Source organism: Diabrotica virgifera, chromosome 3 (assembly GCF_917563875.1).
Source record: "Diabrotica virgifera virgifera chromosome 3, PGI_DIABVI_V3a".
NCBI lineage: Eukaryota > Metazoa > Arthropoda > Insecta > Coleoptera > Chrysomelidae > Diabrotica > Diabrotica virgifera.
The window spans coordinates 208,141,677-208,285,855 of NC_065445.1; the positions used below are offsets into that span (position 1 = coordinate 208,141,677).

At 32.7% G+C, this 144,179-nt stretch overlaps 2 protein-coding genes across 5 annotated transcripts in view; one reads left to right on the top strand and one right to left on the bottom strand.

The window, feature by feature from the left end:
- The first annotated feature begins 2,405 nt into the window (after window positions 1–2,405).
- On the top strand, window positions 2,406–101,194 carry LOC126881520 (uncharacterized). 2 transcript variants are annotated; one of them, XM_050645822.1, is made up of 12 exons: window positions 2,409–2,796; window positions 5,526–5,764; window positions 14,256–14,455; window positions 19,591–19,780; window positions 23,249–23,413; window positions 23,487–23,693; window positions 43,375–43,491; window positions 61,551–61,661; window positions 61,713–61,823; window positions 78,839–78,977; window positions 92,904–93,160; window positions 100,742–101,194. In XM_050645822.1, exons 1-12 carry the CDS (start codon window positions 2,552–2,554, stop codon window positions 101,080–101,082), a joined length of 2,322 nt encoding a protein of 773 aa, XP_050501779.1. In that variant the 5' UTR covers window positions 2,409–2,551; the 3' UTR covers window positions 101,083–101,194. The 2 variants fall into 2 exon arrangements, with proteins under 2 accessions (XP_050501780.1, XP_050501779.1); XM_050645823.1 differs by lacking the exons at window positions 61,551–61,661; window positions 61,713–61,823 and having other exon boundaries at window positions 2,406–2,796.
- Window positions 101,195–114,732: 13,538 nt separating this feature from the next.
- LOC126881521 (uncharacterized) overlaps window positions 114,733–144,179 on the bottom strand; it is a 92,402-nt gene continuing 62,955 nt past the window's right edge. For all 3 annotated transcript variants that reach the window (XM_050645825.1, XM_050645826.1, XM_050645824.1), the window contains 2 exons: window positions 120,509–120,773; window positions 114,733–116,312 (listed from right to left, as the gene is read on the bottom strand). In XM_050645825.1, coding sequence (XP_050501782.1) covers window positions 114,803–116,312; window positions 120,509–120,773 — 1,775 coding nt within the window. In that variant the 3' untranslated portion in view covers window positions 114,733–114,802. The remainder of the gene's footprint in view (window positions 116,313–120,508; window positions 120,774–144,179) is intronic.

The following is a 144,179-nucleotide window of genomic DNA, read 5'->3' on the forward strand; positions in this document are numbered from 1 at the left end:
CATGGTTCGGACATCTAACCCGGATTGACAATAATAGACAAGTAAAAAGAGTGTGGGACGCCAAACCAATAGGGAAGAACAAAAGAGGAAGGCCCTTTAAAGAATAGAACAGTGACATCTCGCTGATACTGCAAAGTAAGGGTAAGACTTGGCAGGAAGCAACACAGGTAGCATCCAATAGGAAGGAATGGAGAGAGTTCGTTAAGAGCTAGGACACCTCAGAAGATTGTAAAATATTGTAATTAATGAATTGTATTATAAACGGCTTAACACCGAAAGGTACAAATGGGTCTACTGATTAAGTAAAGTAAACAGGATCAGATTAGAAAATGTGATCCAGGATTAGGCGACCACAATAGATCTGAAAAGGTCGCAGTGAAATAGAGCAAAATCTATCTGATCGAATCTATCTATCTATGCACTCAAACGATTTTGATTATAAATATGGGCTATTACCTATGAAGTATGGGCCGGCGTAGCTCAGGCGGTAGTATGCTTGGCTCGCGTGCTGGTAGGCCGGGGTTCAAATCCTAGCGCCGGCAAGAACAACTACACATTTTTAAAATGTCTATAGGCCCCAGGTCGACTCAGCCTGAATAAAATGAGTACCTACATCGAACAGAAGAGATTAACCTGGTACGGACATGTCAGAAGAGCAGACCAAAATCGGTGGATAAACAGAATAACAGAGTGGAGCCCGATAGGAAAAAGGAAGAGAGACAGACCCCGAAGATCCTTCAGAGATGAAGTAGACGAAGCAATGGAGAGAAGAAATCTACAGGAAGGGGACTGGCAAGACAGAAAGAGCTGGAGAGAACGGTTGAGTGAAGGAATACAGTGAAAACTGTAAATCCTTAGTATATACAGTGATGAGCGCGCTAATAACCGGCAAAATAGCACAAAAGATGGAAAACGTATAAAGTTGTAAGATAAAAAGAAATGAAACTAGTCGAGCTGGGAAATTTAGCGATATTAACCTAAAAATTTACATTATATTGATTGTTTCCCACCTTCACACTTATCAGAGGAGTATGCCAACTAAAACTGTCACTGTGACAGTGGTAGTTGCCAAACTCATGCGATACGTCTAAAGGTGGGAAACAACCAATATAATGTAAATTTATAAGTTAATATCGCTAAAGTTCCCAGCCCGATTAGTTTCATTTCTTTTTATCTCACAAATTAATACGTTTTCCATCTTTTGTGCTATTTTGCCGGTTATTAGCGCGCTCATCACTGTATATACCTGAAGTAAAACCAGGGGTAATAATAGGCAGTTGAAGCGTAGCACTGGCCCTGTTACCTTCATTGTATACCGTAAGCCCTAGATATAGCAGACTACCCTGCTATAATCCCAAAGCCGCGTCAGCGGTATAAAACGGGAGACTATTATTATTAAACGCTTTTATTTAGTTCAATAGTTTGCGTCAAATCTTTAGACAATAATTTGAGTGCCTTTTCTCCAATGCAAATGAATGAACATTTGCAGACATATGCATTCGCGGGAACAATACACGAATAATAATCAATAATTTTTTTTTATGTTTATTAATTGTTTAAATAAAAAAAACTATTTTAATGAAAAATGCTTAAATTCTCTTGTTTTTTACAATGTAAAAACTTGAAACTTTTACGTGTTGTAGCTAATGATATGAACTATACATAATTTCACTTTTTACGTTAATTGTTTACGTTATGCTTCATAAATAAACAATAAAGTTTCAATTTTTTTGCCGATTCCGACTACTTTTCATGTTAGTACATCATATGTTTTATACATATTTTAAGAAACATGACGATATATTTTAATGTTTGAAAAGTGTAAGACTAAAAAGTAAAAAATAAAAAAATATGAAAAATTTTTTTTAAGAAACGCTTTTCTTTAGTTACGAGTGACTAAAATTAAAAATATTATAAAAAAATCAACTAAAAAGCAAAAAATAAAAAAAATTGAAAAAATCTAACACATTCGTTAAGGAAAAGCGTGGGGCGAAAACCGTTTATTCGATGAAGACGCGCCACGCTTTTCTTTGACGAATGTGTTAGATTTTTTCAATTTTTTTGATTTTTTCCTTTTTATTTTTTATTTTATAATATTTTTAATTTTAGTCACTCTTAATTAAAAAAAAGCGTTTCGTAAAAAAATTTTTTTCATATTTTTTTATTATATTATACCTATCAAGTATACCGTAGCTCGTTTAGTATCGAATATTATGCGTAAATAATATTCATATTGTCAAGGATATAATCTTTTAGTTATCTAATGCGTTCATTTAAAAATAACATAGAAGTATGTAAGTAGGTATCTACTATTTCTATGGGTTTAATATTTTTAAGTACATTTTGAAACTAAATTTAACAAGTACACCTCGTGTGAATTACTTCACAGATCAGCACGTTTGTATACGAAGTTTATTTTTTAAGTCCTACCCACCCAGCTAACAAGATTAACGGATTCATTCCAGGGCTTCTTTTATCATTATGTTAGTCGTATTTCAGACACCAAATTAAATTTTTACATTTGAAATCCTAGAAAACACAATAGCCATAGATGAATTTGGTTAATTTTTTATTGTTTGTAATCCCTATTTTTGTTTCGTGTACCAAAAGTTTATTAAACGATATATGCGGGAAAAATAATGGCAAAAGATTTTATTTGGAGCCTGGAGAAAGTGGAACATTACTGGCAGAGTATAAAAATAATGTTTTGGTTCAAAATAAAAATGTTAGTTTGTATAATAAGTGTACCGTAGAGTTTATAACTTGTCCATCTTGTATTGTTGATATTCAGTTTAGGTAAGTATGTGATTTTTGTTTGTATAACACAAATATGCTGATAATTTTACTAAATGGTCCTTTATTTTATTGATTTTCTCACAATTCTTTTTAGTCACCTTTCTCCCCATAACTTTTCTCTTTTTTTCCTTGTCTTTAACTCTAATAAATGTATCAATATACTTAGGGCATAGGGCCTAGTAGGCGCATAGCTTTATTGATCATTCTTCTCCATCCATTCTTGTCCATTGCTATCATCTTCCAATTTATGACATTGAGTCTTATTAGATCATCTTCTCTAAAGTCCTCTAAGTGTACTCAGCAGTAGCATTTTTGGCAGTCTCCCTCTGGCATTCTCTGTATGTGTCCTAGTTATCTTGGTCGTTGGTTTTCTTATTACTCCTAGTATAACTCTCTGGCTCCCCATATAACTCTCTCAGATCTTCATTTGTCTTTCTGATCCAAACACCGTTATTTATTTTTTCCTCCAAATATTTTCCTTATTCCTTTTCGTTTCCATATCTGCACTATTTCTTGTTGCTTTTTATTTAATATCCATGTCTCTGGTGCATAAGGCACTATAGACTTAATAACCGTTTATTAACCTGTATATTCTTAATTTGCCACCTCTTGATATGTCCATATTTTGTCGATTAATATCTGCATTTGTTTATGTATGCGATTTCTTTAATATTTGAACATCTCAAATGTTATTTGATTGTTTACTAGACTTTTGTTATTGTTTAGGCTCCCTATATGTAATATTTTTAACTTCTTCCTTAGTAGAAGGCAGCTCGTTGATATGATTTGGATTTAACTGTATTTGGATATTCTACTTCGTTATCTAAATTTACTTTCAGATTTTCTTGCCAATTCAGCAAATTTCAAAATATTCCGTCCATCTGTTTAAAATGTATGTTTCATTCATTACAGTTTTTCCATTTTGGATTTTCATAAATGCAGGTTTAACACATTTTTTTTTCATTTTTTGTCCCCGATGCAGATTTCTTAAATCTTTATTTTTGTAATTTTCCTCAATTCCTTTCAAGAGTTCATTACGTCTTCTTTTCTTTCCTCTCAATTTTTTTTCTAATGTCAGCATTCTTAGTCGTAATTTATTTTGCTCCTCAAGTTTTTCCTACATACGTCATCGAACCATGTTTTCTTCATTTTTTAAATTTCTTCCCTACTGTTTTTGGCTGATTTTACCATATCTTTTTTAATTCTTCCCCACATTTGTTCTAGATTCTCTTATTCTGCTTTGGTTTTGTTCGGTTCCTCGTTGAATGCTTGTTCCTAATTTCCTTTTTCATTTTCTGTCATTAACTTTTTGGTTCTATTCATTCTTCGTTATTTTGTGTCTTTAAGTTCTTCAAAACTGGTATGATCTGTTTCATTCTCACTCCTATCACAAAGTGATCAGAGTCTGCGTTCGGCCCTGTGTATGTCCTGATATTAGAAATAGATACACTTTTTTCGTCCTTCTCAATCAGTACATGGTCGATCTGGTTTATGTATATTTTGCATTGAAAGTAGTTGCTCTTTGCATTGAAAGTAGTAACAATCAGATTATTTTCTTGGCGAAGCCTATTAGCAAGTGGCCATATTATTATTTGTTCTCTGGTGCAAACTTTATTTACCTATCGTAGGTGTATAGCTTTTTTCTCTTACAATTTTTGCTTTTGCGTCCCCTAATACCACTTTCAGATTGTATTTAGGTATCTTTTTTTATAAACTACTTTATATTTTCAATTATTTATCCTAGCTCTTTCTAAGTTTCTTTGACTTCTAACTGTTATTCCTCACCATTATAACAGTTGTCTATCTTTCTTATGTCTTTGTTTTTATAAAAAATGGGTTCCTATAATTTTCACTTGTTTATTTGTTTTCCTTTTCCACTTTTTTCTTGTCTTTTCTTTTTATTCCAACCCTTTGTTTCAGCTAATTTTTCCTTTTCATATCATTCCTTAAGCGTTTTTTACTTCTGCTTTCTCAACCTCGCTTATATTATTTCTTTTTGCTTGTGTCTGATATCTTCATATTTTGTTTAATTATTTTTTTTACTTTATCTATTCAGTTCCATTTAGCGTATTGATTTGTACACTCCGGTTTCAACTATTTTAATGAATTGAGACGTTTTGTATTTTGAAATTGTTATAGCTTTTTATTCTGCACTGTCAGAATTCCCCATATCTTCCACAATTTTTGAAAAAACTCTTAATTGGAATTCGAAATTTGGTAATGTAAATTACAATTCATGCTTAATTTTAATTGCTAATCATAATTTTCGTGCCAAAAATGGTTTCATGGCGATTGCTATAACTCTCATGCACTGAGACTGAAAAATATTATTTGCGTCGATTGCATTCACGGGAAAACTTTTACAGAAATATTCGGCAGCAAATATTTCTTGGGGATTTTTTGTCCGGGATTTTTTGTGGGAATATTTTGTCCAAAAAACTTGTGGGGATTATTTGTCCGGAATTTTTTGTGGGGATTTTTTATCCGGTGATTTTTTGTAGGGATTATTTGGGGGATTTTTTGTGGAGATTCTTTGTCTGAGGATTTTTTGTCCAGGGATGATTTGTAGGGATTTTTTGTCCGAGATTATTTGTCTGAGATTATTTATCCGAACCCTGTCCTAAGCTACCTTTTAATATTATACATCATTTTTTGTACAGAAGGTACAATAAAATATTATTTATTTTAATAATTTGTTGTTAACTTTATTATTTTACAAACCATTACAGGTACTTAAATATATCCAGAAATTGTGGAAAGGCTTCAGTTTTCGATACTTGTGGCTGTGATTATGTTTGGATATACGAACCTCCCATTGATGATGCTTCTGGAGAACAATTTTGCGGGAGGTTTATTAAAAGTAATACATCGAATTTGACTTATATTAGTAAAACGAGAACAGTCGCTTTTACTTTCGTATATAATAATGAATATGGGCATGCCTTTACGTTAGACTATTTTACAAAAAGTGAGTATAAATTAATCATTTTTTACTATAAAAATAAGCAATACATTGCGTTTTGTTTATTCGAGCTATTTTTTTTATTTATTTATTCTTCAAATGCGATGCTCTCTTTAAAAGTTTGAGATTAACAATGCAACTTGAGTCCTCAGTACCGGTGCTAGGGTATAAGGCACCCGTCTGCAAAGCTACAATAGGCGATCTTCTGTTTCTTTTAAATTAGTATTTTGTATAACACAGTGATTCTCAACCTGTGGGGCGCGCCCCCCTAGGGGGCGCGCTTTTAGCAATGGGGTGGCGTGAAAATATCAAAAAGAAACCTAAAACATTGACTAATTTACTAAAATCAAAGCAAAACAAAATTCTGACAAGCAAAAAAATAAAATACCCATGAACAAGGAGCTATACATAGTTATGAGCACTGAATACTAAATCAACAAGTTTAATGTAAATTAGTGACTTCCTTGGGCATGTCTTGCAGAGCAAAGCTTATCGAAACAGGGTGTAATATTAGAAATAGACGCTCTCAGTTCTTTCTCTATATTTAGCTGCGCGATCTATAATTGGCCTTTAAAGCAGCCATCGCGGAAAATCCTGTTTCGCAAAGGTAGGATGGTGAAAACGGTAATAGTATACGGAACGCTCTGGTTTTCAGTGCAGAAAACTCATCATTTACCCCTGCCCAAAATTCAAAGAGGGATCTAATATTAAACTGTTTATTGATTTCGGCATTTGCTATGAAGTCTATGAAGGTTCCTTCTTCTGCAGTAGAGAGCTCTTCGGGTGTAATTTGAAACGGATTCCCGACCCACTCATAACTATTAGGTACGTATTAATTGGTCGTCGGCTAAAAAGTATCATTTAAAATTTTTTGTCAGCATTGCTAAATGATTTTCAATGGTTACAAAAACAACTTTCACGTGTTGTTCTTCAACCTGGTAAGTTTTAAAACATTCATCCACATTTTCAAATATTTCTAGGTTTTTTGCTTTAAATTTCTGCTCCACAACAATTTTCTACAGAAAGCGTTAACTGTATCATTCGTATCAAATGTATGTGTATTGGCCCGTTGAAGTTGTAAGTTTAAAATACTTAGTTTCTCGAATATATCAACCAAGTAACTCAATTTCATCAAAAATAAACCATCGTGAAACATCTTGGCTCGCGGCCTCTTTTCTTCTTCTAGAAAAATGGCGATTTCATGTCTTAATTCAAAACACGTTGTCAAAATTTCCCACGTAATAACCATCTTGCCTCACAATAAAATAATAATGCTGAATGTACCGCATCCATGTCTTTGCAAAGTACAGAAAAGATTCTAGTTTTCAAAGGTCTCATTTTTATGTAGATAATTAACTATTGTTACAACCGTAGTTAGCAAAATATTCAAGCCAGAGCTTCTCTGTTGATCATACAGTGCGTCCATATACACATTGGAGACTTTTGTTTCACAAGCGGGTGTAGACTTACCGGACATAGTACGAGCACCATCGATGCATATTCCAACGCAATTCTTCCACTATATTTTTGCTTCATTTATATAAACATTTAACATAGCAAATATTGCAAGCGACTTTGCTATCGATTCTACTGGTTTGCAGAAAAGTAGTTCTACTACTGATCTGCCATCACAAAATCGAACGTAGGCAATAAAATGAGCATATTTATTGCTACTGTTGCCTCATCAAGCTGAATCGAAAACAGCTTTTCACGCAACTTCCTGATTAGCTGATCCTGTACATATTCAGCTATATCACCAATTCGGCGGGCAACAGTATCATTTGATAGAGGTATAAACTCCAATTTTTTAGCAAAATTATCTCCAAACTTTCTACAATTTTGATTGCAGTTGGTAATATAAGATCTTCACCAATAGTGTTAGGCTTTTTAGATCTGGCTATTTAATATCAGACTTTATAAGAGGCAAGCAAAACTATTTCATTCACAGTCAAAGTTTTTATTAAAACTAATTTTTGCTTTTCACGCTATTTTAATTTTAACTCGAAGAATTCTCGGGGTTTGCTAATGTACTCACTATGAAGCGTTTCCCAATGTATTTTTAGTTTATTAGGTTTCATGCTGCTCAAGAAATATTATTATTGTATAGATAGATATATTGTTATTGAACGAGGGGGGGGGGGCGCGGTGAAAATAATTATGGAAAATTGGGGCGCAAATGGTAAAACGTTGAGAAACGCTGGATAACACCAGCAGAAAAAGCTCATTTTGGCGCCCCCCAAACAGGGGCGCCCGCCTGTAGTGCATCCTTTGCAGGCCCGTTATCGCCGGCACTGTGAGTTCTAATTATAATATTTCGAAGAGCAAAGTTGTATTTTATCCATCTGAATCAAAATGTCATTCGGAACAACTCTTAATTTACCCTTTTGTTATCTCCGGCAACTCCTCTCCATGCTCTAACTCCAACTCCAAGTTGTCTTGATATCTAAGTCTCGGTCTTCCTGTGGCTCATTGTCCTATCGACCCTTTTCGGACAAAAACTTTTCTGACTATTATACTTTCCTCTCACCTGATTACACGCCCTATCTTTCCTCTATGCCCTATCCTATCCTTGCTCTTTTATTCCTCTATACCGTTTAATCAGTTCTTGGTTTTTCTGTGTAACTTATCACGTTTCTACTCCATATGTTAGCACTGGTATTACTAGTGTTTGATAAACGGCCACTTTAAATTATCTGGGCAATTTTGAGGCCATCTGCCTTCTGAAACCCTAGTAGTACTTATTGGTAAGCATTATTATTTTTTAAATTTCTTCGCTGACGTTGTTATATTTAGTCAATAGCGAGCTTAGGTATATGAATGTGTCCACACTGTCCAGTTCTAAATCGTCAATTATTATTCTTCTAGGCGTCTGTTTAACCAAGTACAATACATATTTGGGCTTTGGACATTTATATTTAGTCTGATTCTCTGTGCAGATGCCCTTAACGACTGGAATCGGTCAGAGACTCTGTGGACCTAGCTATGATGTCGATGTCTATGTCACCTGTATACCTGACAATTTGTATAGATTTGTTAAAAATAGTGCCATTTGTGTTAATCTGGAACTCCCGAATTACCTCTTGTAGAATAAGGTTAAATAAAAGACACGATTGTCCATCCTGTCTTGGTTCATTTTTGCAATGAAAGGGTCTTCAAAGATCGTTCTGGATTCTGCCATTGCTCGCTGCTCCAATGAGTGTAAGTTCAGTTAGTGGTTCTGAAGCTATTTCCTCGTGTCATTTTTATAATCAACTATTTTTAATGGGAATAAGCCACAATTTTACCAAAAAAAGATTTTATTAACGTTTCGATGCCCAAATCGGGTTTCGTTGTCGAAATACAAAATACTACTAAAATAAACAAAAATGTTGTTGCTAAGTAAAAAAAAAATCTTCTAATAATTTATTTAATCTGACTCATTTATATTGGCAATTCAGACGTATATTATACATTTTAAAGTAGAAGTCTTTAAAATGATATCACCAATATTTATGAGTTGCGTTCCTGGGACGACTTTACTAAAAGATAGTTCATTCGATTACATGAAATCAATCCCAACTCAAGAATATCAGTCACAAAAAAATCATAGCATGTGATCTGTCTTTAAAAAGACAACCAAATGTAACGATGACGGTAAAATTCTCGCGTTAGAGATTCCATAGTAAATCACGAGGGAAAACCAGGAAAAAACCTCTTGATACTATCCCGACATCGTAAGTATTTAGTCTTACATTTAATTTACCGTCAAAAAACTTATACCAAACTCTGACTTTAATATGTTTAAATTATAAATAATATTAATAATATATAGATAACTCGATATGTTATTGACTTACTAATCGTGGTATTTTCTTTCTATTGACTTCCTCTTTTAGTATGGGTAACCACATCCTACTGCATTCTACCGAGGAATTTGCGACACAATTGGTTTCAGTTAGCATAATTAGAGCCGCTTCTTTGATTTTTCTCTTTTTACTATATGATTCTTTCAGGACTATACTTTAATCTCTCCACTGAACTCTATGTTCATTATCCCATGCGTGTTGGCAGATTTGAGATCTATCAAATTCTCTATTTTTAATATAAGACTGATGTTCACTTATTCTAATGTTTAATGGTCTTGATGTTTCACCTAAATAAAATTGTTCGCATTCACAAGGTATTTTATAAATGCAATTCTTTGTTCTTTCTTCTTCATTGTCAGGTTTAGTTTTAGATAGAACAGATCTCAATGTGTTTGTTGTTTTGAAAGTTGTTGAAATGTATTTCCAATTGTTTTAAGTTTCTCGGATAGTCCTTTTATATATGGTATTGATATTTTCCTCGTATTATTTCTTGTGAATGTTGTAGGATCCCGCTCTAAGTTGTTCTGTTCCATTCGATCCAATCTTGACAATTCCTTATTTATAAACGATAATGGATAATTATTTTTTAATAAAACAGAGGTTAACAATTGTTTTTCGTCTTCTAAAAATGAATTTTCGTTAGAACAAGTAATTTTGGCTCTATCATATAAGGATTTAATGATTCCCTTTTTAACGTTGATGTTGTGATTTGATTTGTAATTGAGATATTTGTTGGTGTGTGTTGGTTTTCTATATACTTGAGTCTCATATCCAGTATCCTTCTTTGAGACTAAAACATCGAGGAAAATTAAAGTTTCTTTTTTTAAGGTAAATTAAATGTAAGACTAAATACTTACGATGTCGGGATAGTATCACGAGGTTTTTTCCTGGTTTTCCCTCGTGATTTACTATGGAATCTCTAACACGAGAATTTTACCGTCTTCGTTGCATTTGGTTGTCTTTTTAAAGACAGATCACATGCTATGATTTTTTTGTGACTTATGTTCTTGAGTTGGGATTGATTTCATGTAATCGAATGAACTATCTTTTAGTAAAGTCGTCCCAGGAACGCAACTCATAAATATTGGTGATATCATTTTAAAGTCTTCTACTTTAAAATGTATAATATACGTCTGAATTGCCAATATAAATGAGTCAGATTAAATAAATTATTAGAAGAATTTTTTTTTACTTAGCAACAACATTTTTGTTTATTTTAGTAGTATTTTGTATTTTGACAACGAAACCCGATTTGGGCTTCGAAACGTTAATAAAATCTTTTTTTTTGTACAATTGTGGCTTATTCCCATTAAATTCAGTTAGTGGAATAAGTCAGTAGTAACTTATATCTATTGGCTGAGGTTTTGAAATTCACGAAATATGGTGGGTGTCGAGGCTGAATTCTAGAGTTTTTCAAGAATCTGCCTCATTGTAAAGATTTTTTCTGTTGATGATTTTTTATGTCGGAATCAGCACTGATCTCTTCCCATTAATCATTCGCCGCAAGGCAGCATATGGATTCATAAACGGATGCTGAAGATACCTTGGACATCAAGAAAAACTAATTAGGAAGTACTAGGGAGCGCCAACAAATAAAGAGAACTTCTAACGACTGTTAAATACCGGAAAATGTCTTATGTTATCAAAATAGAGAGCCATAAAAGTGTACTTAGGAAGAGAACAAGTTTCTTGGTTAAATTGTGACATTTTTTGTGAATGGACTGACATTAAATGCAGGATTATAGGAAATAAATTAAATGCAGGACGATTATTTTAGTATCGAGAAGCCTTCGCATTGGTGATGGTGATCGCCAACATCAGATAATTCTGATATAACACGTGAAGAAGAAGGCATTATTCTTTTGTACAATACGTTGGACAGTACCTACGTTATAATAATATGGTATATCAAGTAGAGTGATGCGTCTATAATTATTACACACCATTATGTCTCCGTTTTTGTGAAGTGGACACGGTAGGCCTAATTCCAAGTCTGCGGGTGTTTCTTTCTGTTGCCAAATTTCAGTTATTAACTTATGTATATTTCAAAAGGGTGTGATCACCGTTTTTAAAAAGTTTGTCAGGAAGATTATCCTGGGCTTTGTTATTTTTCAGTTTTAAAATGGCTTCTCTAATTTCTTCTTCGGTCATTTCGGTCTGCCGATCATTTTCATTCATTTCCATCCAATCTTCATGATTGCCATTCAGCAGTCCTTCAAATTAATTCGCCCATCGATTAAGTACATAATATCTGTTCCTTATCACTAATGATTCTAGAACCATTTCTATCTTTACATGCTATTATTCTGGGTTTGAATACCTTTCTACAGTTGTTGATCTGTTGGTAGAATCTCTGTGAGTCTTTTCTGTTATAGCTAACAATCTTGTTTAAAATGTTTTTGTGTTGCTCTTTCTTTTTCCTTTTAAACGCTCTTCTCGTCGAAGGTTTTCATAATCAGTGCCGGCGCTAGGGTATAAGGTGCCCGCCTGCAAAACTAGCACAGGCGCCCCCCCCCACACACACATACACACACAGATACTCATACAAATCCAGCCTCGGAAACATTATGTGTGTTCAAATGGAACAATGAGACCCACATGTCCGAAGATCAGACCGGTCACACTGCGTAACCTGACCCCGTATCTATCTGACCCCCAAGCTGTACCACCACCCCTCCCATCGAAGTACATAACGAATAAGGAGGCTTTGTACTGAACGTTACCTTGGATGCCCTGGGTAATGGAAGATCCTCTGTATTACTTTTTGTGGTTAAACCACCTGATTTTAGGGGTAGCTAGAAGAGCTTTCTCCCTATTAATGAATTGATTATGGCCTTGTGTCCTAAAAATATGGCGAGGCACCAACTAATTCGGTGTCCCGCTATCCGCAAATGTCCCCGGTAAATAAAGTTCGGTTACAGTTTTATTGGATCCATCATCTGACAAAACAACTTCACTTTAACTTTTTTAAGAAATTGGCTAAGAGAACTAAGTTTGATTTTTTGTGTCATTTCTTCGTTTTCGGCTTTTAAATTAATAATAATGTTGAGTACTTAACAGATATAATTCTATATTAATTGAACGCTAGATTCTTTAACTGCAGAGTACAACTGACAAACTATTCTGTATTATAATCACATGAAATACATAATAAAATAGCTCTAAACTAAATTTTATGTAAAATGTTTATTTTAAATACCGGGTGTCCTCTTATATTTTCCCCCATTTTAACTGCTCATAACTTCTAAAAGGCTCAAGATAGAAATATGCGGTTTTCGTTGAAATGTTTTATTTTAGTAAAAGTTTTGTCAGAATGGATTGAGTTTTTTATGTCGCTTTCAATTACGGAAAAAATATGGCGGATTTTTACAAAAAATTTTGTTTACTTTTTTTATTGGAACACCCAGTATATTTTTTTGTAAATTTAAAGAACGGTCATTCACCTATCCAGCGATATAAAGTTTTTTAAAATCGGTTGTCAAATGACTGAGTAATTAATTTTTAAAATGAGAGGTGCAACGTGGATATCACATAACTAAATAACATAACTAAACAAATTGATATTATAAATGTTATGTGAGTTCCACATTGCATCTCTCATTTTAAAAATTAAACGCTCAGTCATTCACAACCGATTTTAAAAAACGTTATATCGCTGGATAGGTAAATGACTGTTCTTTCAATTTACAAAAGAATATACTGGGTGTTTCAATAAAAAAAGTCAACAAGGATTTTTTTCAAAAATCCGCCATTTTTAATTCAAAAGCGATATAAAAAATTAAATCCATTCAAACAAAACTTTTACTAAAATAAAATTTCTATCTTGAGTCGTTTAGAAGTTATAGCCAGTTAAAATGGGAGAAAATTTAAGTGGACACCCGGTATGTGGGATTTTATGGGATTAATACATAACTTGATACCTATTAATAGGTAATTACATAATACTTAAATTAGACAGGCGCAGGCGGCATGAAAACAGTATCACAATCTTGTCTATTCTACTAGAAATCATTCATTTCCTCTCATAACTGCTGATACAAAACTAACAACTTGCAAGGAATTTGAAGAACATAAACAAAGCATTCTCATTTAAGAGCAAAGTTGTTTAGTTGAAATATGATATCTTTGACCAATAAATTATATTACTACATGGTAAGAATTCTACGCGGCATTGCATATTTTTGTATATTATGTAATATTCAAAACTAACAAACAAACACAGATTAGGGTATTATTTAAAACGAAAAACGATTATGGTATTAAAAACGATTAGGGTATTATTTATTATGACGAATTATTTAAAAAATTAATTTTTCTATTTTAGTATTTTACATAATACCAGCAGAAAAAAAGCTCATTCTGACGCCCCCCAAATAGGGGCGCCCGCCTGCAATGCATCCCTTGCAGGCCCATTATCGCCGGCCCTGTTCATAATCCTCCAAAGTTAATCTTGTTTTGGGCTGTGTGAGTCACACACTCTTTAATTTTTGTTGAAACCAAAATATGGTAATCAGTGTTAAAGTAAAACCATTAAAAATTAGTTTATATGAGAATGTTATTATTATCTATTCACAGATACATGCGTTTTGCTTTTACTGGTAGACAGGTCACCTTATTAAAGAGATATGGTGATATTCATTTTTATTTTATAGGGAATAGATTTGTTTTGCAAGGTTATCCTACAGCGAGTAATATGAACAATGCAAGTCAATTCATATCGTCGCCTTTTTTTCCACATTTGTACCCCATGGATTTAAGCGTTGAATACGTTATAAATTGCGAAACGATGGAATCATGCCGAATTAGCCTATTATTCACCGATTTTCTCGTGGACCCATCATCGATTATAGAGGTTAGTATAGAGCTATATAAATTATCAAAAACACAGTGGCGACGCGTGACTTTTTCTGAAGTGTTACCAAAACCAGATGCAAAAAATATTATTTAAAAAAATGAAGATATGGCTAAATGTATATATACACTCACCGGCACAAAATTCCGCCACCCAAAATTTTTGATTAAGTTTGACAATCTATAACTTTATCATTTGTACTTCGATTTTAAAGATTCTTGCACGAGTTTGTAGGTATATGTATTGATGTTAATTGCTATTATTCCGGTAACAAAAAATTGCTTAGATGGCATTAGGGGTGAATGTAAGCGTTGTTTTTTCTCCTAACTTTAAAAAATTCTGTGGAAAAATCGGAGGGCTGATTTTGTTAAAAATATCAAACGCACTAAAATTAACAAAACAAATTTAACAACAAAACAAAACAATTCAATAGCGGTTATGTCCACCTCTTGTAGCAACGACTGCTCGCAATCTGTTTAACATCTAATAAAGATGTGTTTTCCTTGCCTGGGGAATAGCTCGATATTCCTCTACCAGGGCCATAACTCTACCAAATTTTCTGGAAGCCTAGGATGACGGCAAATAGCTTTTTTTATTTATCCCATAAATGCTCAATATGATTGAGATCTGGGCTGCATGCGGGCAATTCTAATCTTATCAATCCAACCTCAATTGTATGAGTCAATCAGTGTTTTTATTTACAAAAAATGGTACAGCTCTTACAAGAAAAAGATATTCGGATAATTCAAAAAACAAAATGTTGGTGATGCCTCCGGGAAAATATGATAGGACTATGAAACAAAATCAGCTATTCCATTTTTCCACAGAATTTTTTAAAATTAGGAGAAAATACAACGCTTCCTTTCACCCCTGTACAATGACATCATCATCATTCTCTTTGCCTTATCCCTCTGCGGGGTCGGCTTCCCTAATTGCATTTCTCCACATCACTCTATTTTGGGTCATCAATGTCAATCCCCTTTACCAACATGTCCTGCCTTATCGTCTCCCCCCAGGTCTTCTTTGGTCTTCCTCTCCTACTCCTTCCAGGAATCTGCACTTCAGCTATTCTTCGTATTGGGTGATTAACGTCTCGATGTTGAACATGAATAAACCATCTTAACATATGCTCTCTCATTTTGGCATCAATTGGTGCCACACCTAGACTTCCCCTAATATACTCATTTCTAATTTTATCCTTCTTTGTCACTCCACTCATCCATCTAAGCATTCTCATTTCCGCCACATGCATTCGTTGTTCCTCTTTCTTTTTCACTGCCCTACATTCAGTTCCGTACATCATAGCCGGTCTTATGGCTGTTTTATAGAATTTTCCCTTCAGCTTCATTGGCATTTTTCTGTCACACAACACACCACTCGCTTCTTTCCACTTCATCCATCCAGCCCTAATTCTGCTGCATGCATCGCCATCTATTTCTCCATTACTCTGTAATCCCGATCCTAGGTACTTAAAACTATTGCTTTTCACAATCACTTCACCATCCAAAGATACCATTTTATTTGTAGTAACTCCATCTTTAAATGAACATTCCAAATACTCTGTTTTTGACCTACTAAGTTTTAAACCTTTTTCCTCCAGAGCTTGTCTCCACTGTTCCAGTTTTTGTTCTAAGTCTCTTTCACTATTTCCTACTAACACGACATCATCAGCATACATTAAGCACCATGGAATGTTACCCTGTAGTTTCGCTGTTATCTGGTCCAAAACTAATGAGAATAAATACGGACTAAGCACAGAGCCTTGGTGCAATCCTACTTTCACATGAAATTTATCAGTCTCTCCCACACCTGTCCTAACACTAGTCGTTACTCCCTCATACATATCCCTCACAATCTTTACATATTCACCAGGGACTCCTTTCTTATTGAGTGCCCACCACAGAATCTCTCGAGGAACTCTATCATATGCTTTCTCAAGATCAATGAATACCATATGAGCGTTTGTTTCTTTACTTCTGTATTTTTCCATCAACTGCCTTATAATGAAAATTGCATCTGTTGTTGATCTACCCTGCATAAAGCCAAATTGATTCTCGGATATTTCGGTCTCTTCACGTATCCGTCTATCAATTACTCTTTCCCATATTTTCATGGTGTGGATAAGCAGTTTTATAGCCCTGTAGTTTGTACATTGTTGTATATCTCCCTTGTTTTTGTAAACAGGTACCAGTATACTGCTTCTCCATTCGTCTGGCATTTGTCCAACTTCCATAATTCTATTAAATAGACCTGCTAGCCACCTTGTTCCTGTCTCTCCCAATGCTCTCCATACTTCCCCAGGAATATCATCTGGTCCTACCGCTTTTCCTTTCTTTATTTTTTGAAGCGCTTGAGCCACTTCCTCGTTCCTCGTTTGTTATTTTGGTGACCATTGCTGCTACTGTCTCCGTTGGCTCTACAGGCTGTCTGTCAAATTCTTCATTTAATAAGCTGTCAAAGTATTTTCTCCATCTCTTTTTGACATCCCTTTCGTGAACTAGTATTTTATTATGTTCATCTCGGATACATCTAATCTGATTAAAATCTTTTGCTTTCTTTGCTCTCTGTTTGGCTATTTTATATCTTCGTTTCGCCTTCCCTGGTATCAAGTTGATCGTATAGGTTTGAATACGCTTCTGCTTTGGCTTTTGCTACTGCTACTTTCGCTTCCTTTTTCGCCACCATATAGTTTTGAAGATCTGTGTCGGATCTGGTTTCTTGCCACTTTTTATATAATTTTCTCTTCTCTTTTATTTTTCCTTGTACTTCGTTTGACCACCACCAAGTCTCTTTATCCTCAAATTTTTTTCCTGACGTTTTCCCAAGTATTTAAATAGCAGTCTCTCTAATATTACTGGCCATTTTTCTCCAAATTGTATTAGGGCTACCTTTCATGTTCCAACATATTTTTTCTACTATTCTTCTCCTGAATGGACCTTCTTTCTCATCTTTTAACAGCCACCACTTGATTTTTTGTGGTCCTCTCCGATATTTTTGTTTAGTTTCGCTTTTTACTTCGATGTCCAGAACAAGCAGCTTATGTTGTTGACTTAATGTCTCACTAACCCCTGTACAATGACATGCAAGCAAAATTTTTTGTTACCGGAATAATACCAAACAATATGAATACATGTACCTACAAACTGGTGTAAGAATCTTGAAAATCGGAGCACAAATAATAAAGTTATAAATTGTCAAAATAAAAAATTTTGGGTGGCGGAATTTTGTGCCGTTGAGTGTAGCTTCAATAATATCATTTTGTATATCACTTGAAACTCTCGAAAAAACAGATGTTTCTCGATGTTGACAAAATTTTTGATTTTTTTTTGACAATTAATGTCAACAATTCCCTGTAATTGCCTGGATTGTCAGAGTCGTCGCACTCAAAATGACCACGAAACGCTGTTCTTGTTTGGCCCAAAAACATACAGTATCTATTATAAGTGTGCTTAGGATATACCTATCTATTTTTTTAACAAATTCATTATGTTTAGCAATATTTGCTTTAAAAGCTTGGTTAAGAGAACTTTTGATTTTTGTTTTGCCAAACTGAATCAAATTGGGTATACATCTTACATGTAGGTAACGGAGAAATTTCATGTCTCCTTTTTAAAAATCTAACACTATTTAAATCGTGAACCTGGTCCACCCATTTTTCTGTAGAAACCAGAAGACATGGCCAACAATACAGTATGTTTTTCTTGCAACCATAATATAACCAAGGATTTTCACTGTACCAACTAAATTTAAAATATCGAACTACTTTTGTTGATTCCTTTTTTAAATTGTTTAAAATAGGTCTTTCATTTTTAATCTCATTTTTTTTCTTCAAAATTATACAAGGAGAATTACTTTTCAAGTAGTTGATCGATTAAGAAGCGACACTCATCCATGGTTAACTGCACGCACACTTCTTATAGGTACTGTCACCAATTTTAAATTTGGTAACAGCGCTACTGATACACAGCGCGCTTCTGCCGTCGCTTCTTCAAAATTTTCAGTCACTAGCCGGTCCCGAGCGCCAGCGTGGGTATATAACCATTATAACCAGAAATGAGTCTGGTAACAGAGTATAATAAAGTGCAACTGAGTCACATAAACTCGCCAATATTTTCGTATCTACGAGTAGTTAGCTATTTACTGAGTTAGGTACTATTACCACATAATATAATAATATATTTCTATTGGTAAAAATATTGGTAAATAGAATTATTCATGGTCATAAAATATTTATTTGCAAGATTTTTAACTGTTACCAATGGTAACAGTGGTTACATGGACGCTTCGCCACTGCAAAAACATGTTTTCGGAAAATTGTTTCTTGCAGCTTATTGAGCATAAGTTCATTTATCATACCTTGTAACGGGTAGTTCTTTCAAGTAGTACTCAGTAAAACACAGGTTCAAAATAAATAAATATATTATGGATATTTATATACAGAGTAAAATTAAAATAATTAAATAAAATAATATTCTGTCTTTGCTCCGACCTCTAAGAGAGCCCCCTTGGCGGAAGTATGTAAAAGAAAACTAAATTGTATTTACTATTATCAAGAACGCAATAACAATATTATTAAAATACAGGAAGCAATCACGCTATACGGAATCAACATATAATATAAATAAGTACACACAGACTCGTAGCTCCCGATTATACTTTAATCCGATATAATCACACATATTCTCACAATCAAAACATTCACACACAGCTATCTATACAACAACTCCGGATTGGAGAACACAGCAATCGCTCACTGAGGTTACACTGTTACCAGCGAAGCATCTCTTCAATACAGAGTTCTTTCGCCCCGGCAGGTTCCGACTTACTCTGTCGCATAACTGCCGTTTGCTCCCAGCTCAACCCGCTTTTCAGTTAAGTATACTGAGTGGAACTGGCTTTTTGATCCTCGGCTTTCTTCTTAAATACACTCTGGGTAGCCCATCACTCCTTGGGTGGAGTGGAAGTTAATGGGGGTGCGTTGGTATAGATTCGCGTTCGGTCCTCTGCTGACGGGCTGTTGAATGCCAGGCGAAAGGCATATCGTTACAACATTGACGTAAATAAATCATAATTATAAGGTTTAGGCTTTTAAAATTGTTTGATTTCAAAAATCGTACCTTAATATTATATTTCAGTTTTTTGATTGGACTGGCCAAAGAATTCATGTGATTTCGGGGAATGTATTCAGACCACCAGTTATCATCAGCAACGGCCCTTCTTTGGTGGTAAGATTTTATGCAAATGGAGCTTCACACCTTGGATTTAAAGCTTCCTATTCATTCATATTGGGAAACATAGAGGATTCTGCATTTAAACCGCATATAGGTAATTATGAAAAATATGTTTTTAAGGTAAAATAAAAACAGTCTGACTAATTAGCTCGCACTACATTTTTAGTTCAACATTTATTGATAAAAATTTAATTATTGGTAGTATGAAGCTTTTTATCAGTCTTAATTTTGTTTTCATAGCTACTTTGCTTCCTCTTCCCGTGAGTCCTCTTATTGTGGCTCTGACCATTGCTGTTTTCTGGATTATCACTTTAATATGTGGTGTGCATGTTAAACATTTGTCCAGTATGACTCGTTTTACTATTCAATGTATCTGTCTTGCACTGTTCACTATTTTTCTCTTTTTAAAGATAACCGCTTGTGATTGATTGCTATTTTTCATTTAATACATCTCCATTCTTCTATTGTATTCAGTGCCGTCTGTAGATTTCTATCAGTTATATGTGTTTTGCCGCGATTGCAATGTTCAGCATAAATGCTGAGTAGTGCTCCAGATGTTCTTGGATTGTCTAAAGGGCGATAAGGCTGCCCATTGTGGTACTTGAGCTTTCGGGGTTTTGGTGTTCAGATAGAACTGGCCTTATCTGAACCCTGAATCTCCGGTCGCTTACGTATGAGGAGATGAGTTTCGTTATGGCCCCGCTGTATCCACGATTTCTCATTTTGTATGTTGATGTTTTATGCACACTCTGTCGAAGCCGTTTCTTACATTCAAGAAGGCTGCACCTTTGTATTGCTTGTTTTTGAATCTAGCTACTTTGTACTCTGCAAGTCTGATCACTTGTAGCTGATTAATTGTGCTTCTGAAGCTAATTCTATCCTGTCTGTCTCTAATTGGAGCCTAGTTTGGATGACTTGCTCTACTATCTTGCCCAATGCTATAAGTAAGCTATCGTGATTATATGAGCTTCCTTCCATCGGATCGGGAAGAGCCTATGTATAAGTATTGCGTTATTTGAGAGAGCTCTGTTTGAGATTTGATGCGAACCAGGTGTTTTCCTTGATGAACTTTTTCTGATTAAAAATGAATAACCATTTTCAAAACGAAAATACAGCCGAACCATATTCCAGTCCAATCAGAGAGTGCAGCAAGCACCTCTACCGGTTTCGAAACTTATTAGTCTCTCATCAGAAGGCACATATGCTGCTCTCCCTGATCCAACCAAAACAAACCCCAGCGTGCAGTCCTGGATTGCAACGAACGACATGGCATAGATGCCCTAGCGGCAACTACTAGCCAAAAAGACTAAGTTTCCACTCTAATGGCATATAAAACAACATAATGCTATTCTACACCCCACCAGAATGAAAACAATGGGAACCTTCTCTGGTTACACCTCCGAGGCTTCTACAATTTGCAAGCCATACGGATGCTGAGACTAAGGAAGTTAGCGGATTTCTACAATTTACAATTCACGTCTCATCTGCTCAGGGCGGTAAAGTTCCAAATGTAACTGTTTTCATTCTGGTGGGGTGTAGAATAGCATTATGTTGTTTTATATGCCGTTAAAGTGGAAACTTAGTCTTTTTGCTAGCAGTTGTCGTTACGGCATCTATGCCATTTCGTTCGTTGCAATCCGGGACTGCACGCTGGGGTTTGTTTTGGTTGGATCAGGGAGAGCAGCATATGTGCCTCCTGATGAGAGACTAATAAGTTTCGAAACCGGTAGAGGTTGGACTGGAATATGGTTCGGCTGTATTTTCGTTTTGCAACGAAATTGAAAATGGTTATTTATTTTTGATTTATATTTACTCTGATTGGAGTATGAAGGGAACCATTCTCGTTGGAACTTTACCGCGCTGAGCAGATGGGACGTGAATTGTAAATTGTAGAATTCCCTCATCTTCCTTAGTCTCAGCATCCGTATGACTTGCAAATTGTAGAAGCCTCGGAGGTGTAACCAGAGAAGGTTTCCATTGTTTTCATTCTGGTGGGGTGTAGAATAGCATTATGTTCTTTTATATGCTATTAGAGTGGAAACTTAATCTTTTTTCTGATTAGTTCACTTATTTTGTCTGGGTGATGGGGGATTTATTATTTCTTCATGTTATTCGGTGTTTCCAGTTTTGTCTCCTCGATTTAACTCTGATCACGGTTCAAATCTGTACAACAGTATAGGGAAGATATAATATTGTAGTAATCTGATTTTTATGGGCAGGTATTAATAAATCATGACATTTGAATAGCTTAGCCATTTTTTGAAATGCAGATCTTGCTTTATCTATCCTACATTATTTGGCCACTATTATAGTATCCAAATGAGTTAATAGAAAAATATTTCATGGAAAGAAGTTGGCTCAATGGGTCTTATGGCAGTGGTGTCTTTTTAGTTCACTAGAAAATATTTAATATTATTCCGTTTCTGTTTTTAGACGATTCTTCTAATGTTCGGGAAAATAGCATATAGGTCGTCGTTGTTTAAAGGACTTGTTGGTATTACATCTGAAGAAATTCTTATTATTTCTTCTTTTTTCATCTGGAATTTTATTGTTGTTGCTTGCATAATGTTCGTGCTGGAGTCTGATGTAATGTATGATATATTCCTTTTCTGACTAAGATAGTAGTTCCTCCTGCTGTAATTGTTCCTGTAGATGTCGTATCCTGAAAACTTAATGTTAATAGTATAAGTTAGTTCAGTTTGGATGTGGAGGAACCGCTAAGATATCCATTCCATATCTGTTTATTAGTTCCTGCAGCAGGTTTGAATTTGTTCTTATACCTCTTAAGTTCCAGGAACCTATCTTCAAATGTTCCCTAGTGTCGTACCTTGGTTCAGTGCTACTTTTACATTTTTGATCGCCTAGTTTACCATTTTTGTGACTAGCTTTTCAATCATCATGACCAGTCCTTTTTGCTGTCCTTTTAAGATTAGTATGGTCGAATTTGTTGCTTGATTTTGACAGGGTTTGGTGATTTGGGTGTATGATTGTCCATTGTTTATTCTAGGTATTGTGTTTTGTTTTGTTCTTTGTCTGGGTCTTCCCCAGTGCCCTTAAGGGTTCCCTATAACTTGACGGGTGTTGCCATTTGCAGTTAGTACATTTCGCTTTTTGTTCTGCCTTAATTTGGCAGAAATTGCTTCTGAGCTCTTCTCACTTTACATATGTACCTAGCGTCTTTCAGGCATACATTTTGGGCACGGTAGAAGCCCTAGCAATGAAAACATTAAGTTGTTCCTTTGCTCTTTTTTAGATCTTCTATTATTACTCTCATCTACATTAGGTTGGTAATTTTCTTTTCCTTAGTAATTATAATCAATGGTAGGGGTTTCTTTTCTTCCTTCCTTGACTTCATGTTTGTTATGTTTATTGTATCTATTTCGCGTTTCTTTATTAGTTAGTTACGTTTCTATGTCTTTAGGTTTTGTATTTGAGGACACATAAAAGAAGTGAAATAGTGTGTGAAAGAAAATTTATATAAAAATAAAATTATAAAAATAAATAATACATTTATATATTTTATTATAATGTTCATATCGTCCTTAAATTTGTATATGATTAGGATGTGGAGGCAATGTTAACAATTTAGGAGGCGGCATTACAATGATGAATATGGTTACTGAAGGTACCACTTTGTTCGATTGTGTATGGATCGTCAAACCTCCAGAAAGTCTAAGACATAGGAAGACACATCTATACGTTAAAGTAGCTACTTTTTTAGATTTCGGTGAGTAAATCACAACCATAGTTTTGCACCTTTTTCAAATAATTAGATAATTTTCATTGATTTAATTTTTAAGCTGGAACTACTGAATTAACGATAAAACAAGGTATAACCTCGAACCAGCCATCAGTGGAGGCACTGCGTAATCCTATGGCACACTATGGTACTTCAAAGCAAGTTGAACATGTCGTTCCAATTAATCAAGGTTTCTATATCAGGTTACGGGGAATGTTTACATCGAAATCAAACCTGGCTATTATTTATGCAGCTTTTAATTACAAAGGTGAGTCTTACTCAATTATTTATTCAACATGAATCGCGTCTAATTTACTCACTGCAAAACTATTTATTGACTCAGATATAAGAAGTCCGTAACAGTTTTAAACTTTTAAAGAGCCTTTTAACCAACTGGCTAAGTATAACAAAGTAGCTTTGTTATGTATGCCAGAGCACAAAGTATTGTTGAGTAGTCTCGCTAAAGAAGGACCTAGTACTATTTTTATCAGACTAGACTAGCCAATTTTTATTTTATCATATAGACAAACAGCATTTCATTTCAATTCGAGCAACCGCAAGTCTACTTGATGAGAGGTAAAACCTCGACAGACGTGTAAGAGAATGATTGGACTGGGATTGAAAACAAATTCAAACGTCTACTTTTATTTCAACGTCCTTTCTCTACAACCTACTGAAGGCATCCAAATGATGGTGTTTTGCAGGGGTAAAGAGTAGATTTATTGTTATAATAAAAGGTTATTTGTAAGATAGTCCCATAGTTTCCAGTAACCTTAGATTCCAGTAACCTTCGGTTTTAAAAGTGAGCTGCCTACATGCCTGAAGAGAAAGGTATTTAATTAGTGCATCGTCCCAGTCTTGTCATACGGGAACTCTTACCTTAATAAAAAGAAACTTTTTCCTTACTAAAAGCCTCGTCTACCAAACTGAGAGTCACACAGAGAAGAATAGAGTAGTTCACGTTAGGAATAACTCTGCGAGACCGAATAAAAAACGAAGAGATCAGAAGAAGAACCAAGGTGACTGACGTCATCGATTGCCAGACTAAAATGGAGATGGGCAGGACACATAGCCAGAATGACAGATGGGCGATAAACAAAGAGGTTATTGAAATGGAGACCAAGGGAAGACAAGAAAAGCGTCGGTCGACCACCTAGCCTGACGATTTAAGAACTGACTGGTTAGATGGACTGACGATTTAAGAACGCTAAATAAAAACTGCATGAGAGTGGTGCAAGATATACTGGGTTGAAAACACGAGGAAGATGCCTATGTTCAGCAATAGATTTTTGAGGCTGGATGATGATGAACCTTGGATTCACAGTTTGTCTAATTCGCCATCAAAGAGAAGTTTCCTGACTTCTCGTTGCTTCATAGAGACGACTGTGTACGCATCATACACTGAACCGAAAAAGTACGTAAATATAATGAAAAAACATTGATTCAAAAACGGGGAGCATTAATTTTCGTCCAAAGATCAGTATCATTGGTCCAATGTAAGTAGATACATTAACTTATGCTCAAAAACATTAATTTTTATAAATTAGTACGTTCATTCAATGTACTTTCTAGTTAAGAATCAATGTATCGGTACATTGAATCAATATATCGGTACCTACATTGAATCAATGGATCGGTACATTGAATCAATGTATCGATACATTAATTATTCTTAACTAGAAAGTACATTGAATGAACTTACTAATTCATAGAAGTTAATTTTTTTGAGCATTAGTTAATGTATCTACTTACATTGGACCAATGCTACTGATCTTTGGACGAAAATTAATGCTCCCCGTTTTTGAATCAATGTTTTTTTCATTATATTTACGTACTTTTTTGGTTCAGTGAATGTCATCTTTATGTATATTTGTATATAACATACAAATAGTTAATAAGTAAACAAAATGACGACTTAATATCTACATAAATATTAAAAATATAGGTTGAAGCAACGATTTCTTGCCGATTCTCAAACTAATGCTAATTATCTATTAAGTTTAAAGAAAAAAACATATATTTTTAATTAACACAAACAACTTTTTATAATGTAATTACAAACAGAAAAACAGAAATTAATTCTTCTTATAAAATATATAAATATATATATATATATATATATATATATATATATATATATATATATATATATATATATATATATATATATATATATATATATATAACAGGTATATAATATTTGCTGAACAGTTAGGAAACAAGGCTGAAATATTGGGGTAGCAGCAATCTCAAAGAAAACTCTTTATAATAGTTCCAAGCTTTCGAAAATGTTTATTTTCATCATCAGGGAAAATTATTTGAGGATGTTGAGCCTAGTTGTTAAACACTGACATATAAAACGAAATTTTGTCCTGGTACAAATCGTATATAAAAATTAAAATTAAAAACTATATATAAAAAATTGTTCTAAAAATCGAGTATAAATTGAAAAATGGTAAAATATTTTAAAAAATGATGTATGTCAAATGGCATTTTTGAAAAAAAAAAAATAATATTTTTTTTTTTTTCAAAAATGCCATTTGACATACATCATTTTTTAAAATATTTTACCATTTTTCAATTTATACTCGATTTTTAGAACAATTTTTTATATATAGTTTTTAATTTTAATTTTTATATACGATTTGTACCAGGACAAAATTTCGTTTTATATGTCAGTGTTTAACAACTAGGCTCAACATCCTCAAATAATTTTCCCTGATGATGAAAATAAACATTTTCGAAAGCTTGGAACTATTATAAAGAGTTTTCTTTGAGATTGCTGCTACCCCAATATTTCAGCCTTGTTTTATATATATAAATATATATATATATATCTAAAAAGTCTGGTTATTTTATTATTACCAGAAAGGCCAAAAGCATTTTCTTACACCTCGACCATCCACCTAGATGTTCCTGACGAGAGCTTGACATGAGCTCGAAACACGTCGTGTAGAATATCGGTGGTGGTCGAAGTGAAATAAAATGCAATTGCCGTTTCCTTTCATATCACGGTTCTTCTCCGTTATTGACGAATGTGTAGCGAATAACGTGGCTTTGTAGACAAATCTGTGACACAAAGAGGTGTCTTTTGTCGTTCATCGTCTTTTATGAAGACTTTGAAATTTACATTTTCGCGTCCGCTACGGAAAAGATTTCTTCTGTATACCAGAGAAATCTTTTCGTTTAATTAATATAGATGTCGTACCAAGTGTACTGAAGTCTGGTTATTTTATTATTACCAGAAAGGCCAAAAGCATTTTCTTACACCTCGACCATCCACCTAGATGTTCCTGACGAGAGCTTGACATGAGCTCGAAACACGTCGTGTAGAATATCGGTGGTGGTCGAAGTGAAATAAAATGCAATTGCCGTTTCCTTTCATATATATATATATATATATATATATATATATATATATATATATATATATATATATATATATATATATATATATATATATATATATATATATATATATATATATATATATATATATATATATATATATATATATATATATATATATATATATATATATATATATATCCCGCTATCATTATGTCATCTTTTCATGTTGCAGTCATTTGGCATCACCAAGAAATACTATCATTTTCGAATTTTAATTCGTGTATGTTTGTTGAGCGCATTTTTTAACGCCCTGTATCGTTCTCAGTTTTCTAAAATTTTAATTTTAAAAATTTAAATTATATACAAAAATTTTTACACTTCATAACCATTTTGACTTCCACCACATAAAAATGTGTATTTCCCATCATTTTGCCGCTTTTCGACGTTGCCACGAGTTAAAAATACCGATCTTTTGAGGACAGGTAGAAAAGGTCTATTGTAAACTTAGAGGATGGAATATTTTGGTAAAATATTCCATCCTCTCAGATTATAAACTACATAAAAGGTAGGTTCTTTACCTGTTCAGCTGGATTACCAAGCAAGGGTCTAAATATTTTACGAGTTGAATTGTGTTTATTTGATTTCATCTGTTAAATTAAAATTTCTCATACCGACTTAAAATATTTGTTTGAAAAATTCATTTTATATTTTCGTTTAAATTATTTAGGGTTTTTGGTCAGAATTTTGAAGAAACGCTTGGTTTGACATAAAATTTGGGACACGTACCTATAGCTAATATGATAAAGAAAAAAAGTGATATTGTGCCGATATGTGCTTTTGATCTGGAGGTGAGTTTCGTCGGTTATAGGGTATGAAAACAAATACGTTCAAATAAGTCCGGAATTGGATAAACTGACTAATTCTAAGCAACTTCTATTTTATAGCGTTTTTCACTAAGTCAATACTTTTAGAGATATTTGCGAGTGAATATGTTCATTTTTCAACAAAAAAAAAAAACGTTTTTATACGGTTTTTCGCAAATAACTCAAAAAGTAGGTACTTTATTGAAAAAAAATTAGCAAATAGTAAATATAGCTTATAAAAAAGTGAAAAAATGGTATATGTGTCAGGTCTGTAGACCCAGTAGAAGCAGAGTTATTGCTAAGCTTTGTTTTAAAACCAAGAGGAGTAGGTAAACTAAATGGCAGATTCACACCCAAGAAAGTCACTAGAAATATCATCAGATAAATCTTCTTTTTTGGTTGATCATATCGGCCTTTGACGGTAATCTTGACTAAAAATCTAAAAATAAAAGGAAGAACGCAGAAAATACAAAAATTGCTGATAAAATAAATAAACTAACCTATGAAATGCCAATAGTGTCAAAATTTGATATGAGTAAAATTGCCTGAGGTTGTACCAATTACAAACAAGGTGTACGGCGCGGGAAATTTGAATGACTCCTCTTGTTTAAAAACAGACTATAGTGAAAAATAAGCTCTTATATCTCAAATTCCAAATCGAATATTTTAACGTGAAATAAAAAAAATGAAACACTTTTCTGGGAAAACTTATTACAACTTTCTTAAAGTGTTTAAGAAAACGTTTATTTTTATTTTTTTTTAAGTTTCCAGCAGCAAGAGTAAGCAGGTTACGCTCAAAATACAGTTGTTCCTTTTTTTTTTGGTTAAAAATATTCTAAAAACTCCCTCTAATTAACAGCCCAAATGGAATTAATCGTTACCACTTCACAAGTAACTTTATGTATTGTTTGTGTTTGTAAGTTTCATCAGTTCAAAGTGCTTATTTGTGGAAAAATTTGGTTTTAAAGTAAATTTTTTTAAATCTTTAATTTTGAAAAAAAGACTTTTGTCAAAATAACTTAAAAATTATTAGTGATACCAAATATCTTAAAGAGTAAAAAATGTAGGTGTTGCTTTTTTAAATATTTGGAATTTTTTGATTTTCTGGAAGACAAAAATTGGTTAAGATATGGCTGTTCAAAATTTGCATATACATACTCGTGACTAGTGATTCGTTCGAGGCCTTTCAACAAAACCCCTTTCAAAAATAAGCATTTTGAACCAATGCAACTTACAGATCATATACAGGGTTTCCCCGAAAATAGTGCGTTCCTTAAAGGTATAGATAGAAAGCACAATGTAGAGCAAAAAAGTCTTATAACATTTTATTCTAAATTCAGCCGTTTGACCAAAAAACGAAAATACATTTTGATATGCAAATTGATACTCAATTAGTAAATAAACAAGGGGTCCCATTAGATTAAATTTCACAGTCACAGGTTCTTCTACGCCATGTTGCCAGGTCATATAAATTTATGAAAATAAAAATTTACTCTTATGGAGAACAACGTAATTTTTGTTGAAACGGTTAACTTTAGGAAAAAATGTTACAACACCTTTTTGTTCTAAATTGTGTATTATATCCACACCTTAAAGGAACACACTATTTTCGGAGACACCCTGTATAAACAATACATTTATCTAAAGTAACGTGTGAAGCGGTAACAATTAATTTTCATGACTTTCTTTTGCCAAAAAAAAGGGAACGATTTTATTTTCAGCGTAACTTGCTTACTTTTCACGCTAGAAACTGTTTTAAAAACACCAAAAAAAATTTTTTTTAAACACTTTAAAAGAGTTATGATGAGTGTTTCCCGAAAAGTGCTTTATTTTTTTGGCTATTTTACATTGAAATATTCGATTTGGTATTTGACGAATAAGAACCTATTTTTCATTAGCTGCAACCCTGCTTCTACTGGGTCTACAGACCTTATACTGACACCTCTTTTTCATAAGCTATATTATTGCTAGGAATATTTTCTTCGATAAAATATGTACATACTTACTTTTTGAGTTATTTGCGAAAATCCGTCCAAAACGTGTTTTTCTATGAAAAATAAACATATTCACTCGCACATACCTCGAAAAGTATTGACCTAAAACTTTTATAGAACAAAATTTGCTTAGAATTAGAATTAGTCAGTTTATCCACTTCCGGACTTATTTTGCACGTATGTTTTTTCACCTCCAAGAAGGGGTGAAAGTCACATCCAGGACAAGAGAACATATCGGCATAATCTCACTTTTTTCTTTGGCATTTTAGCTACGTGTGTGCCAAATTTTATGTCAATCCAAGCGGTTCTTTAAAATCTGGAGGTTTTGCGATATTTTATCGTGAGTGAATGGAATAATAATTATTACAACGGCAATTATTGCCGTTGTCACTTTTAGATAAGAAGTCATTATCACAATGATATAGTCAGGTTAACTGAATTGTATAATTATTGTTTTTATCATTAAATGTGAAAACCTAGAATTATCCATGTCTGTCCGTCAATAAACACAACTCGTCTATTAGTAGGACAGAAAGAATGACAAATAAGGTGTCAAATGAAAGCCTATAACCAAAATATGATATTACATGTGAGAAGTTTGACCTCGGACTGCCTGTTCCAGAGTTGCAACCGAAAGTACTGTTTTAAATTCGTCGAAATAGTACAAACTATTGGTCAACACGACTAAGAAAGACCAGAACAAATACATACTTCCGGTTTCATGCCTGTCTGTTCGTCCATATCTGTAGGTGAACAAAATTCATCCGTCATATCAGCTGACAAAAAGTTACACGAAGGGTTCAAATATCGACTGCCGGTTCAACTTCCGGTCACTTTTTGTGAAAAATTAGAACTTACGATGTCCAATTGCTTGTTACAATTTTTTTTATAAGTGTTCTACTCTATCTATTCTGACTTTTCATTAACTTACTTAGATCACATATAATTTAATACAGTTTTGATGTCAGGGTCTTCAAAATTTATGTGGTGAGTTCCGGTATGTGATGAATGAAAAACGACTCCATAAGCAGAAGAAAAAAGTGTTCTCAAGACCTAAGACAATACATCGACTCACAAGAGCGTTGTGACAGTAGCAAAAATTCGAGTTGGGGTTCTAATTACTTTCTCATGCGGCTTACTCTCCTGACTTGGCCCCCTCCGATTATTAAGTGTTCCCAAATCTGAAGAAATGATGGGCGAGTCACAAAGTTTCACAAAAAAGCGAATATTTCGCGAAATGAACGTCAGATCGAAAAACTAAAAAATGCGTGTTCAATATTTTTCAAAAGTCTATCGAATGATACCAAAAACGAACCCCCACGGAAAGGGGTGAGGAGTAAATTAAAAATTTTAAATACGAACCCTGCGATATTTCGCGAAATGAACATCAGAGTGCCAGTGTGTGCTTTTTTTCTGGGGATGAGTACCACCCCCTTCTCGAGTGTGAAAAAATATAGGTCCAAATAAGTCCGTAAGTGGATAAACTAATTAAATTCCTTGTAACTTTTGTTTTTAGATGGTTTTTCGCAAATAAATCAAAAAGTAAGTATTTGATCGAAAAACTATTCCTAGCAAATATAAAGCTTATAAAACAGTAAAAAAAATGATGTATGTATGAAGTCTGGACACACAATAAAAACAGAGTTGGAGCTAATCAAAAGTTGGTTCTTATTCGTCAAATTCCAAATCGACTAGTTCAACGTAAAATGTCCAAAAAATAACGCACTTTTCGGGGAAAACCCGCCACAAATTTTTTAAAGAGTTTAAAAAAAGTTTTATTTTTGTTATATAAAAAGTATCTATTCTATCACCATCAGCATCAAAAGTAGACCGGGCAGTATCGTCGCCCCCGCTAGCGAAATTATTCCGATTCGATTTTTTTGCACAAACTTACTCAAAAAGAGGTCCTTATAACATATCCAAAGGGTGCCGGGCGGTGCATTGGTCGAAAAATTGTTTAAAAAATTTTTTTGAAACAAATTCACAAAAACAATTTTTTCATTTCGAACAATTTTTTTTAGATAACTTGTGTCATTCTGGGCAAAAAAGGTATCTTGCCATTTTTGTTTAAAATTGATTGTTGTCGAGTTATATGCGATTAAAAATTTGAAAAATGCGAAAATGGCCATTTTTAAGTCTTAATAACTCGATTAAAAGTTATTATTATGAAATTAAAAAGTGAGCAGATCAAGTTTCAAACCCTTGCTTCAAGGTCCTTAAGAGATTTTTGTCATTATTTTATTACAAAGCTGTTATTTTTAATTATTAATAATTAGCGCTATAGTCCCGGATTTATCGTCGCCCCTGTTAGTGAAATTATTCCGATTCGATTTTTTTGCACAAACTTACTCAAAAAGAGGTCCTTATAACATATTCACAAGGTGCCGTGGTCGAAAAATTGTTTAAACAATTTTTTAAACAAATCCACAAAAATAATTTTTTCACTTTGAACAATTTTTTTTTAGATAATTTTGGACATTCTGAACAAAAAAGGTTTCTTGTCAACTTTCTCTAAAATTGATTGTTGTCGAGTTATACGCGATTTAAAACCTGAAAAATGCGAAAATGGCCATATAACTCGACAAAAATCAATTTTAGAGAAAAATCTCAAGATACCTTTTTTGCTCAGAATAACCCAACTTATCTAAAAAATCGTTCGTAATGAAAAAATTATTTTTGTGAATTTGTTTAAAAAATTGTTTAAGGTGATACAGTAGCGATCAACAGGTAGCCAAAACGCGTTCCAAGATTGCGGCTGTAATTTTGAATATTTTTTCAAGATATTTGGCACACGTATCCGTAATATAATAAAGAATGGCGGTACAGAGCCCAATTTGAAAAATATATTAGGTAATATTTGAAAATTATTCTGTAATTAAATACAATATTAAAAAAACGAGCCTGTACCGCCATTAAGAAGAACAAAAAAATACACTTTCTTCAAATAAACTTTTTTATCCGATGCCTAGATTTTGTGTCATTTTGGAACTACTAAAATGTTTTATTTCATTAGTCCAAAACAAAATTTAAATTTTTTAATTCGACAAAATATTTCCACGCACAGGCTGTGGTCTGTATTAATTCGAGAACCAAGAGAGACAGCTCATTAACCGCCTTTCATTTTTTCTTAGAAAATAAACGATCTCTACACAAAGTACTTATAGGATAATACGCCGCCGTTATGAAATGATTGTAGGATGTTAAAATGACGAAGGATGTTTTACCCGGAAATCCGAATTTTATATACTTTTGTTATATTTAATACCCTAATAGCACACGACGTCCTTTGGACGTCCAAAATAGGTCAATTTTTGGTCCTAACGTCCATGGACCATAAACGGACGTCCTTTGGACGTCCGACGCTGGACGTACTTCGGGTGTACTAAATATGTACGTCCTTTGGACGTCCGGCGTTGGACGTCCTTCAGGTGGACTAAATATGTACGTCCTTTGGACGTCCGGCGTTGGACGTCCTTCGGGTGGACTAAATATGTACGTCCTTCGGACGTCCGGTGTTGGACGTCCTTCGGGTGGAATAAATATGAACGTCCTTTGGACGTCCGTACTCGGACGAAATACGGACCTTTTCCAATCGTCCATATTGGACATATTCTACCAATAAGGGGATTAAACAGCAAAATTATTTAATAAAATATTAACTTAATTATGTTAATAAAATAGTTTAAATGGAAAAGATTATAAATCATATTTAATTCAAAACTGTATATGTAGTTTAATATCTAATACATGTTTTTGTTTTTATGTAAAGTGTGAAAATCTGATCGGTAAATTATTCGTTATGTCCACTCTACATCAACAATAAATTGAACAAGAAATTGACTAAGTTATTCAAGGCCAAATTTGACGAGTACAAAATGTATGATTTGTAAAAGAAAATGAAGGAATTTGATGAAATAGAACAATTGGATATGTTTTATTTTGTCAAATTTCTTTATTTTCTGTTTATTCACGGCAAAATTGGAAGTAGAATTGTGTTTTGTATAAGCCAAATTTGACCTTGAATAACTTGTCGTCAATTTCTTGTTCAATTATTGTTGATGTAAAGTGGACTTTATAATGTTTTATTATTCCCGTTACCAAGATGATAGAAGTTTGGTGGTTAATTCTAATAAGCAAAAATATAATTTTTATCAATGTATCCTTACTACAGATGAATATTGAGAGCATCTTTTTGAAGTTGAGCGTACGTGTGCCCAAAATAGGTCCAGTTTTAGTCCTAATGCGGATGGACTATAAATGAACGTCCTTCGGACGTCCGACGTTGGACGTACTTACGTGTTGAATAAATATGAACGTCCTTTGGACGTCCATTGGACGTCCGTGCTCGGACGTCCGTTGGACATTGACATCGATCCGTGAGCGTCATCTGCAAAGAAGAAAATCACAAGCCAGGACAACCAATCCAAATAGTGAGTATTTCAAACTTTTGTGTTGTGTTGTCAAAAGTTTATTTAATTATTTATGTTTTTCCTTACATACTTACATATTTTTTCAAGCTTTTTGGTATATTTTTCATATTTTTTACTATATTTCGATAAAAAAATTCTTCGCAGTTTTATCCTAATCAACATCATCATCATTCTATCCAAAAAGGCAAATCGCCAAAATCGCAATTTTATCATAATATGATATGTATATTTGCATTTTACCACATTTTTTCGATGTTTTGAAACATTTTTGTATATCTTTTGTGTATCTATCTATATTTTGTATATCACCCCTCCTCGGGGTGAAACTCACCCCCCAAATTCACATACTAATTTGTAAGTACACATACTTTGTAAGTATGGAATAAAGGTTGCTTAATATTAATCAGTTTATCGAAGTCCGGACTTATTTGAACGTTTTTCACCCCAGAGAAAGAGTGAAACTCACCCCAGGGCAATAGCACACATTGGCACAATATCACTTTTTTTCTTTGGCATGTTAGCTATGCGTATGCCAAATTTCATGTCAATCCTTTAAAATTTACAGCAAAAACCATCAAAGAATGTAGTAATATTTGTTTTCATGAAGTCGGTGATAGAGTTTGACAAATCTTTATGGTTGTTAAATATCTTTTAATTTGTGTATTCGATTTTTAAAGGTAGGTACTATATACGTCCATTTGGCACAATAAAAAATAACCTTCGACCGGTACATATTGCTTGTATCGATGCTCGGTGCATTGTTCAGTCATAAATTTTACCTGTCCCTATAGCGTCGGCCGTCGGGTCCTATTGTAAATTATTATAATAATAGTCCGTCTCGGTATTTTATTATTTCTGTCATAAGTATCTCTGTGGAAATGCAAATGTTGCTTGTAACATCCCAAAAACCAGCTCTACTATTAATTGTACTCGTATAAATAAGTGTATAATATGTACCTACCTACTTATTTATTGTATTCATTTATAGACCTGGATCCCGCGTAATAAAAAAAGTTGATTAACAGCAAGCTGAAAATTTGTTAATAGCTTCACGGTGTCTAGTCGGACAAACTTTGATGTACGGGAATACTGGAACCGGGGAAGTTTTAATTGTGGAACAGGTTAAAAACTTGGAACATCAGACTACCGAAAACGTTCCATGTATTTTGTCGGACAGAACTTCCAATTGATTTGTTACCATTTCATTAAACTCTTATGCAAAAATCAGACTGCGTACCAGTCTACTTTTATTCTCTTAATATTTTTACTTAAAAAAAGTGTACTACAATCATCTCGCTAAACTTAATATAACTGTTTTCGAGATAAACCCATTTTAAATCTGCGATATAACATAATTTTTTGCATAATATTGTAGTTAAATCCGAAAAATCAACTTAAAACCATAATAATAATTGTGCCAATTCTCATTTATGTCATTTATATTTTTGGAGATTTTTATGGTTTATAAGTTATTTTTCGAGTTTAGCGAGACGAATGTAGTATATATTTTTTAAGTAATAATATTAAGAGAATAAAAGTTTTGATTCGAAAAGTATATGTAATGTAGAGTTCCCTCAGCGATGTGATATAATATTATTACAGTATAGCTCCCCGTGCATGACAAGCTTATGGAGGTAGCCCATATAGCCTAGGCTATAATATTATTAAAAAAATCACTTAGATGGGACAATGGCTTTAGGAAATTCGAGACATCAAAAATGGCCCATTTTTAAGGTGGTGCGTTAATTTCTTGGAGAAATGTAATTATAATTTAATGTAAATAATCTAATATCCAATAATTGTAAATTAATATAAGATGTAATATAAGTTCCTTAAAAAATATATTTTTTATTTCCCACAATACATTCTCCACAGGTATAAATATCGTCTCTAGACGTCCACCGAACGTCCTCCCAGGACGTTAGATGGATGATCGGCAGCAATACATTGGACCAAACTGGGACGTCCTATGAAGGCCCAATTGACGTCCACCGAACGTCCCTTCGGACGTTAGGTGGACCTCCATTGGGCGTTTGGCAACGTGGAATTTGGACCAAAATTGGACGTCCTGTTAAGGTCCAATTCACGTCCCCTAAGACGTCCGATTAAGATCCAATTTACTCCGATTAAGGTCCAATTTACGTCCAATTAAGGTCCCATTTACGTCCGATTAAGGTCCAATTTACGTCCGATTAAAGTCCAATTTACGTCCGATTAAGGTTCAATTTACGTCCGATTAAGGTCTAATTTACGTCCGATTAAGGTTCAATTTACGTCCGATTAAGGTCCAATTTACGTCCGATTAGGGTCCAATTTACGTCCCCTAGGACGTCCGATTAAGGTCCAATTTACGTCCGATTAAGATCCAATATATGTCCCCTCGGACATTAGATGGACGTCCAATGGACGTTCGGTAGCGCGACATTTGGACCAAAATAGGACGTATAAAGGACGTTCCTCGGACGAAAACGGACGTCCAATGGACGTCCCTAAAGTCCGTGAAGGACGTCCATTGGACGTCCTTGTGCTATTAGGGTAGGTACCTACCTATAATTCTGGTGATTTTTTAAATCCTCTATTGTTAAGAGAATTTACACCTTTAGCCAAAGTTTTACGATTTTCTAACGGAAATTAACAAGTTATTTTAAATACGCACCAATTATCGATGTTGAAAGGAGTTTTTCAAGTTATAAAAATATTTTGTCTGATCAAAGAATATGTTTCCTCGTAAAGAATTTGGAAAAACACATTGTAGTGAATTATAATCGAAGATATATTTATAGTGATATTGTTGTTTTATTTTAAATAGGTAACTATTGGTAGCAGTTTTTGTAAAAACTGTGAATAAATTGCATATATAAAAAATGATTTTATTTGAAAAATAATAAATAAGATTACTAAATAAGACAGAAAATTTGTGGTTTCCCGAAATGCGCATTTTTTGAATTTTTGTGCATATCTTGCGCATATTTCGTAATTTTTTACCGCATATATATGCGAATATTTCATCAAAATTGATCGCATATAAATCCGCTCCCTAGTCATTGTATTCTGTTGGCTGATTCCAATGATTTGAGCCGCCGTACGACACGTTGGGACCAATGGGAGTGAAGATACGTAACTAATACCTATCAAGAGGTTTACTCAAACTTCTTTTCTGTACTTATACCTACCACTCGGTATAAGTACAAAAAAGAAGTTTGTGTAAACCTTTGCACAACTGTGTAAATACTAAAGAAAAATCTAAAATATTAAAAAAAAATAGTGGAATCCGTTAATCTGTTCTCGAAAAAATTAGCTATGAAAATGAGCATAATTTTCTATATCCCTAACTTTTGACGAGCAGTTTAGCTTAAATGGGGAAAAACGGTAAGCTTAGACCAAACACCAGTAGGAGGCATTCAATTAATTGAGGAAAAAAATTAAATGGATACCAATATTCATTTCAGTTATAGAAAAGGCATTGCCCCGCTAGAATGGTTGAAATCACAAGTAACAATTAATAGTCCTACAAAAAAGACAGGCGCTTGAAAGTGATAAGACCATTGAACAATAAGCCTGCGAACTGCCTTTTAAACACATTCTTAAAAATAATCCATAACACAATTAAAAAAAGGTTTGTTAAGAAATTCTTTTATAGACTTCAGAAATTCAACAACTTCTCCTGATTATGTTTAAAAAACGTACGGAATGCACTAAATGAAAAAAAGAAGAAAAAGATTTATCATACCGTTATACTCTAATATATTCTTACGTTGAATATTTGATGCTTCCCTGTAGAGTATAAAACGGACAGTTGTGTTTTTCCCGTGAGCTGCCTTGTTTAGTCTTCTTTGTCGTTCTATTCGTTAAATCCTATCCTCTCAAGTCACAGCGTCAGAAAGCAATGGGTATATGCAGTGAACGGGAGGCCTATGTCGAGCAGTGAACGTTGGGGCCCTTTCGCGTTTATCATATGTAGAGAAGTCGCTTGTCAAAACCTGGACGTATGTAATCGTATTCTATTTGTTAAATACTCTCACCTAATATGTCATACCATGTGTGTTAATCCATTTTATTTCTACAATTTTAAAGTGTTATTACATGCCGTCATTTTCATTTGTCTACACCATCTTATTCTGCCAGTTAAATCCCATCATTTCAGACGCTGTACGTCACGATTGAACCAATAGAACCGTAGATACAAGACTAAGGCCCTTTTGACATGATGCTGTAATTGATTTTCATACGTCATTGTATTATATTAGTCAAATCCAGTTATTTTAGGTGCTGTACGCCACGATTGGACCAATAGGAGCGAAGATACGTAAATAAGGCCCTTTTGACATATTGCTGTATTTGATTTTTCTGTGTCATTGTATTTTGTTCATTAAACCCTACCATTTGAGCTGCTGTACGTCACAATTGGACCAATAGGACTAGATATACACAACTAGGGCCCTTTTGACTTGTTGCTGTATTTGATTTTTCTGTGTCATTGTATTTTATTTGTCAAGTCCTATTATTTGAGATGCCGTACGTCACGATTGGTCTTATAGGACCGAAGATACGCGACTAAGGCCCTTTTGACATGAGGTTGTATTTTATTTTTCTCTCATTGTATTCTGTTTGTCAAATCCTATCATTTGAGGTGCTATACATCACGATTGGACCAACAGGACCGAAGATACATAACTAAGGCCCTTTTGACATATTGCTTGTTTGATTTTTCTGTGTCATTGTCTTCTATGATGTCTAAGGCATATCTCTGATATGCCCTATTTTTAAATTGGACTTCGTAAGTCCTAGGTTTTCACCCACAAGCTTTTATTTGACACCTCATTTGTCATTCTACCCGGTATAATGGCGGAGGAGTTATATTGGCGGTCGTACGGACCGACAGAAAGAGTACCCAGCTCAAATATCTCACCTTTAGTACCATCCTTGGATTATAAGCTTTCATTTGACACCTCATTTATTATTATAGCTGGTATAATGATAGAGGAGTTACATTCGCGGTCGGACGGACCCACCGACAGACCGCCTAGGTCAAATATCTCACCTTTAGTACCATCCTTGTATTACCAGCTTACATTTGACACCTTATTTGTCATTCTACCTGGTATAATGACGGAAAAGTTATATTCGCGGTCGTACGGACCGACAGAAAGATTGTCTAGGCCAAATATCTCACTTTTAGTACTATCCTTGGATTATAAGCTTTCATTTGACACCTTATTTATCATTCTACTTGGTATAAAGACGCAGAAGTTATAGTCGCGGTCGTACGGACCGGCGGAAAGACAGCTTAGGTCAAATCGCTCACCTGTAGTACCATCATTGGATTATCAGCTTTCATTTGACACCTCATTTGTCATTCTACTTGGTATAAAGACGCAGAAGTTATAGTCGCGGTCGTACGGACCGGCGGAAAGACAGCCTAGGTCAAATCGCTCACCTGTAGTACTATCATTGGATTATCAGCTTTCATTTGACACCTCATTTGTCATTCTACCTGGTATAACGACGGAGGGGTTATATGCGCGGTCGTACGGACCGACGGAAAGACAGCCTGGGTCAAATATCTCACCTTTAGTACCATCCTTGGAATATAAGCTTTCATTTGACACCTCATTTGTCATTCTACCTGGTATAATGACGGAGAAGTTATATTCGCGGTCGTACGGACCGACAGAAAGATTGCCTAGGCCAAATATCTCACCTTTAGTACCATCCTTGGATTATAAGCTTTCATTTGACACCTCATTTATCATTCTACCTGGTATAATGATTGAGGAGTTATACTCGCGGTCGGACGGACCGACGGACAGACCATGTAGGTCAAATATCTCACCTTTAGTACCATCCTTGGAATATCAGCCTTCATTTGACACCTCATTTCTCATTCTACATGGTATAATGACGGAGGAGTTATATTCCCGGTCGTACGGACCGTCGAAAAGACAGCCTAGGTCAAATATCTCACCTTTATTACCATCCTTGGAATATAAGCTTTCATTTGACACCTCATTTGTCATTCTACCTGGTATAATGATGGCGGAGTTATATTGGCGGTCGGAGGGACCGGCGCACAGATCGCCTAAGTTAAATATCTCACCTTTAGTACCATCCTTGTATTATAAGCTTTCTTTTGACACCTCATTTGTCATTCTACCTGGTATAATGACGGATGAGTTATATTCGCGGTCGGAGGGACCGACGGAAAGACAGCCTAGGTCAAATATCTCACCTTTAGTACCATCCTAGGATTATCAGCTTTCATTTGACACCTCATTTGTCATTCTACCTGGTATAATGACGGATAAGTTATATTCGCGGTCGGAGGGACCGAGTCACAGACCGCCTAAGTCAAATATCTCACCTTTAGTACCATCCTTGTATTATAAGCTTTCTTTTGACACCTCATTTGTCATTCTACCTGGTATAATGACGGAGGAGTTATATTTGCGGTCGGAGGGACCGACGGAAAGACAGCCTAGGTCAAATATCTCACCGTTAGTACCATCCTTGGATTATATGCTTTCATTTGACACCTCATTTGTCATTCTACCTGGTATAATGATGGAGGAGTTATATTCGCGGTCGTAAAGACCGACGGACAGACCGCCAAGGTCAAATATCTCACCTTTAGTACCATCCTTGGATTATCAGCTTTCATTTGATACCTCATTTGTCATTCTAGCTGGTATATTGACGGAGGAGTTGTGGTTACAGACAGACGGACAGACGGACGTGGATAATACAAAGTTTTCACATTTTTTCAAAATTGGGTGAAAACAATAAAACATGATGCCAACCTGATTTCTTTATGAAAATAATATATACATTCTCAAATTGTCTATTTTTCGTTGTGAATAATATTGTATTTAACAGTGATGCCAAATTTCTGATGCCAAAATGATTGATAATGAAAGTGGGATATACGTTTTCATGTATATAACGGCAGCGACAAAACGGTAAAACACTGAACTAAATGTATATAATATTTTCACTGTACGATCATTTTGGACTCAAACATTTTATGGAATAAACTTATATAACTTAGTAAGAGGTAAACAAGGAAAGCTGATATATTAAAGTAACATCAAGGAATCAAATCTCTAACTACCGAGCTGATTAGACTTCTGGTAGCAAGTACAGGAATAAAGTTATTAAGGTAGTGTAAAGTGGCATCGATATACAGATGCCACTTTGCAAGACGATGCCAAATCGATGGTAAATGCATAATGTATCGATGCCAAATTGATAGTAGGATGTATATATATATATATATATATATATATATATATATATATATATATATATATATATATTTATATTATATAAAAATGTATACCTGATATCGTGAAAATAAATACATCTAAAATAACATCTCCATAAATACAACATCTCTCTAGGATTAATTATCACCACCCATACAAAAAACAAATGATTGAATGGCATTTTGCTTTGATTTCAAAAATCTAATATGATCTTCGACTTCTTGTTGGGTCTTCCCGATGTAAGAATGATTACCGGAAATCTCTGATGATATATTTTATTATATATTTGGTTGTCCATTAAGATCTTTTTTGAACTATTTTATTAGTTCGTACAAAATATCGATGTAGAACCCAAAGAAGAACTGCATGTTAGCCATCTACAATTTATATTAATAATTATTATAAAAAAAAATAAATCAAAATAGTGAACATAGTTGTATTTTTGGGTTATGGGAACATAGTTGTATATCACTTTTTTTATAGAAATATTTTAATTTATCCTGAAAAACTTGCTACATATTGAGATGTTTATTTTTACTTTGATAGATACTACCGACTGCAATAATTAATAATATTTTTCAATTATTTACGGTTTAATCACCTAAAGATTTAATTTACTAATCTTTTATAAGATTATACAATTTAGAAATATTTCAAATGGCTCCTATTTTCTTTTACCTATGTGTCAAATTAGCTTTTGAAAAAAATTACACAGAACAAAAATTAATTAAAACTAGATATTCAGGATTGAATAATGAAATAGGTACTTACATTCTGTAATGTCTTCAAGGGTAATCTTTTCAAATAAAAATTTATTTGTTTTATCCTTGATATGACTTTCACACCGAAGAAAGGATTCTTTCGAAATTGCTGTCCCATCCATCAATAAGTCCATTTCCATTTCCAAATGCCACTCCAAAGTCCATATCAATCTGCAAAAGTGGAAATAGAAGTACAACTTTTTTTATAGAAATCCAACAAAATAATTTATAAATAGTTAAAAATATATGTAAATACATACCTTAGAATAATCAACCAAATCACTAGTGCCAAACACCGCTCCTCAGAGTCTGCAGGGTGACTGTCTGCTAGGAGGCTGCAACTGTTGTCACGTGATTTTTTTACACCAATAAAAACACTTATAGAGTTTTAAGAAATGTATCGGTTTATGTACAAGATTATTGCTACAATGTATTGATCATTGATTCAGGTATATTACATTAATACAATGATTGCGTTACATCAAAACAATGTATCGAGTTATTAATCAAAGTCGAAAAAACTGATTTAATGTTACGAAAACATTGATTCAATAAACGAGTTCGTAATTTAAAGAACACTGTACATTAGTGCAACGTTTTATATTCATTAATTTACCCGCATAATCCTGATGTATAGTTTCATGTATACAATGAACAAATTATTAGTATTATGAAAAAAGTCATTGGGTAGATAAAACGATTCTTTGGATTAATGATTGTATTCATTATTTTTTAATGAATAGAATTACATTGTAATAATGAATTTGGTCATTACTTAATGACTACGTGTTTATAGTATTAACGAAATTTTCATTGAATCAATGTAAAAAAAAGTCAATGATTGGCGTTCATTGGTACTATGTACAATCTTTTTTTCAGTGTATTAGCGTACACAGGCATGCTATGTTACTATAACAGCGAGTTATAAACAGAAATTAATTTCAATTCGAGCTATCAAAAGTCTTCCTGATGAGAGCTGAAACGTCGAAAGACGTGTAGGAGAGTGGTGAAGCTCAAATTTAAAAAAATACAAACGTCTACTTTCATTTTAACGTCTTTGCTCTATGTAAAGAGTGCAAAAGATGTTGTTTTGTGCAAGTAAACTGTAGATGTATTAGCATCATCAAAGAGAAGTCTCCTGACTACTTGTTGCTTCGTTAAAATTTAGGATAACCTTCATTTTTTTTAAAGCGTACAAGTGACATCATGTATCATAAACCAAACATACATTACGAATTAATTATTAATGAAAATCAATATAATAATTTTGTACTTGATTGTTTTGTAGATTGCTTTGGTGGATCGGAATTCTTATGTCACAATATGAGATGTATATCGATTTTATTAAACTGCGATGGTTTCGACCACTGTGGGGACGATAGCGATGAATCCAACTGTTTTCAGGGTAAGTTAAACAGAGCCTGTTAAGAAATAATTTTATCTTTATATAAGAAATATAAAATATTTTATTCTCCAACTACCAAACATTTACACAATTTTTACTACATTCCTTGTCTCAATGTCTCCAGTATTTTCTGTCATGTCTAACTTCATCTGGCAGGTATCTTCTTTTCATGGCCTCGTTTATTTTATAGATCTAGGTCTTCCTCTCTTTCTTATTTGTATCGAACTCCACTATTCAATTGTGTGTATTTACACATTATGGTGGGAGAGCAAAGTATGCTAAATGTGCAGTCACTCGAGCGTTATGGGGACCTATTGGGTTGTGAAGAGTAGGTCCTAAAACCAAAAAAAGTTAAGTAAAGTTTTCCATTTAAGTGTGGACTTCCCATTTTTTAATTTGATTTTCCATTTCCAACAGTCGTTTTTTCCGATTATAGCGCGATCTATCCATAATTCGAAACAATGTCTCGAAAAAAATTTACTTATTTTTACGTAAGGAATCCAAATCTGCAATAAAAAATTGGGGCTCCCATTTACGATTTTAAAGTAACCCCTCACCCACCTCCGTGGGGGGTCGTATTTGGTGCCATTCGGTAGATTTTTCAAAAATATTGAATAAATGTATTTTTCAGTTTTTCGATCTGATGTTCATTTCGCGAAATATCGCGGGATTCGTATTTAAAATTTTAAATTTACTCCTACCCCTCTCCGTGGGAAGTCGTGTTTGGTATCATTCGATAGATTTTTGAAAAATATTGGGCAGGTATTTTTTAGTTTTTCGAACTGTCATTCATTTCGCGAAATATTCGTTTTTTTCTTGTGAAACTTTGGAACTCACCCTTTTCCTTACGCCCCGCTCAAACCGTTAGATTTTTTAATATACACTGTTTTGCATGTACTTAACTTACCTTATCTTAATCTGACGATTTCGAGTTTTTATAAAGATATATTTTTATTTTTAGTCACCCCTTAACAAACTCCCCTGCATTAAGAGCTAATATATGGTAGAGGTACATTTTCAGGCTACAAGGTTTCTCCCCATGTAGTAATCTGACACGCTCGAGTACCTGGAAAAAAATCCCCGCTTGGGCTCCCCTACCATTATCAAATTATATCCATACGAGGCTAGTCATTTTTACTCTGTACAAATGATTATATCCGAGTTTGGTTACATGAGTTATGATATGTAATCAGGGGCGTAACAGAGGCCCCCGCAGCATGAAGCTTGTGGGGGGGCCCAATATGTCGGGGGCCCCATCTAGTCGTCTAACATACTAAAGATGTGTTATTGTTATATTATTTTGCGCATACATACGCAACGTTTTTTAAGCAATGCAGTATTGAAAATAAAGTTGCCCATCAGATAGATACAATGTATCGTATATAATGTATTGTATGTATTAATAAAATTGTAGATATTGTATTCGCTGATAGTACAGCACGAAGAAAGTTGTTCATCTCATAGAATAATACTATGTAATAATGTAGTCGTTTATTAATTTTCTTTCTATTTTATTCTATACCCATAAAAATGAAAAATGTAAGTTGCCATAAACAATGCGTGTATACAATAATAGCTCAATAAATGACCGTTTTGGAGTGTAATTATCAGCGTCACGACGTATTTGCTTGGCAATTTGGATTTACATTCTCCTCCACTTAAAGTTGGAGTTGTGCCGTTGGTTGCTTTTACTTGGGGGGGGGGTGAAAGTCACCCCCTTTTTGTGGTTTGAAAAATATACATTTATAATAAGTCCGGAAATGGATAAATTGACTAATTATTAGCAACTTTTGTTCTATAGAGCTTCTCTATCTAAGTCAATACTTTTCAAATAACTTGCGAGTGAAAATGTTTATTTTTTTAACAAAAAAACCACGTATTCAGGCGGTTTTTCGCAAATAACTAAAAAAATAAGTATTTTATCGAATTAAACATTATCGAAAAAATATTTTTAGCAAAAATGTAGCTTATTAAAAACAAAAAAAAAAATGGTGTACCTATTAATGAAGTCTATCGACACAGTAAAAGGAAAGTTGTAGCTCATGAAAAATTGATCTTATTAGACCAGTGCAAATAGCAAAAAAACAATAAAAAATTAATAGCAGGATGAGACCAATTCCAAATGAAAGTACACATATTAGATAACATGTGGAACATTTTTCACCAAATCTGTGTAAGGGGAACATGGGTTGGGGGAGCGCTTTTAGGGGTGAAAACGGTTAATTACGATTTGCGGCAAAACGGCACATCCTATCGAAAAAAGTTAAATCGCAAATTTGTAGGATATAAGAAGATCTACAACTTTTGTAAATAAGCATTTTTCACATAACCTCAAAATATCTGAGAAAATTGGAAAATTCGATGTTTTTGATTTTATTTTTTTTCTCACTGAAAATTTTTTTTTTACCAAATATGGTGGAAACTTACCTCTTTATGTCCCAAACACGCTGTAATTTTTTTGTATAAAAATATTTTTTAAAACTCTTGTTTTTTATGTTTAAGGGAAAATGTAAGCATTTTTTCAATTGAAAAATCTCCCGAAATTTTTTTAGCTTTTTTAAAGAAGTTGGCTTTTTTTTTTGTTTATTGAAACCTCTATTTTCTGATGGTGTAAAAAATATATACGTTACTGTGGAAAATTTTGTCACAAAAGGCAAAAATCGAAAATTTAATTTCAACCCCTCACCATTTTCAGATTCTCAGACGTAATGTAAGTTGCATCGCTGCGGAAAGCTGCATAGAGGAAACTGCAAAATCTGTAAGCATTACCGAATGTGATGAAGAAATGCCATCAAAGAAGCAAAAACTTAATTAACTGATGAAAAATTGGCCATTAAAATTATAATAATTACTTTCTTTTGTACTAAATAAACTTTTTCGTTAAAAAAGTTGTTGCGACTTTTAATTTGGTTCATGAGAAAAAAGTTTAAAAAAAAATGTAGCTTATAGGTAAGTAGGCCGACTTTAAAAAAAATAAAGTTTAAAAAAAATAAAAAACACGCTTTTAAAGCACTAAAAATTTAAAAATAACTTTTAAAATTAAAGGTAGTAATATTTTATTTTTAAATTTTTAGTGCTTTAAAAGCGTGTTTTTTATTTTTTTAACTATAATTTATTCACAAAATTAAAAATCACAGACAACGGCATTAGTGTAGTAAATTTTTAACAGAGGTTCGTTGGTTCCTACTCGCTATGCAACTTATATTACGTCTGAGAATCTGAAAATGGTGAGAGGTTGAAAATAAATTTCCTATTTTTCCCTTTTGTGACAAAATTTTCCACAGTAACGTATATATTTTTTTACACCATCAGAAAATAGAGGTTTCAATAAACAAAAAAAATGCCAACTTCTTTAACAAAGCTAAAAAAATTTCGGGAGATTTTTAAATTTAAAAAATGCTTACATTTTCCCTTAAACATAAAAAACAAGAGTTTTAAAAAATATTTTTATACAGAAAAATTACAGAGTGTTTGGGACAGAAATAGGTAAGTTTCCACCATATTTGGTAAAAAATTTTTTTTTTCAGTGAGAAAAAAAAATTAAAATCAAAAACATCGAATTTTTCAATATTCTCGGATATTTTGAGGATATGTGAAAAATGTTTATTTACAAAATTTGTAGATCTTTTTATTGCCTACAACTTTGCGATTTAACTTTTTTCGATAGGATGTGCCGTTTTGCCGCAAATCCTAATTAACCGTTTTCACCCCTAAAAACGCTCCCCCAACCCATGTTCCACTCATCCAGATTTGGTGAAAAATGTTCCACATGTTATCTAATATGTGTATTTCATTTGGAATTGGTCTCATCCTGCTATTAATTTTTTATTTTTTTGGTCCATTTTAGAGCTATCTGTACTGGTCTATATTCGTTCAATTTCAAATCGAATATTTCAACGTCAAATCGCCAACAAACGAAGCACTTTTTGGGGAAAACTCATTGAAACTTTTTTTAATGTTTAAAAACGAGCTTTGTTTTTATTTTTTATAGCATTTTATAGCAAGCTTCTACCATCAAAATTGAGTGAGTTACGCTCAAAATTAAGGTGGCCCTTTTTTTGCTAAAAAAACGTGAAAATCTCCCCCTAAGTTGGATCGGTTCGAAGTTATTATTTTTGAAAAAAATTGGTTTAATAGTAAAAAAAGTTTCTTTATTTTATAAAAATGCCCTTTTTTTAAAATAACTTAAAAAGTAATAGCAAGGGCGGACCCAGAGAGCCCCCCTTGAGAATTTAAAATAATATAAATTTATATATTTGCAGTTAAAATAGTTTTAGTTTCAAACACATATCCCGCTTGCTACGAGAAAAATGTTCTTAGCTTTGTGCTGAACGGTAGTAAAGGTTGTGCTAAACGAGGTAAAGTGTGAGGTAACCTAAGGTATGCATGTATCATAAAAAAAGTTCATGTCCCCTCCCCCGAAAATCAGTCTTGGATCTGCCCTTGACTATTAGGGTACGAAAAATCTCAAAGAATAAAGAAATGTAGGTTTTGCTTTTATAAATATTTTGGTTTTATTTTGTTTTTCTGTAAGACAAAAATTGGTTAAGATATTGCTGTTAAAAATTTGCATACACTCGTAATTAGTGACTCGTTAGAGCCCTTTCAAATAATACCCATTCAAAAATAAGCACTTTGAACCGGTCAAACTTACAGGTCATTATAAAAAAAGTTAAGTAATTTGTAAAGCGGCAATTGTTAATTTCATTTGGGTGATAAATAGGGGGAGATTTTCATATTTCTTTTTACCAAAGAAGGCTTTAACTGTATTTTGAGCTTAACTCGCTTAATTTTGATGACAGAAATTATTATAAAAAGTAAAAATACCTACAACTTTTTTTAAACACCTTAAAAAAAGTTTTAATAAGTTTTCCCCGAAAAGTGCTTCACTTTTTGATTATCTCACGTCGAAACATTCGATTTGGAATTTGACGAATAAGAACAATTTTTCATGAGTAGCTACAAATTTGCATTTACTTGGTCGATAGATTTCATTTTTGTATGTGCTACATTTTTGTTACTTACTTACGAATACTTACTTTTTGAGTTATTTGCGAAAAACCGCATGAAAAAGTGGTTTTTTGTTGAACAATGTTGAACATTTTCACTCGTAAATAATTCGAAAAGTGTTGACTGGACCACTTCGGTGGTGACATTAAAAATTACACGGTGTCGCTGTATTTCACGTTCATTTACTGGGCTATAACACATAGAAGTTTTTGTTACACATGTCGCATTTAGTAATTTTTTAAAGGGGGCCTCATTTCCAATTCTGCGGGGGGATCCCGACGGATTTTGTTACGCCACTGTATGTAATGAACATGTATGTATAACTCATGAGTTGCTACCCACCGTCCATAATGTAAGGACATATTATAATTCAAACAAGCAACTCACGTGCCTTGTGAGGAGTCATACGATGCCAAAGGCCATATCCATAACAATTTTATCTATCACTAGGATTTATTATTAATAATGTTACCTACTCTAACATATTTTGAAAACATTTAACAGTTGAAGGGTTCTTCCCATGTATTTTTATGTGCTCAACATGTGATTAGCCTGAATCAGCACTAATGATGATTTATAACATCTAACATCTAGAATCTAGGTAGATCGAGAACGTTCTTTGATTTAGATTTTAAATTTTTTTGTGTGATTAATTGCATAGGTACAGCCAGCTACTGGAAAATTTTTCCTTGTGGATTTTATATAAAAATAGGAATAACTATGAATGAAAAACCTATTAATAACATCCGATTTTCTGATGACACGGTCCTCCTTGCCAATGATGATAAAGAGGGGTATTCCCATCGGGCGGAGGTAAATTCCTCACCAACAAGTAAAACCATATAATCCGACAGGTATTTTCCTCACCAAATTTAAGGGTTCGTATTAATCTGGGAGGTATTTTCCTCACCAACTCACTGAGGTATATAATAAAATAAAAATATAGATGTGTAAGTAATTTAAGAATGTTTATTATGAAAGCATCCGAAATCCGAATATAAGACATTAATGCCTGGTTGCACCAACAGATCTTAAGCTCCAGCTTAGCTAAGCTCTACTTTTAGATAGGGCCTCCTTGAGTATCACTTACGTTGAACCATAATTTTAGATTCTTACGTTATTATCAATTATATCTATTATTATATTATGGTATTCTTATTGTAATATATTACAATTATATTATATTAATTCTTATGATATTCTCGACTTAAGCTTAAGATCTGTTGGTGCAACCGGGCATAATTTCCTTACATTATAATAATAGTTTATAATATAGATAATATGTAAAACGTATAAATTACTATTTAGTATTTACTGCTTATAATAAGAGACACACTTTAAAAATCCATTCTAGTCATTTGATTAGATTGATACCGTATTATTAAATTTTCTACATTTTTCAATTTCAGTTTTACTTGTTTATCTTTGATAGGTTTTGCAATATGCAAATTTTAAATTTTAACATACTTATCTACTTGATATTCTTTAACTTTTTCTAAGGAAATATAATATGGATGGATGCGTATTATAAAATGAGGAATTGAAATGCAAATGAAAAGATTCGCAAGCATTCGTAGTAGGAATAACAGAAGAACTTGCCTCTGCCCACAAATCTGGGGAAAATATGGCATTTTCGTCTTCGTCTGTATAAGTTTCAACTAAATACTCAGCGTATCTATCTAAAATTTAATTTTCTGGTTTGCATGACATTAAATCAAACACAAGACAATCTGATACGTCTTCTGGTTTTATATATGTAAGGCCAAAAGTATGTTTGAGCTACTTGCCAACTTCAGAATCATTCGTAATAATATGCTGATGTTAAGAGACTGAATTTTTCTATACCACATACTATAAGCTTGGTGTAGGTAAAATCTACAACCATGTATTTCAGTGTTCGGACATATTTGAACGATTGCATTATACAGGGTGTCCCAAAAAGATTGGTCATAAATTATACCACAGATTCTGGGGTCAAAAATATGTTGATTGAACCTAACTTACCTTTGTACAAATGTGCACATTAAAAAAGTTATAGCCCTTTGGAGTTACAAAATGAAAATCAATTTTGTTCAATATTTCGAAAACTATTGGAGATTTTTTATTGAAAATAGACGTGTGGCATTCTTATGGCAGGATCATATTAACAAAAAATTATAGTGAAATTTGTGCACCCCATAAAAATTTTATGGGGGTTTTGTTCCCTTAAACCCCCCTAAACTTTTGTGTATGTTCGTATTAAATTATTGTTAAAGTATTATTAGTTAAACACAGCGTTTTTAAAACTTTTTTACCTCCTAGTACTTTCTCGAAAAGCCAGTATTTATCGAGATATTTTGAATATTTTTCAAATCCACCACCTATTTGTATATACATATTATATGGTTAAGTACATTGTCAAAATAACTGTCAAAGTTGATGTAGATATTTTGATCTGCTCCTGTAAAAGATAAAAGTTTTGGTGTTTTTTGGAAGATAAAGTAGTGGTTAATAATTAATTTAGTGTTTATAAACAAAAACATTTCAGTATATAGTGGTTTAAAACTTATTTCCCCCTAAATGGGGGATAAAAGTGAGTCAGGGACGTCTCTTGTGACGCGAGTGACTGCTGATAATGGTGATATTATTAGTAAAATGGAATTGAATATGCAAGATGATGGACAAAATGCGAGACCGAAGATTAAACAATTCAATTTGCTTTCAGATAAGTATAATCTTGATAATATTTGGGTTTACATTGAAAGGATTGGTGATGATCTTAATTTGGGAAAATTACATGCAATGACGATTGGGCACCTTATTTTTAAAAAATTAAAGTTAACGAATGTTCGAGAAATTAAAAGTATAGGTAGGAACCGTGTAAAAGTTTTGCTTACTTCTCGGTTAGAGGCAAATAACCTCGTCAATAACAGCTCACTTAAAGAACAAAATTTGAAAGCATATATTCCTAGTCATTTACTAGAAATAAAAGGTCTGGTGAAAGACGTTGACACTAGATATGATGTGAAATATCTCATGGATAACATCGAAACTCCTTCTAATGTTTTGAGTATATATAGGACTAAGCGTAGGGTACAAAAAGAAGATAAAATTGAATATGTGGACAAAAAAACTATAATTATAACTTTTGAAGGCAATATTTTACCGAATTATGTTGCCTTTAATAGAGTATATTTTTCTGTTGAACAGTTTTTTGGCCGAGTTGTTCAATGTTATAAGTGTTTAAAATTTGGGCATGTTTCAGGGCAATGCCGAAGTACACAGGAACTATGTATACAGTGCGGTGAAATTAAAAATAAAGACCATCATTGCGAAAAAAGTATGTTTTGTATACATTGCAAAAATAACGAACATGTGACAATATCAAAAAAATGTCCATTTTATGAAAAACAAAAGAAAATTAAGAATATTATGATAGAACAAAAAACTACTTTTGTGGAAGCTAGATTAATATGTGAAAACTCCTTTTCAGCACTCATCAGTCCCAACTCTTTCTCTTGTTTAAATAATAATGAAAAAGAATTTCCATCCCTACCAATTAATAATAATGATAAAAATCTTGGTCCGACTCGGCCAACTGTAGAAATTAATAGATCTCAATTTTTGACTCAATCAAACTCTAATATAAATAATTCAAATGAACACTCAGGAAAGAAAAGAAAAGCAAATTCACCTATTTTAGAATCAACATCTCATAAACCGATGTTCCCCTTCACTTTTGGACCGTCTCAACCTTTGCCAACTAATTCTTATACACCGAATAATAATATCGAAAATAAAACTGAACTAGCTAAATCTGTAGCAACATTTATAATAAACTTTTTAAAAAATATTCATACAGTAGAAGACATAAAAACCTTAGACAACAAAATAATTATTAAAGAAGTAGAACAGTTCATAATTAATTCATAATGTCAATACAACATAATTTAAAAATAAGTCAGTGGAATTCCAGATCTGCTATATCAAACAAAGGTAGTTTAATGCATTATTTAAATAATAAAAGTATAGACATCCTCCTAATTAGTGAAACATGGTTCAAAAAAGATATTAGTTATCATTTAAAAATTATAATTTGGTTAGAAAAGACAGAAATGATGGCTTCGGTGGTGTAGCTATTCTCATCCACAATTCAATTACTTTTAGTGAATTAAATTTAAACTCTAATTTTAACACGGAAATAGAAGTTTGTGGTGTAACAATTAAATATAAAACAAAGGATCTGAATATTTTATCTATATATAGACCACCTAAAAATAAAAGTTCAATAAATGATTGGACAAACATCTTCTCGCAAGTTAATAATTCAGCAATTATAGGAGGAGATTTTAATGCTCACCATACTATTTGGGGATCTAGTTACAATGACACAGTTGGAACACAGCTTATTAATACTGCAGATGATCTCAACCTTATCGTAATAAATAATGGCGAGCCTACTGTTCTTACTCGACCAGATCAAAATAGTTCAGCAATTGATGTAACTTTTGTTACTCCTGACATAGCTAATAAAATCCACTGGTACATACATTCTGACACACTAGGCTCTAATCATTTTATTATCAATATGGAAATATTAGATAGTACTACAACTGAAGAGTTTATACCCAGAAGTTAGTGGAACATTAGAAAAGCCAATTGGACTCTATACACAACCTCAGTTGAAATTTTTTTTAATAGTGTTTACGAAATGGACAGTACATCTGATAAATATTGCTTTCTAATAGATAGTATGAATCATGCTGCGCACATTTCAATCCTGCAATATAAAACTTTTAAAAATAAAATTCGTTGTTCCCCACCTTGGTGGAATACAGAATGTGATACAATTATTAAAGAAAGGCAAGAAGCACTGACAGAATATAAAAAAAATGCTAATTTTAATAATTATATAAAGTGTCAAGCTAGCATGGCTAAAACTAAGAAGAATCTAAAATTGATAGCTAAAAAGAGTTGGAAAGATTTTGTGTCTTCTCTAAACAAAAATACTCCAACTACAACGTTGTGGAAGCAAGCCAGAAAACTAAATAGAAAATCAATTCCAAATGCATACAATTTGGATAACACCTTAGAGGATGAAATCTTTGATAAAATTGCTCCGCCATCTGTTAAACCACCTAATACTCATAATTATATTCCAGATAAGCAAAGCCATTTTTTACTAGAACCTTTTAATATTACAGAACTAGAATATGTTCTAAAAAATCGAAATAACACGAGTCCAGGATTTGATAATATTAAATATCCAATGATTCAACATCTCCCTAAAATTGCCAAACTTCTAATGTTAGATATTTTTAATTGTGTAATCAGCAATAAATCAGTTATTGATCAATTTCACGATGTAATTGTTTTACCAATATTAAAACCAGGTAAAAACTCAAATTTGGCTCAGTCATATAGACCGATTTCTCGTATGTCCTGTATGTTGAAAACTCTAGAACGAATGATAAAACACAGGTTGGAATGGTGGGTAGAAAAAAATAAACTTCTTCCAGATTTTCAGTTTGGTTATAAAAAAGGATATGGTACTTTAGACGCACTTTCTACACTAGTAACAGATATTCAAAACACATTTTCCAACAACACCTATTTACCTACTATATGCTTAGACATTGAAAGTGCATATGACAATGTCAGTCTTGACATTTTAAGGGAAAAATTGATAAAACATTTTCATATACCGCCTCAGTTGGCTGAAGCTCTTTATAATTTTTATTCCTGCAGAAAGATATATCTAAGAACTAATTATAATAAACTGATAGGCCCTAGATATAATAATTTAGGACTACCACAGGGATCAGTATTGAGTCCCCTTTTGTTTAATATGTATACTGCGGATTTGCATAAAGTCCCTACTGACATTTTTAAATTTCAAATAATACAATATGCTGATGATTTTCTCCTGTATTCACAGGCCAAAACTTATGATAACTCGGTTCAAACCTTAGGACGAATTCAATGTTGTGTTAATTTATGGTTCAATCAAAACGGATTCGAAATAGCTCAAAATAAATCTACTGTCTGTATTTTCACTCGACATAATATCCCAAAAATAGAGAATTTAAAACTTAATGGCTACGACTATGCATTTGCTTCTTCCATTAAGTATTTGGGAATGATTTTGGATCGTAAATTGACTTGGAAATTACATATTGACTTTATGATAAATCGATGTAATAAGGGTCTAAATTTTCTTAAATCAGTTTCAAGGATCTGGTGGGGAGCTGATGTTGAAACTTCCTTGCTTTTCTATCGATCATATATTAGATCTATAATTGATTATGGTAGTATTCTATATGGCTCAGCTTCTAAACATATTTTAAACAAAGTAGACGTTGTACAAAACTTAGGACTCCGTATCTGTTTGGGAGCTATGAAATCAACCCCAAATAAAGCTTTACATGTAGAAGCTTTAGAAATTCCACTCAATTATAGAAGGAAATATCTCAGCCAGAAATTTTTAATGAAAATTCGTTACCTAAATATCGGTCTTTACCAAAATATTAACAAGCTGAATGTAGCGGATTTAACTAATAAATACTGGAAGCTAAAGAACTCTCCTCCCCTTTGCGAGGCTTTTCGAGATCTGTTAAATTTTGACTGTGATTATAACATGATTGATAGTTTTGGACTCGAAGATTTTCATTCTTTTTTACATACAGTTAAATTAGTAAAACCAAGTTACCATGAAAACAGTAATATTAGCTCTAACATCTTAAGAACATTCTTAGATAATTGGCCAGATTCTATAAATATATATAGATGCATCTAAGACGTTAGTTGGCACTGGATGTGCCTTTTTCATACCTGCTACTAAAACAGAAAAAATATTTAAGTTAGGCCATGATTTTTCTATCTTCAGTGCTGAAGCCATAGCAATTTATGAGGCCCTGCAATATTTTAAAGAATCAGAAGATATATCTGCAACAATTATTTCCTATTCACTCTCTGTTCTTCTTGCTATTCAAACTATAGATTTTCCCAATAACAATTCAAATATTTATATCCTACTAATTAAGAAAATCCTTTTTGAAATTCATAAAAATAAAAGAAGAGTAAACTTTTTATGGGTTAAGGCTCATATAGGACTAACGCATAATGAATATGTTGATAGGTTGGCTAAAAAAGCCATTGAATATGGTACTTCACATAATCGTAAGTTTTGCATATCTGACTTAGTTAACACTATTAAGCATCGAGTTAAAAATCAGTGGAGTCAATCATGGCGAGATCTTTGTAAACAATCCAAATCTCAGTATTCACTGATTCAACCTTCTGTTCCAAATATATATTGGTTTAAAAATTACGTAGTACCTCGAAGATATATAACAACATTAATTAGAATGAAGTTTGGACATGCATGTTTCCCTCTACATCTAGCAAGAATTAAAGTTTTTGATTCAAATCTTTGTACAGAACGTCAGAAGGTTGGTGACTTAAATCATACTTTCTTTGAGTGCGCAAAATATATTCCATGCACATATAATTTAATCCAAGATTTAATAAAATGTAATGTTTTTCCACCTTTCAATGTATTCTATCTATTGTCTCTGAACAGCAAGAATATATATGATTGTTTAATGAAATTTATCTGTGAAACTAAAATTAATCTCTAAACTTGTTAATCCTGATAATTTGGTATATTATGTACATATGAAAAAAGAAGAAGAAGAAGAAGAAGAAGAAGAAGAAGAAGATACATAATGGAAAATGTGGTGAGCAACTTGGACAGTCCATAGCGGCCAGCTTTTGAACTGAGTAGAGAGCTGTAGAAGAGTTTGCTATGGAACTCTAAGGACCTCATTGCCTTCCTTATGTATGAACAGAAAACAAAAAAAAAAGTTGTGACTGGATAAATGACACCCAAGTCAATGCCATAAAAAAAACAAAAAAAAAAAAATGGTTAAGTACGATTATAGAGACCTAGTAGTAATATGAAAAATCTATAATTTACAATTTTATCATTTTTATAATATGAAAATATACTAAGAGGCAAAAAAGTTTTAAAAACACTGTATTTAACTAATGGTACCGCAATAAAAGTTTAATTGGAATGTACACAAAGATTTGGGGGGTTTAAAGGAACGAAACCCCCATACAATTTTTATGTAAACATATTAAAAAAGAAGCCGCATCTCGATAAAACTGGTTTATCAAAAAAAGACTAAGAAGCAAAAAAGTTTTAAAAATATTGTGTGTAACTATTGGTACCACAACAATAATTTAATTGGAACGTACACAAAAGTTTGGGAGGGGTTTAAGGGAACAAAACCCCATAAAATTTTTATGGGGTGTACAAGTTTCACTATAATTTTTTGTTAAGATGCTCCTGTCACAAGAATGCCACGTGCCTATTTTCAATAAAAAATCTCTAACAGTTTTCGAAATATTGGAAAAAATTGATTTTCATTTTGTAACTTTCAAGGGCTATAACTTTTTTTATGTGCACAATTGTACAAAGATAAGTTAGGTTCAATCAACATATTTTTGAACCCAGAATCTATGGTTTAATTTATGACCAATCTTTTCGGGACACCCTGTATATAGCTTTTTCAAAATCTACAAAAATTTTACTAGGATTAAACTCAATTTTGAGAGCTTTAATAATTTCTGATTTTAACAAATAAAAACGATTGTTGTAAGTTTCTGTTTTTTTGTTTGGCAGTAAACAGTATAATAAAGAAATATAATGCCCATTAATTAGCCCATGAATAGTGAAAAATTGCAAATAATATCTGGTGCAGTAAGAAAATGTGCCATCCATATAATATTATAAAATTCTATGTGGCTAAAAGTCTTATATTTGTTTCACAATTATCTTATTTTTGATACAGTATATAAAGAGAAAATTTTCCCCCTTGGTTGTTTTTTAAGCACACTTTTTCACAAATTCTTGAACCTTATCAATATTGGAAGGAAGTCGACCAGGCATAATTTTTCTTCGATAATTATATAATATATTTTTTTTATGTAACTGACATCAATCGTAGATTTGTTTCAGGCAAATTAGCTGCAAGCTCTTGGTGTATAATTTTTGCTGGTTTTTCAGTAGGTACTTATATTCTCTTCGGCTTTACGTTTAAAAAGTTAGAAACAATTTTTTTTCGATCTATTTTCTGACGATCTGGTTCACGATTATGTTATAGGCTACTTCTAGTCATTGTAAAATTTGCCCCAATAGTAAATAATTTCGCACTACTAGTTGTTTTATTACACCTCCAGAACACTTCCTTACTTTTTAAAACTTTCACTTTATAAAAAATAAATTTTCAAATACCAGTAAAGGTTTATCGCGATTACTTTCTACTAAACATTCCATTTTGTCAAAAATTCCAATTTTGACTAAAAATAAAATAATATAATTAATTAATTAGCTATTATAGGTACCTACTGTAATTTTATAGTAGGTAGATAAATAATTCCCTTGGATGCCTTTAGTAAAAACTACCTGAAATTACCGCTTCGATTTTGGTGAGGAAAATACCTGTGGGATTATGACATACCCTTCCAAACGTAGGCAAAAGATTATTTTGGTGAGGAAATTACACCCGCCGTTCCCATCTCGGCTCACTATTATAATCCTTTAGTCCTTTATGACACCCCAGGCACATTTTAAAAGCCCCCAGGAAGGCTCGAAGATTAACAGGTAGGTATTTCAGGTAGATTAACAGATAGAAAAACATCCTACCCTCAATACCACTTCCTTCAATATTGTACAGAAATTTTGGGTTCTTTGCGAATTTAACAAATAGTTTCTCTTGGTTGGAAGTGTTGACCGTGAAATCGATTTCGCTACTGATACACAGGATAAAGATTGGTTAGATGTTTGAGACATATTGACTGTTAGCGCAATGATTTTATTAATACAAAAGTTAATGAATACAATAATAATATAGGCCATTCCACGAATATACGACTGTTTTGGATTATCGCGACAACGAATATTTTAGTGTGCAACATAAGACGTACGAAAGTAAATGGCTCTTAATTATTCCACTAAGCAACAATGTAATTTGCAATTTACTTTCGTTCTTCATATTTTGCACAGTAAAATATTCGTTGTCGAGATAAATCCAAAACAGTCGTATATTCGTGGAATAGGGTATGTGTTATCGCAACTTGAATATGTTAAAATATTATCACGTTATGATAGTTTTTAATATTAGTTTTTATTTTTATTGGGTTATGTATAATTATATATCTATTTACAAAAGTTATTCTATAAATGTATTGTTTTTCCATTAAGATACTAACTTGATATGATACTAACAATTAATATCCCATGAGCCGAGTTGGTATATTTTATATCGGGCAGTTTTAATCTTTGCGCCGACTTGGGACATTTTTAAAAGACGAGATAGGCACTTCCCGATAAAGAGTTCTACTTCTTGACGTGCCCTATCAAGTCCCCTTGACGTTGGCGATTAACATGGCGAAACTGTCTCTGTCTCGAGCTATTCTAAATAGGTCTTCTGCTTTCTTTATTCCCGTCCACTCCCGGATATTCTTCAATCAAGAGGCCTGCTTTCTACCAATTCCTCTGTGTCCTTCGATTTTACCCATTATAATACGTTGAAGAATATACTACGTGTCCAAAATAGGCCATCTTTCTATATTTGATGTTATCAAGCAGCTCGCGGGCAGCATTTGCTCTCAACCCGCGAGTAGTCGCACGGTGAGATAGAATCTCAATTTTTATCCTTTTTCGCGATAACTCGATGAAAAATTTTGCCATTTTGAAAAAATCTCGTAAGTGTCTCGAGGAAGGGTGTAGTAATGCGTAGCAATTTTTTTTCTTCTTCTTCTTTTTGTGGAATTTATGGCTTTGGGGAGAGCCAATTAGCTTTAACCCGCGAGTAGTAGCGCCGTTAGATAGAATCTCACATTTCATCCTTTTTCGTAATACAGTAAAACCTGTCATTAACGGCCACTAAAAAGGAAAGAACTATTGGCCGATATAGAAAGGTGGCCGCTATTGCCAGTTTTTGTAGTCTACATATAATTGGTTTGGGAAATTTTTAAACTGGCCGTTAGGACAGGTGGCCGTTAACACAGGTTTTACTGTACAGTAAAATTTGTCAGTAACGGCCACTAAAAATGAAAGAACTATTGGCCGATATAGAAATGTGGACGGTATTGCCAGTTTTTGTAGTTTACATATAATTGGTTTGGGAAATTTTTAAACTGGCCGTTAGGACAGGTGGCCGATGTTGGCAGGTAGCCGTTAACACAGGTTTTTTTAATAAAATTGTTAGAAATATATATTTTCAATATAAAACGTAGATAAAAATAGTACAAAATAAAAATTTGTTTTAAATTCGTATTTTGAGATAGAATCTCACCCGCGACTATCGACGTTACAGAAGTGAGCGCGACTACTCCTGGGTTAAGGACTGCCACATTTGTCAGCATAGCCGTCCATGGTATTTTCAGTATACGTCTGTGCAGCCACATTTCAAGATAAAGAGTTACAGTTCCTAATTAATAAAGTCAATAACATATCGCACCTCCCCTCAAAGAGTGTCATAACTCAAAAAAATTTAAAATCGGTTTTATTGCAAAACAGTTTATTAAAACTATAAACTCCTATCTCACAAAGTGTCACGTCTATGGGTCAAGTATTCATCGTTAGATGAGACTAGTGTCATTATACGATTATCCAAAATCAACGACACACCAAACACAAACAGTGTCACATATCGACTTGTGCAAAGCATTTTGTCCATCTAAGATGTGTATAAAGCGTCGTTTGTCGAGTTAAGACAGTATTGTGATTACTTTATTCAAAACAATTTGCTTATGTGCTCAAGAAAAGTGACACATTTATCAGTTATTTATTTTTCTTTTTGCAGTATTTTGTGTTTAATGTTGTTAATTGTATTTAAAGTTACCTACATCATAAAAAGTATAAATCTGTTAACTAGATAATAATGATAATGATGATATTTCATTATGTACTGCAAGTGTCACTTTTGATAAATAATATTTCGTAAATTTTTCGATATTTTATCTGTATAGTGTCACAACTAAAAAAATCATAATTTTTTTTTAATATTTTTAGTATACTTAATACGCTATTTTATAGAGCTTCAAAAACTATTGTAACTAACGAAAATAGTTATTATTGTAATTTTAATAGTTTTTGAATTAAACCCGAAAATGTAGGACAATCTTTAAACGTCGTTTTCTCGAAACTTTGCGTTTTTGACTCTTTGAGCGGAGGTACGATATGTAAGTCAAAACTATGGTATTAAGATAAATAAAAAGAAAACAGCATTAGTGGTCATCAGCAAACGTGCTATAGACAATGTCGAAGTGCACATACTAAATCAGGAGATAGAAACAGAAAGGAGACTTAAGTACTTGGGATGCTGGCTAAATGATAAATGGGATCATGATGATGAAGTCAAAATTAGAATCGAAATAGCCAGGAGTAAGTTCTTTAAAATGAAAGCATACTTCTGCAAGAGAGACCTGAATCTGACGTCTCGATAGCGTGCTATTAAATGCTACGAACTATCTACGCTGTTGTACGGAGTTAAGGGATGGACGCTAAAGGAAAGAACCATGGCACGTCTGGATTATTTTGAGAAGTGGTTATACTTTCGGTTATTGAAAATACCATGGATCGAGGGAGTATCAAATGATCAGTGTTAAAAGGAACGAATAAAGATAGGGAACTACTAAAACAGTTAAGCGAAAAAAACCTGCCTATTTTGGCCATATCTTTAGAACCAACAAGTACGGTTTTCTACAGTTGATCGCTGCAAGAAAGATATCAGGAAGACGAGGCATCGGAAGAAAGAAGTTCTCTTGGCTTCGAAACTTACGCCAATAGTTCGACATCAGGGAGACCAGTACCTACAATTATACTATTAGCATAGGCTAGAGAAGAATTTTAGTTGATGGTCGACATCCTCCGATGCGCAAAGGGTAAAGGGTATATGAAAAAGATGACTGTTTCTATGTTTATTTTTACACCGTACAAATTTCTTACTTTAATAATACACTCGTTGAATATTGAACATATGTATTACCATTTTTAGATCCGAAAGACCACAGAGAGTTTTCCAAAATACCAAACTTCTTATTTCCCAAAATGGAACCATACTCTGACATAACAACAGCAACTTTTGTATTTCTTACATGCAGTTTCGGTAGGTACCAATATAAAATTGCTTGCATTTATTTCATCGATACCTTTTTAGGTTTAATTGGCATTATTTTAGCGATGGCACTACTGCTCTACAGAGTCAATATGCGAGCACAACATCAAAGGCAGATACAAGATCACATCGAGACTATACACGCCATTTTAGGTATATTAATAACGTATGCCCTAAAAGTTTTGGCACAAAATTCATTGGCTTTAATTTTAACAAAAACAAAATAATTTCAAGTTGCCTCTGGAAACAAGAGCTTGTTTACTGTCAGTTTAGATTTACTTATTTTGAAACTTTCACTTTAAGATGAAAGATGTAGTATAAATTACAAATAAGAAAAAGTGTCTACAAGTTGGTTGGACGGGTACACAAAGTTGAAATATCTGTCGAATATTTCAGAATGAAAAGAATTCACGCAGAACCATTTATAGAACAATAACGAAGTGCGAGCAGGTAATACCATGGCTGAATCTACCAACATGTGGAAGATCACGTGCATTTACTGCCCAAAAGTCAGAGAGATTGGCGAGAGGAGCAAAAAATCAACCTTGAATGGAATCTAGAAGATTGGCTCTTTAATATACGAGGCATAGTCGTAGACATACGTACATAGTCGAGGCATTGAAGGATTGAAGTGTCGAGTTTTTTTTTGCAGTAAGACGGATTTTAATGAGGATTGGTGCGTTAGATTCGTGAGAATGTCAGGAAATTTTGTGAACTAATGTAATGAATAAGAAATCTGAAATTGCATTTGTGCATAAGAAAAACGCATTTCAAAAGTGCATTTTGAAATAGGCAATTATGTATTATAAATTTGCAGCTCGGTAAATTTTCTTACTCGGGGGTTTTTTTGAGTCGCTGAAAACGAATATAAGGTCGGCGAGAGTGTGCAAAGTACATGGTGCCTGCAGCGGGTGTAATAAACGTCCTCCTCTGGAATATTATGGTAATTTATCATATAATTAGTTTAAACTCGTTACTCGGGGTTTTTGGGGTAATCTATTTTCTTCGATGTAACTATAGTGATCGAAAAGAATGGTATTTTTAATATAAATAAACATAAATTTTTATTATTATATTATATTTGTGGTTAAAAAAGTTCATTATACAAAATTTATCGTAATTTATCTTTAAAATTCATTTTCTTCATCATTATCATCTTTTTCTTCATTATTGCCTTCCTCTCTCGAGTCCAATGCAATATTTGTGTAATCAGAGCCTGCAAAAATTTTTCAGGCTAAATTACAAACTAACCCATGCTTCCTGAACCCGCATGAGTTGCAGCAGTCTGACTTACAATTACAGAATATTAAATTTAAAATGTTTGGAGGACCAGGTGGCTGAGTTATTCTAACTGGAATTAATACATTATTTTGTAATTCCCATCCCCAATCGGTTGGGTTCATGTTACTGCCCTCTCCATGCAGCCAAATTTGTGTTTGTAAATATACCCTTTTTAAATGCTGGATAAATGCATCAACAGATGAAAGAATTTTTTCAACGACAATCTTTTTATTTTTGACAATAGCCATTAAGTACATTCTGTATCGGTAAGTTTCAGCTAATTGGAAATTACTCAGTTTAAACTGCTCAGGAATATTCGGTTTCCTGAAACTTATCGGGGCATTGTACATAGCCATAAGAAGTTGGCAGCCATGGTCAATAATTTCAATGTATCAATACTGCCAACATAATTTTAAGTGCCAAATTAAAAAAAAAATTGAGATCATGAAAAGGATTATCATGTTTTTTTATAATATCCTATGAAATTAGAATTTAGTCGTTGCGATATTTATTTTCAGTGACCCCAAAGACCCCCGAGTAACAAGTTTGGGCCAGTTATTTAACAAATTACCATAATAGTCCAGAGGAAGACGTTTATTACACCTGCTGCAGGCACCAGTTAGTTTGCACACTCTCGCCGAACTCATATTCATTTTCAGCGACCCCAAAACCCCCCGAGTTACAAGTTTGGCCCAATTATTTAACAAATTAACATAATACTCTAGAGGAAGACGTTTATTACACCCGCTGCAGGCACCAGGTAGTTTGCACACTCTCGCTGACCTCATATTCGTTTTCGGCGACCCCAAAAACCCCCGAGTAAGAAAATTTACCGAGTTGCAAATTTATAATAATTGCCTATTTCAAAATGCACTTTTGAAATGTATTTTTCTTATGCACAAATGCAATTTCAGATTTCTTATTCATTACATTAGTTCACAAAATTTCCTGACATTCTCACGAATCCAACGCACCAAACTGCATTAAAATCCGTCTTACTGCGCCAAAAATCGACAGTATGGCCTTTTTTTGTACTTCAATGCCTCGACTGACATATCTTCTAAGAGTACTATATCGTTGCAATTCACGAATAAAGGCGGGTTGACATTACTAGTGAATAACGAACGTGGCTCACGCTTACGTATTTTGCCCGTGCTATTGTTAGATATTTTATTATCTATTTTCAAACTCGAGAAGTACATGTGTATATATACAATGCATAGATACAAATGTACTGCTCGACTTTGAAAATAGATAATAAAATATCTAACAATAGCACGGGCAAAACACGTAAGCGTGAGCCACGTTCGTTATTCACTAGTAATGTCAACCCGCCTTAATGGTGTAAAATATCGAAAGAGACGTAAATGCCCCAAATATGTACTCTCAAGCGAAACTCCTTGAGACCTTATATTACTCAAGAGATACCCAAATCTGGCCGCTACAACACCAACTACCCTTTGTTCCCATGCAAAAACGATAATCCTCCAAACTTGCCGCAGGCTCGCCCAATAAAGGATTTTTGGGCTTTATCTAGGAAATTTATCATGGTGGCTGGGAATCCCAAGATAAGGAACAATTTAGACGAAGAATTTGCGAACAACTAAGGGAAATTGATCTAAATTCCGCCCAGGACCTCACGAAAGACATTCGAAGAAATTTGGGCCTAGTAGAGAAGAATGGGCAACTGCACTAATAGACTGGGAGATATTATACAGAAGTTCAGCCACGATTTTCTAAGTCCTGCCTTTTGCAACACTGGAAGGGTAGACAATGTACTTACAATCTGTGGAAACATCCACAAATTTCCTGTGATATTTTCCTGTAAAAATTAGATTTTCCCAAAAAATAAAAATAGGGTTTTGCGATGAATTTCTAAGTCCTGCCATATCCGTAGATAGACAGGATACTATCGATTTTATGAAGAAAATTTTTTGGGCAGGAGGGTTGCAAACGGGGTAACGGAGTATATATGTATATAAACATGTAAGGAAAATAATGAAATTTTCATGATTTTCTAGGTCCTGCCAACTAAATAAACTAAACATATTTATTTCAAAATGAACAAAAAAAATATTGGCATGACGTCTCCTAATGTTTAAATATACTTGTCCCTTGGAAAATTCTGCGGAAAATTTTCACCCTGATTCCGTGATTTTCTTAGTCCTGCCTTTAAAAAGTTATAATACTCAAATACAATCAATACCTTTTCGGTACTCGGCAGGAAGGTTAAACGGTTCTTGTAAGACGGCAGGAGTCCTAGATTTGAAAGAAAATTCGTGAAAAAGTCAACGATTTTCTGAGTCATGCCATTTTGCACATGTTTCAAGAATCTTAATATAAGTCTATTTACAAAGAGGCAGGATGGTTTTATGGTTATTTTGTATACAGGGTGGGGCATTAGTGTGACAAAGTCCAATTACTCGTTTGTCGTAAGATATACGAAAAAAGTTATTTAGGTAAAACATGGGCCACAGATAGGACTATGATTTAACAGTATTTTCTAATATACAGGGCTACCCGTTTTCACAGGGTGACACAAATTTATGTTTTTTTAAATGGAATACCCTGTATATTTTTACATTTTTGGATTCTACTCGATGTTCTCTTTAATAAAATATAGTGTTTTGAAATATTATACGAGGTAGTTTAAAATATAATTACGTTTTTTTTGTTAATTTTGTAGGAACATTCACACCCTATACATATTGTTAGTGATTTGATATCCAAACTTCTATTCATTTATGTTTAAACGATTTTTAATATAGTCTACTATTGTCAGTTATTAATAGTATACCAAAATGTTTAATTTTAGTATACGGGGTTGGTTGAAACTCGGAATGAGTATTTTCTGAGTTTTCTTAAATGGGACACCCTGTATTTTAGTATTATAACAAAATGATATTGTATGGTACCTTTTTATTTGTTAAGCATTTTGTGTATCATATTTATATATTAATTTCGTCAGTAAATTGATACAGACAGATTACTCAGGTGGTTTTTGGGGTTTCTGAACAAGAATGTCACATTAGAACAGATCTTTACCTAGTGCTAGGGGTGACTAATATACACGCCATATTCTTAAATTTCGAGGCTTTCAGACACTAAAGTGATGCAAGTCGATTACTCGAGGAGTTTTGTGGTTGCTGAACATGAATACGCCATCAGAATCGACCTCCAAAAACTCTCTAAATTCGAGATCAGTCACCTTGGGCACCAGGTGCTCCGAGGGTCGGTTGTAATGTCATATTCGTGTTCGGTCATCCCAAAAACCCTCGAATAATCTGTTTTCTTTAATTTATTGCCGATATCCCACGAAACTCCAGATGACGTGCCTTAGCAGCAACTCTGGGCACTACGTGATTCGGAGGTCGGTTCTGCTTGCGTATTCGTAACTCCATAAACCTCCCAAATAACAAAATTTTGCCCTTAATACACTGATTTTGACAGGTTTATGCACTTTTGGATGCATGTTATGCACTAAAATGCAATTTCCACCCATTTTTATATTGTACACCTTTTATTTGAATTTGAAAAATAAAAAAAAAAAAATAAAAAAAAACGGTGTATTTGCCGACTTAAAGCAAGAGTAACTTTTAGTACTAGAATACCTCATAATTTAATACTCTACTCTCAAAAATGTCTAAAAATTTAAAGACCAATAAGTTATAGTCTACGAGCTAGTGAACCTTCCGACTAACGGTCGTCCTGTAAAGCTAGAAATTTTTCTAGTGATAATTCATAGCACACCAAGGCTAAAAACCATGACCTGGCAGGCCTCAGTGGTGCACGTGTATCTACCAGGTGAATCGAAAAGTGCAAATTTAGGGGGTAAAATAAACTTTCTCCTGTAAGGTTTAAATTTAAGTATGTGTTTGAGTAAGTCATTCAGAAGAAATGTGTACAATGACAGGCGATTCTGAAGAGCATAAGACCTTGCCAGGCGAGGGGAAAGATTAGGGGTTTTTCCTAAAATTATTCTTTTTGCATCGAGCAAATTTTTTTTAGGTTTTTTGAATCATTCCAAACAGAAAACGTCTTTAGTGATTTTTCTCTTAAGTTAATAGTTTTTGTTATATAAGCGATTGAAAATTTTGAAAATTGCGAAATCGGCCATATTTAACCCTAAATCGGACATTTATCTAAAAATTTCAATGTTGCCAAGATACGTAGATATTCTTTAAACATTGATTGATGAAATCCCGAAGAGTTTTTTGCAATAAAATATCGAAAACCCCTTTGTTTTTTTAATTGCTAATCAAGCAGGTGCGACACTGTAGTATAAGTGAGGACGTTTGAGTTTGCATAAATTCATTATCTCGAGAATGGGAAAATTTCAAGAGAAATCCTCAGACAAGTCGATTTTTATTTTTAAATTAGGACTTTTTGGCATATATATAATACTAGTGACGTCATCCATCTGAGCGTGATGACTTAATCGATGATTTTTTTAAATGAGAGTAGGGGTTGTGTGATAGCTCATTTGAAAGGTTATTGAATTTTCTATTCACTAATATAAACATTAACATAATTATTTGTACAGGGTGTACAAAATTTTTTTTTTTATTAAATTAAGTTTGATTAAATTTGACAAATAGAAGAAAAATTTTTTTTGTACACCCTGTATAAATAATTATGTTAATGTTTATATTACTGAATAGAGAATTAAATAACCTTTCAAATGAGCTATCACACAACCCCTACTCTTATTTAAAAAAATCATCGATTGCGTCATCACGCCCAGATGGGTGACGTCACTAGTATTATATATATGTCAAAAAGTCCTAATTCAAAAATAAAAATCGACCTGTCTGAGGATTTCTCTGGAAATTTGCCCATTCTCGAGATAATGAATTTATGCAAGCTCAAACGTCCTCACTTATACTACAGTGTAGCGCCCGCTTGATTAGCAATTAAAAAAACAAAGGGGTTTTCGATATTTTATTGCAAAAAACTCTTCGGGATTTCATCAATCAATGTTTAAAGAATATCTACGTACCTTGGCAACATTGAAATTTTTAAATAAATGTCCGATTTAGGGTTAAAAATGGCCGATTTCTCAATTTTCAAAATTTTCAATCGCTCATATAACAAAAACTATTAACTTAAGAGAAAAATCACTAAAGACGTTTTCTGTTTGAAATGATTCAAAAAACCTAAAAAAAATTTGTTCGATGCAAAAAGAATAATTTTAGGAAAAACCCCTAATCTTTCCCCTCGCCTGGCAAGGTTTTATGCTCTTCAGAATCGCCTGTCATTGTACACATTTCTTCTAAATGACTTACTCAAACACATACTTAAATTTAAACCTTACAGGAGAAAGTTTATTTTACCCCCTAAATTTGCACTTTTCGATTCACCTGGTAGATACACGTGCACCGCTGAGGCCTGCCAGGTCATGGTTTTTAGCCTTGGTGTGCTATGAATTATCACTAGAAAAATTTTTAGCCTTACAGGACGACCGTTAGTCGGAGGGTTCACTAGCTCTTAGACTATTATGAGATAAAATAATATCCGTTGATCTACCCAAGACGAATGCCTATGACCAGTACTAGAAATTCACAATTGATAAAATCGATTCATCTCTGGAAGAGAAATAAACGTAGCAGTTTTCGTTTTCCTAAATAAAATTTTTCTAAATCCTTTTGAACTCAAAAAACCAAAAAAACGAAAAATTTTTCAAATCGATTTTTCTAGAACACTGCGTATTCTTCTGAGTTAAATCAAAAGTACCTTTTAGTAAAAAATTATCTCAGAATTTAATAATCCAGTGTCAGAAATGCTTAAAAGTTAGACAGAAAAGTTATTCGATAAAATATCCGTTTCCGTACCCAAAACGGACCCCTATGACCGGTACTAAAAATTGACAATTGATAATTGACATTTGACAATTGACCTCTGGAAGATAAATAAGTGTACCAGTTTTCGTTTTTCCAAATAAAAGCGTTCTGCAGCTATTTTAAAGAAACTAATTACAAGACTTCGATATGCTTCTTCTAGACGAAGCATATCGAAGTAAAGGTCGTCCGCCAACCAGATGGTCTGATGACATCAAACAGATCGACAGAAACTTGATGCAGACAGCACAGGACAGAAATGCATGGAGAAGACTGAGGGAGACCTATATCCAGCATTGGATAGATCCGGGTTGAATTATGACGATGATGAATTTCAAGACGCCATCTTTAAAGAGCTTTAGCTTTCCACGGAAGCATTTTTGAACTAGCTGAATTAAGTTAAATTTTCTTAAAATCATTTGAGGAATCTCCGGTTTTCGTTTGTTATGATAACTTCTGGACACCCTGTATAAAATAATGGGTAGGTAAATTCCCTACTATAACCAATAAATCGTAAAAATTGTTTATTTACTTTTATTGCGTTTACTTAGATAAAAATATGATCTAATCACTTAAAATAAAGATGTTACAGTTTGCTATTAGATTTGAAAAGTGTGTAAAAATGCCGAGACATTATGCAGGAAAATAATATTTAATACGATAGGATTGTTTTAATGATATACAAATTAATTTTTTGTATTATTCATCTTTGCGGTTATCCTGCCAAGTTGTAAACGGTTTTAGATTGGTGTTTTTTAAGCATACTCGACATGGTATGACTCAGAAAATTGTGGTGATATGAATATGTTTGTATAACACTCTGAAATAATTTTACAGACACACAATTAAATTTTTTTATACGAAATAACTATACAACCATCCTGCCTCTTTGAAAATAGATTTATATTAACCTTCTTGAGATACGTGAGAAATGGCATGACTTAGAAAATCGTGTAATTTTCCACGAATTTTCTTACACATTTTTTAACTATATATAATAAAAAAGGTGTAACTAAACATCCTGCCATTTTGAATAATGTCTACTGAAATTATTTATTTTATAACAAAATTTATTTTATGACTTAGAAAATCACGGAACCAGAGTGAAAATTTTATACAGAATTTTCCAAGAAACAAGTGCAGTTAAACATTAGGTGACGTCATGCCAACATTTTTTTTGGTCATTTTGAAATAAATATGATTAATTTATTAAGTTGGCAGGACTTAGAAAATTATGATTATGATTATTATGAAAATTATTTTCATTACATGTTTGTATATCTGTATACTCCCTTAGTCCTTTTGCACCGTCCTGCCCAAAAAATTTTCTTCATAAAATAGATAGTGTCCTGTTATTCTATGGATATGGCAGGACTTAAAAATTCATCGCAACTCCCAAATTTTTTTTTCATGGAAAATATAATTTTCACAGGAAAATGTCACAGGAAACCCGTGGATTTTTCCACAAATTGTAAGAACCTTTTCTAACCTTCCAGTATTGCAAAGGGCAGGACTTAGAAAATCGTGGTTGAACTTCTGTTAATATCTCCCGGTTTATAATTCGATAATATAGTTTAGTTAATTATTGAATTGTAATTTATGATAACTAGTTAATATTTAAATAAATTTCTTCATTAATAAAAAAATCGATAAATATTTTGGGCCAAAACTTTTATACGTTTTATAGATACGTTATAACATATTATCCTCTTCAACAATTGAAGTGATTATCCCTAATTTTCAAACTGTGTTGGCATAAAGAAATTCCTATTGAAGTCACTGAATAGGAAACTTGCATATTTTTTTTATTAAATAATAATTTTAAGTTTCGTTTAAAAATAAGATTTCCAAAATTTCACGCCTCAACACCTCATAATAACTTAGAAGGACAAATTTAAAATCTTCTGTGTATTTAATCATTTCAAATGATCGCAAATGCGCGTTAATCCCGGACACAGTGACAAAGACCAAATGAAGTATTATAAAACGTTTTAAAAATGAAAAAGGTAGATACAGTCGAACCCGCTTATTAGAATACCTGTTATAGGAATATCCCGGTTTAAAGAATAGAAATTTGAGGTCGCGAAACATTTCTACTAGCAACCAATGATCTGTTATTAGAATAACCCGGTTATACGAATACTTTTGCTTGGCAACAAGGCTTTTCCAATAAGTGGGTTCGACTATTAAAATAAATGGAATGCAGATAACACAGAATTACAAGAGATATTATGTATTATTACATGTAGTGGGAGAGGACTCAACATTAAAATCACAAAAATAAACAATCAAGTCGAAACAGTCGAAAATAAACAATCAACGTAGAGACAGCATTAAGAAATTTAAATATCTTGAAGACGTGAATATACCATTAGCAAATAGCTCGAAATACTTTTATCAGATTCAATAACTATCTTTGTCAGCTCGAAACTCCTTTGGGTCTCTGTATTTGAGTTTTAAAATGCTACATATGGCCGATAATAATGTACGATACGGAGACCTGGTAACTTAAAATACGAGCTAAGCCGTACTGAATTCCATGGGTCGACCATAGATAGTAGAAGTGAAGAGATCTTAAGAAGAGATAACACACAAAGATAACTTCTAAACATCTTTAAACCGCCGAAGCTCTCATATGTTATATTTTAAGAGGAGACAAATATAATATTTTAAAAACGATTATGATGGGCAAAATTGAAGGTCGGAGAAGACCAGATCCCAAACCATACTCATGGTTCTGAGACATCAGAAGGTGGTGCGTCATACTTGTTATCAGTACAATAACAAAAAGAGCAGGAGAATGATCTTTATGCATAATCCAATCAACATAAACGCCTACACTCTGTATAGAGTACGGACCAAAAGAAGAAGAATTTAAAAATATATTATGACATAAAAGATGGTAAAATCAAAAATGAGAGTATATATAGTTGAGTCCAGGGTTCTTTACCCGTGCGTCATCACTTAAAGCATACGAAATAAGTCGCAAATTTACTAAACGTAACAGAAAGTGACAGAAAATGACTACTGCTCCGATAACCGGTTATATTATAAAATTTTACGTCATTAAATAAATATATTGTCAAAAAATGTAAGTTTTGCTTTAACATTTCTATCTATCAGCGAGATTCCTACAGCCTCTGCCGCTTCTTGCATTTCGACCGCCATCGTTTTCTGTCCATCCATTCGTCTTCTTTGATGGCTCTATCTTTCACGATGTGCCGTACATTTTCTTCCCAGGCAACTGAAGGTCTTCCCCTTCTTATTCTTTGGTGTGGTATGTAATTTAAAGCTTTCTTTGGCCATCTATCTTCATTCATTCGTTTCACGTGACCATACCACACTAGTTGTCTAGTTTCAATTTTATCTACACTGGAATATACAGTATGTGTCCTCCTTCTAATATCTTCATTCCTGATGTGATCTTTTTTTAGATATACCACACGCTCTCCTTAGATAATCCATTTCTACTACTTCTATTCTTTTCCTATCTTTTTTTGTCATCTGCCAAACTTCTGCCCCATAAGTCATAATAGGCTCTACCAAGGTACGATAGATTGTCAATTTCGTTTCTTGCCTTATATCTTTAGACCACAGTAGAGAGCTCAGAATGTTTACCGCTTTTTTGCCCTGCTGCGTTCTCTTTTCGATGTCTCTTTTGGTAGTGCCTTCTTTAGATATTATAGATCCGAGATATTTATACTCATTACATCTTTTCGTGGTTCTAATTTCTAACTCTGGATCTTCTTCATCATCCCCTATTTTAAGATACTCTGTCTTTGACATATTCATATTGAGGCCCCATTTTTCTTTCTTTCTTTTCTTTCTTTAGTTTTCTAAACATGTAGTCCATGTCTTCCTCATCATTCGCTACGACTACCTGATCATCTGTAAAAAACAAAGTTGTTAGACATTTACAACTGCCTATGTCTATTCCCATTCCGGATACTTGTTTCCTCCACTGCTCTAGCGATGATTGAATATATATTTTAAATAAAGTCGGAGACAGACAACAACAGCTTTAACATTTTGGTGCAGAATTACAGCTACATATATTAATAGAATACATTCTTTTAATTTCATTAGTGATTAATAAATAAATAAACAATTTATAAAAAAAATCAATAACATATTTCTTTTGTCATCTTATTCACTTTGGCGGAAACTTAAACAAAATTATTCCGTAACTGTGTAACTTTGTATGTTGTAAAAATTAATTGCAAAATAAAATACACTTACCGTAAAATTTCAAACTCCAATATAACATTAGTTGTGAAAACAACTGTTTGTGTAATATAAAAAACTTCAAAATGCAAAAATTCGACAAAAAAACGGCAAAAAATTTAACAGACTGACAGCCACAAAAGTAAACAAACCAAAAACGTCACAAACTGTACTTTAAATCTGAAAACGTCTTTTTCTGTACGTCCAAATGTTTTTTTGTACCTATCTCTTTTTAATAATATACTGAGTCTAGAGTTAGAGCGTTCACAAAAATAACATGTGTTTTTAATTAATAATAGGCGGTAGCTGGTTTGTCATTAATTTGTCATTTATCTGGATATAAACTCTGATTTGATCCATTATATAGGGAAGAAAAGAGTAAACTTGCGCAGACATGTCGGAAGTCTAGACTCAAGACGTTAAATCAACAAGATATGAAGTAGACGAGGCCAAAGTAAGAAGATATGTCAGGATATAATTAGCTAAACAAAGCGGGTGGGAAAAATAATCCAGTAAAACTCAGAATAATAGTAATAGCAGCATTCTTTTGACAGTCTGGCTACTAATGACTTTTCCAGAATTTTAATCGAGAAAGTTATTTATTTTTGAAGGTCTACATATTTGTTATTTTTTGCAGCCACGACTATTAAACTATTTTCAGCAAGGGTTTTACTGCGTGTTCGTCTTCCACCAAACGTATATCATGCTCTACTCAGGATAATTATTGGTAATTCGTTTATCCATTCAACGACTTCGTCTTGATTTAAACCTTCTTGAATCCAACGCACATATTCAAAGATTTGCACGATTTCTGAGGAAGGGGCATATTTTAATAAAAGTTTTCCGATTAAGCGTTAGTAATCAGGTAATCCAGTGATTAGGACTACATCCTTGTATTTGTCTGAATTATTATTATTTTGAACCACATGTCGGATAGTTTTAATAAAAATCTAACAACACAAGAAAGGCAGAAGAATGAGTAAAATATTTTTGCTAAAATTACTACACAAGAGAAATTTCTTTCAAAAGGGCTTTTATAATAAACGTACTTTCAAATTAATAATAAAGAGCAATTAAAATGATCTATTTCAATTGTTGACTACTATATTTAATACAAAGGGTACCCCCCGTTAAGATAGGCAAAATGCCCTCACTCCCAGAATTCAATTTTATTATTTTTTTTACGTTCTATGCAACTAAAAAGTGAGATAACGCGGATTTTTAGCTCGCCACCCCCCTTACCCCTCCCCCCACAGCCAAAAACGTAGATTTTTAGATTTAATTTTTTTTAGTTGGGTTTCAATTGATTTAAAAATTTCAAAAAATTCACAGGTGTAGCTGAGGCTTTTACAAAACATGTCCATTTTTTATGGAGCCATAGGTCGAGTGTACATAACCTCAAATTTTTTTTTAACTTTTTTAAAACCTATAACTTTTTTTCGGAGGGGGCTGCAGGTCCAATTTTTTTTGCATTTTGTGTATTTTATCGAAAGTCATCTCTCTGATTTTTTTCAGATTTTTCCGTCAGGTGCGCCATCTTGAAAAATCAAGAAAACTGTTTTTTTAGGGGGTTTTTGGGGATTTTCTCCATTTTATAGACTGCAACATAGATCAACTCAAGGTTTTGTTAATAGATTATGTATAATTTAAAATAACTAAGTATATTAGGATTTTCAAAAATTGGGCGAAACACTTTTAAACCCCCCAAAAACCATGCTTTTTTAAAGTTTTGTAAGGATTTTTGCGGGTCTAATTATATTTTTTGAGATCGATAGAGCCTGAATATTTTTTTTTTCATTTTTTTACGTTACATGTGATTAAAAAATAAGACTAATCACATTTTTAGCCCACCACCCCCTCCCCCTGCCCCACAAAAACGTCAATTTTTCTATTTTTTTTGTTTAGTTAAGTTGCAATTAATTTAAAAATTTTATGAGGCTTTTACAAAACATATCTATTTTTATAGACCCGTAGGTCGAGTGTACAATACATATAACCTCAAAATTCCTTTTTTATTTTTTTAAAACGCATTTTCGACTTCCAATCGATATTTTTTTAACCCTTAAGTACTAACACACCGTCTCTCAGACGGCATCGTTTGTTGAAAGTGGGATATTTCCCTTCATAGAAAAATTTGAAGGTCATCCGTTTATGACTTTTCAAGTTGGGTTGTTATTTACTAGTATTGAATTCGGCAATTTGATGCAGGTTGTTATTCGAAAGATATTTAGACTCAAAGTGTGATTTCCGTCTAATAGACGGGGTGTTAGTGTTTGTGCCCAGTTCGTCATTAAACATAATGTGCCCCAGTTCGTCAAAAAGTTCAAATAAGGGGATAAAGACTATGAGGAAACTCTTTTGAAATGACTTGATGAGGTAGAAGACGACGTAAGCGAAGTGGGATCAATTTGTGATGAAAATGTTGCCACTGACTACCATTGCTACACTGTACAAATTTTAGTGCCTGTCAGTTTTTTTTGTTTTAATATTTTTTAAAAAAAATTTTATTTTCATGTTTATTACTCTTTGTTTAACTCGATTATAAATTTTTATCAAGATTCTTCAATTTGTTTCATTTTTATCACACTTTTTTTCAGGAATAAAAAGTTACACAAACAATCCTGCCATTCTTGTTATAATGTTTTGTATTTTAATAAATACAGAAAAACTAGATCAATTACTATGTTTTTTAGATAAGTAATACTTTCAGTAAGTCATCGAAATATTTTTTTGCATTATAATATTTAACAAAAGAAAAATAACCAGTAAAATATGAAACCCGTCTGTCAGGCGGTTAGTTAGTGTTTGCGCCATTGATTTAAGATGTTAGTACTTAAGGGTTAAAACATCTAATGAATTTACATCTCTCTCGCGGACGGCCGGTTCAATACGTGCTAGCGCTCATTTGTAATTGTTAAAAATAATAGTAATAAAATAATGACAAAAATTTCTTCAGGCTCCTGCAGGGGGGGACTTTAAACTTTGAGTTGGTCACTTTATGACTTTCATAATAATAATTTTTAATCGAGTTATTAAGCCTTGAAAATAGCCATTTTCGCGTTTTTCAAATTTTAAATTGCATGTAACTCGACAACAGTCAATTTTATAGAAAAATCACAAGTGACCTTTTTTGCTCAGGTTGATCCAGATAATCTAAAACAAACCTAAGTGAAAAAATTGATTTTTTGAATTTGTTTAAAAAATTATTTAACAATTTTCCGACCGCGGTACTGCCTGGCACCATGTGGATTTGTTATAAGGACCTGTTTTTGAATAAGTTTGTGCAAAAAAATGAATCAAAATAATTTACCTAATGGGGACAATCATACAGCATGGACTATTTGCATTATGAGCCAAACGAAGATGGTTCTGAAAACATTAAACGATCATAAACGATGAAATCCGATGATAAACAAAAAACGATAGATATTGTTGTAGATGCGAGTTGCGCAAACGGCATAATGTAGCTGCCATAATCTAATATTTATCGCATGGAAGATATTTTACAAAAATCATCAAGCCAGCAGAATATCTTACAAAACTCTTTGACAATACAGATGTTATACCTGTAATAGACGAAGACAGCGATGAAGACTTTAGAACTGAAGTGTAATACCAACGAATATAGGTACTCTCCGAATACTCTACGAGTATATACGGAGCTATATATTCTTTGGTAATACTTTCCTTATTCTTTTATAGTGTTTTACGTGGCAGTAAACGTGAATCAAAATGACATTATAATAGGCAGAGCAGAGATATAAGTTATGTAGATGGTAGAAGCACATGTTTGATGAATAATTAGAATATGTATAATGGAAGGTAATATTAGGGTCCCTACTAAATACAAACTAACAAAGAACAAAATGTTTTGATTCACAAAACGACAAGAAGTAGCATATATTAAAATAATGTATTTTTCTTAAATTGATTATTCTGTTTTATTTTTGTTTTTTGTATCCTACCCAAAAGATATCACAATGACATATTTACTTTATATAAAAATCTTTACTTTATATAAAAATATTGCAAAAATTTGAAATTATTTTGTTAAATGTAGTTTACTTGAGGACAAACTGAGCAACAGATATACTGAGAAAAAAAATTAAAACGAAAAAATGATGATTTATTGGGCAGGTTGAGAGGGAGGAGGGCTAAAATTGGGTTAAGGCTTATTTTTTAAACACATCAAACGTAAAAAAATGAAAAAATATTCAGGCTGTATTGATCTCAAAAAATATTAGGCCTGGATCCCGCGTACCAAAAAAAAGTTGATTAATAGCAAGCTGAAAATATCTGAATAGTTTAACGGTGTCTAGTCGGACAAACTTTGATGTAGGTATGGAAACAGGGGAAGTTTTAATTGTGAAACGTAATTTTAATTGTGGAACGTGCCATCCTGACAAGTTTATGATTGTGAAAACAGGTTATTTTTAAGTTTATTCAATAGCAAATTATATAAAATATCCCTAAAAACTCAGTTATTTCAAATTATACCTACATTACCTATAAACAACCTTGAATTAATCTATTTTGAAGTCTATAACATGGAGAAAATCACTAAAAACCACCGAACAAACCAGTTTTGCGGATTTTTGAAGATGGCGCACCTTACGGAACAATCTGAAAAATGTCAGAAATATAGTTTTTAATAAAATACACAAAACACAAAAAAAATAGACATAAATCCATCACCAAAAAAATATACGTATTAAAAAACAAAAAAAAAGAGGTTATAATATGTACTTGCACTCAACCTTCGGGTCCATAAAAATAGATGTTCTGTAAAAGCCTCAGCTGTGAGTGTGAATTTTTTGTAATTTATAATTTAATAATTATTAAATATTCTAATTGGGAAATAAGTCACAATTTAACTAAAAAAAATTACCATTTAGAATAGTTAATTACAAAGATGCCACAAAGAAATAGTTTCAGAATAACATTCATAATTTAATTGCAAACCAACTTATAAAAAAAAATCGAAAAATTGACATTTTTGGCTGTGGGGGAGGGGGAATAGGGGAAGTGGGCTAAAATTGCGGTGAGTCCTAATTTTTTAAAATCATATAGAACGTAAAAAAAAATAAAAAATATTCAGGCTGTATCGACCACAAAAAAATATAACTAGACCCGCAAAAATCCTTACAAAACTTTAAAAATCATGGTTTTTGGGGGGTTTAAAAGTGTTTCGCCCAATTTTTGAAAATCCTAATATACTTAGTTATTTTAAATTATACATAATCTATTAACAAAACCTTGAGTTGATCTATGTTGCAGTCTATAAAATGGAGAAAATCCCCAAAAACCCCCTAAAAAAACAGTTTTCTTGATTTTTAAAGATGGCGCACCTGACGGAAAAATCTGAAAAAAATCAGAGAGATAGCTTTTGATAAAATACACAAAATGCAAAAAAAATTGGACCTGCAGCCCCCTCCGAAAAAAAGTTATAGGTTTTAAAAAAGTTAAAAAAAAATTTGAGGTTATGTACACTCGACCTATGGCTCCATAAAAAATGGACATGTTTTGTAAAAGCCTCAGCTACACTTGTGAATTTTTTGAAATTTTTAAATCAATTGAAACCCAACTAAAAAAAATTAAATCTAAAAATCTACGTTTTTGGCTGTGGGAGGAGGGGTAAGGGGGGTGGTGAGCTAAAAATCCGCGTTATCTCATTTTTTAGTTGCATAGAACGTAAAAAAATAATGAAATTGAATTCTGGGAGTAAGGGCATTTTGCCTATCTTAACGGGGGGTACCCTTTCCCTTTACCTGCTTCTATTCTTAAAATGTTATAGCAGTTTATTTATTAAACAAATATATTTTACAGAGGAAGGTGTAGGAGAAGTAGAAGAGGAGATAATCGTGCCAGATGAACCTCCCGACTATGAACCTCCACCTGAATACAACGAGTTACTTAAAATGAAATTTTTCAAGAACTTTGGGGAAATTAAAATGCATCAAAAACGGTTAGTGATCTAAGGTTTCCTTATAGGCTATTGATTATGTACTATAGAAAGGAACTACAACGTTAACGGGGTTTTATTATTTCATATGGTCAATGAATCTCTCTATATGAACAAACCGCGGAGTGCTACCATTTAAAGGGGTGCGTTTTTGAGAAATGGGTGAATTAGTCCCTGGGCACAGGTTACATTAGGGTGAGTTCTATGCACTTTTGGTACAAACACGTCTACATAAAAATTGTTCCTGGTTAAATTTAGTATCTAAATATAACTTTTTAAAGTCAAAGATACCTTTTTTTACAAAAATATATTCAAAATAAAAAGCACAAAGAAACCCAAAAGAAAGAAATTTTGTTTTTTGTCCCATAACTTTTGTCCACGGGGATATAGGTATAGACATTGCTTCACAGAAAAAAAACTTACACATTTTCTCTTTAAAATTATGTTTTTTACAGGTCATTAGGATTTACAGTTTTCGAAATATGATTTTTCAAAGTTCGCCACTCACAGCAATTTTGGGCAATTTTCCTTGTTATTTCGCAAATGTTGTTCTGTAACTTTTTTCTACGTAACTTTAGGGATATGCAATGGTTCATGTAAGAGGAATAGAAATCAATTACCTTTAAAATGGTCTACTGTATAATGTTGTACGACTTCTTTTAAAGAGGTTATCTTTTTCAAGACTTTTAACGAGTTTTTATATTTTTTACGATTATTTTTTAAATTTCCCATTATAACTTTTTTTTCTATATGGTATATATTATACAGCGTGTAACGAAAATACAGGTCATAAATTTAATCACATATTCTGGGACCAAAAATAGTTTGATTGAACCTAACTTACCTTAGTACAAATGTGCATATAAAAAAGTTACAACCCTTTAAAGTTACAAAATGAAAATCGATTTTTTCCAATATATCGAAAACTATTAAAGATTTTTTATTGAAAATGGACATGTGGCATTTTTACGACAGTAGCATCTTAAGAAAAAATTAGAGTGAAATTTGGACACCCTACAAAAATTTTATGGGGGTTTAGTTCCTTTAAACCCCCCCAAACTTTTGTGTACGTTCCAACTAAATTGTTATTGTATTACCATTACTTAAACACAATATTTTTAAAACTTTTTGGGTTCTTAGTACTTTTTCGAAAATTCAGTTTTTATCGAGATATTTTGAATATTTGTCAAATCCACCACATATTTGTATATGGTTAAGTACGATTATGGAGACTTTGTAAAAATATGAAAATTTATGTATGATTTACATTTTTAGGTATATTTTGAACCGTATTAAAAAAGAAGCCATATCTCGATAAAAGTTGCCTTCTCGAAAAAATACAAAGAGGCAAAAAAGTTTTAAAAACATTTTGTTTAACTAATGGTATCGCAGTAATAGTTTAATTGGAGCGTACACAAACATTTGGGGGGTTTAAAGGAACAAAACCCCCATAAAATTTTTATGTAAACATATTAAAAAAGAAGCCGCAACTCGATAAAAACTGCCTTATCGAAAAAATACTAAGAGCCAAAAAAGTTTTAAAAATATTTAATGTAACTAATGGTACCACAATAATAATTTAATTGGAACGTACAGAAAAGTTTGGGGGGTTTAAGGGAACAAAACCCCCATAAATTTTTTGTGGGGAGCACAAATTTCACTATAATTTTTCTTTAAGATGCTCCTGCCGTAAGAATGCCACATATCCATTTTCAATAAAAAATCTCTAATAGTTTTCGGTATATTCGAAAAAATCGATTTTCATTTTGTAACTTCAAAGGGCTATAACTTTTTTTATGTGCATATTTGTACTAAGTTAAGTTAGGTTCATTCGAACTATTTTTGGTCCCAGAATATGTGATTTAATTTATGACCTGTATTTTTGTTACACCCTGTATAATAAAAAAGAAAGCTTATTCTGTTTACTTTAAAATGGTGTATTATAAAAAATTCTAGGGTTATTTTTGAATAAGATATGCTTTTTCAAATTGTAATAAGTACTTGCAACGATTTTTAATTTTAGGATTATTTTTTAAATTCCTCATTATAACTTTTTTATGTGATTGTGTGTTATGATTGAATCTTATTTTGTATAGGTAATGCTTTGGATCCACTTGACTCGGCCGGGCAAACTTGAAAATATGGATATTCCAATATTTACTGTCAAAGCTCCTGCACCACAAGCTTTGCTTGAAAAAATAGCATGTAAATGTACCAAAGGATGTACAAAAAAATGCGGTTGTAGGAAGATAATAATTAGTTGTTCAATATTCTGCAAAGGGTGCATGTACATGGGTACTAATTGTGGGAAGTTTAAGATAACTGAGGTGTCAGAGGAAGATATTGAAGCTAATGCTAACGAAGAGATGGACTTTGATTTTGAAAATTTTTTAAATGTCAACATTTAAATAATTTTAACTAAAGTGATGTTTTTTAAGACTAATGTTTATGTAATTCTTGTAAAAGAAATAATTTTAAATAATACAGGTAAAAAAATATCAAAGAATCACTCGGTTTCCATTATTTATTTAAATATAGATGATACCTACACCATATTAAAGAACAGAAAGTAAGCCCTCTTTGTTGCGCAATATATAGATAGTATATTCATGTACAAGAAAAAAAAGTTATAATGAGAAATTTCAAAAATAATCGTAAAAAATGTAAAAAATAATATTTTTTTATATTAAGTATTATATAATATATAATATATTATATAATAATTTTGTTTTATTTTTATATTATATTATAGAAAAATCGTTAAAAGTATAAAACCTTGAAAAACCATAATCTCTTTAAAAAAAAGTCGTACAACGTTATACAGTAGACCATTTTAAAGGTAATTGATTTCTATTCCTATTACGTGTCATTGCATATACCTAAAGTTACGTAGAAAAAAGTTACAGAACAATATTTGCGAAATAACAAGGAAAATTGCCCAAAATTGCTGTGAGTGGCGAACTTTAAAAAATCATATTTCGAAAACTGTAAATCCTAATGACCTATACCGAACATCATGTTAAAGAGAAGATATGTAAGTTTTTTTTTCTGTAAAGCAATGTCTATACCTATAGCCCCGTGGACAAAAGTTATGGGACAAAAAACAAAATTTCTTTCTTTTGGGTTTCTTTGTGCTTTTTCTTTTGAATATATTTTTATAAAAAAAAAGTATCTTTGACTTTAAAAAGTTATATTTAGATAGGAAATTTAACCAGGAACAATTTTCATGTAGACGTATTTGTACCCAAAGTGCATAGAACTCACCCTAATGTAACCTGTACCCAGGGACTAATTCACCCATTTCTCAAAAACGCACCCCTTTAAATGGTAGCACTCCGCGGTTTTTTCATATATAGATGTCCATTGACCATATCAAATAATAAAACCCCGTTAACGTTGTAGTTCCTTTTAGCTATCTTATTTTGAATATAATCAATAGCCTATTAGTCATTTTAACTTTTTTTTTCTCAACATTATATTGAAGTAAAGACTTATGTTGCATTATTGCATATTATTTGTATATAAATTTATTAAAATTATTTTTTCTACAACTGTGTTAAAAATGCAATTTTTAGCACTCCATACGAGCGTTAAAAACGCTACTTTAAGGCACTAGTGATTTAAAATTTTTAAGGCACTGCAGGTTGTATTGACCGTATACCGTATTGACCGTATATAAACTAGGGATGGCGGTTTTTGACAAAACACCGGTTTTCGGTTATACCGGTTTTTTTTGCTTACGGTTTAACCTGGCGGTTATAACCGGCTAAAAAAACCGGTTTTTGGAAAAACCGGTTTTCGGTTTTTTTAATCCAATAGGTTACAAAGTTACATTTACAATACACTTTAGTTTGCGATACTCCATTCGACTCGATATCAATATGATCAAAATTAGTACTATCGAAAGAACACGTTTTACTTTTAACACGTTTGTATATTTGTAGAATAGGTACGTTTTAACTCATTTAATACTTCCTGTATGAGTGTATCGTTAGTGCAGTCACTGAAGATGGATCTCCAGAAGAACTCCATCGATTTCCATGAAAATTGGTGAGTGGTTAGTGGATATCTCAAGGAACAAAGGTGACATGGTGCCAACTTGCGCTTTTGCCCTGGGGGTGGATGCCACCCCTCCTGGAGGGTGAAAATTATTTTATTAAAAATAACCCCACAATTCGACAGAGGGACAAAGTATAAGCAAAATTTGTTATATAAAGTTATTAAAATAAATCATAACTTTTTGAGTTATTAAAGATCAAAGATTTTAATTTTTCGTGAGAAAAATTGATGTTTTTAACCGATTTTTCATAAATAACTCAAAAACTATAAGTTTTTACAAAAAAGTTATTATTATCAAAATTGAGGCTAATAAAAAATCAAATAAACACCTTACTAGAAAAACCTTTTAATGTTAACTAAAAGTGAGTCATAGGTAATTGAATGTATATTTCTTTCGTCGAGTATCCAAATCTAAGTATTCAAGCTTAAATACAGGAAAAATGATGCATTTTATAACATTAACTTATTAAACATTTGTCAAAGTTAATAAAAGTATCTATCAAATAAGCCCCCGAACAAATTGATAGCATTAAAATTTATGTACCAATAATGTTTCAAAATGTTTCTTTTAAAAATGTTTCCAAAAAATGTTATTGTTTTTTTTTGTAAATAACTCCGTTCATTTTTAAGATATCAAGTTCACCTAAAATCTAATTAAAAGTTGATTCCAAGATCTATTAAATAGCGTCAAAATTCATCTTTTAACGTCTTTTAAATCTCTTAATTTTTTAAAAATAAAAGGTTAAATGGCCCCGGTTACATGGTTCTCGCAGCAAAATTGAAATTTTAAACGTTTCTATCTCGGTTATTTTTTATTCTACGGAAATAGTAAAATATGTATAGGATTTAGAACTGAAAAAACTAAAATTTAGTTATATATCATTTTTTACGTATATTGAGTATTTTTGGAGTTATTATCAAAAGAAATGAAAAGTACGATAATTTTAAAAATTTTGATTTTTTTAAATTATATCTTTTTTTTCAAAAATATGCATTTTAAGCCGGTCAAAATTGTTGAAATCATTAACTATGTTAACCTAAAGAAAATATTGTGAGGATTACTACAAATTTTAATTTTTGTGGAAATGGAGTATGTTTTATTTTTCACTTTTTCCTAAAAAAATCGAAAGAGTTCTTTTATTTTCATCATAACTTGCTTAATTTTGATGCTATTTACTTCTACTGGTACTCATTTGATAGGTATTTCGAAGTACTTTGACAAGTGCTTAACAAGCATATTCTATAAAATGCATCGTTTTCCCGTTATGTAAGCTTGAATACTTAGATTTGAGTACTCATCGAAAAAAATATACATTTAATTACCCATAACTGACTTTGAGATAACATTACTTTAGTTCTTTAAGTAGGAAGTGTATTAAATTTTTTATTATCTTTAATTTTGGTAATAATAGCTATTTTACAAAAGCTTATAGTTTTTGCTTAATACGTGAAGAACCGCTTTAAAACATGCATTTTTTTAAGAAAATTAAAATCTTTGATATTTAATAACTCAAAAAGCATTGATTTATGTTAATAACTTTATATAACAAATTTTGCTTAGAAGTTTCCCCTCTATCGATTTCTGGTATTATTTTTAATAAAGAAATTTCACCCCTGAGAAGGGGTGGCATCCACCCCCAGGGTAAAAGCGCAAGTTGGCATCATGTCACCTTTGTTCCTTGAAGTATCTTCTAACTACTCACCAATTTTCATGAAAATCGATGAAGGTTCAACGAAATCGGAGGTGAAAACATTCAGTGACTCCACTATTTAATTTTTATTTCTGTAGCTTTCTATTGGTCAGAATCTCCTATGAATGAAATAATCAGTAGTAATTGAACAAGAGCTCTAAAATTATCGATTGCTTTCCCGAGTGACACTTTGACAGTTTTAATTTGATTTTAAGATTATGTCAAAGTGTCACGGGGGCAACAAGTCGATAATAATTTTAGAGATTGAGTGTAATTCGCTGAGATTATATGATGAATAAAACAATATTTTTATATCATTTTAACTAATATTTTATTGATATCTTCACCTGAATATTTGCTAAACCTGTTTCTTACTGTTCTCTGTGACAAGTTGTAAAACAAGTGTCATTAGTGTAACTGAATGTTTATTTTTGTGTAATAACGAAGGGCATCTGAGGTAATGCTTGACGACGGGATATTATCAAAAATTATATTTCTGTAATTTTTATTTCTGTAGCATTCTATTGGTCAGAATCTCCTATAAATGAAATAATCCAAAAGATTATGGAATATCACAAAACGTTTTCGGTCAAAACTGACCATCTTCAGTGTGAAACCTAGATATAAGTAAACCGCTTAATTTTCAAGCAGAGTAAGATGTGGTTTACTTACGTTCAGTGTACAGGTAGTTGAAACTAGCTACGTTGAAAGGTCTGAAAACCTTTTAGTGACATTGTTAAAATATATAACATTAAAAATAATGCGACATTAAATCGATGGATCAAAATGATATATCAAAATGTTAATAAAAGCATTAGATGAAAAGAAAACTGAATACCACACATACCAAAAAAAGAAGATAGATCATTCAGAGTCGTTCTAAGACATCTACATCCAACAACCAACCTAGAAGAGGTAAAGGCGGAACTGGAGAGCCAAGGGCATATTGTGAACCAAATCACTAACATACGACATAGAATAACAAAAAACCAACTTCCGTTATTTTTTGTAAATCTAAAATCGAGCTCTAACAACAAAGATATATATGATATAGAAAAAAAAAACAGTAAAATCCTGTATAAAAGGTATATTTAAAAACCCTCAAAAGGGCCACATCAAAATCACATAACTAGTTTTCGACTGGTTTACCAGTCATCATCAGTGCTTACGTGCAATGTACATGCTAACCACCAAGATAGTATTTAACAAAAATATTAGGGTCAAAGCCCAGTGAAAGAAGTCCGTCTAGGAAACATTATTTTGAAAAGCTACATCAAGTATGGATGTTTAAAATATTAAGCTAATCTGCTGCAGGTAACATCTGAGATGTGTATTTGACTTGTTTACATGTTGAATGTATGACGGCAAGTGACTTGTTTACATGTTTAATGTATGACGGCAAGTGACTTGCCATCATACATTCAACATGTAAACAAGTCAAATCCACATCTCAGATGTTACCTGGAGCAGATTAGCTTAATATTTTAAACATCCATACTTTACGTAGCTTTCTAAACCAATGTTTCCTAGACGGACTTCTTTTACTGGGCTTTGACCCTAATATTTTTGTTAAATACTATCTTGGTGGTTAGCATGTACATTGCACGTAAGCACTGATGATGACTGGTAAACCAGTCGAAAACTAGTTATGTGATTTTGATGTGACCGTTTTGAGGGTTTTTAAATATACCTTTTATACAGGATTTTACTGTTTTTTTTGTATTACATGGTATACAGCCAACCGCAGGAAAACTTTTTCCTTGTGAATTTTTATATGATATAGACTCACTACAAAATGCAAGAGTAAAATTTGAACCACCAAGGCCTGTAAGGGATCTAACACAATGCCAAAGATGTCAGAGATATGGGCATACGAAGAACTTCTGTGTCAGGTAACCCAGATGTGTAAAATGTGCGTCAAACCACCCAACAAAAAATACACACAGAAACTTCGAACAGAAAATGTCATATGTGTCTTAAGTAATGGTAATCACCCTGCCAACTACAGGGGGTGCACTGTATACAAGCAATTGCAGAAAGAAAGATACCCACCGCTGAGGAAGAAGGAGGCTGAAGAAAGTGCAAGAAGAGCATACCAAAATTACATAGTACCAGGTGTTACATACAGCCAAGTCGCAAATAATAATCAACAACTGAATCAAATTACTACACAACCATCTGATATACAAGAGTTAAAACAAATTATGAAGGGTCTCGTGGAGCAGATGAGCACCATGCTCAACCTTACCACCGTCGTAGCAAAGATGAAGAGATGGCAGACAAACTGAAATTTGTGATCTGGAATGCGAATGGATTAGCCCAACACAAACATGAACTTAGTTTATACTTGACAAGTCATAAAATTGATCTAATATTAATATCAGAAACGCACTTCACAAAAAAGAAAGTCTTAAAAATTACATACTATACAGTTTACCATACCATGCATCCTGATGGAACCGCCCACGGTGGCACTGCAATCATTATTAAAAACACAATAAAACATCATCTTGCAACTTGTCTTGCAAAAGAATATATACAAGCCACAAACATAGTTTAGAAGACTGGACAGGCCCCATTACTTTGTCTGCGGTTTATTGCCCTCCAAAGCACAAAATAACAAAAGAAGACTTTAAAGAGTTCTTTGACTAACTAGGCAACCGATTCATTTGTGGCGGTGACTATAATGCCAAGCATCAGAGTTGGGGTTCTAGACTAGATACGACAGAGGAAGAGAGCTATACAAAGCAATAAACAACGATAATGTAGAAGTAGTAACAACACGAGAACCAACGTACTGGCCAACCGACTTAAATAAAACACCCGATCTTCTGGACTGTAGCATAACTAAACAAATTTACAGGAACTATATGCCTACGGAGTCATGTTATGAACTTTCTTCCGATCATTCGCCAGTTATTATAACACTAAATAAAAAAATTCTCCACAGGGAAAAACCATGTGTATTGCACAACCGAAAAACAAACTGAAACATCTTTAAACAACTGGTCGAGCAGCGATTTCAACTAAACATTTCCCTAAAGACCAATGAGGAGATCGAATATGCAGTAGAACACCTAAACTTAGTTATACAACAAGCTGCCTGGGACTCAACAACACCCAGCAACAATGAAATGAAGAGTGAATACACTTCAATATCAATAAGAGAGAAAACAACCCAGAAAAGAAAACTCAGAAAACAGTGGCAAGCAACTGGAGCGCCACAAATAAAAACGCAGATGAACAATGCTGTTAAGGAGCTAAAAGAAATGATAGCAACAGAAAAGAATCTACAATTCAGTGAAAACATAAAAAAACTAGATACAACTGAACAAACAAACTACTCCCTATGGAAGGCTACTAGAAAATTAAAAAGACCCCAATACAATATACCATCATTAAAAACAGAGCAGGGCGGATGGTTAAAAACACCAAAGGAAAAAGCAGAGACATTTGCAAACCACCTAAGAACTGTGTTCATTCCCAATGAAACAACTGACCCCAACCAAGAGGAAACAATAAACCAAGCACTTGAAGAATCATACCAGCTAGAATTACCAGAAAACAGATTCAAAAAAAGTGAAATAAAGGCCACAATAAGATTCAATACCAACCCTGAAAAAGCTCAAGGATACGACCTAACCACAGGACAAATATTACAAGAACTGCCGGAAAAAGGACATACATATCTAACACAATTATTTAATTCAATCATGAAAATCAGCTATTTCAAGCCACAATGGAAAGTAGCCGAAATAACACCCATTTTAAAACAAAGCAAACCACCTGAAAGGGTAGAATCATACCGGCCCATCAGTCTACTACCAGTTCTATCCAAAGTGTTCGAAAAACTTTTATTAACAAGACTAACGCCTCTCCTAGAAGACAAGGGAATAATTCCAACTCACCAATTTGGATTCAGGCAGAAACATTCTACCATTCAACAAGTACATCGAATAGTAAACAGAATCCATAAAGACCTCGAAGCATCCAGATATTGCTCCGCCCTGTTCATAGACATAGGACAAGCGTTTGACAAAGTATGGCAACAGGGGTTGCTCTATAAGCTGAGGAGTTGTTTGCCTCTAAATTATTACACCTACTAAAGTCATACCTTACAAATAGACGCTTTAGAGTCAAATACGACAATGAAATATCAGAACTCCAACCCATAACAGCAGGCGTCCCCCAGGGAAGTGTACTGGGTCCTGTCCTCTACCTACTCTACACTGCCGACCTTCCAACATCACCTGCCACAACAACAGCTACATTTTCAGATGATACTGCGATCATATACTCCAACAAGAATCCAAACATCGCATCAGAACTACTACAAAATAACATAACTGAGGTCGAAAAATGGTTACAAAAATGGAGAATTAAACCAAATGAGCAAAAGTCGATACATGTAACATTTACAACCCGTAGAGGAACCTGTCCACCTGTATGTATTAACCGCAAACAAATACCACAGAAAGATGATGTAAAGTACCTTGGGATTCACCTGGATAGAAAACTGACCTGGAAAAAACACATATTCTCTAAACGAAAACAACTGGGTCATAAAGTGAGAGACATATACTGGCTAATAGGAAAACAATCCCAGTTATCAACACAAAATAAATTACTCCTATACAAAGCGGTGTTAAAGCCAATTTGGACCTATGAGATAGAACTGTGGGGAACAGCCGCAAATTCTAATATAGAAATTATACAAAGGTTCCAATCCAAAATATTAAGGATGACTTTAAATATACCATGGTATATCACCAACAACGCCGTACATCGAGATGCAGAGGTAACTTATGTAAAGGAAGAAATTACATATTGGATAAAAAAATACAAGGACCGATTGCGAGAACACCCAAACCACCTAGCAAGGAACTTGATGCAGATGTGTGCAGTGCGCAGGTTAAAACGTAAAGTGACTAGTAATTTAGTGTGAGCTAAAAACAAGTGTAGTGCTTATTTATGTTTTCCTAGAACCAATAATAGTTTAGTAGACTAACATCAAGAGCGGCATATTAATGGGTATGTTCGCCACATGTCAATAGTTTAGCCGACATAAATATTACTTAATGCTTATTACTTTGTAAAAAACGGCAGATTGTAATAAATTGGGATGTCAATAAAAAAAAAAAAAAATTGAAAGCACTCGTGGGAGTGCCGACAGAAGTGAAAACTTCTTATGGTATATAAATTACGAGGTGAATGCTTTTTCCCCATCCAAAAAGAAGTGCTATACCTATCATCATATACGCGATGCGTATGCTCTATGCTATTTATGTATACATACACATAATTTATATATGGGCCATTCCACAAACATACGCCTGTTTTGGATTACTTCGACAATGAATATTTTACTGTGCAACATAAGAAGTACGAAAGTAAATGGCGCTAATATTTATTCCAATAAACAACAATGTAATTTGCAATTTACTTTCGTTCTTCTTATTTTGCACAGTAACATATTAGTTGTCGAAGTAATCCAAAACAGGCGTATGTTCGTGGAATAGGGTATACGTACAAAATTTATTTCAGCTAAGTGATAGCGGTCGCAAATTTAATACTTCTGCCCCATCCAAGAAGTGCACAACGTCCCTAAAGAAATTTTCAATTCAAAAATTTATTTCATCGAAGCGATGACGGTCGCTAATTTAATACTTTTTCCCTATCCAAAAAGTGCACAACATCCCTCAAGAAGTTTTCACTTCAAATATTTATTTCGTCGAAGCGATGATGGTCGCGATGACGGTCGCTAATTTAATAATGTCTCCCATCCAAAAAGTGCACAACGTTCCTAAAGAAGTTTTCACTTCAAAAACTTATTTCGTCGAAGCGATGACGGTCGCGATGACGGTCCCTAATTCAATACTTTTCCGCCATCTAAAAAGAGCACAACGTCCCTAAAAAAATTTTCACTTCAAAAATTTATTTCGTCGAAGCGATGACAGTCGCTAATTTAATATTTTTCCCCATCCAAAAAGTGCACAACATCCCCCAAGAAGTTTTCATTTCAAATATTTATTTCGTCGAAGCGATGACGGTTGCTAATTTAATACTTTTTGCCATCCAAAAAGTGCACAACGTCCCTAAAGAAGTTTTCACTTCAAATATTCATTTCGTCGAAGCGATGACGGTCGCGATGACGGTCGCTTATTCAATACTTTTCCCCCATCCAAAAAGTGCACAACGTCCCTAAAGAAATTTTCACTTCAAAAATTTATTTCGTCGAAGCGATGACGGTCGCTAATTTAATAATTTTTTACCATCCAAAAAGTGCACAACGTCCCCCAAGAAGTTTTAACTTCAAAAATTTATTTCATCGAAGCGATGACGATCGCTAATTTAATACTTTTTTCCATCGAAAAAGTGCACAACGTCCCTAAAGAAGTTTCACTCCAAATATGTATTTCGACGAAGCGATGACGGTCGCTAATTTATTACTTTTTCTCAACCAAAAAGTGCACAACGTCCCTAAAGAAGTTTTCACTTGAACAATTGATTTCGTCGAAGCGATGACGGTCGCTAATTTATTAATTCTTCCTCATCCAAAAAGTGCACAACGTCACTCAAAAAGTTTTTCACTTCAAAACCTTATTTCATCGAAGCGATGACGGTCGCGAAGACGGTCGCTAATTTAATACTTTTTTCCATCCAAAAGGAGCACAACGTCCCTAAAGAAGTTTTCACTTAAATGTTTATTTCGTCGAAGCGACGACGGTCGCCAATTTATTACTTTTTCCCATCCAAAAAGTGCACAACGTCCCTAAAGAAGTTTTCACTTCAAAAATGTATTTCATCGAAGTGATGATGGTCGCTAATTTAATATTTTTTCCCCATCCAAAAAGTGCACAACGACCCTCAAGAAGTTTTAACTTCAAAAATTTATTTCTTCGAAGCGATAGCGGTCGCGCTGACGGTCGCCAATTTAATACTTTTTTCATCCAAAAAGTGCACAACGTCCCAAAAGAAGTTTTCACTTCAATACTTATACTTACAAAATTTATTTCGCCGAAGATATGACGGTCGCGATGATGGTCGCGAAATAAATCCTTTTTCCCCATCCTAAAATGGTTTTATATTTATTTTAAATTTAAATACTTCTATATAATTTATATATACATACAAATAATATATAGTATAAGCGATGACGGTCGCAATGACGGTCGCGAATTCAATGCTGTTTTCCCTATCCAAAAATCGCATAACGTCCCTAAAGAAGTTTTCACTACAAAAAAACTTAATGTCGAATTATTTTTAATGTTATATATTTTAACAATGTAACTAAAAGATTTTCAGACCTCCCAACGTAGCTAGTTTTAACTACCTCTACACTGGACGTAAGACCACATTTTCAAATATGTAAACCGGCTTTTACCCTTTTCTTTAAAATGAAGTAGTTTACTTATTTCGAGGTTTCACACTGAAGATGGCCAGTTTTGACCGAAAACGTTTTGTGATATTTCATAATCTTTTGGATAATAAAATTTTTAAAGAATTTTTTCTACAACCGTGTTAAAAATACAATTTTTAGCACTCCATAGGAGCGTCAAAAATTCTACTTTAAGGCACTAGTGCTTTAAAATTTTTAAGGCACTGTAGTTAAAAATAAATTGTCAAATTGTGAAACGTCAAAATATTTATATTTCATTTATTAACATTAATATTAATAGTACAAGTTGCGCAATTTGAAAAAGGTGGTTTAAAAGGTTTTTTAAAATTTAATTTAAACTGTTTTTAACACGTTTGTAGAAAAAACAAGTTTATGTAACGGTATAATATTTTCGCTAAGAATTTTTAGACATTCCCCTCGAGTGTAGACAACCAGTTCTACCTTTTACGGGTCATAGGTTTCATGGTTTCAGCAATTAACAAAAATATTGTATTTTATAAATTATAACGTTTGTAGAAAAAATATTGTATGATATACGTGTTAAAAAGTACATTTTTAAGGCACTCATGTGAATTGCAGAATTCGCTTCGCTCATTCTGTAAACTTTCACATGCGTGCCTTAAAATTGTACTTTTAACACTTATATCATAAATAACTATTAAGAAATGTATATAACAATATACAACAGAAGTGTTTAGTTCAATATTAGGTACGTTGTTTTAACGATGGTATACAGCTAACTACATGGTTTACCATTTAAAATGTTTTTTTCTATTTTAGTTGTCCAAGTTGTAACCTTTGTAACAAATCAGGTAGAGAAACTAGATCAGTAAATGATATTAATAATTTAGTACCTGGAGAAAGTCTTCAATCTCACGCCAGCAGCAGTACAACCCAGACTTGTTGTATTTCGCCATCAGTTCCTATACCTGATTCTCCACCACCTGCTTATGATAATCTTCCTACGTTTAACATGGAGAATGAAGTAGTAAATGTTATTGTTGAAGACGTGCTTAACGATGGCATATCTCAAGCTGGTAAGTATTATATCAATATTAATCCCTTTTACTACGAGCCTGGTACATTCTGGGCCCCAGAAACGCCGAAGATCAGGTTCTTATGAACCATATGATGTACAATGTACCCGCCGTAGGAGATCTAAAAGTTAAAAGGGCTCACAAGTGGGCCCTGCCCCAATGTACCATCATAGCATACCATACCAATCCCCTTTATAGTACGTTCTTTAACGGTAAAATATTGCAAAACCTCTTAATTTTGAAGAACCGCTTGGATTGACATGAAATTTGGCATACACATAGCTAACAAGTCAAAGAACAAAAGTGATATTGTGCCGATATGTGCTTTTGCCCTGGGGGTGATTTTCACCCCCTCTTGGGGGTGAAAAAATATTCGTCCAAAGTAAGTCCGGAAATGGATAAACTGACTAATTTTAAGTAACTTTATGTTCATTTTTCAACAAAATAACCACGCTTTTAGACGGTTTTTCGCAAATAACTGAAATAGTAAGTATTTTGTCGAAAAAACATTCTTAGCAAAAATATAGCCTGTAAAATAAAAAAAAAAAAAAAAAAATGGTGTATACGAGTATATCACGTCTCTACACCTAGTAGAAGCAGAGTTATAGCTAATGAAAAATAGGTTCAGATTCGTCAAATTCCAAATGGCATACTTTAACGTGAAATAACCAAAAATGAAGCACATTTCTGAGAAAACTCATTACAACTTATTTAAAGTGTTTAAGAAAAGCTTTATTTTTGTTTTACAAAAAATATTTCTAGCATCAAAAGTAAACAAGTTACGCTTAAAATAAAGTTAGTCCCTTTTTTTTTGGAAAAAAATCGATAAAATCACCCACCAATTAGTATGTCAAATGAACTTAATCGTTACGACTTCACAAGTTTCTTGACTCGTGTATGTATTGTTTATATGATCTGTAAGTTTCATCGGTGCAAAGTCCTTATTTTTGAAAGGGCCGTAGTTAAAAGGGGTTGAACGAGTGACTGACCACGAATGTATGCAAATTTAGAAACACCAAATCTTAATTAATTTTTGTCTTACAGAAAAACAAAAAAATACATGATATTCAGAAAAACATTGCTGACTTTTTTGTTTTTCGAGATTTTTGTTATCTCTAACAATTCTTAAGTTATTTTGAAAAAAAGCATATTTTTCAAAATTAAAGTTTTTAAAATTTTTATTTTAAAACCAATTTTTTTCAAAAATAAGCACTTTGAATCGATGAAACTTACAGATCATATAAACACAACATAAGTAAAATAATTTGTTGAGCGGTAACGATTAATTTCGTTAAAGTTGCTAATGAGGGGGTGGTCTTTCCGATTTTTTCTTGCAAAAACAAAAGGGACCAACTTCATTTTGAGCGTAACTTGCTTAAATTTAATGCTAGAAACTTTTTATAAAAACAGAAATAAAGCTTTTTTTAAATAATTTAAAAAAGTTATATTGGGGTTTCCCCAAAAAGTGCTTACTTTTTCGGATATTTCACGTCGAAATATTCTATTTGAAATTTGGTGAATATGAATCTATTTTTCATTGGCTATAACTCTGGTTCTATGAGGTCCAGAGACCTAACGAGTACACCATTTTTTTTACTTTCTTTAGGCTATATTTTTGCTAAGAACGTTTTTTTCAACAAAATACTTACTTTTTGAGTTATTTGCCAAAACCGTCTAAAAATGTGGTTATTTTGTTGAAAAATGAACAGATTCACTCGCAAATAACTCAAAAAGTGTTGACTTGGCGAAAAAGTTCTATAGAACAAAAGTTACTTAAAATTTGTCAATTTACCCATTTCCGGACTTATTTTGGACATATATTTTTTCACCCCAACAGGGGGTGAAAGTCACCCCCAGGGCAAAAGCGCACATCGGCACAATATCACTTTTTTTCTTTGACATGTAAGCTATGAGTATGCCAAATTTCATGTCAATCCAAGCGGTTCTTTAAATTTTAGAGCAAAAACCGTGAAAGAATGTACTATTACTGACCTGTCCAGTATATCTAAGTAGTCCAGGAACCAAAGCTTTTCACCTCGCAATTTTTACAGAATGGATCAATTTGCTGGAAAATTTGAGAAGTAGTGGATAGTCCATGGATCCAAATCTATATGATGCCGACAGGCGCTTTTACCATTGGGGTGGATGTCACCCCATCTCGGTGGGGAAATTTTGAATTATATTTTGACCGCAAAAGTTAATAAAAACATTCATTCTAAGCAAAAAATATTCTATACATTTTTTTGATAAAATTAATAGTTTTTGATTTATTCGCTATCGAATGTGTTGGTTTTATATCTAAAAAATCAATGTTTTTCGATGGTATACTAACTTACGATTCACTCAATTTTTGCCGTAGAAAAAATTTTATCAAACCAATTTCTTGGGAATTAAATTACCTACAATTGCATATTTAAACATTTTTTCGTATCTCTGATGCTAATCTTTCTATTCTGAAAAAATGGCATTTTTTACCAAATTGCAAACTTTCGTCATTAGTTTTAAACTTCAGTTTTTTAAAAACTAATTATTCTAAGCCAATCAAACTTCTAAAATATAATAATAATACATAAATAAAGAAGAATAAATAAGGCCAATGACTAAAAACACCGCTAACTTACATTATTATGCTTCCAATTGGATTTCTCCTTTTTCTTTTCAAAAAAATATCTTGATTTTTTAACCATAACTTTTTTATTTTTTATCTTAGAAAGTTCGTTAAAAAAGAATTTTGTAGGTTTTTAGAAGATCTATAAGGCTGTTAATATTAACTCCTTTTAAAGTTCTGAGTCACAAAAAGAGGTGGCATTGAAAGGGTTGGTAAATGTGGTTTTTGCATGATAGTACAAGTTTTAATTGTCAATAGCTCATTCAAATTTTGCCGTAAAAAATTGTTTTCAAACCATGTTTTTGGGAATTAAATAATCTAAAATTTCACATTTAAATATTTTTTCGTATCTCTGATGCTAATCTTTCTATTCCGAAGAAAATGGAATTTTTTACCAAACTAAAAACTCGTTATTCGCTTTCAACTCCATCATTCTAAGTCAATCAAACTTCTAGAACCTATTAACAATACATAAATCAAGAAAACCAAATCAGGTCAATGACAAATTTTAATTAAGGTGGTGATTAAGGGATTGTTTACGATCACTTTTTTGCTGAAAAAAAAATAGGGAATGACATTCTTTTCATTTAGTCACTTAATTTTTTAGCTATAGATTTTTTTTATTTCTGAAGATACATATTTTTAAATACTTTAAATCAGTTTCAACAAGTTATCCTCGAAAAATGCATAGTTTTCCAGTCCTTTGACTCTGAAACTACAATATTTAGCATTTGACGAAGAATAGCCAACATATAATATAAGTATAGCTCGATTACTATTCGAGAGGATAGCCAGGTTGAAATGGAGATGGGCAGGACACATAGCCTGAATGACAGATGGGCGATGGACGAAGAGGTCATTGGAATGGAGGCCAAGAGAAGACAAGAGAAGCGTCGGTCGACTGCCTACAAGATGGACTGACGACTTTAAAAAGGTAAATAAAAACTGGATGAGAGCGGCGCAGGATAGATGGGGTTGGAAACGAGGGGAGGAGGCCTATGTTCAGCAGTGGACTTTTAAGGCTGGATGATGATGATTACTATTGGTCTTAAAGAAAATAAAAAAAACGGTCTTGTTTATTTTTTCAAAAGGTACATTTTTATTAAGTAAAGTTGTTTTGATAAAACGAAAACCTTTTGAGTTGTTAGCAGAAAACTGATTAAAATCATTGATTTTTTCGATATAAAACTAACACTTTCGATGGCGAATAAATCGAAAACTATTAATTTTATTAAAAAAATGTACAGAAGGTTTTTTGCTTATATGTAATGAATGTTTTTACCAACTCTTGCGGTCAAAAAAAAAATAAAAATTTTCACCCCTGAGATGGGGTGGCAACCACCCCCATGGTAAAAGCGGCTTTTGGCGTGATATATATTTTGATCCTTAGACTATCCACTACTTATTCTCAAATTTTCAAGCAGATCGATCCATTCTGTAAAAATTGCGAGGTTTTGTCCTATTTTAAGTTTCATTACTTGGACTAAAGTGTCTCCTCCCAGGTCTTCTTTGGTCTTTCTCTTTTACTCCATCCAAGAACTTCTTCCTCCTAAGTGCTTCCCTATTGAGGTTGGCGATCAATATGGCAAATTTCTCTCTGTTCTGGGCTTGATAAATTAAGACATTCCTTATTGTGTGGGTCCAATCTTTGATGTTTCGGAGCCAGGATTTTTTCTTTCTGCCTATACCCCTTTTACCTTCGGTTTTGCCTTCTAATATTACCCAAAGCTGCTTAAATTCCCTATGGCGCATTATGAGTCCTAGATATGACGTCTTTCTAATTTTGATTGTATTGACCAGATGAGGACGTGTGTTCATTATTTCCAGTACTTCTTAGCATTCGGCGGTAGGTATGTACATCCACATTTCGAATGAATTCAGTTTGTTGACGTCATATTGTTTTATTGTCCAGGTCTCACAGCCATATAGTAATACAGACCAAACATAAAAATTTAGTGATCTCAAAGTTATTGTGACTAATATCTTGGGGATACAGAGCATTTTACGCATGTTCATGAAACCAGACCTTGCTATTTCAATGCGTCTTCTAATTTCTTTTGAGTGGTCTAGCTGACTGTTTAGCTCTCTGCCCAGGTATATGAAGCTTTGGGAACTCTGAAGGGTGATACCAGTTATTTGTATGTTGGGTGTAATTTGTTCATGGGGGTTCTTCTGGAATACCATGATTTCGGTTTTGGAAAAGTAAATATCAAAGCCCAGCCTGTGACTTTCTTCTGATAATATGTTCATCAATATTTTCAGTTTTAAGTCCAGTTCAAGTTCAAGTCAAGAACTTGAAAATCACTAAATCTTCATATTGGATCTGGACACGCTCCTATGGAGCTTGTTCCCTCGAGTATGGAGGGTTTAGTTCAGTTTAGTCTGTTGTACGCCACCAGCGTTGGCAGAAGAAATTTTAGTAGTAAGTTGGTTTATTCATACAATGATAAAAATTCCAACACAACCTGGTTAGATCACTCCATAGAAAAAATTACCATAATACTTCAACTACCTCCAACTCACGTCGGGTTAGAGGGGTAAGTAGGTACCTATTGTGTAACAGCTTCTGACTTCCTTTGAACCTATCTACACGGTTAGGGTCCGTACCTCTAATCTATATGTGAGAACGGGGATTATCAGAGTTCTATACAGTCTTATGCAAATTTTTTGACGTCTGTTAGCTAAGTATTTTGCTAGACCATTTTGCACCTGCTTGCAATTATGATTCGTGATTTTATTTCATCTGATGTGATATTACCTGGGAGAGGGGGGAGGAATGGAGGTTAGGCTTTATATGTCCGTTACATAAAAAGGTGAACAAAGAGAATGCAATAATAACCGCACAATAACTTCTATAAACATCATAAAAGATATTATCAAACATCTTTAATGAGAGATTGAAGTATTAAGTATATCGAGTCGTTCCTAGGAGAATATCAGGCAGATTTCAGGAGTGAACGTTCAACTGTTAACCAGATCTTCACACTACGATAAATTCTCGAACCAGGACAAGAGTTTGATGTAGATATGAAACACCTTTTGTCGATTTTAAAGTGTCATCTGACGGTGTCATAACAGATCTAGATCAGACTTTAGAGATCATAACTATGAATGAGTTAGGAATTGCAAAAAAAACTCATATGAGTGATAAATGTAACAATAGCCAAGAAGCCAAGATGTTATCAGGAACAAAAATTCAGAACGACTTGTCAACCTCATTTGAAATACAAGTGGGTTAAGACAGAGACACGCTTTTCGTCAGCTTTTTAACATAGCCTTCAAGAAAGTCGCACGAGATAGTAATTTCACGAAAGATTAGTCATAATTCTAGCAAATGCTGACGACGTGGACATTATTAAAGTCAGGATGAGAGTTCATATTATCTAGGAACATCGGATAACCGCAACAATAACTTGAACATCATGATCAATTACATTGGTAAACACACAGTTTGCTGCCGGAAATTTTTTTACTGTTTCTAGGTAATTTGGGTCTGCTGAATCCAAAAATGCCACCAGATTTGCTATATCAGATCTTTTTCAGAAAATACGACAGACCACATTTCTAACATACCTATAGTGTAATTTAACGCAGCATTATCTACATAATATATGTAGTAATGTAGTGCTGCTCCCATCAAATAAACAAAACACGAATAAAAAGTAAGATATTTATTGTACAGCAAAAATCATCACATATATCTGTCAAAAAAACTTAACTTTTCATCTAACCAAACCAGCATCGCAGCACGAATCTGTTATTCGGCGTCACCCAAAAACTTCCTTTTATATGATTTTTTTGTAAAGGCTTTAAAAGTACGGTCCCTTTGAAGACTCCAGCAGTAATTTGCCACCATGTGAGTGTCCCATCTCCCCTGATACCTCTCTTCCATGGTTTTGATATCTTGGTGGAAGCGTTCCCCTTCTTCCTCAGTAAGGTCACCAAGATTTTCTGGGAAACGGTCTAAGTGGCGGTAGAGGTAATGAATTTTAATACTCATATGACAACTGTGTTTCTTAATATTGTTAAGCATTTCTTCAATTTCTTCCGATTTATTGTTTCCAAGAAAATTTTTCATAACTTTGTCGTATTTGAGGCCCATCAGATATTCCGGCTTTCAATTTTTCTTTACTAAGTGCAGGCAATTTGCTGGACAAGTATTTAAAACAAGGACGATTCTGGTCTAAAGCCTTTACAAATTGTTTCATCAGCCCTAGTTTAATATGTATCGGAGGTTTTATCTTCTCTTTGTCGACCGATGCTTCGTTAACTACGTTAGCTTCTACTTGAACTATAGTATCTCTAGAACACCATTTTCTTCTACTCTCTATAGCCACCTTGTTGTTCCAGGAGAAAGTTGACCATCTTAAAATCAACACAGATCACCCACTGATGTTGGCCATACTTATGTTTTTAGCACCAGCGGTATTGTTTTATAGTCTTCTTTCATTACTGTAGAATGCCTAATTGGTATACTTCCATATTTGTTGCCATTATGTAGAAGGATACACTTTAAACTTCGTTTGGAACTGTCGATAAAAAGACGCCAGTGATCTGGTGTATACTCTGATACACTTTAATTAAGTACACTTTAATTAGAAGTCATTAGTATGCATTTGGCTTAGAATTTGTTAAGTTTGTTTATAAACATATTGCAATTATGGTGGTGGAATATACAGATATGTAAGAATATTTAAGAATTTGATAAGTATGTTATATCTCGAAAACTAGAGCTGATACAAAGAAAAGGTTGGTATTTTTGGAATCAGCACAGATGAATTAACCAAAATCAGTTGATTTTTTTTCGGCAGCAAGCAAATTTTTTTTGTTGGGCTGTGTTATCAATGAACACTTTATGATTTATTACTTAGCCTATACGCTTGCTACACTATTGGTATTAAATGCATTTATCCACATATTTATCTATGTATGCATTATCATATAATTCTAATATATTTAAAATATTTTTTAAGGACAATCTATTATGTCGACTGAAACCAATACAAATCAACCAGAAGAAAACTCCCCGTCTGCATCTGGAGACAACGCAGCAGCAAAATATTTTGAAAACCTCCCCAAACTCTCGACCCAGTTTCTTAACGAGATCAAAAGAGGTTTCCGTCATTGCAAAAAGGTCAATTTTTTGAGAAACACTAGGAAGGTAGTTAGTTGTTCGGAAGAAAACTTGGTGAGGTACTGCTCAGATTCGGAATTGATATTTAGCTCCAGAGGAAACATCAGTTACTGGACTAGTAGAGCCGATGGGTTTAGATTTAGGAAAAGTTATTCCAGCAGTGCCTTATCTACTGTGTAAAGTTCTATGCGATGTTAGCTTCCTACAATATGTATCTGTAATATCATGAAGTGCTGTGTTAAAATATATTATGTATTAATAAGGTGGTTAAAATAAAGATAGTAGAATATTCTTTAATATTTTTTATCGTAAATGCTAGCAATAATAATATATTTTGTTATTTAAATAACTTAATTTGCTTTAACTTCTTACAAACATCTGTCTTCAGCTGTTTTATTAACTGTTCAAAATTTAGCCCGGTCCATTGTCGGATGCTTATTAGCCACCATTTTTTCCTTCCTTGTCCATTCTTTCTCTCGATCTTTCCACTATTAACTGAGCATATTGGTATTTATTGTTTCTCAGTATGTGGCCTAGGTATAATGTAACATTTCCAACATTCACTGTGTTGAAAATTTCTCGTTCTTTGCCTGTTCTATGCAGCACTTCTTCGTTTGAGGTATGCGATTTCCATGAAATTTGAAGAATTTTCCGGTAGATCCACATTTCAAAGGCCTCCAATTTATTTACGGTTGAAGTTTTAAGTATTAGGCTATTTTGACAACGACATCCGATTTAGGCGTCGAAACGTTAATGAAATTATTTTTTCAATTTAATTGTGACTTATTTCCCAAACAAAATAGTTAATTATCAAAATGCCACAAGGAAATAGCTTCAGAACAACATGAAGTTTTAAGGGTCCATATTTCAACTGAATAGAGAAGAGTCGACCAGACTTATCATTTTGATAAACTCAATCTAATTTCGAGTTTTATTCAAGAATCACATAGCAGCCTTTTGATTGTTTTTTTTTCGGATTTTCTGGCCTGTTCTATTCCCGATGTTATTTCTAGATCAGGATTTAGGCCGTTCTAATCGTACATCGTGTCTTTTTCAATATATCAAAAGATTTTTCGAGTCTATGCAAGTCTATGGATCTTCAACGCTTCTACCTCTTCAATTGCTGCGAGTTATTAGCAAGAGACCTATAGAGAGTTGAGATAGAGTCTAGAACAAAGTTGAATCTTTGAAACGAATATGGAGATATTCATGAAACTGCGTGCAAGTACAATGACACATAACGAATCTGTTATTTTTTTATTACTACTATGCCTCCGGTTGGACCGGATATACCCTCAACTAATTTACTTTAGGACACCCTGTATATTTCTGCACACTTAAAAGAACGTGTTAATCCTAATTCATATACAATGAGGGGAAAATTATTGAATAAAGTAAGGTCTCTTTATATGCGGATTATTTTAATGCGATTTTGAAGTTGTGCGTTCATCCAAAAATTTCCATTATTAACAACTAGTATAATTATTAACTATTCCCATCCAGATGTCAGTAATCTGTCGGTTTGCAATTCGGGTATTCCCCTTGTTACATGATGTAGCATGTAGTTATTACATCAATCTGAGTTTCGCATTGATTCAAAGAAATAACTAATACAATGAACATTTCAATAGACGAAAACGAGGAGATACAAGATATCCATAGAGTAGGAAACCAAAATAATAAAAGCAGGCCTATAAAAATAGAACTTAAACATGTGTCGAAAAAAATAGAGATACTAAGCCAGGGCTTCCCAAACTGTGCGTCGCGACGCCCTGGGGCGTCGCGGCGTTGTCCCAAGGGCGTCGCGTAGCAGCGCGGACTTTTAATACAGAAAATATATTTTTCTGGATAGTATGCAGGACTACAAGCTCTCATCGAAACCAAGGCTCCAAGTGTAAAATGTGTCATTGTGTCATACATAGAGAGGCCTTAGCAGCAAAAAACATTACACCCGAATTAAGTGTTGTGATGGATAGCATTATTAAAGTGAAATCAAGTCTTTTCCATAAACATTGTGAAGAAATGGGGGCCGAACTCACCTCTTTAATTTATTATTGCAACTCTCGTTGGCTGTCCAAAGGCAACGTACTTGCACGTGTATATGAATTTTAAAAAATGAAATTTTACATGTATCTAATGATGCGCAAAACTTTATTAATTCAGAGTTTATAATAAAAATAGCATACCGCTGTGAGATATTTAACAAATGAAATGATCTTAATAAGTATTTACAGGGAAATAATACTCATATCCCGCAATTGGCAGATAAAATTACTGGGTTTCAGAAGTTATCTTATGGAAAAGAAAATTAGAAGATCAAGAAATTGACTGTTTTCCTACTTTACAACTTATTCTACAAGCAAAATCGAAAGAAATCCTCGGTTTCTCTTTAAAAAATATGTTGACACAACACATGTTATCATTGAACGAACACAGAAATGTTTTCCCAAAAAGCTGGAGCAATATGACTGGGTCTGACAGAATCCCTCCCTAGTCATTCACACCATCGACACTTTCAACAGAGGAAGAAGAACAACCGACAGAATTGTCCTGTGATTCCAGCCTAAAGCTTCAACACGACAAGGACCTGTTTAAATTTTGGAGCTCAGTTTCTCATAATTATCATGCAATCAGCACTGCTGCATTAAAGGTTTTATTGCCATTTGCGACTTCGTACTTGTGCGAAACGGTCTTTTCTGATTTTGCAGTAATTAAAAACAAGTACAGGTCAAACATAAACTTAGAAAAAGAAATTATAGTAACAATTTCCAAATTGGAGCCCCGATTTCATAAGCTATGCTCAAAAAAGCAAGCACATTCCTCACATTAACCAGCCAGTTACATAAATAAATATCCCTTTTTATTTTTGTGCCTATGTTTTGATTTATTTCTTAATTTCTATAAAAATTATAAATAACCTGCTACTAGGCTAGTACTAAAATTGGTAAGTATTATTGGGGGTTGGGTTGAGGGGCGTCGCAAAAAAATAGCAAAGTCCCAAGGGCGTCACAGTACGAATAAGATTGGGAAGCCCTGTACTAAGCCAAACACGCAGACTCAAGGGCAGCAAAATATTCATTACGGGAGGCTACTCAAAAGAATACCAACAGAAAAGGAAATTTCTAATCCACCAAATGAAATTGGCTAGAGATAAAGGTTACAGAGCGTTCCTAAACTATAACGGGCTCAAAATAGATGGAGAAATATATACCCCGGAGCAGTTGGGCTACAAAAATGATATCAATGGAGAAATTCAACCTGAAAATGGAACAGAGGAACAAAAAACAAAGGGCAGAAAAGCGAGTGAAAGATCCCCAGGAAACGAAATACAGCAAATACCAAAAGCAATAAGAACAGCAGAAGGAGGAGCATTTAACTCAAAAAACTGATAACACAGGCACCAAAAACTGCAAAGATACTAGTAAAAAAGACAACGCAAATGGAAAAGGACAACAAAAATAATGGAAAGGAAGCAACAATAATAGGTACTTGGAATATCACAAGTCTTTATGGTAAAGAATTCGAATTGACAGAGGAAATGAAAACATACGGTATTGACATCCTAGGCCTGAGCGAAACGAAGCAGAAGGGAAGAGGAAATATGATATGTGGCGATGGTTACAAGCTCTTCTACTCAGGTGTACAAGAAATGGAAAGAGCAAAAGAGGGATTCGGTTTTATAATCACGGATGATCTGAGTGGGAGAGTTGTAAAGTACCAAGCAATAAACTCTATAATAATTACCGTGAGTATAAAACTAGACGAGTTAGTTAGCATAATACAAATATATGCACCAGTCGAGGGCACAGAAGAACAGAAAATGTCTCAATTCTATAGCGAACACCAAACAGCTTTAGACGAAGTGAGAGAAGATACTGAGAACATAATTATTATGGGAGACTGGAATGCTAGAGTTGGAAATGACATCAACAAGGGACTTAGAAGCCTTGGGCGGTATGGAGAAAAAGCTGAGAACAGAAATGGGAAGAAGATGATACAATTTTGTGTAAATAACGACCTAAAAATTGGAAATACATTCTGGTATCAAAATATGGAGGACAGATACACTTTTGAAGCACAAGAAAGAAATGCTAAAAGTCTAATAGATTACATTGTGATTCCTGCAGAAATGGATATTATCAAAAATATAAAAACAGAAAAATTTGCAGAACTAAATACTCAACACAAGCTACTCGTAGCCGAAATGACTACAAAGAAAAAGCAATATATAGTCGATAAGTCATACACTAAGGTAAATATTAAGAAGCTGAAAACAGAGAAAGAGAAAAATGACTATAAAAAAGAAATATATGAGGAATTGCAAAGAATGGAGCTGGAAAGAGAGCAATTGGATATGGAAGAAAGATGGAAAATACTAAAAGACACATTATATAAAACAGCAGAGAAAATTTGTGGAAAAAAGTCAATAAATAAATATCATAAGAGAACAGAATGGTGGAGTCAAGAACTAAAGAAAATAATAAAGGAAAAGATGCAAGCCTGGAAAAAATATCAACAGTGTAGAGATGAAAATAACAAAGCAGAATACATAGAGAAACGTAATAGAGCAAAGATAGCAGTAAAGGAAGCGAAAAATCTGAGCTGGGAAGAATTGGGAAAAGAATTGGAAGCAAATTAAAAAACAGATAACAGAAAATTCTGGAACTGTATAAAGGGTTTAAGAGGGAAAAAGGCAGGGAACAGTATGGAATCAAAGATAAAAATAACCAATTGAAAATAGAGACTACAGAAATAGTAGAAGTATGGAAACAATACTACTAAGATAAATTCAAACACGAAGAAGTAGAAAGATATGAAGCAGGAAGAAATAGACCAGAACTGGAGGAGGAAGAGGAACCAGAGAGTATAAGGAAGGAAGAACTGGAAGAAGCTATAAACAATATTAAACTTGGAAAAGCGGCAGGAGAGGACCAAATAGATCCAGAAATGATAAAATGGATGGGTGAAAAAGGAGAGGACTGGCTATTACAGATATGCAAGGAAGCATGGAGTACAGAGAAAATCCCAGATGACTGGAAGAAGAACATAGTTCTACCAATATACAAAAAAGGACAACATAATGAATGCGAGAATCATAGAGCAATATGCTTTTCATCGGTCGCCTTCAAGGTATACACGAGAATTATAGAGACGCGTCTAAGATCAGTGATAGAGAAAAAATTGGAAGACGAACAGGCTGCATTCAGATCAAACCGTCAAACAAACGATAACGTCTACATCATAAGAAATATAATAGAGAGACAATGCCTTAAAGGGAATGAACTATTTCTCATGTTCGTCGATCTGAAGGCGGCATTTGATACAATAAACAGATAAATATTGTGGAAAATATTGGAGAGCTATAATATACCAAAAAAGATGATAAAAGTCATAAAATCTATATATATGGAAGTAGAAGGCCAAGTACAAATAAATGGAGAAAGATCAGCCACTTTTAAATGGGATAGGGGAATTAAACAAGGAGATGGACTAAGCCCCTCTTGTTTATAATAGTCATGGATACTTTAATCAAAAATACCAAAGATCAAACAAGAAACCTTCAATACATAGTAGGATATAAAAACTTAAATGCAATAAAGATCAACTCCCTTCTATACGCTGATGATATAGTTTTAATAACAGACACAGTAGAGAAAATGCAGAAACTAATAGATATTTGGCAAAAAGAGATTCATAAATTAAAAATGGAAATGAACCTCAACAAAACAAAACTTATGATAATAAATGAAGATGAGAAAAGAGAAAGGAATACTAATATAATAGTAAAGGAAAAAGTAATAGAACATGTATCTACTTTTGAATATTTGGGAAATATAATAACAGATGATGGGAAAACGGACTTGGCAATAAGTAATAAACTGAAGAAGGCAACTAGCGTGTACTACTCTTTAAATAATACAATTTTTGGAAAGTCAGAAATAAACAACAAAACTACACTCAGAGTATATAACAGCATAGTAAATCCGATAATGACATATGGGGCGGAAACATGGATTGTCCAAAAGAAACATGAATCAATGATAAACGCGACCGAGATGAAATACATGAGAAGAATAGCCGGAGTTACGAAGTTTGACAGATTCAGAAATGAAGATATAAGAAGAGAGCTGGAACAAGAACCGATAATTAGGAAGATCGAAAACAAACAATTAAGCTGGTTTGGACACATACAACGAATGGAGCAAAATAGACTTACAAAGAAGGTACATGAAGCCAAAATGGGAAACAAAAGAAAACAGGGAAGGCCGAGGAAGACATGGATGGACCAGATCCAAGATATATATCTGAAAGGAGACACATCAGTATGAGGGATATGAAGAACCTGGCCACCAATAGAAGCAAATGGAAGAAGTGGATAAAAGGCGGAACCCGACATCCGACGCCCTGAAGGGCAGTAAGGATTATGAGAAAGAAGAAAAAGAAGAGTTTCGCATTGAAAGGTATAACCTGTAATAGTTTTGAAATTAAATTTAAATTTTTAAGTATTTAAGAGTTTAAATGTTGCTGATTTGAAGTTGCAGTGTAATAAACAGCACATTTTGATTTTTGGATTGAAACATTTAATTAAGTGTCGTAAAGTTTTATGTTCCATTAGAAGAGGTTTTTCGGTTTTTGCAATCTCAATATCGTTAGTCGGCGTTTTTAATTTCTTCTTTAAGATTTTCTTTGGCCCAATGGAGGAAAAAAACACATCAAAGACATACAATTTTTTGTGGACATACGTCCACCATTTTATGTGATTTTAGAAAACTGCGGAACGTATCCCTACTTTTTCAATGCAGTAAAGTCTTTTTTATGCGATTTTTTTATATGCGCTTTTCTGTAGAACCTATCCACCTCATAAAACGAGACCTTACTGTACATTCATTTTTTCGAGAATGGGCGACTAGGGAAAGGAAACACGTCGATTTTTATTTTTGAACTAGTAATTTGACCTGTCGCCATGCGACGGGGGATTCAATCAATTGTCACTCCGCCCAATTTTTTTTCGAAATTTTAGAATCAACTGACTTTAAAAGGAATAAAAAATTACATTTTTAAAATAATAAAAGCGCTAATTTTTAATTTTTAAAATAATAATAAAAAACTTAGTAGACATCGTTGACCTAAGATGGTTGATTGTGTCCTCGGGTAGAGTTTCACCATGTTCCCAGAGGTTTAATCCCTGAACATCGGCGTTTAGCCTTTTTAATTTTATTTTAACATAATGTAGATTTATTTATAATCCCAACCATTGTTTGGTTCTGGGGCTATTTTGCAAGTATCCAAATTCACTGATGATGGACCGATAGGTTTGAAAACGTTCTGATGTACACATTTTATTGAATCCATTGGCATTTTTAAAATTTTTTAGTAAATATACCTTTTACATAGAAGTGGTTTTTACTTCATGTTCCAGTTTGTTTAACTATAAGGTATACAGCCAACCCAGGGAACTACCCCTTTTTAGTAAATTAATTGACACAACGAGAAGTATGCATGTAATTTATTTAAATTAAAATACATTTTACTGCTGTAAGAAATTATAAAAAAATGTTTTCCACCTACCTCTACCGAAAGTATATTTTTCCGGACCTGATTGTAGGGAGCAAAGTTGTACTTTTCCTCTCTAGGGAGGAAACGTAAATGTGACGTCATGGTATTTCATTCATGAAATATAACTTATTGACGCCCTGTACAATATCTATTTTCTATTACGTAAGTATCTATACATTTTAACGTTTATTTAAAAACACTCTGTATTTTTCAAAATGGTAAAAAACAGTAAATTGTTATTCTAATTTAACCATGTTTACATTAATAATTTGACTTATATTTGACAGTTGACAGTTATATTGTACCTACTTGTTAGTTTTAGTTCTAATAAATTTTGTTGGTTAGTTACATAAATAAATTAAGTAAAAATAAAAAAATGACTTGTTATTTGAGGAAGTTGGAAAAACCATATGTACAACATGGGAGTAAAGTGCCTTTTCCTCCCTCGAATGATTACTGCCCTCCGCTACGCGTCGGGCAGTAAACTTCATTCTCGGGAGGAAAAGTAGCACTTTCCTCCCTTGTTATACAAATAGCTATTATTTGACAAAAAACATTGCTTATCGCCGAAAATTAAATTTTCGAACCTCCACCTATCTGTGTCTTGGCAGTAATTGCATGCGTGTACAGTCTACATGGAACAATAATCGGCAAAAATACAGATATTATATACACTTGAGTTTTTCGTACGGGGTTTCTTTAAATCAAAAGCTTATATCCATCGATCACAAAATTTACAAGGTTTAAAAAATATTAGAGAAATAGGTATTAAATAAAACACAAATGTATAAAGTTATTTTTAAGAATAACATATTTTTTATTGATTCCTTCAAGAATGACTAGTACAAAAATAATAAAATATAAATATAAAAACAAAACGCAATATTATTTAATAATGAAACTCAAATATTTCAAATTGAAGGAATGATATACAAATAGGGTGTTCAACTTTTTTACATGTGAAAAACAATATTATATTTTTCTCTGAACAACTATAATTCCCACCCTCTAGAAATACTGACTTTTTGGACTATGCATAAAGAAAAATCACTCTTTAGACTACTGTCTACCCTGTATACATAGACGCCTTTTATCTCTTAATTACCAGCTCCCATAGTAGTCCAAGCTGTGGGTGAAAAATAGGTCGATTTCAGGATATAATTCAGGAAATTTTGAAACCTATCAGGTGTTGTAAACGACGATGCCAGGAATAACTTATACTAAAATGTAACCAAAAATTTTGTTCCGTTTTTTTGTTTATGACGATTTTCATTTGTAAAATTTGCAATTATTAAAGATTTTTAATTTTGCAGCTTAGGATATTCATTTTAGAGAAAAACTTTTAAATAGAAAATTGTAGTGAATTAAAAAACCTACAATTTGAGCTATCATCATCATCATTGGCTCGACAGCCCTTTCTGGATCTTGGTCTGTTCCAGGATTCTTCTCCACTTTGATCTGTTTCGTGCTTTTTTTCTCCAGTTTTTTATTTTTAAGGTTTTTATATCATTTTCTATTTGTTCTAAATATCTCAGCTTCGGTCTTCCTCTTGTTCTTTTCCCTACTGGCATCTCTTTAAATATTTTGTTTGGTATTTCGCCTTCTTCCATTCTTTCTACATGTCCCATCCAACGCAGCCATCCTATTTTAATGAATGTTATGATATCCGGATGCTGGTATATTTCGTATAGTTCAAAGTAGTACCTTCTTCGCCAAATTCCATTTTCTTTTGTGCCCTTATATATTGTATAGAAAATTGTAGTGAATTAAAAAAACTACAATTTGAGCTATGGCATTTTGTGAATACGTTATTGCAAAACAGCCTGCGAAAGGTCCAAAATGGCCGTTTTTGCAATTGCCTTATTTATTGTAAAAATAACTTTTATGTTTTTTGTAAGGCTTTAAAATGAAGATCTTCCAATACTAAAAAAAATTGTAGTGTCCGATTGATGAACTTGTTGCTTAGATATTATAATTGGTTTATCCCAAGAGGTCAAATGTTCAAGGATATAACTTTTTGAAAAAAAAAACGTACAGAGTTAATCTAAGATCCACTCTCCATCTAAAGACTTATGTTTTGATATTCTCATCTAAATAAATGCGTATAACATTTTTCAACCTCTTATTTCGGGTTTGAAAATAAGGGGGCAAATTTCGTTATAAATATTTAGAACTGAAGCCGCCCCTGTACATCCTATGAGTTTCTGACTTGCAGATTATTGTTGCTGAAGACAAAATGAAGATTCAAAATCAAATAAAAATTTTCTACGACCAACTAAAGCCGAGATAATTGTTTTTGTTTTCTTAAATCGTAGTGGATTTATTTACAACAATTAAGAAATTATTTGACAGTCATTGACTAAAGAAAGACTTATATTATCTTAAAATAAAAATTATTTTAATCGAAAATTATATTTAATATTTAAAAATGATTTTTAAATTGTAGTGGAGATTTATTTTTCGTTACGACTGTGATTTTTATTGTGTTGGTTGCTATTAGTAACGGCTAGCAACTTATAATACATTGAATCACGGTTTTTGCTTTAAATTTTAAAGTACCGCTTGGATTGACATAAAATTTGGCAAACACATAGATAACATGTTGAAGAATAAAAATGATATTGGGCCTCGGTGTGCTTTTGTCCTGGGGGTGAGTTTCACCCCTTATAAGGGGTGAAAAAATATATGTTCAAAATAAGTTCGGAAAAGGATAAAACGTCTAATTCTAAGCACCTTTTGTTTTTTCACCAAGTTAATACCTTTCGAGTTATTTTCGAGTAAATACCTTCGTTTTTCAACAAAAAAAAAAAACGTTTTTAGTCGGTTTTTGACAAAAAACTCAAAAAGTAAGTATTTTATTGAAAAAAGAGTTCTAACAAAAATATAGCAAATTAAAAATTGAAAAAATGATGTATGGATGAAATCTCTAGACCCAGTAGAAACAAAGTTCTAGCCAATAAAAAAAAGGTTCATATCCGTCAAATTACAAAGTGAATTATTTCAACGTGAAATAACCAAAAAATCATGCACTTTTTGGAGAAAAATCATTACAACTTTTTTTAAAGTGTTTAAAAAAATATGTATATCTGTTTTTAAAAAAAGTTTATAGCATCAAAAATAAGCAAGTTACTCTGAAAATAAAGTTGATCTCTTTTTTTTTGGTAAAAAAACTCGGGAAAGTCAGCCCCTAATTACCATCTTAAATCAAATTCATCATTACCGCTTCACAAGTTACTTTGCTCACGTATTATTTATATGGTCTGTAAGTATCATCGGTTCAAAGGGCTTACTTAAAAAAAAATGGTTTTAAAGTAAATCTGTTTTAATTTTTAATTTTGAAAAAAATGTTTTTTTTTAAATAACTTAAAATTGATTAGTGTGACCAAAAATCACAAAGAGTAAAAAAATGTAGTTTTTGCTGTTATGATATTTTGGATTTTTTGCTTTTTTTGGAAGGCAAAAATTTGTTAAGATACGGCTGTTCCAAATTTGCATACACTCGTGATTATTGACTAGTTCAAGTCCTTTTAACTACAGCCCCTTCAAAAATAAGCACTTTGAACCGATGAAACGTACAGGCATAAACGACACATACACGAGTAAAACAACATTGAAGTAAAATGGATTAATTTCATTTTTGATGCTAATTAGGGGGTGATTTTCCCGAGTTTTTCGACAAAAAAAAAATCCAATCAACTTTATTTTCAGCGTAACTTGCTTAATTTTGATACTATAAACTTTTTTTAAAAACAGATGTACATATTTTTTTAAACACTTTAAAAAAGTTGTAATGATTTTCTCCAAAAAGTGCATGATTATTTGATTATTTCACGTTGAAATAATTCACTTTGAAATTTGACGGATATGAACCTATTTTTCATTAGCTAGAACTTTGTTTCTACTGGGTCTAGAGATTTCATGCATACATCATGTTTTTCAATTTTTAATTTGATATATTTTTGTTAAAACTCTTTTTTTCAATAAAATGCTTACTTTTTGAGTTATTTGTCAAAAACCACCTAAAAACGTATTTTTTTTGTTGAAAAATGAAGGTATTTACTCGAAAATAACTCCAAAGGTATTAACTTGGTGAAAAAATGCTATAGAGCAAAAGGTGCTTAGAATTAGACGTTTTATCCATTTCCGAACTTATTTTGAACATATATTTTTCACCCCTTATACGGGGTGAAACTCACCCCCAGGACAAAAGCACGCAGATGCCAATATCATTATTATTCTTTAACAAGTTATCTATGTGCTTGCCAAATTTCATGTCAATCCAAGCGGTGCTTTAAAATTTAAAGCAAAAACCGTGATTCAATGTATTATAAGTTGCTAGCCGTTGCTAAGGGCAACCGACAAAATAAATCACAGTCGTAACGAAAAACAAATCTCCACTACACTTTAAAAAACATTTTTAATAATTAAATGTAATTTTCGGTTAAAATAATTTTTATTTTAAGATAATATAAGTCTTTCTTTAGTCAATGACTGTCAAATAATTTCTTAATTCTTATAAATAAAGTCACTAAGATTTAAGAAAACAAAAACAAATATCTCGACTTCAGTTGGTTGTAGAAAATTTTTATTTGGTTTTGAATCTTTATTTTGTCTTCAGCAATAATAACCTGCAAGTTAAAAACTCGTAGGATGTACAGGAGCGACTTCAGTTCTAAATATTTATAACGAAATTTGCCCTCTTATTTTCAAACCCGAAATAAGAGGTTGAAAAAATGTTATACGCATTTATTTACATCAGAATAAGAAAATATAAGTCTTTAGAAGGAGAGTGGATCTTAGATTAACTCTGTACGATTTTTTTTTCAAAAAGTTATAGCCTTTGACATTTGACCTCTTGTGATAAACAAATTATAATATCGAAGCAACAACTTCACCAATCGGGCACTACAAATTTTTTTTATGTTCAGTATTAAAAGATCTTCATTCTAAAGCCTTAAAAAAATACATAAAAGTTATTTTTACAATAAATAAGGCAATTGCAAAAAACGGCCATTTTGGACCTTTCGCAGGCTGTTTTGCAATAACTTATTAACGAAATTAAACTTGCCATAGCTCAAATTGTAGGTTTTTTAATTTACTATAATTTTCTGTTTAAAAGTTTTTCTCTAAAATGAATATTCTAAGCTGCAAAATTAAAAATCTTTAAAAATTGCAAATTTAACAAATGAAAATCGTCATAAATAAAAAACCGCACAAAATTTTTGGTTACATTTTAGTATAAGTTATTCCTGGGATCGTTCTTTACAACACCTGATAGGTTTCAAAAATTCCTGAATTATATCACGTTTTTTCACCCACAGCCTGGGGTAATAGTTAATATGTTTAACATAACATAGAACAAACAGACACAGGGAACAGACAGAGACAGACTAGATCCAGACATACGAGTATAAATCAAACACAGAGTAGAAATGACTTTATTACTTTTATGAAAATGAAATCATTGCTCCTCAGTTTACAATTAAGACAAAGAATGGTTGTCTAGTGCTATGTCTAGTCTATAATTTTGTATGGTGCAGAAGTATGAACAATAAATTAAAGCATTGGAAATGTGGATTCACAGAAGGATGCTGAAGATACCTTGGACAGCAAGAAAAACTAATAAAGAAGTAATAAGGAGGATCAACAAAGACAGATAATTGTAGAAGACTATTAAACACTGGAAAATATCTTATCTGGTACGTATAGGGAGGGCAAATCCATGTAGAATACTACAACTTATCCTTAAAGGCAAAATAGAAAGCCGTAGAAGTGTAGGAAGAAACCAAGTTTTTTGGTTATAAAAAAATCGTGAATGGACTCAGATATCAAATGCAGGCCAATTATTTCAGGCTGCAGAAGATCGAGAAGCCTTCGTAATGGTGATCGATAACGTCGAAGAATTCTAATATGGCACATGAAAAAGCACAGAGAATAAGCAAATCATTAGCGCTGCGTTAGTGCAGTGGGGTGTGGTACACCCCAGTCAGAAATTTTTTGGTGTTATTTGTTGATATATTCAAAACGATATTATTTGTATGTTTGCAATTAACTGTTATTTTTTAGATCAAATAAACGCAATAAACGCATTTAGTAAAGGTAATGGTTATCTTATTTCTGCGAATTTTTTAATTTTTTCAAATTTTTCTTTGTACTTTTGATTATTTTTATTGGGGTACTACACACCCCACCGGTTAACTGTGTAATATTGACCCACCGCACCCACAGGGTTAAAGATTTGTTATTGACACTATATTTATGTAAATGTATATGTAAGATAATATAAAATAATTTATTAGATCTCTAAACAATTATTCAGGTATTATTTGAAATTAAGGCACGTTCATACTTTCTCACCATTGGAACCGCAGTAACAATATTTTCTAAGATATGCATCACTAACACATTTACTGTGCTTATCATAACTATCTAATCTACTAATATCACCAGACAGAGAAAGATTTGAAGTATTTATATCACCAATATAGCTTACAGTAGTTTCAAACACAGCTTTGGGGTTAGTTTGAAATTGTAGAAGTACATAAGATTCGTTTTTTGCAGAGACATTTTCAGATATTTTAACATCTAGTACTTTGAAGAGGGAGTATTTGGCACACTTGTGATCACTATTTCCTGATCGAATAATATCGTGTATTACATTAAGTGTGAAGGTGGCTAGTTTAGTTTTTATTTTTTTACTGAAGTTTTTCTTTTTGTGTCCTATACATGTACACCAATGTTTCTCAATGGCAGCATCTGCGCAAGACCGATCTGCATCTACTTCTTCAAATAGCGACTTGCATTGTGGACATGATTCGCCTGAGGTTATCTTATAATCACGACCTGATAAGACCAAAATATGCTTAAGAGTCATGTGGAGGTCATAGGGACATGTTAATCTGTTTGAGTTAATTTTAAAATTTTCATACTCTTTAGGAAATCCTTTTTTAAACCAACTGGGAAAGGATACATAAATAAAGGGCAATCTTTCCTCTAACCATCCAGTATCTGTGAGTCTTATACCTCCCAATCTCATTCCATGATCGCTGAGAAATATAACTATTGAGTTATTGGTAATACCTTCATTTGTTATATCTTGTAATAAATGTTTTACTTTATCATCCATGCCTGAAGGACTATTAAGGTCACTGTGGCTAAAGGAGTTCATCCAGAAAAAGCCAAAGCTGGGATAATTTTTAAAAGTTATGGCAAAATCTTTGGCTACATTCATTATTCGTTCCCCAGATGTTTCTGGACCTGTACAGTATACGCCTGTATTTTTGGTAAACTTGTGTAAATTTTCTGTGCCTAATATATAAGGTCTATAATAATAATCTGTAGGGGGCTTGGTAAAACCAACTTTCCTGTAATTAAATGTATTTATTGACGCAGAATCTTCTGCATAACCAGTAATAAAACCTAATTTTTTAAAATCATACCAAATCATAGGGCATTCGTCTAATTTTCCTAACTTTCTGGGATTACATACTTGATAAGCTCTACTGTTATTAAAACCTGTTAAAATAGCCATAAGATTTGGAAACGTATTGTCAGCCATCTTGTTATAACCCTTTAACGGAATCCATCCATTTTGTTCAACGAATTTATGCGTATTGGGTAAGCTTCTAATAAAATTCAGTCTGGAAATACTGTCGATTCCTATTAAAAGGATGCTGAACGGATTTGTTATATTGTCAAAACTCTCAAGTTTCTTCTGGATAGTCTCGTCCATTACTGTGATTGCGTGGGCGTTTTCGTATAACTCCTTTCTCGTTTTTTTATCCAGACATTTTACGTACACTGGATCTCGGAAGATGGTAACGTTGCTAACGAAGTTCGTACAAGTTGACCATCTAAAAGCACAGTACATAACATAGTCAACTACATACAGGGTGGGGCATTAGTGTGACAAGGTCCAATTACTCGTTTGTCGTAAGAGATACGAAAAAAAGTTATTTGGTAAAAGTTGGGGCACATATAGTACCATAATTTAAAAATATTTTCAAATATACAGGGGCGTGCGTATTGACAGGGTGACACAAAATTATGATTTTTTTAAATGGAACACCCTATACACTTTGTCATTTTTGGATTCTGCTCAATGTTTCCTTTATTAAAATATCTTGTTTTGTAATATTATACGAGGTAGTTTAAAAGTTAATTACGTTTTTTTGTTAATTTCGTAGCAAAATCTACACCCTGTAGAATTGTAGTGATTTGACATCAAATTTTTATTTTATATTTAAACGATTTTTAATATAGTCTACTACTATTAATCATTAACAGTATAGCGAAATGTTTAATTTTAGTATACAGGGTGGGTCGAAACTCGGAATGAGTATTTTTTTAGTTTTCTTAAATGGAACACCCTGTATTTTAATATTGTAATGCAATGATATTTTATGGTACTTTTTTATTTCTTAAGCATTCCCTATACCTAAATGCTTTAATTTTTAAGTTATTCGTGATTCTTTTAGTCAAACATTAATTGCAACAAGAATTATGTGAAATTTTATTAGGTCGCCGTGAAAATATCCAATCAAAAATAATTTTTCGAAAAAAAAAAACATAATAATCTAGCCTGATTCATAATTTATTAATATTGGATAAGATATCCAAATACATTTGTAGTTTGAGTTGTTGGTGCTTAAAATAATAATCAAACAAACAAAATTATCCCAAGTTGGCTATGACACAAAATTTGCTTAAATATTTGACATTATACTATTTACCTAGTTCCAGTTGATTTGTTACCATTACTAATATTAATTTTTCTAATGATGAACTGATTAAAATGTCTTTGTGCTAGGAGAGTATAACAAAAATGAGCTACTTGCAATAAAAATTTATCATCAGCAATTCCCTGATAGACGACAACCAAAAAGAGAAACTTTTGAAAGTATACTAAAACGGGTTTAACAGAGTAGATATAGTATTTTTACTACAAAAACGTTATTACGTAGGTCAAAATTTTTGACGTAAGAGAACTGTCAAAACATTAGAATGTGACTTTTCATTATTGCCGTGTTTATAATAAACATAGCAATAATGAAAAGTCACATTCTAATGTTTTGACAGTTCTCTTACGTCAAAAATTTTGACCTACGTAATAACGTTTTTGTAGTAAAAATACTATACTTGGATTGTAAGAACGGTTGTACTAATATGCAGATCCTCAGTGACACTAAGGATTACATTTAATTCCTGTTTTCTTCACTTAAAATAGTTTTCGTTCGATCAGATTTGTCATAATCTAAGTGTCCAGTCCGTTGAAACCGTTCTATAATATTTTTAAACGTTTCTCTTCTTAGTTGTCGTCTATCAGGGGAATTTCTGATGAAAAATTCTTATTGCTAGTAGCACATTTTTGTTATACTCCATTAGCACAAAAATCTTATCAGTTCCTCATTAGAAAAATTCATATTAGTAATGGTAACAAAGTAACTGGAACTATAAAAATAGTATAATGTCAAATTTTTAAGGAAATTTAGTGTCATAGCCGACTAGGTAGAATATTGTATGTTTTTATTAATATTTTGCGCACCAACAATCTTAACTACGAATTTATTTGGATATCTCATCCAATATTAATAAATTAAGGACTAGGCTAGATTATGATGTATTTTTTTCAAAAGATTATTTTTGATTGAATATTTTCACGGCCACCTAATAAAATTTCACTTAATTTTTCTTACAATTATTGTTTGGCTTAAAGAATCACGAATAACTTACAAATTAAAGCACTTAGGTATAGGGAATGCTTAAGAAATAAAAAAGTACCATAAAATAGCAATTGATTACAGTACTAAAATACAGGGTGTTCCATTAAAGAAAACTAAGAAAATACTCATTCCGATTCGACCAACCCTGTATACTAAAATTTAACATGTCGCTATACTGTTAATGTTTAACAATAGTAGACTATATTAGAAATCGTTTTAACATAAAATAAAAATTTGATGTCAAATTACTACAATTCTACAGGGTGTAAATATGCTACGAAATTAACAAAAAAACGTAATTATCTTTTAAACTACCTCGTATAATATTATAAAGCCATATATTTTAAGAATGGAAGCATTGAGGAGAATCCAAAAATGTAAAAATATACAGGGTGTTTCATTTAAAAAAACATAAGTTTGTGTCACCCTGTCAATACACACGCCCCTGTATATTTGAAAATATTTTTAAATTATGGTCCTATCAGTGCCTTAACTTTTATCTAAATAACTTTTTCTCGTATCTCTTACGACAAACGAGTAATTGGACTTTGTCATACTAATGCCCCACTCTGTATATAACCAAAAGTAGAATAGAATAGAATAGAATAGAATAGAATAGCATAGAATAAAATAGAATATAATAGAATGGAATAGAACAGAATAGAATAGAATAGAATAGAATAGAATAGAATAGAATAGAATAGAATAGAATAGAATAGAATAGAATAGAATAGAATAGAATAGAATAGAATAGAACAGAATGGAATAGAATAGAATATAATATAATAGAATAGAAGAGAATAGCATAGAATAGAATAGAATAGAATAGAATAGAATAGAATAGAATAGAATAGAATAGAATAGAATAGAATAGAATATAATAAAATAGAATAGAATAGAATATAATAGAATAGAATAGAATAGCATAAAATAGAATATAATAGAATAGAGTAGAATAGAATAGAATAGAATACAATAGAATAGAATAGCATAGCATAGAATAGAATAGCATAGCATAGAATAGAATAGAATAGAATAGAATAGAATAGAATAGAATAGAATAGAATAGAATAGAATAGAATAGAATAGAATAGAATAGAATAGAATAGAATAGAATAGAATAGAATAGAATAGAATAGAATAGAATAGAATAGAATAGAATAGAATAGAATAGAATAGAATAGAATAGAATAGAATAGAATCGAATAGTATAGAATAGAATAGAATAGTATAGAATAGAATAGAATAGAATAGAATAGAATAGAATAGAATAGAATAGAATAGAATAGAATAGAATAGAATAGAATAGAATAGAATAGAATAGAAAAGAATAGAATAGAATAAGAGGAAATGCGTTTTGCCTTTTTGTTAAATGCCGACTTCAAGTAGCGACAGACAACCACAAACGTTTGACTTTTGCTTTCGACATGGACTTCAAAAAGTGATTCGTCTGTAAGCAGCCTTAGGTTATCATCAGAGAGGGCATATACGATTATCTCTGAATAAACTAAAAATCAAGCTGCCTGTACCTATCGATTCACATTCGTGGTTTCTAAATTTTGCAAACCAATGAATTGTTGGAGCAAAGAAGGTCGAGGGAGATCTAAAAGTTGCATCTCACTTTTCGCCTGTCCAGCGCGATAAAATTCCAACGAAAAATGGTCCCCATACTCAGTTAGAAGTAGAACTAATATAAATAAATAATCGTTTCGTTGTAAAACGAAACAAGAGCATTCCTATTTTTCGGTTCGTTCAGAGAGCATCATAAGCACCATAACCGGTTTCAAACCTTATTAGGTTATCATCAGAGAGAGCATATATTATGATTATCTTTGAGTCTGATTTTATTCCTAATTGAGTATGCGTATAATTTTACCGCGCTGGACAGGCCAGAAGTGAGATGCAACTTTTAGATCTCTTTCAGCCTTTGCTTCAGCAATTCTTTGCAAATCGATACTGGCGGCCTGAGTTTTAGTTTGGTCAAAGATAATCATATACGTGCTCTCTCTATGATGATAACCTAATAAGGTTACAATGGTTCGTTTTAATAAGGTTCATTTTAAAATAAAATAATTAATATTTAGACGCAATAGCAAGATCAAATAAAGAAAAGGCGAAACCCAAGCGACTCCATCTTTAAAAAAATAAGTATTTATAAATAAAATCTTTTGAATTTCTTACGTCGGAAACAAATTCTCACTTATACCTATACCGTATCCGTATAAAATTTGCAAGGAAAAAGGGCGACGAATGCAGAGACATGGGGAATCCACATTATATGCATTCTACAACACATCTGTTGTGTCATAAAAAACGGATTTACTTACTTGACTCTCTTATCTGGATCTTTGCTGTAGTTTACTCGAGTAATATTTGAATAGCAACAAGTGACTCCATTGCTAGTATAGGATGGAACGCTTTCGGTGTCAACGTGGAGAGTTGCGATATTGTCTTTAACTGTCACGTATGTAAGAATTTTTTTGTAGGTGCAAGGTTTGTATTTCTGCTTGTGGTAAAATCGTTTTGTATCTTTGTTGAACGGATGGTAGTTGGGGATTTTGCATTTAGGACTTGATACCAGATATTCGGGTTCTAGAAAAGTATTGTTTTATAAATAACATATATAGGTCTGGATCCCGCGTATGAAAAAAAATTGATTAATAGCAAGCTGAAAATTTGTTAATAGCTTAACGGTGTCTAGTCAGATAAACTTTGATATATGGGAACACTGGAACAGGAGCAGTTTTAATTGTGAAACAGGTTAAAAATTTGGAACGGTCACACCACGAAAACGGCACATTTATTTTGTCCGACAGAACAGACTTAAACTCTCCGAACAGAGATTAAACTCTCATGCAAAAATCAGACTGCTATTTATCACCTGTCATAATTCCTGTCATTTGACATATTCTACATGTTCCACTCATTAAAACGCCCATTTGGTGATAAATAGCACTCTGATTTTTGCATGAGAGTTTAATCTCTGTTCGAAGAGTTTAAGTCTGTTCTGTCGGACAAAATACATGTGCCGTTTTCGTGGTCTGACCGTTCCAAATTTTTAACCTGTTCCACAATTAAAACTTCCCCTGTTCCAGTGTTCCCATATATCAAAGTTTGTCCGACTAGACACCCTTAAGCTATTAACAAATTTTCAGCTTGCTATTAATCAACTTTTTTTTCATACGCGGGATCCAGACCTAATAATACTTAATAGCATCAAGAAAACCTTAAATTGCAGTACGCTGTAATTAAATTAAAAATTAATTTAAAGTGAAATGCCTTAATAAAAAATTTTACTTTCTTCGTAAAATCTTTAGGTAGTTATTATACAGGGTGTTTCATTGACATATTATGTCTCATTTAGAATCCAAACCATCCAACTACTAATCATAAGAAAAATCCAGGTCCGGACTAAAAAAATTATAAATTCATTGTGACCTTGAAACAACACCCTGCATATAGAAATTTTCATATTTATTTGCATATTTGAAAAAAAACACAAAAACACAAAAACCTAAATTTAATGGTTCGCTTCGATTTTTTGCCCGGACAATTTAATGACTTTAATTTTGAAATTATGTATATTGAAATTTTTAAGAACTCAGAGATTAAAAATCAGCTATTATTTACTATTAATAATAAATTATTAAAGTTAATGAATAAATACTCATTTTACAAATAATCAATAGTTATTTAGTACATTGGAACGACTCACTTACTAATCACAAGAAAAGTTCAGGTCCGGATTAACAAAAAAAAGTACTTAATTGTAACTTTGAAACATGAAACAATACCCTCTTTTTGAAATTTTCAAAATCCGTTTGCATATTTGAAAAAAGCACAAAAATCTAAGTTTAATGGCTCGCTTCAATTTTTTGCTCACACAATTTAATGACATTACTTCGATTATATCGAAATTTTTGTTAGAGTTCTAAGAGTTATTAAAAATTTCGATATTATTTTAAAATTAAACTTATTAAAATTGTGCTCGGAAAAAACGGAAGCGAACCATTAAATTTAGTTTTTTGTATTCTTTTCAAATGTGCAAACGGATTTTGAAAATTTCAATATACAGGATGTTGTTTCAAGGTCAGAATTACTTTATATTTTCTGTTAATCCAGACCTGCATTTTTCTTGTGATTAGTAAGTGGGGCGTTCCAGTGTACTTTTAAAATGAGTATTTATTCATTAAATTTAACAATTTATTATTAAAGGTGCTTTAAATACAAGCACCCAGAAATAGATAATTTGTTTGAGAAATACCTCAAACAAGGACACATATAACACTGCAAAGGAAAATCTTAAAAGAAAGATAATAAATGCTAACTCAGAAGTACTGCCTAACATAAATTCTTCGAAATAAAACAAGCTATGGCACAACGATAAAAGGGGGAGGGAGTGAAATTATTCTCGAAGAATTAAAAAATCTTTTCAACGAATGCCTTCACAGAGGAAGTCCCAGATGATTGGGAAGAAAGTTTGACAATAATTCTCTTAAAAAAAGGAGACGAAGGAGATCTGAAGAATTATAGCCAATTCTCCCTAATGTCCCAAATGTACAAACTGTTTATGAGAGTAACAACAAACTAATAGGTTAACGTTGAAGCTTGATAGCTATCAACCAGTAGAGCAGGCAGGTTTCCGAAAGGGTTACAGTAAGTACAGCGGGTCATCTTCTTACAGTCAGAACGCTAATAGAGAAAGCCAATGAATATCATTTGAACTTATACATTGGCTTCCTTGATTATGAAAAGGCATTCGACTTCATAGAACTTTCGGCAATAGAGAGAACTATGAACAACTGAAAGATAGATTTCCGATACATAATGCTCATACATAATATTTACAAGAAAGCTACAATGAAAATACAAATAGATGAGAAAACCAAAGCTATACCAATCAACAGAGGAGTTCGCCTTCTTCTTCTTTAAGTGCCGTCTCCCAATCGGAGGTTGGTTATCATCATCACTATCTTTACTCTATCTACCGCTGCTCTGAAAAGTTATATAGAACTGCATTTAAAACAGTCCCTTAAATTCTTCAACCATGACACTCTCCTTCTTCCTATACTCCCTATCTTTCCCTGTATTATCAGTCTTAGCATTTCATATCGCTGTCCTCTCATTACGTTTCCCAGATATTGTAACTTTCTTATTTTTGTTGTGTTTATTATTTAGAATTCTTTGGACATTTCTCGCAATACTTCCGTGTTCGATTTCTTCTGTGTCCATGCTATTCTAAGCATCCTTCTGTAACACCACGTTTCAAATGACTGTAGCTTATTTATGTGTTCTTGCTTCAATGTCCAGCTTTCAAGTCCGTATTGTAGTATCGAGAACACGTAGCATCTCAAAGCTCTTACCCTCAGTTCTAATCTAAGGTCTTTGTTGCAGATAATTGTTTTCATTTTTACAAACGCATTTGTTACTATGTCTATCCTGATACTTATTTCTGTTGTTTGATCATTTTTCTCTGAAATTCAGGTTCTAGGTATTTGTCTTTATCAACCCTTTCTAACGGTATATTGTATGTTTGTTTTCTTAGATATTATCATGTATTTGGTCTTTTTATCTTCATTTTTAGTCCATATTTTTCAGGAGTTTGCCAGGAAGACGTTATTTCACCAAAGCTATTTACCTACACTGGGACTGGAAGACTGGGTTAAAGACATTAACTAGGTAGATAAAGGAATAAATGTTAATGGAAGAAAACTGAGTAATTTGAGATATGCTGACGACATTGTATTATTCGCTACAAGTTTCGAAGAATTACAGACAATGATGACGCAATTATTTCAAGCGTCGGATAAAGTAGGTCTTAACCCTGCTGTCCTGTTCGGGTCTATTTGACCCAAAAAATAATTTATTTCTTATTTTACAAATTATTGCGTGGCGTAACGATTTGGTGTTTCGTAACTTTATTACCTAATATGAGGTCTTTTAATTGCATATGAGATAAACAATCAACTTCCTGATTTTTTTGATAAAAATCAAATTGTTACCTAGGGTACGTTCGGGTCAATATGACCCGCGTATTTAAACCGTTAAAAATTTCCTGAGTATGTGTGTTTAGTTGGCACTATTCTATATTGGTAGTACCTGTGTGTTTGTCAGCCGGATACGTCTGTAAATAAACACAGGTTTCTGCAAGCTAGAACTTGTAAAATAAACTGTAGTATAGCTAGACGATGTTGCAAACCAAATTATGAATATGACCAACATGGACGGTCTTTGGAACCAAATGGAAAGAGATGAATAACGTTGGTTTCCAAGCATACATTGGTCTTTTATTTTTAGCTCGAGTTTATAAGTCCCATGGTGAATAAACTAAAAGTTTGTGGAATGAAGAAACGGGTAGTAGTATATTTCAATCAAAAATGTCGCTTGATGTATTTACAAAAAGTTTGCAAGTAATACGTTTTGATAACAAAACTACTAGACAGGATAGGAGACGTTTTGATAAACTTGCTGCAATACGTGAAATTTAGGAAACATAATGTTTTAACCCTGATGAAAATGTCACCGTCGACAAGCAACTAGTTACCTTTATGAGGCCGCTCTCCGTTCATATGGTACATTCCAAGCAAGCCAACGAAATATGGCACAGAATTTGGGTTGTATGTAATTATGAACAGTAAAACTTCTTATGCTCTTAAAATGCAGATCTATACAGGAATTCGTGTGATGTGTGACTTGAGTAGTGATTTGGAAGGCCACAATATTACGTGTAATAACTTTTTTACATCGTAAAATTTAGGACCATTTCTTCTAAAACAAAGTAGATACAATTCCGGGGACTATAAGTAAAATAAACCGGAGCTTTTAGCAAAAATCGCGAATAAAGAAGTTCATAGCTCATCTTTTTTGCTTCACGCAAGATACCACTGTTGTTGACAATATTCTTAAAAATAATAAAAATGTTGTTCTTATGAGTACTTTGCATCATGAATCTATGCATCATGCATCACTTTCATCAAATGAAAAACCCCAAATTATTTTAGATTACAATTCCAATAAGGAAGCAGTGGATACTCTAGATTAGCTTGTTGGCAGGTATACATATGAGAAGAGATAAATCGCTGGCCAATGAATATTTTTTATAATCTGCTGGACATTTCTGCCTACAACGCGTTCGTGTTATGGACATCAATAAATATCCAATGGAATACCAATAAACTGAGAAAACGGAGAATTTTTCTTAAGGAATTGGGAAAAAACGAATGAAACCAGTCATCAGTTCCAGAAAAAATATAACAATAACTAAAGGCTCTCACGAACTGGTAAAAAGGACACGAGCAGAAACAAGATGGAAATGCTAGTGATACTCCAGGCTGTGGGTGAAAAATAGGTCGATTTCAGGATATAATTCAGGAATTTTTGAAACCTATCAGGTGTTGTAAAGGACGATGCCAGGAATAACTTCTACTAAAATGTGACCAAAAATATTGTGAGCTTTTTTTGTTATTGCGATTTTCATTTGTTAAATTTGCAATTTTTAAAGATTTTTAATTTTGCAGCTTAGGATATTGATTCTAGGGAAAAACTTTTTAATAGAAAGTTGTAGTAAATTAAATAACCTACAATTTGAGCTATGGTAAGTTTAATTTCGTTTATTGGTTATTGCAACAGAGCCTGTGAAAGGTCCAAAATGGCCGTTTTTTACAATTGCGTTATTTATTGTAGAAATAATTTTTTTTCATTTTTTAAAGCTTTAAAATGAAGATCTTTCAATTTCAAACGTAAAAAAAAATTATAAGGCCGGATTAACGAATTTGTTACTTAGATATTATAAATTGTTTATCCCAAGAGGTCAAATGTCGAAGGCTATAACTTTTTGAAGAAAAATCGTAGAGAGTTGGTTAAACATCCAATCTCCTTCTAAAGAGTTATGTTTTCATATTCTGATGTAAATAAATGCGTAAAACATTTTTAAACTTCTAATTTTTGGGTTTGAAAATAAGGGGGCAAATTTCGTTATAATCATTTAGAGCTGAAGCGGCCCTGTACATCCTATGAGTTTTTAACTTACAGATTATTGTTGCTAAAAAGGAAACGAAGATTTATAAAAAAATAAAAAATTTCTACGACCAACTGAAGCCGAGCTAAATGTTGGGCATGAAAATAAGGGGGCAATATTCGTTATAAACATTTAGAGCTGAAGCGGCCCTGTACATCCTATGAGTTTCTAACTTACAGATTATTGTTGCTGAAGACGAAACGAAGATTTATAAAAAAATAAAAATTTTCTACAACCAACTGAAGCCGAGATAATTGTTTCTTTTTTCTTAAATCGTAGTGCCTTTATTTATAACAATTAAGAAATTATTTTACAGTCATTGACTAAAGAAAGACTTATATTATCCTAAATTAAAAATAATTATAAAATATAGTTACATTTAATTATTAAAAATTATTTTTAAAATCGGTGCTTTTGCGAGCGTCCGAATTTTGCAAATCGCCCGGCTCGCTTCAAATCCGCGCGCTCGGAAAATGTTTACGTAACTTGTATTAAATTTTGACCGAAAACAATTTAATAATATTACCATTATAATATACAGTCTATTTACCACTGTATTTGTTTTTTCTGATAAACTTTTATATGTGAAATCTCATTTCTGAAGAAATAATATTACAAAAATGATACATATATGTATATGAAATATATAACTATATTTTTAATTTTTTCATTGTTATACAGGGTGTCCCGAAAAGAATGGTCATAAATTATACCACACATTCTGGGGTCAAAAATAGTTCGATTGAAACTAACTTACCTTAGTACAAATGTGCTCACAAAAAAGTTACAGCCCTTTGAAGTTACAAAATGAAAATCGATTTTTTTCAATATATCGAAAACTATTAGAGATTTTTTATTGAAAATGGACATGTATAATTCTTATGTCAAGAACATCTTAAAACAAAATTATAGTGAAATTTGTCCACCCCATAAAATATTTATGGGGATTTTGTTCCCTTAAACCCCCCCAAACTTTTGTGTACGTTCGAATTAATTCATTATTGTGGTACCATTAGTTAAACACAACGTTTTTAAAACTTTTTTGTCTCTTAGTATTTTTTCGATAAGCCAGTTTTTATTGAGATGCGGCTTCTTTTTCAATATATTTACGTAAAAATTTTATGGAGGTTTTGTTCCTTTAAACCCCCCTAATGTGTTTGTACGTTCCAATTAAACTATTATTGTGGTACCATTAGTTAAACACAGTGTTTTTAAAACTTTTGTCTCTTAGTCTTTTGTTCATAAGTCAACTTTTATCGAGATGTAGCTTCTTTTTCAAAATATACCTAAAAATGTAAATTATAAATAATAAAACATTAAAAGGGTAAACCCTGTAGTTGGCTGTATACCTTTGTTAAGACAACGTAGAATGAAGTAAACACTTCTGTTGTATATAGGTATATTATAAATTTATTAAAAAATTTTAAAATTCATCCACAAGGGAGTGGTTGTACAAAACGTTTTCGGTCAAACTGACCATCCTCAGTGTAAACCTGGAAATAAGTGAACCACTTAGATTGAAATGCAAAAGGGTGAAATTTTGACAGTTAAAAAAGAAAATGTGGTTACTTACGTCCAGTGTACAAGTAATTGAAACTAGCCACTTGAATAGGTGTAAAACCTCAAAATAACATTATTGCTACATTATGAGCTGTATAGTAATCGACAATAAGTCGATGTCTTAAGATTAAAAATGTATCACATGTGGATGTATGTCATCCTTGCTCGGAATTAGCACAAGGTTGTGATCAGGTGAGAGGTTAACAACCAACTGATTAGACAGATTGGTGCCTGAAAATTCATGACAAGATGTCAAAGAAGATAGGTGGATTTCTCAAATGTCAACCGAAAAATTTTTGACAATGTGCATTAATATTTAACTTAATTATTCAATTGTGAATATGCAACTATTAAATTTGTTTGATATGAATTCTAAATTGTAAATAAAGGTTAATAAGCTATAATGATATATTCATTAGTGCACCGTAAACAAAAGCAAAATTCTACTCATATGCTGTGACGTCATAGACTGTTTGTCTACTGTATAGGACTGATAATAATTATATTAATTTGAGCAAAGTTATAATGAATGAATATTATTGAAAATTATATAGAAAATTTTTAAAATTTTTTTTATCAAAATATGATATTTTAATAGAGTAGCAGCTGTAGAATTGGAAGTAATGCCAATAGTGAATGGTCGGTTGCATATGTTTCAGGGAACCAACGAATATAATGAGAAAATACCAATCTATAGATCTGTAATGTGAATTATTGGAGGTATTAAAGGAAATGATATTAAAAAAGGGAAGTGGAATTGAAAAAATGTATGTACATATCTTAATCAAGAAATCTTCTCTAAAAATATTTTGTTATGACTGAATGTAAAAAGTTTCGTCCCATATAGAACTATTGAAAATCTAAATTTAGAAAAATTATTAAAAAAGGTGATAAGGTAAGTTGCCTATGTTCAGTGGACAAATAAATGAAATATAATTACTGTTTTGAAATTAAATTGTGTGAATTGTTAAATGGATAAAGACTGATATTAAATTAGGAAAACTGCGCTGAAAGAAATGTACATGTTTTGATCAAAGAAGAAAATTAATTTTGATTGTAAGCTCTAAATGTAAAAAGAATATGTCACATATTAAACTATTGAAATTCTAGATTGAATATTATATTGACCAAAGTTGATATTAAGTAAATTTATTAAATGTTGATAGCTGAGATTTATTTTTTAATTTTAATCTAATCCATCTCATTCTTTAATTATTTTCACTTAACAAAATCATTTTCTCATTATATCAAAATCACACCATGGAACCCTTGATCTTTTCGGATATGACATTCTAATATAGACAATAACCAAAAATTTTGTTGAATTTCCAACATTTTAATTGATTCACTCTATTTTTCATTTAGATTAAAATTAAAAAATAAATCTCAGCTATCAACATTTAATAAATTTACTTAATATCAACTTTGGTCAATACAATATTCAATCTAGAATTTCAATAGTTTAATATGTGACATATTCTTTTTACATTTAGAGCTTACAATCAAAATTAATTTTCTTCTTTGATCAAAACATGTACATTTCTTTCAGCGCAGTTTTCCTAATTTAATATCAGTCTTTATCCATTTAACAATTCACACAATTTAATTTCAAAACAGTAATTATATTTCATTTATTTGTCCACTGAACATAGGCAACTTACCTTATCACCTTTTTTAATAATTTTTCTAAATTTAGATTTTCAATAGTTCTATATGGGACGAAACTTTTTACATTCAGTCATAACAAAATATTTTTAGAGAAGATTTCTTGATTAAGATATGTACATACATTTTTTCAATTCCACTTCCCTTTTTTAATATCATTTCCTTTAATACCTCCAATAATTCACATTACAGATCTATAGATTGGTATTTTCTCATTATATTCGTTGGTTCCCTGAAACATATGCAACCGACCATTCACTATTGGCATTACTTCCAATTCTACAGCTGCTACTCTATTAAAATATCATATTTTGATAAAAAAAATTTTAAAAATTTTCTATATAATTTTCAATAATATTCATTCATTATAACTTTGCTCAAATTAATATAATTATTATCAGTCCTATACAGTAGACAAACAGTCTATGACGTCACAGCATATGAGTAGAATTTTGCTTTTGTTTACGGTGCACTAATGAATATATCATTATAGCTTATTAACCTTTATTTACAATTTAGAATTCATATCAAACAAATTTAATAGTTGCATATTCACAATTGAATAATTAAGTTAAATATTAATGCACATTGTCAAAAATTTTTCGGTTGACATTTGAGAAATCCACCTATCTTCTTTGACATCTTGTCATGAATTTTCAGGCACCAATCTGTCTAATCAGTTGGTTGTTAACCTCTCACCTGATCACAACCTTGTGCTAATTCCGAGCAAGGATGACATACATCCACATGTGATACATTTTTAATCTTAAGACATCGACTTATTGTCGATTACTATACAGCTCATAATGTAGCAATAATGTTATTTTGAGGTTTTACACCTATTCAAGTGGCTAGTTTCAATTACTTGTACACTGGACGTAAGTAACCACATTTTCTTTTTTAACTGTCAAAATTTCACCCTTTTGCATTTCAATCTAAGTGGTTCACTTATTTCCAGGTTTACACTGAGGATGGTCAGTTTGACCGAAAACGTTTTGTACAACCACTCCCTTGTGGATGAATTTTAAAATTTTTTAATAAATTTATAATATACCTATATACAACAGAAGTGTTTACTTCATTCTACGTTGTTATAAATAATAAATTTTCAGAATATTAACAGGTCTCTATAACCGTACTTAACCATATACAAATATGTGGTGGATTCGACAAATATTCAAAATATCTCGATAAACACTGGCTTATCGAAAAAGTACTAAGAGGCAAAAAAGTTTTAAAAATAATGTGTTTAACTAATAGTGCCACAATAATAATTTAATTGGAACGTACACAAAAGTTTGGGGGGGTTTAAGGGAACAAAACCCCCATAAAATTTGTATGGGGTGCACAAATTTTACTTAATTTTTTTTTAAGATATTGCTGTCGTAAAAATGCCACATGTCGATTTTCAATATAAAATCTCTGAGAGTTTTCGATATATGAAAAAAAATCGATTTTCATTTTGTAAATTCAAAGGGCTGTAACTTTTTTTGTGTGCACTATTGTATATAGGTAAGTGAGGTTCAATCAACCTATTTTTGACCCCAGAATCTGTATAAATATAATAATAATAATGTTACTTCTTATTATACAATATAAAACTTTTTCTTCTTGTAGTGACTATCAGTTTTGGATGTTGGCGACCATCATGGCAATCTGTACTTGCACACTAAATCGGTACTGCTGCTCTAAAAAGATTTGTAGTTGTTGGGTTGAACGACGTACGTAAATTTTCTAGCAAGGTAAATCCTTCGCCTTCCTGGTTCTCAGTTTCCAAATGGGGTTTGCCAAATTGCCATGATGGTCGCCAACATCCAAAACGGATAGTCACTACAAGAAGAAAAAGTTTTGTATTGTATAATAAGAAGTAACATTATTATTATTATATTTATATAACAATGCAAAAATTAAAAATATAGTTATATGTATCATTTTTGTTATATTATTTCTTCAGAAATGAGATTTCACATATAAAAGTTTATCAAGAAAAACAAATACAGTGGTAAATACACTAAATATTATAATGGTAATATTATTAAATTGTTTTCGGTCAAAATTTAATACAAGTTACGTAAAAATTTTCCGAGCCCGCGAATTTGAAGCGAGCCGGGCGATTTGCAAAATTCGGCCGCTCGCAAAAGCACCGATTTTAAAAATAATTTTTAATAATTAAATGTAATTATACTTTATAATAATTTTTATTTTAAGATAATATAAGTCTTTCTTTAGTCAATGACTGTAAAATAATTTCTTAATTGTTATAACTAAAGGCACTACGATTTAAGAAAAAATAAACAATTATCTCGGCTTCAGTTGGTTGTAAATTTTTTAAATTTTTTTATGAATCTTCGTTTCGTCTTTAGCAACAATAATCTGTAATTTAGAAACTCATAGGATGTACAGGGCCGCTTCAGCTCTAAATGTTTATAACGAAATTTGCCCCCTTATTTTCAAACCCAACATTTAGCTCGGCTTCAGCTGGTCGTAGAAATTTTTTATTTTTTTATAAATCTTCGTTTCCTCTTCAGCAACAATAATCTGTAAGTTAAAAACTCATAGGATGTACAGGGCCGCTTCAGCTCTAAATGTTTATAACGAAATTTGCCCCCTTATTTTCAAACCTAAAAATTAGAGGTTTAAAAATGTTTTACGCATTTATTTACATCAGAATATGAAAATATAACTCTTTAGAAGGAGATTGGATGTTACAACAACTCTCTACGATTTTTCTTCAAAAAGTTATAGCCTTCGACATTTGACCTCTTGGGATAAACAATTTATAATATCTAAGCAACAAATTCGTTAATCCGGCCTTGCAATTTTTTTTTAAGTTTGGAATTGAAAGATCTTCATTTTAAAGCTTTAAAAAACAAAAAAAAATTATTTGTACAATAAATAACTCAATTGTAAAAAACGGCCATTTTGGACTTTTCGCATGCTGTTTTGCAATAACCAATAAACGAAATTAAACCCACCATAGCTGAAATTGTAGGTTTTTTAATTTAGTACAACTTTTTATGAAAAAGTTCTTCTCTAAAATCAATATCCTAAGCTGCAAAATCAAAAAACCTTAAAAATTGCAAATTTAACAAATGAAAATCGCAATTAAAAAAAAGCTCACAATATTTTTGGTCACATTTTAGTAGAAGTTATTCCTGGCATCGTCCTTTACAACACCTGATAGGTTTCAAAAATTCCTGAATTATATCACGTTTTTTCACCCACAGCCTGTGGTATGAACCGTTTATGGGCAATCTAACTTCGCCTGCTAAATGAGCACGCTGTAAACTTGCCCTAAAAACGATAACAACACTAATTATTATGTTGTATATATCATAAATATATTTGTAAAACCCATTCTTTTTATGACTGTCCCAGTTTTAATCTGAATTAAATTTCTGTAGATATTTGTTACTAGGCTTTTTTTAAAGAAAAAAATACCTTTTGTTTTTGTTAATAAGGTTTAATTTACATTAACAACATAATTTTTGTTTAATTAACCACAATTTCTTATTAATAAAGCTTTATTTATCACCATTATAGTCTAAGAGCTAGTGAACCTTTTGACTAACGGTCGTCCTGTAAGGCTAGAAATTTGTAGAGTGATAATTCATAGCACACCAAAGCTAAAAACCATGACCTGGCAGGCCTCAGCGGTGCACGTGTATCTACCAGGTGAATCGAAAAGTGCAAATTTAGGGGGTAAAATGAACTTTTTCCTGTAAGGTTTAAATTTAAGTATGTGTTTGAGTAAGTCATTTAAAAGAAATGTGTAAAATGACAGGCGATTCTGAAGAGCATAAGACCTTGCCAGGCGAGGGGAAAGATTAGGAGTTTTTCCTAAATTTATTTTTTTTGCATCGAACAAATTTTTTGAATCATTCCAAACAGAAAAGGTCTTTGGTGATTTTTCTCTTAAGTTAATAGTTTTTGTTATATAAGCGATTGAAAATTTTGAAAATTGCGAAATCGACCATTTTTAACCCCAAATCGGATATTTATCTAAAAATCTCAAAGTTGCCAAGGTAGGTAGATATTCTTTAAACATTGATTGATGAAATCCCAAAGAGTTTTTTGCAATACAATATCGGAAACCCCTTTGTTTTTTAATTGCTAATCAAGCGGACGCTTCACTGTAGTATAAGTGAGGACGTTTGAGTTGGCATAAATTCATTATCTCGAGAATTGGCAAATTTCAAGAGCAATCTTCAGACAGGTCGATTTTTATTTTTAAATTAGGACTTTTTGGCATATATATAATACTAGTGACGTCATCCATCTGAGCGTGATGACGTAATCGATGATTTTTTTAAATGAGAGTAGGGGTTGTGTTATAGCTCATTTGAAAGGTTATTTAATTCTCTATTCACTAATATAAACAATAACATAATTATTTATACAGGGTGTACAAAAAAAATTTTTTTATTAAATTAACTTTGATTAAATTTGACAAATAGAAGAAAAAAATTTTTTTGTACACCCTGTATAAATAATTATGTTAATGTTTATATTACTGAATAGAGAATTAAATAACCTTTCAAATGAGCTATCACACAACACCTACTCTTATTTAAAAAAATAATCGATTACGTCATCAGGCCCAGATGGATGACGTCACTAGTATTATATATATACCAAAAAGTCCTAATTCAAAAATAAAAATCGACCTGTCTGAGGATTTCTCTTCAAATTTGCCCATTCTCGAGATAATGAATTTATGCAAGCTCAAACGTCCTCAATTATACTACAGTGTAGCGCCCGCTTGATTAGCAATTAAAAAAACAAAGCGGTTTTCGTTATTTTATTGCAAAAAACTCTTCGGGATTTCATCAATCAACGTTTAAGGAATATCTGCGTACCTTGCCAATATTGAAATTTTTAGATAAATGTCCGATTTGGGTTAAAAATGGCCGATTTCGCAATTTTCAAAATTTTCAATCGCTTATATAACAAAAACTATTAACTTAAGAGAAAAATAACTAAGGACCTTTTCTGTTTGGAATGATTAAAAAAGCCTAAAAAAAATTTGTTCGATGCAAAAAGAATAATTTTAATAAAAACCCCTAATCTTTCCCCTCGCCTGGCAAGGTCTTATGCTCTTCAGAATCGCCTGTCATTTTACACATTTCTTTTAAATGACTTACTCAAACACATACTTAAATTTAAACCTTACAGGAGAAAGTTTATTTTACCCCCTAAATTTGCACTTTTCGATTCACCTGGTAGATACACGTGCTCCGCTGAGGCCTGCCAGGTCATGGTTTTTAGCTTTGGTGTGCTATGAATTATCACTCTACAAATTTTTAGCCTTACAGGACGACCGTTAGTCAAAAGGTTCACTAGCTCTTAGACTATTAGCTTATTTTATTTCGACTAAGAAGCGTAAACCATAGTTGGGTCATATTGACCCGAACAGTACATTTGGGTAGTTGACTCGAACGGGACAGCAGGGTTAAGACGAACTTGGAAAAAAAATAATGCCGAATACACCAAACATTAGAAAAATAACGTTGAACGACATAAATTTAGAACCATTAAAGCCTGGGTTTCCTCGAAGGCGGCACCGACAATCTGCGACCGTAACATTGCGATTAATCACGTCAGATTACGGTGAAAAATTCAAGGTTCTTCACTGCGGCAATGAAATGTGTAAACTCAGCAAGCGGTGGCTTCCAACGCATCCTTGGAAACCACTGCTATTATTTTGCATGGTACTGTTTTTATGACGTCCTTCATCGCAGTGTTACGGTCGCAGGTTGTCGGTGCCGCTTTCGAGGAAATCAAGGCTTAAGCGAATACATCAACCTGGGACAGATAATGAAAGTTATCAAAGAAAATCAAACTACCGAAATTACCAGAAGAATAAGGTTAGCAGAGATGGGATTGACATACAGAATAAATTTAGAGAGCGAATGCAGAATAATTGGAGAACTTCCGGTGACATGGAGGAAGTTACTGTTGAGGAACTGTGGAACAAGTATAAAGAGACGTTAAAACTGAGTTGGATCTTGAAAAACACTAAAATAGAACAATATTGGAAAACCAGGGTTTACGATCATAGTCCAACTAATGAAGGTTAAAATAGGACAAAACCTCTCAATTTTTACAGAATAGATCGATTTGCTTGAAAATTTGAGAAAGTAGTAGATAGTCCAAGGATCAAAATTTATATGAGGCGGAAAGGCGCTTTTACCATGGGGTGGTTGCCACCCCATCTCGGGGGTGGAAATTTTTTATTTTATTTTGACCTCAAAAGTTGATAAAAACATTCATTCTAAGCAAAAAAATGTATTTGCTATCGAAAGTGTTAGTTTTATATCGAAAAAATCAATGTTTTTAATCAGTTTTCTGCTAATAACTCAAAAAGTTTTCGTTTTATCAAAACAACTTTGCTCAACAAAAATATACCTTTTGAAAAAATAAACAAAACATTTTTTTTTATTTTCTTTAAGACCAATAGTAATCGAGCTATACTTTATTATATGTTAGCTCTTCTTCGTCAAATGCTAAATATTGTAGTTTCAAACTCAAAAGACGGGAAAACTGTGCATTTTTGGAGGATAACTTGTTGAAACTAGTTTAAAGCATTTAAAAATATATCTACAGAAATAAAAAAGTATCTAGCTCAAAAATTAAGTGACTTATTATGAAAAGAATGTCAGTCCCTATTTTTTTCAGCGAAAAAGTGGTCGGAAACTTCCCTTTACTTACCACCCTAATTAAAATTAGTCATTGACCTTATTTGGTCTTCTATATTTATGTATTATCAATATGTTCTAGAGCAGCGGTTCTCAAACTTTTTGAGTCATGTACCACCTAGGGACGGTATTTCCAACCTCACTTAAGCCAAAGCTTACTTTCAGCCTGAGCTTAAATCTTGGATGCCTGTATTTCCACTTCAATTTGAGGCTTAAGCATAGGCTAAACCAAATAATTTTAAGCTCGCGCGGGAGTTGGTTTAAGCTTTTGCTTAAAATTTGTTTTCTGTTTTTTGAGGTTATTTCTATAAATTAATAATGATAGAGTTATTTTGGAAACTAACTTTTGCGTAATAATGTTTTTATTGGAATATTAACCCGGCACCTGCCACGTGGGAATCTACCAGCACCCCATAACATATTTTTATCAAATATTTGGTATTTCAAGTTTGGTAAGCGAGCTGTGCGTCATAGTAGCTTTCAATAATATTATATAGTATATATGTGTTAGTGTTTAAAGTGGTTATTTAGTGTCATTCTGAACTTATAGCTCTAAAGTCGAATTGGGGTGTCATCATCTGGCACTTTATGTTTTAAATTTTTTTTGTATTTTTGATATAAACAGGTCAAATTTACATTTTGTATTGAAATAACTGATTTAAATTATTAATATAGACTCTATACTCACTATATCTTAATTTTTTTAGATATTTTACTTGACTTCATTTATTATGGTTTGGTACTTGCTAATTTGCTTATAACACCTTTTTCATTTTATTTGTCAACTTTTATAACATATTAGTGGCTAATAAGTTAATAAAACATGTTTATTTATATTCTTGTGTTACTCAACACATTATTTTGTTTTTTAAACAAGTGGATCACAGAAAATTGTTAAGGGGTGCTGTGAGATCCCCACGTGGCAGTTGGCGCCTTGCAAAGCCACGTGGCAGGTGCCGGGTTAACGATTATTAAAATAAAATTCTTACTACATTTGGAAGGTGTAGGCACAAGAAAATTATTTATTTCTACAATCGTATATTTATTTTACAAAAGTGAACTTACATTCCAATTTAACATTTTCAGGAATATATCCAATAAACAAAATTACACAGACGGATCTTCTATTGCTTATGCAAATAAGAATAAAACATACAACTAGAGAAAATATTATTAGTCCAGAAAGCCACTGCGCATCCGCTAGGGAAAATATTCTAATTCGGATTTTTTGCACAATCTTACTCAAAAAGAACTCCTTTTAACAAATTTGCATGTTGCCAGGACCAAAAGGTGGTCAAATATTTTTTAAACGTTTTTTTTTGTTTTTTTCCTAAAATAATTTTTTTTTGGATGGAAAAAAGTTTTTTTAGGTTTTTTGGATCATTCCAAACAGAAAAGGCCTTTAGTGACTTTCCTCTAAAAATGATAGTTTTTGACATATAAGCGATTAAAAATTGAAAAATTGCGAAATCGGCCATTTTTAACCCTCAAGAACTATGTGAAAAACTGAAAATTTGAATGTTGCCAAGGTAGGTAGATATTCTTTAAACATCGATTGATGAAATTCCGAAGAGTTTTTTGCAACACAGTATTCAAAACTCCTTTGTTTTTTAATTGTTAATCAAGCGTGCGCGACACTATTTTCCACAGACAGTATGGTGCAAATGAAAGGAATAAATTCGTTATTTCGTAAACCGGCGACTTTAAGGAAAAATCCCGAAACAGGTCGATTTTTATTGTTAAGTTATGATATTGTGGCGTATATCGTATACTAGTGACGTCATCCGTCTGGGCGTGATGACGTAATCGATGATTTTTTTAAATGAGAATAGGGGTCGTGTGGTAGTTCATTTGAAAGTTTCTTCAATTTTGTATTCAGTAATGTAAACATTTACATAATTATTTATACAGGGTATCCTTCTACTTATTTTTTTGTCAAATAATTTAATTTATTAAAAATTTTTTGGACACCCTGTATAAATAATTATGTAAATGTTTATACTACTGAATAGAGAATTGAAGAACCTTTCGAATGAGCTACCACACGACACCTATTCTCATTTAAAAAAATCATCGATTACGTCATCACGTCCAGATGGATAACGTTACTAGTATACCATATATGCCACAATATCATAACTTAAAAATAAAAATCGACCTGTTTCGGGATTTTTCCTTAAAGTCGCCGGTTTACGAAATAACGAATTTATTCCTTTCATTTGCACCATACTGTCGGTGGAAAATAGTGTCGCGCACGCTTGATTAGCAATTAAAAAACAAAGGAGTTTTGAATATTGTATTGCAAAAAACTCTTCGGGATTTCATCAATCGATGTTTAAAGAATATCTACCTACTTTGGCAACATTCAAATTTTCAGTTTTGACATAGTTTTTGAGGGTTAAAAATGGCCGATTTCGCAATTTTTCAATTTTTAATCGCTTATATGTCAAAAACTATCATTTTTAGAGAAAAGTCACTAAAGACCTTTTCTGTTTGGAATGATCCAAAAAACCTAAAACAACTTTTTTCCATGCAAAAAAAAATAATTTTAGGAAAAAAACAGAAAAAAAACGTTTAAAAAATTTTTGACCACCTTTTGGTCCTGGCAACATGCAAATTTGTTAAAAGGAGTCCTTTTTGTGTAAGATTGTACAAAAAATCCGAATTAGAATATTTTCCCTAGCGGATGCGCAGTGGCTTTCTGGACTATAGACAATATACTAACAACACAAATGTACCTACCATGTATAAAAAATTAAGTAAAGTAAAAATGAGACAGATCCAGATGACAAGATAAAATTAAATGTCAAAAGTAGTGGTTTTTACCTCAGAACAGTTAGTTATGGCATTTTGACGTATTCAGAGGTACCAAACCGATTAACTTGATGAGTTTAGTTAAGGAAATAATGGAAATACGGCACCCAGCTTAAGCTTCTCCTTAACTTTTGACACAGGCTTAGCTAAGCAAAAGCTTAAGTAGCTGTTGAAATACCGGCCCTTATAGTTCTTTTATTATTTTTGGTATCACCTATATGTTTAGATTGTATTACCAAGACTTACTAAGTACTACCATTTTAATTTTTTGTGTGTTTTGTGTACCACCTCAAATAGTGATATGTACATACCACCAGTGGTACATGTACCACAGATTGAGAACCGCTGTTCTAGAGGTTTGAGCGGCTTCGAAAATGGAGTTAAAAGCGAATAACGAATTTTTGTAGTTTGGTAAAAAATGCCAATTTCTTCAGAATAGAAAGATTAGCATCAGAGATACGAAAAAATATGTAAATATAAAATTGTAGCTTATTTAATTCCCAAGAACGGGGTTAGCAAAAATTTTTTCTATTGCAAAAACTGAGTGAGCTATTGACAATTAAAAATTGTAATAACATGCAAAAACCACCTTTACCAACCCTTTTACAGTCACCTCTTTTTGCGACTTAGGACTTTAAAAGGATTTAATATTAATAGCCTTATAGATCTTGTAGAAATATACAAAATTCTTTTTTACCAAAATTTCTAGGATAAAAAATAAAAAAGTTACGGTTAAAAAATCAATATATTTTTTTGAAAAAAAAAAAAAAAGTAAATCCAATTGGAAGCTTAATAATGTAAGTTAGCGGTGTTTTTAGTCATTGGCCTTATTCATACTTTTTTATTTATGGATTATTAATAGATTTAAGAAGTGTGACTGGCTTAGAATGATTAGTGTTAAAAAAACTGGAGTTTAAAGCGAATAACGAATTTTTGTAGTTCTGTATAAATTGCGAGCTGAAAAGCTTCGGTTCCTGGACTATCAGTGTATCTCCCTTATACTCACGTGTGGTTCACAGACGTGGCGACTCACCAAGGCCGATATGGATAAAATAGTAAAGGCACAAAGAGACTCGGGGTGAGACTTATAGACATAAAAACATACAAATGGATTAGAAGCAAAACCAAAGTAAAAGACGCAGGAGAACATGCTGCCAAATAAAAAGGGAGCTTCGCAGGACACAATACCCGACTGAAGAATAAAAAATTGTATCACGAAATACAATAATGGATACCATGGTTAGGAAGGAGGAGCAGAGGAAAGCCACAAATGAGATGGGCTGACGACATTAAGAAGAATGGAGGACAAAACTGGAAGCAAGTGGCGCAAAATAGAAAACACTGGATTGAATTGGGGGGGCCTATGTCCAAAATTGTATTACTTAAGGCTGAAGAGGAAGAAGAAGAAGCAGAAGAAGAAGAAAGATAATTTGTACAGATGGTCATTTGAATCGTTGCGTATTTAGTTAATCGGAAACCCGTATAAGGTCATCGAATACTCAATACGCAGTGGCGTAGCTAGGGCGGGTCGGGGGGTGGGGGCGGTCCGCCCCGGGTGTCACCCCTTCAGGGGTGACACCCGAGAGGGTGACACCCGCGAGACCCGATCACACAAGAATAAATCATTACTTTGTGACTTTACTCACGTATCAATCTAAAGTTCGATATTATTTTGTGAACACACGAAACCACAGTATAAATAGGTACACTAGAACTTGGAAGTAAAATCGTAAAAAAAAGTAAAGAAGTAAGAAGTAAAAAAGGCGCATGGCGAGCGCGCAAGGTTCCCAGTCGCTAGACCGCTAGAGTACCACTCTCGCATTGCTGGTCGCGTAGAAACGTACAGGTTAACTGCCGGTAGTACTTCTTGAGATCAAAGTGCCTACATAGAAGAAATTTTACTGTTCCTCTTTATACTGTGACGAAACCGAGAGAAGTCGGGGTCAAAGAAGCATTTATTGGATTTTTTTCCGTTAAAAGGAAAAAAACAGTTAATCTAAGTAACGAAATTCTCAAGAAGCTTGAAATTGATCGTATAGAAATATTATGAAGTACCGTTCACAGGGATATGATAAAGCAGATGTTATGAGAGGCGTACATGGAGGAATACAAGCTATTATTAAAGCAAAAATCAAAAAGGCAATTTTCCTCGGATCTATTGAAAATTTAATTAATTTATGTGGCCAGCACTATTTTGCACAAAACACATCTTGTGTAACATTTTCCAGAACTGAAGAAGCAATTTTTAAGTTTTTTTATGTGTTTCCATTAGCTGCTAGGAAGTGCTTATTAAACACAGCAAAACATCTGTTAAGCGACTTTCCACAACTCGTTGAAGTTCTGTCACTGCGCACTATGCTGGCTGCAGTTAAAGTAATGGCAGAACATTTTTATAGTGTTGTTCCTTCAATTTACAAATTATCTCATCAACAAGAAAATTTATACACCAGAGGTGCTGCACATAACCTTATGCCCGCTTTGTATAATTAAAGGCATTGATCAATCAGCGACTAAAACAGGGGCACTTCGTCTTTATATTGAAGAAAAACGTAATCATATTATAAAATAAAGTAATACATAGATTTTGCAACGACAAAATATGAGGACGACATTTCCACCTAAAAACTAATTCGACGTAGAAAACGAATGGATGGTGAGTGAGCTACCTATATAGGACTTACACTTCGAGCCGAACTTCAAAAAGATATATTGTTGTTTATTTGGGTTTATATGACTGCTGACACTAAATCCATTCGCCAATTTTACTGTTTTTTATTTTATTAGTCATTTTTTCGTATCTTATCCTAAAACTAATACTAATATTAATCTCTAATAAACAATTCTACTAATAAATATTTATTTTTGTATTTATTTTTTTTAATAATTTTTTATAATATTTTTTTTTATTTATTTTTTTCTAAATGATGTTCTCAGAGTTCCACAGTAAAAACTGCAACATTCTTCTTTTCTTCTTTAGCCCTCTACTTCATTTTCAAAAAGATAATATGAAATGTTTTGACATTCAATGTTAAACTCGAAACCAGATCAGTCCATTCATATGGCTTCATTGTTCGAGGCTGTGCAGACACACATTTTGCTTTTCCACGAACAGTGAACAGTTGAAATTAGCTGCTTCAACATTTTGTGACTTTTACCATGAAGAGGTATCAGAAGAAGACCTCCTGCTAGAAATACCAAGGCTCAGAAGACTTTTACAAGCGGCCAATATTACAGCATCTAAATGGTTAGCTGTAGACTTTTTAAAATTCATTGTGGAATGGGATTTTATGGAATCTCTCCCAAACTTGGTCGCCTTAAAATTGTTTATGACCATTTTTGCATCGGTTGCTTCGTGAGAGAAGTTTTGGGAAGCTAAAATCAATCAAGAATTACTTGCGAGAAACAATGACGTCAACAAGGCTAAATAACCTCGGTTTATTAACTATCGAACGGAGCGGTTAATGTTAGGAGAATGGAGCGGTCAATGTTAGGAATAACAATTCGAGACAAAATCAAAAACGAAGAAATCAGGAGAAGAACAAAGGTGACTGACGTCATCGAAAGGATAGCCAGGTTGAAGTGGAGATGGGCAGGACACATAGCCAGAACGACAGATGGACGATGGACGAAGAGGTTACTGGAATGGAGGTCAAGAGAAGACAAGAGAAGCGTCGGTCGACCGCCTACAAGATGGACTGACGACTTAAGAAAGCTAAAAAAAACTGGATCAGAGAGGAGCAGGATAGATGGGGGTGGAAACGAGGGGAGCAGGCCTATGTTCAGCAGTGGAATTTTGAGGCTGGATGATGATTAACTATCGAACATGAAGCAACACAAAACATAAATATAGAAAATGTGATTTCAGAACTTTTCGCTAGTAAAGCTAAAAAATATTTTAATTCATTCACATAGTGTAAACCAAAAAAGTAAATAAACTATTATATTATAGTACTTCTGGGAACTAAATAGTGGTAGCTCAAGATAGGGAGACATGGAGAAACTTAAAAGAGGCCTATGTTCAGCAGTGGACGATAGCGGTTAGACGATGATGATGATGATGATGTATTACTGCAGTTTCGTTAACTATACTTCTTAATTTTTTCATTATTCAAAACATACGATTATCGGATTTTCGTTGATTTTAACGATCTTTATTTTTAGGAAACCAAAACCAGTTAACCAAAAATTAAAGTACATAAATACAGCTATACAAACAGCAGGAAAGAAACATCTGACAAAAACGACAACAAAGAACAAGGGGTGGATGACACAGGACATACTAGACTTGATGGAACAAAGAAGAAATATGAAGAATTACCTAGACAAATACAAAAGAAATAAACAAACACATAAAAAGAGAATAAAAGAAGCCAAAGAGGCGTGGATTAAAGAACAGTGTGAAGAAATGGAAACCTATGAGAAAAAGTACGATGCGTTCAATATGCACAAAAAAGTAAAAGAGATAACAGGAGGCATAAAGAAATGCCAAATAGGTAAACTTAAAGACAAAGATGGAAACCTTATTGTAGATCTAGAGAATAAAATAAAAAGATGGACAGAATACCTGAATGAATTATTTGAAGACGATAGAAACAACTTAACTCAGATAATCAATGCAACTGGGCCAGACATATTGAAAGAAGAAGTAGAATACGCAATAAGAAACGCTAAAAATGGAAAAGCAAACGGACCTGATGAAATCCCTACAGAACTGCTGAAGCTTTTGAATGTTCAATCCGTAACCATAATATTGCATATATTCAATACAATATACAGTACTGGTATAATACCACAAGAATGGTTGCTGTCTACGTTTGTCACCATACCGAAGAAAACTAAGGCAGTGCAATGTTCAGATCATCGAACAATCTCCTTGATGAGTCACCTGCTTAAAATATTTCTTAGAGTCATCCACAACCGAATCTATCAAAAACTAGACATCGATATTAACGATACACAGATGGGATACAGAAAAGGATTAGGTACAAGGGATGCTCTCTTTGCCCTGAACGTTCTAATACAGAGATGCCTAGATGTTAACCAAGAGGTACACGCCTGCTTTATAGACTTTGAACAGGCCTTTGACAAAGTACGCCACAGTAAACTCAAAGAAATCCTGGAGAGTAAGAACATTGACACCAGAGACATACAAATAATATTAAATCTGTACTGGAATCAGCGAGCTAATATAAAAATAGAAGACCAAACATCGGACGAAATAGAAATACGTAGAGGGGTACGACA

Coding starts and splice junctions, on each gene's coding strand:
- LOC126881520 (XM_050645822.1), top strand. CDS start 2,552: ATGAATTTGGTTAATTTTTTATTGTTTGTAATCCCTATTTTTGTTTCG. Junction 2,797..5,525: donor ATTGTTGATATTCAGTTTAG/GTAAGTATGTGA, acceptor AAACCATTACAG/GTACTTAAATATATCCAGAA. Junction 61,662..61,712: donor ATTTCTTACATGCAGTTTCG/GTAGGTACCAAT, acceptor ATACCTTTTTAG/GTTTAATTGGCATTATTTTA.